The sequence below is a fragment of the Nesoenas mayeri genome (assembly GCF_963082525.1).
Source record: "Nesoenas mayeri genome assembly, chromosome: 20".
Lineage (NCBI taxonomy): Eukaryota > Metazoa > Chordata > Aves > Columbiformes > Columbidae > Nesoenas > Nesoenas mayeri.
Window position 1 is genome coordinate 4,041,188 of NC_137569.1, and position 140,303 is coordinate 4,181,490.

A 140,303-nucleotide genomic window follows, 5' to 3' on the forward strand; every position below is an offset into this window, starting at 1 on the left:
AGAAGATTGCTCATTTAATTACAAGCCTTTTCTTTGTGGTGCCTCCTTTGAGACTGGGTCCAGAGTTGTTCACATGATGGTGGCTTGATAATGTTAAGTGAAAAGCCTCTCTGATGGCATGGCTATGGCTGAATCTTGCTGCGGGTTTGAGGAGATCTATATTAACTAAGTTTCTGTTGTATAGATAAGAAGCTGCCGGTTGCACTTCACTAGGAGAGGTGAAAAAGCTTCAAGTTCTTTGTCTCATGTAGTTTCTCACAAAATAGCTTCTGCATTCCTACTCTTGCACAAGGCCTCTCTGCCCCTGCTAATAAGGATCTTTTTTTAAAACAGAACAATACTGACTTTGAAAATTAAGAGCTTCATGAAATGACAGTAGTTTCACATCCATCTCTTGGTTCTGCCTTCCCATGAGGAATTCGGGATCCCTCACTGCTGGGGGTTGTTGTGCAGAGGATTCCTGTGAAAGGGAAAAGTGTGCAGAACACTGAAAATAATGAAGTTGCCCATCCAAAAAGCAACACCCAGCCAGGATTTAGAAAATGGAGAAGGGAAGAGTTCTGTAGTGTCTGAAGTGTGTGTGTCACAGCTATGAGCAAAACGTTGACTTGTGAGATGAAAACTGGAATCTTTGTCCTGTCCAAATTGTCAGTGCTCTCTCAATAGCGACGGCTGTGACCTCTCAGCTTCTGATAAAAACACTTCCCAGGCATTGTCTATACAGTCGGGTATGTTGGCATAGAGTCATATGTAGCAACCACTTATCAAATTGGAATCTCTTTTAAGGTTTGAAAGATATATTTTTAGGGTGTAGCCTGTGTGAAATGTTCCATGGTGAATAGAAATGTAGTGAATGTGAGATGCATGACTTGTGCTAATAATCATATCTCTTACAGTAAAAGAACTTGCTGTGATGTTCCTGATGTTAAATACAGGCAGACAGCTCCAGTCCGTCTACGTAAGAATGCAGATTGAATCTTGTTTATCATTACATCAGTCTGCAAAAAGGAGATTTGTAGGAGCAGAATTGTTTGCGTGACATAGAGTGACTCCCATTGTATAGAACAGAATAGCACTCAAAAATGTCTCTCCTCTCCCTTGCCCTTTTGATGACAGATAGTTGGCAGCGGATCAAAGCACAAACAGGATTAATGTTTTGCATATTCTGTCCTACATCGCCTGAAAGGAGCAGAGATGGAATTTTTCATCTTTCACTTTAAACGGCATTTAATATCGTGGCCTAGTTTAGAGCTATGCGACTCATTCCTTCCATTTCCCCCGAGGCCTCTGTTTCTGGTCAAGGAAAGCAGGGCAGGACTCCCTCTGGAGCTCATCAGTGCTGCTCGGCTTCCTCGGCCTCGCGGGCTGCTGGGGAGGCTGCTCTGAGCACCAGCAACCTGCAATCGCTGCTGTCTCTCACGCTTATCGCTGTGGTTGTAGCACGGGGAACCCATGGCAAGATTCAGGGTTCTTGCCACCTCCAGTGCTAAGGGTCACTGTCACGGGTCATGTCTCCAAATGGCTGGTTTCAGTGTCCAAGGATGCTGTTCAAGCGTGTTTCTTCTCCAAGTGTGAACTGCCTTCTCAAAGATGTCCTCAGGAAGGGATGTTTCCAGATGTTGATCCACTTTTTGGCTGATGAATAGTTGCACGGGCAGCAGTGCCTCCTCCTCTTTGGAAATGAGCTGAAAATGGCCGGAAAACGTGAAGGTGCTTGTTTTAGTTGTTGTGTCAATATTGGAGTCATTTTCTTCACCGCAGCTTGCACTTGACCATGCATTGGACACTTCTTCTCTGTCCTGCCCTCCCCTCTAGTGGGGTGACTTGTCATTGCAGCTTAGTTTTGGCTGATGGTTACTAAGGTTTTTGTGATGTTTCACAACTGCAGAATTACATGGTGACCAGAACGAAGTGCAGAGGACCGTAGGACAGGTACGGTAGACACTGGATGGTGACACAGATTTATGGAAGAGGCGAAATAGTAGTGGTGGGATATGCGAAATATGGAATATCTTTCATACTGAATGCCTTCTGTCCGTGAGAAGGTGTGGATGCATTTGCAAAGGAAATAGTTGATGGGGTGAAGATGATTCAGGTATCTAAATCAGATCACTTTGTAAATACCAGGACAAAATATGAGACACAGGGAACCTATAGGCTGCAGGCCGGTCAGAGTTGCTGGTGAGAGGAGGAGGAGGCTACTGAAGGTGAGAGGAGGTTGGTTTTGTTCCAGGTACTGGCGATGGATCTCTTGCTCAAATTGCACTTGTTTACAGTTCTGTAATACATGTGTTTCTCACACGAATCTGCTACATTTATGCCTAATATTAAAGAGATCCTGTAAGAGCTTCAGCAGAGACAGGTGGTAAGGGGCTGGGCCCTGTCTGGCCCCTCCACACTGAGCTCTTGAGGGCTGAATTGTGAGTGGAGCTGAGATAATAATGATCTGTGTATTTCAGGATCTTCCCCTGTCATTTGTGGAACTTCTGGCTATGGCGTACCAGGCTTGCCGCTTGCTGTGACAAGGATTTTTTTGGCATGTGAAAATGACCATTCATTATAATACTAAAAATGTTTGCGTAGCTCAGGTTTCTGAACAGCGCAATAGAGATTTCAAGTGCTCTTTCAGTTGTTTTAGCTTACTGTGGGTTTGAGGAATTTGTTCTCTAGCCAAATACATGCTTTTGAGCTGTTTTGACTTACTCAAAAACCCCACCATGTCTTTAGCTACCCTGCATGTAATGAAACCTCTTCCTCTTCCCTCTGGGCTCTTCCTCTTGCTCCAAGTCAACTTTTTGTGTCAACCCGCAAGGAACTCACCAGAGCTTATGCTTGGGGCAGGATCTAAGAAGTTCCAGCTATAACAAACATGCCCATAGCGGTTAATGGTGTTTTCAGAAGGACTTGAGATAAATAATTTGTTCAACAGAATCCAACTGCACACCTGATGCTGGATTCCAGTTTCTTGTTTTGCTGATCTCGTCTAGGACATTTAGCACAGCAGGTCCTTAAGGTGATGCAGCATCCCAAATGAAAGGTGTTGTGGTTCTAGTGTCTTTCTTAGGCTCAAGTTTGTCGTCCCCATCTAACACCAACACCCGAATGCTGTGAGGCTGCTGCACTGGATCCTGCACCCCGAAGCAGTGGGATGGGTTTGGGGATTGGGCAAAGCCAAGTGATGGGAACTGTGGTGCTGGTGTCTTTCTCGGTTTAATCAGGCTGATGATAGTTCACTGAGTTGACCTTTCAAAGATCTGAGTCCTCATCCTGCAGGTCTTGCATAGAAGAGAAAGGAACAGAGTATCCAGCAGGAGTCTCTGCATTTAACTCTGTATTAAAAAGGGAACCAAACATGAGCTTTGCATGCAAGAAGCACAAAGAATGTAGTTCAAAAGATTCTCAGGGAAAAAATCATCTGTTTATATGGTTATCTTAGAGAAACTTAACTTTTCCATTCCTCTCCTTTTCTGAGCTTGACGCTTTAATGTGTCTGTAGGTTTTGTATGTGTGTCTATTCCAGAATGTCTCCGTCTCCCATTGCTTCCCTTGCTCTCCTGCCCGTATCCAGCCAGTGCCTGGCGGTGCATATGTAAATGTACTCTGAAGTGGAGTTAATTGCTGAGATCTCTCTGTTGAGGTTATTGCTTTGGGCCTTAGTAGGAAAGCCTAGGAAAATTCCACAGCATATTAGAAATTGTGTGTATTAGTTTTGCATCCAAAGCATCATAATGTGTCAAATTTCCACTTTCTAGTCTACCTGCGCTCACCCAGTCCTATTTGGCAGGGTTATTACTTGCTGGTTTTGTGGATTCTTACACTTGATTGCTGACACTGGACTATGAATTAATATGATCTATATAAAGGTAATAAAAAACCCAGAGTTTTTTTGCCCAGAAGTAAAATATGTGTTTGGCTCTTGTCCTGCCTTGTTTGGCAGGGTCATGGGAAGTCCATGCAGAAGCACGTTAAATCCTGCAGTGGCAAAAATTCTTGTAATGTGGAGTATTTAAAGAGGTTTGGAGAGAACATGAAGTGACAGCTGAGCAGAAAGTGAGTTCCTGCGCAGTGACAGCCACGTGCAGCAGGGAGAGCCTGAGCTGCTTCTGCCTTCTGCAACCAAACCACTGAAGCGCGACTCTTTGGATTCTGCATATATTAAAGAATATTAACTTTTTTCTCCTTTCCTATGTATGCAGGAGGCAGACAGTGGGGAAGAAGAATGCCGGTCCCAGCCCAGAAGGTAAGATTGTCACTTGAGGCTCGTAGGAGTCCTCGAGGATGCCTTTCTGTGGGAAATGCTCCACAGGGGGGTTTGTTGTTGTTCTGGCATGTTCGGTGAACATGCAGCATTTTCTGCCTCTTGTTAACGTTGAAGAACTGTCTTATGTGTACCTTAATCAAAAATATATTTCACTGTGACCTAAATGATGTTCCCAGTAAAAGGGTTGCTGCAGCAGGAAACAGGAAAAGTCAGATTACACACTAAATATATATATATATATATGTATGTATGTATGAGCTCTTTGGCTGTTAAAATTCTTCTCTTAACGTTCTTTGTGTCACTAGGTAACAACAGAAGCCGTAAGTTCTAGTATTTAAACAAAATTTGGGCTTTGGGGCCAACTTGGATGAATCTGCAAAAGCAAAAGCTGTCCTGCTTGCACATTCCCATTATTTCAGTGTAGTCTTGTGATTGTGTGGCCCAGGAAGGTGACTGGTCTGTTTCCTTGAGTCTTCTACCCTTAAATGATGATTGAAGAATGGCTATTTCTTCATTTTACAGTTTTCATGACTGAGAGGAAAGCTGGAAAGCACAATTCCCAAAGGCTCAAGCTGAACTCAGCTAAACTCGGATTTTTAATTTCACTCTTAGCCTTCCAGCAGTCACAAGATCAACTCATGACTTGATCTCAATATACATAATGTATTGGAGGGGATGGGAGGTATTTAATTGTTGTGGACACTTAGCAACAATTTTAGGTTAGGTTTGAGATGAACATTTTTTAAAATATATTTGAAATAAACTTCTTGGGGTAGGAAATGTCAAGCTGCTGTTGATGTGATCTGAACTCCGTGCCTCCTGTTGCTGGGGTCAGAAAGCGAACTGAAACCAAGATCCTTTTTAGGGAAGACAAGGGGGTGGGCGTTAAATGTATTTGATTGCAGCAGGATAAAAATAATACAGTTAAAGTGGTAAGTGGACAACCTGGAGTCCTGCTGTGGAGGAGCAGCAGTTGTCTGTAAACAACTTTTGAGTCTATCTATCTATCTATTGAGTCCCCAGTTTTCAGCTGGGGATACATAGCAAGTAGTAGCTATAGGGAACATAGGAAGTAGTAGCCAATAAAAATCCAGACAGCAAAAAGACAACGGACTGGGATTAGCTTTAAAAGCAAGGTACGATATCAGCTGCGATGTCACCACCATAGCGCTCTGCAGCGGCCTGACATTCCGAGCTGCCTGCCCGGACAAGGCCGCGCCGGGGAAGTTCTCCTGAGGCACAATTCGGGTGACCTGGCTGGAGCTACAGTCAGTTTTTGGGGTGGGATTTTTGCTATTTGTAAAATTCTTCTGACAAGAAGTCCTTGCTCCTCCTGCACTTATGTGTAATTTGCTCAGACACTGCCTCAGGGTAGTATGGTCGGCATCAAGCGTGCCCAAACTCATCCCCTTAACTGGACATTAAATGCAGGAGTACTGCTGTGGCTAAAGCACGTTTGGGTTAATGAAATAACTTTTCAGTATTTATTAAATAGGGTGTTAGTGCATAGAGATGTTAATGCTTGCAAGAGAATTAGTTTAAGACATAAGCACGTAGACATATTTGGTGTCAAAAGATTTTTGCAGCAGTCAGTCTGGAAGGTAATTTTGTACAGTCTCCATGTCCATCCGCGAGTCCCCGTTCCCTGGGCAGTCAAGGGATTGCTGTCTCAAATGAGACAAATGTTCCACTTAGATCCAGCTCAACAGCATTGCCAGTCCTGTGCCTAGTGATTTCTAGATAACTTCTTGTGTTAAGTTGCTGCTGTTTATCTTTTTGCACTGATGAGAGAGGGGTTACATATTGAGGTGAAGGGGAACGTGCAGAAAACACTGTCAGTGTGACAGCGGGAGTGACTATGGGCTTGTTGAGTGGAGGTTTTGAAGAGCAACCAGTCTAAACGTCTTCCAGAGAGATGGAGAAATGAGCCTCAAACAATGGCTTAAACTTGTAGGTAGGTACATCAAGACCATTGTACCTAAAACAAATCATCTGTCTGGGTGTCAACCTATTCGTGCACAGAGGACTGTGATCGCCTGGACTCAAGTCTCACAGACATGGGAGAAGTATGTGAAGATGCTGTTTAAACTTAAACCTGCTTTACAGAGCAAACGACACGACAGGTCTGCACTCGCCACAATGCCGCTTCTGCCAGCGCCATCACGGAATGAGGAGTTTTCTGCTTTGTGAATGAGCAGAATCCACTTAAAGCTTTTCTACAAAAGATGGAAAGAACTATTAGATGCACAAAGTGTTCGTGTGCTCTGCAGTTATCCTTGGAAGGTGCTTCAAATGGTATTTTCTTGCGAACTCTTTTGTACTGATGCAAAGAGGAATGCTTTGCTTTCCCACTTGAGGAAAATACTTGGGTAGCATGAACATGGACCTAATTTTTATAAAGGCTTCCATCCGTTACTAAAAACCACGGCAAATTAATACTGCAAATACTTAAAGCTGAGCAAATAGGTGAGAAACAGCTTGGCTTCTGGAATTCCTTTTCCTCACGCCCAAGCTCTGGGGGAGCCCCGGGGGGTCTCTGTGCCTGCCGTACCTGTGGCCATTTTTGCAGTTTACTTGTGAGGTCCCCAAACTCCTGATGTGGGTCCAGGTTCTTGCTCTGGAGTCCCTGATCCAGCCGGTCCCTGTCGCCTGTATAACTCTTGGCTAATGGGGCTGAGACAGAATACTGCATAAGCAGATGTCCTGAACAATCTATTTATTACATTTATTACCTTCATAGCTACCTCCTAGACGTTTTTATTAGGCTGTCTGGAGGCTGCACAGCTAGCTGGCCTGACATCTCTCCTGCTGTCCCCAGACGTGCTGCTACCACGCTGAATATACTCTTAATGAAGCATCTGTGTGAACAATCTTTTCACATCATCCCAGTGTTGTTAAAACTCACCTAAAATGCATGTGCATCGAGTTTCGAGTTGCATTTACACCAACTGATGTATTGCCATTCAGGTTTTGTGCGCTCTCCACCAGGGTTGCAAGGATTCAGCATCTTTGTTGTGCTGACAAACGACGTCTCCAGGGCCCAGGGCAGCAGTGGTGCTACAGTCTGCGTTGGATTTGCTGTCAGAATCAGCTTTTTGGGTTTATGATTTAAATTGTCCCTCTATTTCCACACTAGCTGTGAATTTACCACTTCTTGGGCCTTGAACCAGCTCTGGTTGCTGAAATGCAGCATTTGAGGCTGCACGTAGAACTGAGTAAACTGTATTGCCTAGCAGAGGAATTCTTTGTAGTTTTATGGCCTGGTGCTCGGTCAGACTAAAGTCCGTTTGCTCAGGTAAAGCTGAGGAGCCAGTCCTTCAAGTGCCGTAGAAAGTGATTAGGTCCTGCTTGAAACCTGTAGTTACCTGAACATATTCTTTTATATTGTCCTCCCATCTTCAGGTGTGGGCAGGAGAGTGGTAAAAAAAAAGGAACAAAACAAAGCCCAACTCACAACACCTTTTGCAGCTGAAGTACATTTACCTTCTGCTTTGGTTTTTTTTAGTCAAAATAGTTCCTTCCAGGAATAAACTGGGAAGGAAAGCAAATCAGATTATTACCATGATAACAGCTGGATGTGCCAGGATGCCTCAAGGTTTCAAGCTGTGAGTAAACACCTTTGTTTTAGGAGAGGAAGACCACAGTCCAGTGCAGGAGCTCAGGGTTTATAACTGTATAAAAGTTCTTTTCAGATAGGAGGTGGAATTGGTGCATGTGTTTCCTTGTATAGGGCAACAGCTCAATAAATCATAAGCCAACTTGTTTGATTTTTAAATGGAGATCCATTGTAGGCTTTGCACTCCCTGAGGATAACAGCAGACGCATGGGAGTGATTCTGTGATATGGATTTGACCACACTTCAGAAAGCTCATTTACGGTCTGCATTGAGATGTGTGAGAACCTTCAGCATCCTGTGTCGTCGTGACTTTTGGAGATGTGTATCAGTGCCATTTGGTGCTCCTGAGGTTGCTCACACTTTGGTTATCCTTGAGCATATTTTATGCTACAGGAGGGACTTCCAAAAACCATGTGCCGTGAGTTCTAGTGATTAAACCTTCCTTCGCTTGCTGCTGCAGCTGTCAAACATTTATTTTGTTGGTACTTGAACAGTAGCTGGATCTTCTAATGGGTGTGCGAGGCAGTTTGTTAACTCCAGGTCTTGAGTAAGAGGGGACTGTGTGTGTATAGCGTACAGGAAAGCTGGTGTTTATCCATGCCGGAGATTACTAAGCTCTTGTAGTATGAACCTTATCTTTAGAATGTGTTTCCTGAATCCATCTTTCTGCCTTTCCTTTCAGTGACAGCTTAGTCTCTCTGCGGCATTTAGTGCAGCTGCTTGTGGAGTATGTTATAGGGAGATAAAGGACTGTTCTGTTCATCTGCCAGCTCTGCTGACCACCAGGAAAAGTTCTGTGGGCCACACAAAAGTGGGTCCGTGGTCTTCATTTCTGAACACCAGGTGTTTTATCACCAAAGTGTGAGCAAAGGCGTAGCACTCGTAGTAGAATCTGGGTTTGTTAGATTAGGAACAGATATCCGCAGGGCTGGTTCGCTGCGAGGTCTGTGTCTGTCGTTACAACATGCTCAGTCCAGTGCGATTACATACCTGTGGATCACAATAATGTGAAGATGACTTCAGATGCGATCATCAGGCTGAAGGATTAAACAGACTTAAAATCATTGCATTAACAAATTACCAAGTAAACATATGATGCTATAGCAGGGAGCTCGCTAAAATAGGGATGCTTAGAAACAGTTTTTTTATTTGTCATTCTAAGTGTGTGAACAGAGGAGAATGAGGAACGAGGCAAAGACAAACTGGGAAATAAAAGGAATGAAGGTGGGTCAGATCCTTCAGCTCTAGAAAGGTTCTGCTCGGCGCTGAGCAAGCCCAGAAGAGCTGCCCCATGAACTCGTGCTCTGTCTTCAGCGGTGAGTGAAGATTCCAAGATTCCATACGTGCTTGTGTCTCCTGCTGAGCATGAACCAGGTGCTCTGAGCTGGAGGAATCTCAGGAAAGATTCCTGTTGTAAATAGAAAGGGAAACTCCAAAATAGCTGTTCTGGTCCCTCTCCTGGTAGGGCACCTTGGCAAGGCTTCAAAGCTAAACGTGAATCCTCAGTGTTTTCAGTTCTGGGTGGATTTCAGGCGCTTAAATGTATTTTGAGCATCTGGACCAGGGTTGCTGGAGGACTTGTTGCCATTCAGCTCTTTGGTATCTTTGGATCAACAACGTTCCTTTATAAAATGAGGGGTGTGGGGTTGACAGTTCAGAGGATTTAGATACTTCAGAGGTCACTGAAATAACACATTAGCTATTTAGTGATCTCACACTTGTCATTCAGGCATGTTTCTTCCTTGCTGGACTTGGAGCAGCCTTGTAGCAGTTTGCAAGGGTCTGGATTCACTTTTTAGTAGTGATGTGAATGTTTGCATCCTGAGCAGTTCACTCTCCAAATAGGATACGTTGCAGTTCTTGCATCCAAAGAACTGGTTTCTCCAAAGCTCCTCTTGAATTGCCCCAATACAAGTGGAAGGCAGAAAGCAGGAGGTGGCTGTGCGAGAAGATGGTGCAGCAAAAGTTGCTCAGGTCCCTTCAATGTTATTTGCTTCTGCGCTTGTACAACGAGTGTAATTGAGCATTGACCTCTTTGTGTCAGACCCTCTAAGATTTGATGATAAGTAAACTATACAATGATTGGGTGTGGGGTTTGTGAGGGAAGGGTTTAATGAAGTGATAATATTGCAAAATAGGTGTTGAATTCTCAGCTAAGAAGCCTAATCATTGATCATGATGGGCAACTGACCAAACGGGCTCTAAAAGAGGGGTTTTGTTCTTTCTGTGATGCTTATCACTCTACCCCTGTGCCCGTCTGATTTCTTTGCTCAAGAGCTGGAAACAGAAATACTCTTTGACAGCTTAAATAACCAAATTTAGAATGCGGCTTCCTGTTCTGACTGGTTCTTCAGGATTCAAGTGTCGTTTTGCGTGCTCTCCCTGTTCCTGCCTCCCCCCGCCTTTTCTTTTTTTTTTCTTTTTAACTAGATATGGGTTCCTTTATAATTACTTTGTTAAGTTTCCCTTACTGTGTGTAACACAGCTGTAAGTGCTGCCGTGGTGGGTGGTATGCCTCTTCCTCACTGCGAAAGCTTTGTTTCTTTGCTATATCTCATTCTGCCCTGCGTGCGTTGGCTTGTTTCTGATCGCTGCTACTGAAATGCCTTCGTGTTTTCCTGATAAATTAGGCTACATAATGCGGTAGGCTTTGTCTCCCATGGTAAAAATGGCCAGAAGACTCGACAGATCATCTTCTCCCTCCAAAGGGGGAGGCGGCGGTAAGAGATGAGCACAGGAGATTCTGCTCTCTCAACAGACCCGTGTCTACCTATGTACAGGTTTGCTGTACTAATTTGAGGCTCTCCTTAGATAAGTCATCTGTTTGGACTCTTAATCCACTTGGATTCATCTCTAGACTCTACTCATTGCTCAGTCACACGTCCTCCCTGCAAAAGGCTGAATTAACTGACCTCCCACCGAAAAAACAGAGGCATCGGACCCTTTGACCCTCAAACAGCTGGAGTGTGGCACCATATTCTTCATTGCTCCCTCTTAGGACCCTTTTGCCCCATCAAACCTGATACCGAGACACTTGTCTTTGCGGCGAAAGATTAAGTTTAGCTCGGGTGAGAAAAACAAAGCGCTCGGCCCCACCTCTGCACACGGAAATGAACCGGCTACCCCTGCTCTCGGCGGCGGTGCCTGTGCAAGGCTGCAGCGCTCGGCTGCGGCAGCGACGTGTTGTTTTCAAAATTGAGTAACTTTTCATAAACGACACCGGAAACAGCTGCCCAGCAGTAAAGAACAAACTTTCCATGTGCGCGGTGAAGGTGGCTGAGCAGGCGCAGCGCTCTGTGCAGAGAGGATGTGATGGGGAGGGGGTGGTTTGTTTGCCTAACGCAGCAACTTCACTGGTTTTTGTTATAATAATCCCCTGAAAACGTGGGGCTGTGTTCTGCATTGCCTTATGTATTACACTGATGCTAACAGATTTAGGCCAAAATTCCTGCACCTTACAGCATCCCACTGTTCCCTTTACCTCGAACATTATGGGAGTACTTCCCACAGGTTTACCCGTTTTACAGCGTGTGTCTTGCCTGATGTATGTAACTGTAGTTTATTAGTTTTTGCAGTGCTCAGAGGTTAAGTCCTGTTGCCCAACAAGGGTCGCGTTGTACCAAGCGCACACACAGTGGGTTTTGCCGCCGGCCCTGCTAATCCTGTGAGCTCCTGGGGAGCACAGAATGCCGCCCCAAACTCGGCCAGGCACTTTTCCCTGCAGAAAAGTGTCATTTCATGCACTGGGCTGGGAAGCGCTTGAGACCCCCGCCAGACTTATTTACATCTTGTCGCACAGTGATTAATGGCTGTGCTCACATGCTCGCTTGCAGCAGGGTAGTGATGTAGACTGTCACCTGTCAGCACTGCGATCTCGTGCACTTCAAATTCCCTGGGTGTCAGTCCACACCGCGCACCTGCTTCCAGCAAGGAGCAGTTCCTTGGCTGTTTTGCAACCTGCTGCCTTCAACTCCAGCTCGTTGTCCGTCCCCTCAAAGCCCCTTTGCTCTGCTTGCTCCTTGCTCCTGCATGCCAAGGGATCTAGTTATTAATACTTCTCGCTCGTGTCTAAATGTAGAATGAAACTTGGACAAAGAAATATGTTTGTTCCTTAAGTCTGGTTTTAAAAGCAGAATATGAAAACAGCACGTGCTGTACCAATGGACAGTGGGAACTGAAATGTGAATCTCACTGTTGCCTGAGGCTGGCCTTTCGATCCTGGTGGCAACAAAAACACTCAAACACCTTTTATTAGTGCAGATTTCAACATATGAACTTACTCGAGCATTTCTTACTCCTGTTTTTTAAAGGTTCAAAAATAGAAAAGCTGGGACATTCTTATCAGCATTGGGTCTCCCAGCATATGGAGATGCAGTGCATCATTATATTAATCTGGGACTGATTAATTTACAAATCTATTATCCATTAAGTCTCTGCATTCAGAGTGTTGTTTGTAGTTAATCACTGCAGTTGTTTTTTAGCCATTTTGAAGGACTTGCCTTTGTAATGTTAGTTGCATGTAAGAAATCTGATATCTGTCCAGACAGTATCTAAGTGCATTTATTCTTCTACAGTGCTTGAGTAAAGCCCTTAAGTTATTAATTAGAATAGAAGTTCTGGGTTTGTTTTTCAGTCTATGAATGTGTGGCATGTGTTACTACTGAATATGAGGTTCTTGCCAGTCTCCTGACCTCTGGAAGGATTGAGTTACCCTCCATTTCTCTAATGTCCTGATTTTTCCATTGCTTCTTGCAACTGACTTCATTTCTGCCTAACAAAATGATTTTTCTTGGCACTGCAGCAAGCTGGCACTGCGTTTTCTTTACAGCTATGAGGAACCATTACCAGAGATGTGCTCTTGGCTATGTGAGATGACATTGCTTAAATTAATGCAACCAAACCACATTCTAGCAAACGTGCACAATCACCAATTCTGCTGCTCCGGCCTTTCCTCTGTGAATCCCTGAAGTGGGGTTGGCTGAGATATTTCAGACGAGTGTCCATCTTGCTCTTATGAAGTCTCAGACCTGAAGCAGTTGCCATCACACTGTTTTTTCAACCCCTCTCTGCTTCTCTGAAAGTTTTAGCTCATAGTTGGAAGGAAACCCTAGATGAAGCTTGCTTTTGGCTGCCTGATCATAGGGGCAGTTCTGCAGTGACACCCCAGCAATTTTGCTCTTGAGTAGGTGTGATTAATTAAGAACACGTGTTAAAACTTACATTGTCCACGACCACCTCACTTGTGCCTTGGTACGGGGTCTGAGCGTGTGCCATCCGCACCAGACAACTTAAGAATCATGTATTACTTGTGTCCCTCTGTGCTGGGATGTCCCGCATTCCTATGGGAAACAGAAAACCGAGCCAGCTTCCAAGGTTTCTTGGTTGTTTTCCCACACTCATAGTTAAACAGCAAGGGCTGGAAAATGCAGATCTGGAACAGACAGTTGGTGCAAGACTGGATGGGGCACCTTGCCCCCCAACTCTCCCCACTGGAAAACTGGATTAACTTTCCCTTGTGCTGTAACATCTGAATTCCCAGCAACTAGAGAACAAGATTTTTGTTCTAAAGAACTTCCTTTCTTCCTTTTCTCCTGAGGGGTGATGGAGCTAAAGATTAAATAGCAGTGAAAGGCAGCTGCTTCTCTTCTCCTTTGGCAGAAAACAAGTCGTCAAGTCTCTGCATATGAAACGTATTGCCAAGAACTATTTCCCCTGTCTTCTGCAGGAGAGAAATTAAGGTCGTTTCCTCAGCACCCGAGTTGTCGCTGCCTGCCTTTCGCAAAGAAAATCTTTTGATCTGCTGCTTCAAACCTAGTGTCAAAACTTGCAGCCTTTCCCTGCTTTTCTGCCCTAGATTTCTTTTTTTGGGGGGGGGAGGAGGAAAGATAATTTTTAAAAGCCTCGCTCGGCAGTGTCCCCTCTCCCCTCTCTCCCGGGGGAACCAGCGGTCAAACCCGGCCCCGGAGCGCCCCTGTCCCCGTTCCGTGTCCCCGTTCCGTGTCCCCAGTCCCTGCCCCGCCGCCACGTGCGGGCTGGGGCGGGGCGGACCCTCCCGGTCCCTCCCGCTGCCGGGGCCGCTCCTGCGCACTGGGCGGGGGCGGCGGGAGAGCGGCGGCCCGGGGGGCAGAACGGTGCAGCTCCCGATGCCGCGGGGCAGGGCGGCCGCCTCGGCGGGGAGCCGCGATGATCCCCTACTTCTCCGACAACGCCGTGATCTCCCAGGGCGCCATCGCCCAGCTGTGAGTACCGGGTGAGACCGGCACCGACCGGCAAAGCCTCCCCTCCGCCTGCACGCCGGGTCCCGCTCCGCCTGCCCTGCCTGCTGCCGGGTCCCCAGTGTGCCGGGCGGCTGCCCCGGTTGCGCTTTCTCCGCTCTCGGTAGTTGGCTCCGCCGCAGGTTTCCTTCGGGCAAACTTTCCTCCGGCCGCGGAGCCGGCACCGGCACTGCGGGGCTGCCCCGTTCTCCGTTACCGCTGATTCGCCGCTTTGGTTTGGTTTTGTTTTCCTACAAAAACTGTGGGTCCCAGCCAAGCGTTTTGAGCAGTGTTGTAGAGGAGCTGCCCAGGGGAAACTCGGGGCTGCGGGTCCTCTCGGCTGAGCTGCCGGTTCTCGGGTCCCGGTGCGGATCGGGTCCCGACTGTCCCTCGCTCCCCTGGCCGCCCCTACAGCCGGTGGCAGTGGGGTGCAGGCTTCCAGGGACTACGTACCTTGGCCCTCTTGTAGGCTTAAAGTACAGATTAGCCCCTTTAGTTGATCTCTTGTTTTGGCTTATCACAAGGTGGCAGATAGGGGCTGTGGATTTGGGGTTGGGTTTTGGGTCGGTTTTTTTTCAGGTCGGTGCCATAGGAGCGGAGACTGAGACTTTACACTCAGCACCTGCAGGTCATGAGGGAGAGACATGAGCTGATTGCCAGTTTTTAGGTACTGTTAGTCTTGGGCAGCTATAAAGTGCAGACTGTCTGTGTGCCCCTTACTAAACCGCTTGAAAAATCAGTCTCTCCAGCTGCACACCCTCCTTTGAAATGCAGATGCCAATAATAATTTAATTTGTAGACCATTAACAGTGCCTGCCTGAGTTGTGGGGTTTGGCTGCAAGGATTAAGGAGGGAACTGGCTGCTATGGGCTGGGAGATAAGGCTTTTGGAGAGATAGTCGCTGTGGTCTAATCATGTTTGATATTTCTTTAAAGAAGCCAACGGCTGTTTTATCTCTTGGAAACATCATGAAAGGCTTAAAGATAGTCGGATAAAATGCTGGGTCCCACCTGAACCGTGTTCTTGTTGCAAGAAGCTCCTGCTAGAAATGGAGCTGCTTTGCACTTATGAGGTCTTTAGTAGATATCCCTGCTTACGCTTGATATGGAAATAAGTCCTGGGACTCTGTGGCCTCTTTTTTGAGCATAAGCAATCACTGCTGTAGTTGGTAATCAGTTTAGTTAAGTCTCTCTGAGCCTTTCATACTCTACCCAAAATGCTTGTAATTAGTTATTTTTGTTTTCCGCTGGCAGTGTTGCCTGTAAACATTACGGTTTTCCCGGTGTTTGCTGATAACGTGTGTTTAACAGTGATACACTTGAACTGTTCTGGAAGTGAGGATGCAAACTAGATACGCCCTGGGCTTTGGGAAGTAGCACTAATTCTGGAATTGTGGGGTAAAAACCCAACCTAGTATAGGCCGAAACGCTTCCTTACAACTTAAGATGAATTACGAAGGCATCTTACGTAGTTAGGTAACAATTTAAGTCATTTTAAGATGTTTATTTAATGCACTGCTCAAACACTTAACCCACAATTTGATAGGGTATGGAAAGGGATCAAAAGAAAGGGGAAACACCGCTTGTCTCTGCGGTCTGGTATCCACTAATAGTTTAAATTGCCACCGGGTTGGAAGAACCACCCTTTCCTTTTCTGGAGGGAGAGATAACTGAGTTATCAGAAGAGCTTAGGCCGTCCTTTGCCTCCTGGAAGGGAAGATTAATAAGCATGACAGAGTTTTTGGCCCACGCATAAATATTTGCAAAATACTTGAGCGCTGGGTTAATATTTTGATAGAGTTCTCAATCAGGACAGTGGTGTGGCTTTCAGGCTGGTATAATAAATATTTTTAAATTTATAATCCTAATCACAAGTTCACAAATGCTGATTAATAATAGGTGTCCTAAAATCCAGCTTTTGTTGTTTTACTGTGCTGAAAATGTGTTCTCTGTGGAATGAGAAGGGCAGTAGTGACCCAAATGTTATCAGGAACTTCTGTTTCAGTGTATTTTTTAGGAGATGTATTTGACTAATCAGCTCTGGTTTTCAGAGATCAGCAGAAATTACTCTTGTGTTGACACTTTTTAGTCAGTAGTGTAGTCAGCTGCTCCGGGTCTAATTTATTTCAGGTTCACAAGGATTTCAATAATATCCGAGAGGCTTGTTTTTAGCAAAATGCTCAGAATTTGTAGTTGTAACTCATTCCAGAAAGTCTTGCTACTCTCATTGAACCTAGTGGGGATTCTGCTGATTGACTAGTTTATTTGTGTGCAGGATTCAAAATTTACTGTGGTCTACTAAAACTCTAAGGCAGTTGATGGGGAAAAAATAGAACAAGGCAAAACTTCACACAGTTTGCTTGTACCAAAGGATTTTTAACAGCAGAAACCCGGAGGAACGGCCACAGATCAGCTCTTCCTGCCTGTGGCCGCTTCCTCTGCCGTTGGCCAAGTTTTGGGTATCTCATTCATTGTTGTGTCCCAGGAGTGTTTTTTCCGTGTCCCTGTGATAGCGCCTGATTCCTCTGTCGCTCGCTTTTCCTCTTTATCTCGGTGGCAAAGCAGGGCTGTCCAGCAATCAGGGCGCTCGCTCGGGTTTGGGAAGACTCAGCCACATCCTTCCTCTGCGGCCCGGCCGGTGTTCAGCAACGAGCGGGGGCTGAAGATGCACATGGATGTTTGGCCTTTCTTTTGCACCTGAGGATGAGCCACCCAGCTTTGCTGCCTGCACCCCCCTTGCCATTTTTATGCGATTTCTGTGTGTTTAAATACTTGTTGTCTTTCTGCAAAGCAGCAGCGAGAGCTCTCCCTCAGCTCCCATTGAGCACACGTTAAAACACTCCAGTACTGGTTACTCCTTCCAGTACTGTTTACTCCTTCATCCTCCAACGTTTTAAGAGCCAGATGGATCTACAAACATGAATATGCTTTCTACTTTCCATGGTTCTCTTACTTTATATTACTCTGTTTTCTTTTATAAGATGTTAACTGGTAGTTTTCATAAGTATTTTAAAGTTTGGGGAAAAAATAGAAGGAGCTAGAATAGAGTTTCTTCACAGTGTTTTGGGTGTATCTTGGAGCTCTTAATAAAAATAAACCCTACAAGTTAAACAAGATTATTTTCAGCTAAAGGTTAAAGGTAGCCACAAAACATTCTCGCAGACTTGGCTTATCAGCCTGTTGCTCTCTCACATAATCAGTTTTTGTGTAAGTGACAAACCTTTTTCTGCATAGTGTGAAGAAACAACACTTCACAACGTCAGAGGAAGTTGTGCAGGTAATTACAAACTGCGCTGAATTACACCACCAGGTGACTCGGGCTCATTGTGTTGCCTCCTGTTTGTGCCCGGCCTCCCCACCCCTTTCATTTACCTTTGTCATGCAGCTCTGGCCTTCGAGTGAGGGTATTTCATGACTATCTAATTTTAAATTATGCCAAGTCAGGAACTTAGGTGTGTGGCTGCTCTTACCATTGTTTGAAGAGCTGCTTATTTATTTATCTATCGTATGTGAAACCTTACAACCTTTTTATCTGCTTGCAGTCTTATTGCTGTCGAAAACCTTGACCGTTCAGCAATTAGACCGTAATCCTCTGAGCAGCGTGTTATTGGAAATCTTTAATTGCCTTTGTACTATTGTAAGCGCTTGTACCTTTGTGAGCATTTTACCATTGTGCTGAGAGTCGATGCTATTTAAGAGCTGAGGAGGAGATGCTTGGAAACAGCTGCTCACAAGCCTGGCAGATAGCAGAGTGATTCCCTTACCACTGTCAGCTGTGGCTGGAGTTGCCTGAGGGTCCCTCTGGTTGAAGGCGCTTGAAATATGGAAAGAAGTTGGTGATCTCGTCAGCTCTTGTAGGGGCTGGTGGGATCAATGGGGACGCCGGCAGCGCTGTGTTCCCGTTGGTATGTTGAATGCTGGGTTTGCGTGGCCACAGGACACAGCGCTGTGCTCCCCGGGGAGCGGGGGGCAGGAGAACCTGGTGACTCAGCCACGTTGGGGGGGATTTCTCATCTTTTTATTTCTTTGCCGATTGCGATAACACAAATGCAATGAGTAAAAGGCCTCTTACAACTTGCTGATTATCAAAAACCACGCATATAAGTTTTGGTGATTGGGTAAAAGTAGTGTGCTGTGTGCTCCAAAGTTGATCATTAACTAAGCCAGGGCTGTATTGTTCATTACTACTTTTCCTGTTTGGCTTTTCCTTTGATTCCCCTGGAAGCTCTGAGTATTTGTCTCACCGATCCTTCCTGGTAGGGGGTTGGAACAGCGACAGAGATGGTTATCGGATGTAAAATCAAAACCTGAGCGGCAAACTAGCGTTCAAGGACAAGCCCCCCACGCACATACCCTGTTTTTCAAGCAATATGTTTTAGTTAGGAAGCCCACGCTGCTGGGCTGCCAAGTCCATGTTTTAAAAGGTTGTGAATGGTACAGTTGCCTCTGAGATTCTGTGTTTTCTTGAAACTTCTGCAGATGTTCCAGTCTCTGGAAATACTTGGGATTTTTCTACACATTGCAAAGCAGAAGGACCCGAGCAAGATTATCAGCAGAAAGGACCTTTTGGGGCCAGTGAATAGACCAGCTGGGATTTTCTTTTGCACGACTGTACTTCCTTGTACCTTTATCACAGAGCCCCTGGCTAAAATATTACTTCATTGGTTTTTAAACAACTTCAGGCTAACTTTCTCGAAATGTTGCTTCTAACCAGTGTTTATGGGGTCAGAGAAAGTTTAAAATGTTGCATCCCATTCTGCAATAGGCCCTGAAGAGTTGCCGTCTCCTCTGCATCGCTCTGACAAACAGCATTTAAATTATCAGCCCATATGAGCCTAAAACTAGTTCAGCAAATATTTTTTCTCCAGTGTAATGGGCGTAATGTGTGCAGAGCGAATCTGCAACTTGAGTTTCCAGCTGCAGTGTTTTTTAGCAGCTGGCTGAGGACACACACACGTGGGGTAAAATTCCCTCCTGCCATTAATTCTGATTCCTTGTGCTTTTGCTGAAATAGTCTGAGGATCCATCCCCTTTGCTCTGCATGTGTTCAGCAGCATGGGACGTAACTGGAGACTGGCAAGAGTTGTTCTGCAACTGCCTCTTGCTGTGTTGTGTGGGATTAACCCAGTATTTAGTGACAGAGAAGCCTTCTAGTTCAAGGACATCGGCCCACAGATGAGCGAGGTTGGGGAGGAGAAAAACCTGGGGAGATTAATGGTAAAAGGAAGCATTTGTGAAGGCTGCGAGTGATACGGGAATCCAGCCTGTGAGCTCTCTATAGGGTCGGCGCTTCTTGACAGCTTTTCAAATGTGGGTGTTTCTAGGTATATTAAGGCCACAGGCTCTTGTTCAGTGCATTTTCCTGTTGATCCAGTACTTATCTGGCCCTCATCAAAATTGTGTTCAGCCCTTTGGGGTCTCTGGGTTTATTTGTAATAAGCCATTTAAGAAGCATGCTTTCTCTCAAAACACCTTTGTTACAAGTAGGCTAAATCCACCAATTGCTGAACCATAAATTCAGTCCTTTTCTTTTAAACAAATGATCTTTGTCACCTAGTAGTGAAGTCCCTGGTTTGTTCACACACTTCTCACAAGTGGCTTAATGAGGTCCCTGCTGTCCCAGCGACCTGGGGTCGCCACAGTTCTGGGCTTGGTTCACACTCGCTTAAATTTCCAGCGTTTCACCAGGAAAGTGCAGATGGGTTACACCTGAATTTTCTGATAAGGCTCTTGTTGGAGGCCCAGAGATGAATCAGAGTGAGCCCGTCCCTTTGAAGTGCCCAGGGTGGGTTGGGACCCCTGCAGAGCGCTCTTGAGCTGAGCTTAGACTTAATTATCCATACACCAGCCTTACCGTGCATGACGAACTGTGCTGTATTTCCTCCCTCCCTGTGCTTGTTTCCCAGTGTAAAGAGAACAAATTGCTGATCTGCGCCTCTTGTCCTGCAGCCTCAGTTCTTGCGGTGTCCCAAGGGGACGTTTTGAGGGGTTGTCACCTGGTCTCAGCTCAGCCACCTCTTCCTCACCTGCAGCTCCGTGCTGCTTTAAAATGAACCCAGAACTTTTGTTCTTTCTTTTTTTAAGGCTCATTATGTAGCGGTGTGTGAGGAGTTTGTCACTGGCTTTTATATTGTTGTTGTCGTTGGGGTTGTTTGGGTTTGTTTTTTCTTTATTTGCTTTGTAAAAGAGATGGAGAAATCAAAAAACAACTGCAAAGTGGAACAGCTGCATTCCTCTGTGTTGCAAAGACTGAAAGGTAGTTAGTCTAAATAAAAACAAATCATTTGTCAGCACCATTTCTAGCCCTCCTCTTGGTTTGCCAGGAGGAGAAAGCTGTAAGGACATGAAGGGTGGAGGATTCATGTCCCTGGTTGACGAGCGGGGCCGAGCAGCACGGGATGGGTGCTCTGTGGGACGTAGGGAGATGGGGCAGGACATCACTGAGTTTCCCAGCACAGAGCAAAACCTCGATGCCTTTGTAATGTTCCTGACTTTTTTGTCCTTAGCTCCTTCAAGTACATAATGAAATGTTTTATGAGAGGCTCTCTAGCTTGAAATTAAGCAAATATCTGTTCTAGAGCCTTTTAAAAAGCCGTTTAAGAGTCTTTTCCCTAAAGTACACCCTGTTCTTGTTAGAGACTTTGCTGGGTCTGTGATATTCAGCAGTGTTTAGTATTCCGCTGGTCTTTCTGCTTTAATGTGTGGTTTTTAAAGGGGTTTGCATGCTTTTAGGAAACACGAAGACCTGAGTTAACCGCTGGAAATTGGCTGCCGAACTGCCTAAAGTGCGAATTCTGATGAAATTTAGCACCTGACTTTTGCAGGATTAAACACATCTGGAATCTCTACTCTTCAGAGTTCAGGCTCTTGTAAATTAAAACTTTATTTAATGCGTTTCCACATTGAGTCTTAGCCAGCAAAACTTTGCAGGGTTTTTATATTGAGTTATAAACTCCTTAAATGCATTTTGAAGTTAAGCACCAAGGTCTTCAGCTGAAAGTCACATTAAGGTGCTGAAAGAGTAAGTTAATTTGCAGCTGCCCTGAGGGGTCACAAGGGCAAACCTGCGGGGTGATGCTTCAAGACGATGCAGGTTGCTGTGTCACCTTTTATTTGCTTGTTTTGTGAGCAGATATAGTGAAGTGTGGATGGTTCAAGTGGTGCTGCTTCCCTGCTTTTATTTAAAGTTTGCGGAGATCTGTATAAAAACATTGCGATGCTCGGGAGCAGTTTGAAGAAGTTCACTTGTCTGCTACGTAGAAACCCCCCGATTCCTTTTGCCCCTTGGGCTGCCCTTCGTTTCAGCCTTTGTGTAAGTGGGGAGATGCTGTGGTGGTGTTAGACGTCCACAGTGTGTCAGCTTCTGTTTAAAGTGGTGTATGGTGAGTGATTAATGGAAATTATTTCAGGCATAAAGGGCTCCTGGTAAGCTGATCCCTATGCAGAGAGCCAAAAGAAAAAGCAGAGTCACAAGGGACGTTGTCTCCAGGAAGAACTCGGCATCTGCGGGGGGAAGAGTTGGGTTGGAAGGCGATGCTGAGTCTGCGTTTTGAAATGCATCATAATTACATCTCACGGGCTGATTTGGAGAGCTTTTCCTGATGGCTCCAGCGACTGATTGTCACGTACACCAGGGGAATGCTGACGTCCTTCTCTCGGCTGTGTGCTCTGAGCATCAGGGGACAAGGCAGCGAGTCCCCATCTGCTGGGGAGCAGAACGTCTCTAAAGGCTGAGTTACCCCATTCCCTGCCGTGTTGGGTCAGTTAACTCAAAGTGATGCTGTATTTCTTCCTTGGTTTGCAGCTTTAAATTGAACCTGAAGTTTGTGTTAACTTTGCGTATGCTAAGGACTGTCCTTCTAAGTGTTGAAGACACAGGAATCCATTAAACTATTCCAACTATGAAATGTTTCTGATCCTTTGGCTTTGTTTTCTCGCTACTAGCTGATTAAAATTTCAAGTCACTATTCACAGCCACTCTATAGTTTGCACTCCCTCAATTGTGGCTTTGCTCCATAAAATACACTGGTGTATTTGCAGTGGTGAGCAGATCAATCGCCTGGTTATGGGCCGTATCAGCACAACAGGTAAAGCTCCCCGTGACTTCCAGTTTCAAATCAAAACCTATTGAAAGAAATCTGGCACGTGGCTGTTCTCTCTGAAACAGTTCACAAACCATCTCGCGTTGCTGGTTACCGCTGACTGTCGGTTTTGCTAATCTAAAGGGACAGTCAGTCCTGAACCGATGTTACTGTTCCTGCTGGAAACTCATTTAGGGATCAGAGAGCCCCGTGCATGGGGAGGCTGCAGTAGGAATGAGATCAAATTGAAAGTGCTGAGTGCTGCAGAACTTAAAATACTGAACAAATAACTTCCTTCTAATTTTTTTCTTTTTTTTACAAGTTAAATCCAACAGCCTCTTGATGATTTTTTTTTTTTTTAATGCTTTTGGTAAACAAGCATCTGCTTCTTTTTAGCACAGAGGAAAAGGCTTATTATTCAGCATTGATTTCTTTGTGCGCAGACAGAGTGGTCCTTGTTTTGGTGCTCTATTTACAGGGGTCCATTAATATATTTACCGAGGGCAGGCAAGAAGGCTGCGAGCAGAGCCAGGCTGCTTCCCCAGCACAATTCCCCATCCCATGCCCCGCCGCGGGTGTCGGGATGGTTACAGAGCCGAGTCCTGGCACGGGGCCGCTTCCCCAGGCAGCCCAACCGCTGCGCCTGTGCCGGGGGGGCTGCGCTGGGCGCGCAGGGTGCCCCAGTTTGATCGGATGCCAGCGCCCTCGCCAGCTCCTGGTCAGACGGTCCCGTCCCGGGGATTGGGCCAGCGCTGGCGGCGCTTCAGGCAAACCAGTGGGCTCCTTCCATCTCCAAAGTGCTGGGCATATTTTGGCTAAATATAGATGCCCCTGGACTTGGCTGGTGTGCCGGGCGGACAGCGTGTTGACCTCAGCGTGTCTCCTGTGACTTGTGTTACGGGCGTATTTAAAGCACAGGGTTCCTTCTTGCGGTGCTGCCAGTCAGGCCAAACATGGTCAGGTCTGTAATGGTGATGAACTGGGCACGTGCGGGGAGATAGGAGTGAAAATTAGTCATAAAACATCCCGTCTTAAACATTGGTGGGGAGAGACCTTTCAGGCTTGTTAACCAGCTGCTTGAGGATGTGTCAGCTACTGTTTGAGGTTTAAAAAGAAATGCACTTTCAAACTTGGGTGGCAAATGAGTTTTCTGTGGGATTTAAAGATGATCAACATGGACTTTGTTAATTCAGACAGGAAAAAAAGATAAGCACGTGTCAATCAGAGGGGTGCTCTTTCTGACAATAACTAACCAAAAAGCTGTTTGGTTTTTGTTTTTTGGGTTTTGTTTGTTTTCCTCATCCTTGATGCGATAGATTCTCCTTATGAAGTTTTCGGATGGTGATTAAAGTGTTTTTAGGAATGTATTTCTGAGGGCAATTTATTCATAGTGCAGCAGCTGGCTGGTGTTGGACAGACTGAGCTGGTAGGACGGCACATGGTGGTAAAGCACTGCAGAGCACTCCCGTGGGTGTAAGTGTCCTGCTCCGTGAACCCGATGGTATGCATTAATGTCCATGGATATTTAAACAGTATATAGTGCAAGAAGAATGTCATGTAGGGCTTTAATCTGGGAATGTCTTGACTCGGAGACCTAGAAGCCTTTGGGGACTATCATGTAAAACAAATTCCTTTCATGGTCTCGCTTCCGGTCTGGGTCTCTTGCTTAAAAAAGTGCATAGAATCAGATTTCTTCTGTAAACACCAAGTGCCCGGATTTCTTAATAAGCATACTAATTGTGTTAGCCGCCCCCTTTCTAGTACATGAACCACCGTGCTCGGACTGTAGAAGTTATTTTGTGCATATCATCGGTCTTGAATTCCAGAGCACGTCAGAGATTTGCTTGCACAACTTGTTTTGCTGTTGCTTTTTGGCATATTTTTCTTTGTCTCCGGGTGGATTCTCTGAAGCCGGCTTGCAGGCTGACTGCACCTTGCTGTGATGCCTTTGGTGTTGTACAGCAAGGTACAGTCAGTAAAGCTTTTTGCTCTATGTGCTCTGTGGGAAATGAGTATGTTTCAGTGTGTGACACCTTCTACCTATCCTTGCATAACTGTTGGTCATTGCCGTGGTGAATCATACAGTCTGCGCCCAAGTTCCTATTCCTTGAAATAATTACCTGCCGATCCGTGCTGCAGCGGGACGTCCCAGCCCAGGTTGCGTTTCAGTGGCGGTTTCAGCATCACGAGCCAGTGCGTCTCGCCTATGAACTGCTCAGGTTTGGCACGAGGCCGTTCGCTCGCAGCTCCGGGGCTGCCGAGCGCTGGCAAGAAGCGCTGGAGCCGGGCTGGGCAGCGCGGGGGCTCGGGGAGGGCTCTGTGTGTCGCTGGAGGAGCTCGCGGTCAGCAGCACCCCGGGGAGACGCGACCTGGAGCTGCTGGGAAGGCAGCGCCGAGCTCCTGCCTGCAGCCTGCCCGCATTGCCTTCACTTACGGGTTTGTATGTTGTTGGGCTGGTTCATTTGTAGGCCAGGAGTGCATGAGAGGAATGGGAAGCCCACGCACACTTTGGCTTTTATCAGAAATGATAAAATGTCTTTTGGAGTCCAGCTTAAAATGCAGCCTGCTTTCCGGTGCCTGTAGCGAATAAATCCCAGCCCTGCCTGCGAGGGAATACGGTTAATGGGAGTCCAAAGGTCGGCTCCTGCAGAGCCGGGCCAGGGGCACCGGGCGCCACAGGAATGGTTGTGGTTGTCTCTGGCATGGGGCAGAACCATTGTGGCTGCAAACAGTAGCTGTCCCTGCTCCCCTTGCTGGCAGAGGGGCATCTCTGGCAGGGACGAGTTTCCCAGCCCAGAGCAGGCGTCTTCTGTGCCACCTCCAAAGGATGCCACTGCTCTCACCAGCGTACACAGGCTACCCAAGCTGCTTTGACTCTGAAGTTCACAAAAAGGTTTTTGGAGCTCAAGTCAAGCGATCATGGTGCCAGAGGAGCACTGGTGGCATGTGTACATTTTGTTTTTTCCAGTAGCGGGCTTCACTCGCAGACCGTTAACTCAGTAGGGTGTTGAGTGGGTGTCAACACTCCTTATGGCCTTGTTGGATGACCCGAGGCTGGTTAGATCCCATCTCTGAAACTGCTTCTGTGTGGTGGTTTTGTGCGTATGAAGTGGTTGCTCTTGCAGACACAACCATGCTCTTCAGTGCTCCCTTTTGCAAATAATACAATATAAACTGCTTCCTCACTTGGAGAAGATAAAGGGATTGCCTTGGAGTTGCAGTGCCTTTAGAGTTCAGATTCACACCCATCATCCTCACCTTCTAGCCAACTAAGTTGTTGTCCTAGTCCAGCTTCTGCAGATGTCATATCAGAGACCAAAGCCAGGGACGAGAAGACTTGGCTACGGTGGGAAGGGATCATAGATAAGTCAGTATGAACAAGTTACCGCTGGCATTGCAAATCATTCTGTGCTTGCGCCTGTGTCGCTGCAGCTGAGCGGTGTCCCCAGGGAGCCCCACGTCGGGGCAGAGGAAGTGCCTGGAGACAGTTCCTTTTTCTTAATAATACAAAAAAAAGGGCAGAAATGCAGATGTTGCTAAAAAAGCAGTTTGCGTCAAACATCTGCGATGGCCTGGGTTCCCACGCTTGCTTTGTTTTTCTCCTCGTACCGTTTCTTAAGTTGCAAAAGCGCTGAGTGGCGAGAGATGGCCTTTGCCGGAGAACCGCTTCCCCTTTCCCTCCCTGCCCTCGCTGTTGTCACCTCTGTTGACATTGTTACAGAGCCCTTTTCGGTAAGTCGTGGCCCTTGTTTTGCTCCGCACTGGGTTTGTTGCTATTTCGGATATCGGAGATGCCTGGACTTGTCTGTGTGTGCTGCCAGCTGACCCTGTTAATGCAAATGTCAGTGTAGAGCAGTCCTGAGGTGTCCTTGCCTTTTTCGTTTCCCTGTTGTTGTGGTGGGTTTTTCATTTTCTGGGGTTTTTTATTATTATTTTTATTAGCGATTGGCACCGCTTTGCTTTACACAAGCCTGGGTTCTAGCCTCTGTGTGAAGAGAATCAGATGCCTTCGTCACTTGCCCAGCAGCAAAGGCTTCAAACTGAAAGCCAGACATTGCTCTCCTCTACATACTTTGTTAATGCTCTTGGCAGTTATTAAACCAGGTGCTTTAAAAAGTAAGCAAGGGAAATAGAGATGTTGTTTATTGAAAAACAAATGACAACAAAGCTGAGAGAGTTAGGCTCTTCGCTAGGGAGGGATGCTGGAGGTGTTTGATGCTCTCATCTGCTGGTTCGGTGGAGAAATGCCCTTGGCTGCCAAGCTGCACTTATTTCCCACACCGTCGCACCCATGGCTGGGGAAGTGATGCTTCATGAACCAGGACTCTTGTGGCCGGGTAAAGTCCAGGAGGGGCTGATAGTAAGAGCCAGTTGAGGAGCCCGTACGCTGGGTTGGCCTGTGCGGGAAGGGAAACGGTTTGGGAAGGGAAGCAGGAAGGGGGAGGGAAATGCCTTGAGGTGCTCAGAAAGCAGCAGGCTGCTCGGCCTGCCGTCCTGTCACCGTTTCCACAGCAGGCACAGCGAGCTGCCGCTGGAGTCGCTGCTCTGGCAGGGCGAGTGCTGGCGTGCTGCGCGAGCTTTGCTCCGTGTCCCCGGCTGCCCTCGCTCCGCGGCCTCGGGAGCGAGCGGAGTGTTGACGCCGGCCGTGCGGCTCCTGCAGGCGTCTCAAGTCTGGTCTTTTTCTTGGTTTAGTGTTTTGCAGCTTATCAACTAAAGGAGGATGATAGACCTGAGCTGGAGTGGATGAGAATCGCAGTGCACAGATGTGCGCTCCCTCCCAAAGGAGCAGAGTGAAGCTTCACTGGCAGTTATTATTACAGCTGTTTGGACATTCCTATAAACTTTTTGCTTCTCCTCGCAAGATTTTCTTTACTGCTTGAATCTTGGAGCAAGGGCTTGGTTGCGTGTTTGTGCATTATGGTATTTTTTTGCCAGGATGCTGTGCTGGATGCTGATGTGTATGTGGTGATGGGAGTTCATGGCAGGTGATGCTGAGAGTGCCAATAACGTGCTGTGCCTTTGTGTATGCACTGAGTGTCCCCAAAGCTGTAACTGGCCAAAGGACGAGGCTCTTGTCACCACCCATCTACTCTTTTCCCACCCGTCCCTATGGCCATCCCTACCTGAGGTGCTGCCTGCTTGACCTCCCCACTCTACAAGAATTATTTGCTTTGCCACATTCTTCAGCTGCTCCAACCCTTCCCATGGACAATTACATTCTCTTTCCCTAGTCTTACCAAGTCAAACTTGTTCATGGTTAGTGGCCCAAAACAAGGCTCTTGGTGGCCTTAGGAGAGGAGGTGGAAGGACGTACCTGGTGGGAATGGCTTTAGTTTTGCCCGTGTTTCCTTTCCAGGCAGGTGGCCGAAAGCCGAGCGTTGATGATAAGAGAAAGTGATGGGAGTGAGAAAACGTTTAACCTCCCAGCTCTCCAGTTCCGTGCTGCTTTATCCACTAAAATAGTTGCTAATTCAGCCTTCTGGGGAAAGCTCAGGCGCAGGCTAAAGGGTTGCTAATAGCAGTTGTTGGCTTTGCTGATAAAATTAACTATGTGCAAACTGGCTGTGACTACTTAGTTTCTTCTCCTGTGCAGCTTGAAATTAATTTGCCTCTGTAGTGACATTGTAAAGGCTGGAGAAAGCAAGAATGTCTTTGCGCTCTTTTTAAAGTCAATGGCTTTGGGATAACTTGGTGTTTCAGGCTTTAAGAAACTGTATCTTGGGGCTTTCACGGGATCTGTTTGTCACCAAAAGCTAGAAAGGCTCGGTCAAATTTTTTTATATGAGAAGGGTCTGAGGAAACATCTGCGCTCAGTGTGCCCAATGGATTTAATATTTTGTGTTTTGTTTTAAACTTCAGCATAGGTGAATATCTCTGATCCATTTTAATTTGTGATGAGTGATTTTTTTTTTTTTTTCTTTTTTAAAATTCTGGGGGTTTTTTTGAAGCATCCAGTGCAGATTTGACTTCTGGTTTAATTTTATAAAGTAGTCCCGGGAGAAACTTGGTGAGTGAGGAGGAGTGCTGGGGTTATGACAGGCGGTACAGTCTGAACATTGGGATGCGCTACAACCTCAAAAAAGGTCTTTCCAAGTGTGCGCATCTGCCCTGCTGGAGCTCAGCAAATTGGATTTTCATATCCCCACCATAGTGGAGAGGTGCCCAGAAATGTGCTTGAGGTTAGGGGGAAATCCAGCTTTAACACAAGCTCTTCTAATCCTTGTAGCAATAAAAACATAGTGGACAAAACCAATTGCTAAAGCAGTCGAACTCAAATCGTGAAACTAGAAGGTGACAGGTTTGTGTCATGTGCTGTCTGCTGGTTCTGGGTCACATTTGATCTCCCTGCGATGCTGTTTTCAGTTGTGCTGAGGCTCACAAGTGCCTTTGAGGAGCCACCAGAAGGTCCCCAGGGCTGGTGGCAGCTGATAGCAGAGCAGAAGCAGCCGTGAAGGTGGCGAGTTGGCGTGTTCCAGCCTTTACTTGCATTTGGGACATGGAATTTCTTCAAATACATGGCGGGAGTTTTTACTCTATTATTATTATTTCCTGGTCCTTGTCTCTTAAAGGAAGGGAATAAATAATTAGTTTTGGTATTTGTTTAAGCAGAGAAAGGAACTAAGAAGTTCTAGTCCCTTGTTGAGTTGCAGAGAGCAAGCCAACGTCTCTCAAGGCACAGAGCTGCCGGGGTACGTGATGCCAGGGACTCTCCATCCTGTCTTACCATATTCATCAACCATCCTGTTGACCGTGGAATTGTTTCTGGCTTTTTTTGAACCTTGTATGACGGTCTTATCAATTCTGAGGAAAGCAGGAACCCCTTAGTCATGCAACAGGATGGCTTAATTGCAAAATCTGTAGCATGTCTCCTCTTTTCCATGAGCCACAGCCATTAGAAAACTGCTGGAAGACACATTTAGAATATCAGCTGTTCCACAGATCTTGTGAACTCTTTATTGCCCTTTTCCACGAACTTCTCTCCTCATGTGCCTTCAGAAAGGGCAAAATCAAGGCAGGAAGTGATATTTGAATTCATCAGCATTACAGTTTTGCATTTAATTTATAAGTCTTTGAGAGTTAATTATCACACAACTCATAGATAGTAGTTTCATGATGTCTTAATCTGTTATGTACACCTCTGAAGGGAGACATTTGTTTCTGCAGGGCATCAGCTGCGTCTGAACCACAAAGCACAGGGTTAACAGAATCCGCAATTATAGAGATGCGTGGGCTCGCTGTATTAATCACCATTTAGAAATGTGGATCTCTCATCTTGACTTTCAAATGAAAATATAGCCATAGGTTAATCCCATCTGCCTGCTCAGGTTCCACCTCTGCAGGCGAAACGGCACCAGGCATATGTTCTTGTGTTCAGTGTTTATGTGTTTATGTTGTTCTCAGTTATGTTTGCAGTATTTATATGAGGTGGGGAGTTCTTTACCAACAAAATAATTCAGTGTAAATCACTTTCCTTGCAGAAGAACAGAGCGTGTATTCAACGCCTTGAACCTCTCTTGTTCCCATGTGTTTCTCCTTTTAAAGGCAATATAGATTTACCCTCACTTGCTGTTTGTCTCTCCCCTTGCAGCATCAGTGAGAGCTTTCTGACTGTGAAGGGTGCCGCGCTCTTTCTGCCGCGAGGAAATGGCTCGTCCACCCCCAGGATCAGTCACCGGCGCAACAAACACGCAGGTAACGTGTCACTGAGCCAGGTCTGTTCCCCAGGACACCTTCTGGAGTTGGTTCTCACCAGACGACACACGTTTCTGTTTACACCAGCTGTGTATTAAAGCCAGACCTGCCAGTCTCAAGGCTGCGATATTTAATGCTGATAGAAAAAAAGGTTTCCGTACTCTTTTGTTTATACTGTAAAATCAAACAGTTGAGTGGCAGTGAGGCAGCAATCATGACATCACAGGGAGTGGAGAACAACTGCCCCCCAAATATCATCCTGTAATTTGTGTGTGAGAGCAGGGCTGGGGGATTGCCATCCAAACCAAAACGGGTTATGATACAGGATGAGTAATTGTGCTTCCTGATCAGAAAGTAACTGGTTGTTATAGAAGAGAGGGAGGAGACACCTCTACGTGGCAGTGGAGAAACCTCTGAGCAAAGTTGGTGTGACTTTTCAGACATGCGAGCAGAGTGAATAAGACGGAGTCAGTCATAATCCCGCCCTCTTTATCTGCTGAAGGTTTGATTTGTGTTTTTGCTTGGACTCTTTGTTTGAAAAGTCAGTCTGAATAATGAAACTCAAACATTTCAGAGTAGGTTGCTTTTCATTGTGTTTATGGTACTTATTAACTGATGGCGTTTTTCAGGGATCAGATAGTGCAGGGTTTTCTGTTCCATTAAACCATCAGCAGGAGAAAACCAACATTGAGACCTTCAGACTTTTGTGGATGGGACAGAGACAGAAACAGAGAGGCTGGAATCAACTCTTTGCCAAAAAGTGACCAGCAAAAAGGTGATTTGGTTTGGTTCCAGGTGTAGATTTCTTTGATACCATCAGGCTGTCATTCAGCTCTACACCTGGCAGAGTTACATACCTGGTGACTGGTCCACCTCAAAATCTGTTTACAAACATCTTTACGGAAAGAATTTAAGTCAAAAGGTGGTTCATTACATCCACACAGACATAGTACAAGCAGTGCCCAAATTGCTTTGAGTGAGATGCATGAATTACCAGTTGGTGTCTTGGCTGTACCTTGCAGAGCAGACACGCTGGATGCGTTTCCCTGTGAACCTGTGCAAGGCAGCACAAACAGCTTTCAAGTCTCTTGTTGCCTGATCGACTTGTGTGGGGGCTGGAGACCTTGGTGGAAAACAGTTGCTCATCTAATCAACCCAGAACTTTTAGGAGCCAGGTTGCCAAGAAAGCAAATCCGATGTGTTGTAATTGCTTACAGCAAGATGTTTTGTACTGAAGAGCCTGAGTTGCCTAAGGGATGGGATTTTTGTTCTTAGAAGATTCTTTTTATTCCTGTCGCTTCAACTTACGGGGTGAGATTTAATGAGGCATCAGTGCTTGTCCTTTCCTCAGTTTCCCTGCTTGTCAAGTGATGTGAATACATATATTTTTTTATGGTGCTTGGAGATTTCACTGAAAAGAGACATTTGTATGAGTGTGCACCATCTCTCTTCTCTGTGGGCTCTTCTAATATACAATATATACCAGCAGACCAAGACACCGAGGGATCAATGTGTCACCTTCCTGAGCAGAACATCTGTGCCACCAAGATTAAACCAGTGGTATAGAGAGTGTGGCTCTGAGAGGTCAACCGGCCTTCGACAGCGAGCGGTGGCAAAGAAAACTGTCTCCTTTCCTGGACTCCGATAATCCGTGCTCAACTTCCATTCCCGTGTGTGTTGTGACTTATCTCTGGCACACTCAATTAGAAGAGGAGTGGAGAGCGGACATAACTTTCCAGTATGAAATTGCTGCCTATGGATGCAATAGTGTTTCAAGTGGCTACAAGAGCATTTCCTAGGAAGGCTGACTACCCTTCCCAACCTCCCTCCGTAATTCATCGGAGGTGCTAGAATCCAGCATAAAGAGTAAATGCGTAGCAGGAAATAATTAATGCTCACACCCATTTCTTTAATCATATCATCTTCAGCAATGTAAATCACTCGTTGGCAGATGGACTAGATATGGTACCAGCTGTCCATGCTCCTCTGGGTGGTCCTGTGCCCCAGGCCACCTGGCAAATGGGCTGGTTCTCAGGCTGGTGGCCTTGCTGTTGTGCTCCAACAACGCTGGAGGCCAGAAAAGGATGCAACTTCCCCGGGGCTTTTGGCATCTCTGGGATACTGTAAATCACTTTTGAGATCCCACCCTAGCTGATGCTTTGCACCTCGCCTGCCAGCTCAGAAGGAAACAAAAGCATCTGCTTGTTGCTGGACAATGTGATAGGAAGCAGCAATCGTGCCGTGAATGCCAGCAAAGCCGACAGCTCTTCACAGGACAGGATGTGATATCTTTGTGCTGATTCTGGCACGTTAAAACCTTTCCTTTGCTTTTTCTTAATCCAGGAAGCTTACAAAATGCCTTGTGTGTTTGGGGCTGAAAATGTCGATTAAAGCTGGCCAAGGAAGCCATACGTTGCTTTCCAACTCTGGAGCAACCAAGGCTGGCAGGGCAGGTGGGGAATGGGGAGAAGGGCAATAAACTTTCTGTGGATGGGAGATGGTGGAGCTCCTTGACTGACCCTTGCAGAAAGGGTCGCCGTAGAAACTTCCTCTCTTGGTTTTAAGTATTGAGATAATGCGGTAGTCCTGGTGGTGTTTTCTTTTTCAAACTCTGGAAACTTTGTCTGTTAAACTGGCTCCTGATGTTAAGTTACTGGCAGCAATAGGTAGGAACTGTTACACCTTGGTTAGGGAGAAACTGAGGTGAAGCATCTTTCATTTCAAGCTACCTAGGACATGTGAACAGGACCTCTTAAAAAGCCCACAGGATTTAGCGGGAGAGAGCGTGGCAAGACAGGAACAGGTGAGCACACGGAGCAAAGAGCAGCTGACTAAGAGATGGGGGTTTGTTATCTCTGAGTGGGTGGAAGTGACAACACTCGTGGTGACATGTCAGGTTTCCTGGTGGACGTTTGCTCTGGCTGGACAGCCAGGAACTTGCATGTGATTGAAAGCTATTTTTGTACATTCACCTTTCCCTCCTTCCCGCAGGGGATCTCCAGCAGCACCTGCAGGCCATGTTCATACTGCTCCGCCCAGAAGACAACATCAGACTGGTAGGTTGGCTTTTTGCTTATCTGCTGTTAACGAATATAAAGGTTAAGTTCCACTTGACAGATACACCTGTGTAATTCATGAAGGCAGTGGTGCGTGTGTGTTTGAGTGGTTTCATCAGCAGGTTTGGGGTTTCTTTGCAACCACAAAGGCAGGTAAGCATCTAATTATGAAAGGCCTGCTTATTTGGTTCTTTAGTGAGACAAATTGCATGGCTACAAGACTGCCTTTGTCTGAACCAAGCACTGAGTACTTATGCTCTCAAGAAGTACTCTAACAATTGCCAGAGAAGCTGGGTACATCAGCTGGTGTCCTGTTTAAATCAATTATCTCTGGCCAGTGTGAACACCTGCCCTTCCACCTTAGTTCAGTTGTGTTCCTCACTCTGCTCTCCAAACTCGCTGCATCCCAAAAGGCCGTGGCTTATCAGGAAGGAGCAGGCAGGATCCCCATGTGGATATGCACCTATAGTGAACCTTATCTTCCTGCTTTTCTGGATTGTTACCTTCTATAATGATGTAAAGAAAATTAGGTATTAGGTTCATAGCATTGGTGTGCTGTCCTAAAGACCTCCAGCAGCTGAAGAAGAGCAGTGAGGAATTTTGTTTAGGACATGTGGAAGTGCTCTACAAGGTCAGGCACGACTGCAGTGTATCTGTATCTCTCATCACTCAATAGGCTGAAGTTTCTTTCCTGTGTTGTCTTGGTGCATCTTAGCAACGTATGCCCAAAGCAGGATTGCCAGCGTCACAAATGTCTTCTGGCACCTCTGGTTTGCTGAGTCCTCCTGAGCTGTGCTGAAGCTGCAGTGATCTTATGAGTATAGCTAGGAAACAGCCAAGGTTACTATGGAATGCTGTAACTTTAAAAATGAATGCAGAAAATAGTTTGCCATAAACAATCTTTGTAAGCAAACTAAAAGACCTACTCCTGAGCTTTGTCAGGTGCACCTTGCTATCCCTAAAATTTCAGTGAAAGTGATGGGAATGGGGGTTCTTGGTGCTTTTCAGAATCTGAGCCAGGGTTAGAACATTGGAAGCTATTGAACAAGTCATTGTTCAGCAATATCAGTGGCTACATTGTGTGATTTGGGACAAATTAGCCTTAACAGCTGAATAAGGACTTTGTGGGCTGAGACATAAACCCTTTTGTTCAGAGCAGTGTTTGGAATGCTGAAATCTTGCATGAGGTTAAGTTCGATAGTCTACTTGAATTTAATTGATTCTTGACGAACGAAGAGTGTGCAGAGCTGCAATAGACTCACTTATAAAATAATAGATAAAAATGAGATTTGAAATATAAACAGTGCTGAGAGAAATGCATTCTCTTCTTGTGTTGGCTGCTGTCATTCGGGGGGCAGACTTCACAGCTCAGAGGGCAGCAGAGGAATCTAATCCTCAGTAAACCTAAGCTTAAAATTTGGAACAACTCTTGTTTCTGTTGGAGCTATTGGCAGATTTTTTTTTAGCCTTACATGAGAGCAATGGTACCAGTATAAGCTCAGCGGAGTCTCTTAAGTGGTCCTTGGAAAATCCCACCATAGTGACTAGAAGCAACGTGACCTTTGGCCACTGCTTGTCTAGCCCTGTTCTAAAGGGTCTTGTGCTAAGACCACATCTCCCATTACTACTGGCCAAATTGATTTAGTGAAGTAAATTAAATTGTGTTAATCCTCTTGTTGCTGGACTGTCCTCAAGAGAAGCAGAACAGAGCTCATGTGTGGATGCCCAAGACACAGGGCAGCTGTTGTTCACCTGCACGTCTTTGTTTCTGTTTGAGGTTTGGTTCCTACTGTAGATAATGCCATTAACCACCAAGACCTTGGTGACTGCTTGCTCTTCTAGGTTGAAGAGCACCCTTTCTGTTCTGCTACCAGTGGTTAGTTGTAGAAACAACTGTCTTTGGCTCTTTCCACCTTGAAGCCCTGACCACTTTGATCCTCCGTGTTTCCAAAGGAATCCCAGTGACTCAAGGAGCAAGAACGAAAACAAGGCTGGTTTTAGCATGACTTATCCTAAAGAGATGGGGTGGGGCACAGTCTCTTGCTGTACAGAGCACATCTGTCTGCTGGCGTCAGCATCTGGGTAGTTTCTGTTCGTCTTCAGTCCCATTGGACAAGTCTAGAAGTCAGCACCATCTCCTGCCTGCACTTGCTGTTCCACCCCCGTCACTAGAGCTGCTGCTCCCTGCAACGCCACTGGGAAGCTTTCCCTGCCGCTCTCAGCATCGTCCCCTGCGGTAGAGCCCTCCAGTGAAACGGCGAGCTCTGTTCCCACTGCCGTGTGCTGTTTTAACCTTTGTGGTGGACTCTGCCACATCTTGTGGTCTAGAATTACTGGCTAATTGAGAAGTGAGGTGTGAGGAGGTCAGAGGAGCCTTCCTCTGAGCTAGAAGGTGCCATTCTGGCCTCAAGACCAAGTTAGAAAGAACTAAAAGAGCGTGTTGGGAAAAGCAGACTATTGAGAGATCCCACACAATAGTTATTTTGTGAGCTTTTTTTTTTTAAGGGTAAAATGACTGGTAAGCTGTTCTGAGCCATGACCTCCTGTGGGCCACCAAGAAGTGTCTACTCAAGCAGTGGGTCAGGAGGGCTGCTGGTGTTTGAGGAGTTTGGGGTTCAGTTTGCAAAGGATGTCAAACTCTGCTTCGACCTTCAACCGTTGGGTCATGGGGAATTGAGCAACTGGGTCCTGTTGCCACAGGCAGGTGACGGCTCCTTCTTGCCCATGTTTGCTTTCTGTAGGCTCTGCTCAAAGTCTAAGAAGCAGTTTAACACTAAGGTAAACACTGAAACCAGACAGTGTCTTGGGGTTGGATTAGGCTATCCAAAGTTAGGATTTAGTATACATAATTAAGACACTTCCTTTCTAGGGATGTCCTAGTTTCTCTAGTTGGAATCCTGTGACTGAAATAACTGCAAATGGCTTGGAATGGAGTCCAAAAAGTGTTGCAGGACTGCCTGCTGTAGATGTTCATAGGCAAAACCTGCTGGGCTCCTTCCCTGGGCTCCTCACTGACCACCAGCCTGGCTGTACCAAGTCTTGCTGGAGTCACTTCAGTTCTCGCTTCCTCGTGGCTTCTGGAGGAGCATCAGGCTTCAGTGTAGCCCTTCAGAACCTTCAGTGTTGGTGTGATGCCCACAACTTAGTTGCACAGCCGCTTTCTGAATGCTGTCAGTATTGGATTTTTGGGGGAGTTTGGGGTGAAATTCAGGAATCCTGCTAGATCTCTCTTTTGGCCCTGGGGTGCACGTTTGTGGTAGGAGCAGTGAAGCCTGACAACTTGTTACCTCTTCTGAGCAATCCAAATCCAGCCATGGGTACACCTTAGGAGCAGAGAAATCCTGCCAGCTGTAAGGCAGTCGGGCTGCTTCTGTACTGGGGAGCTGCTAGAAAAATGCAAAGGACCAGCAGGGAACCACGTGTAAGTTAGATCCTGGTTCTCCAGCTGTCTGTCTGGGAAGTTGGTGGGAAGTCTCGTTGGAGCTGTTGCAGCACACAGTAGCTTAAAGGAAAGCTCCAGCTCTTTGGACAAAGCCCTCCGAGAGGTGAAGAGCACTTTCAATGCCAGCTGAGGAGTACGGACCATCCATACTAGTGCGAACTGCATCACTGCTTCTGCGCCTGGCACTCAGCATGAAAAGGCGGCTTGTCAAACAAATTGTGTGTGTTTTGCTGACTGCACTGCTCACCTCTCCCTTTCCTTTCCTCAGGCTGTAAGACTGGAAAGTACGTACCAGAACCGCACGAGATACATGGTGGTGGTGTCCACCAACGGCAGACAAGACACTGAAGAGAGCATTGTCCTAGGAATGGATTTCTCTTCCAATGACAGGTACTCACAGCGTCCAGGTGGGGGAAGTGCTTGTGTTCACCCACATGTCAAGTGTAGAAACCACTGTCTGGTGTCCGTGCTTTCTGGGGACAGACTGCTTCAGATTTTCCTTCCCAACACCTTTCCTGAGATCCACAGTACCCTTTTTATTTCTCGAAAGGAGGTGGCAAATGGGAAAGCAACTGCACAGCTCAGTGTTTTCTCCATTCCTCTGAGTCTCAGGCTGCTGTAAGTGCCCTCAGGTGTGTCTAAATGGTGAAGTCCCTAAGCCCTGCATCTGCACACCAGAAACAAGGACAACTGGCATGCAACGAGAGAAAAAGCTGCAATTAGAGAAGCTGCACATCGGGGTTCAGCAGAGCAGCTAATAAGAAATTGACTGTCAGGAAGCCCCTTGCCCAGGTCATGGCACAAAGGGCCTGACCAGAATGTCAGGGTTGCTGATGGCAGATCTTGCACAACATGTGTGCTCCCCAGACATCAGCATGTCAGCAGGGTTTAGTGCTTTTGCTTCATTAATTGAAGTTGCTGCTGACCTGTCCAAACAGCTGCAGAATGTGGCTGGGAAGCAGCTTTTGCTGCTGGAGTGACTATAAGCCAGGAGGCAGCACCCCAGCAGCTTCACGGGCAAAAGCTTTGGGTTTAAAAAGGGGCACTGGGCACTTTGGAGAGGGCAGGGGGCACATGGCTCTTTTAAAGGGTCGTAAATCAGGTTTGGACTATGCAGGGAAAGAAACATCTGGATATTTGCACCATTTTAGAAGGTTTCATACACATACTCTGTTCTAGCACAACTGCTACAGGAATGAGTTACTTTCAAGTAGTTATCAGCGTCACTAGAAAATCTTTTTGAGCTGTTAAGCTGCTAAGAAATGGCCTTCCACACAGCCTGCCGATCACAACAGCCACCATGCCTCATTTCAAGTGGCTTGATTTGGGTGCTTAGCTCAAGTGACGCCTGCCAAAAAGGGGGACCAGCTTGATGCTGCCCCTGGCTCCTGCTCCCTGGCACATGTGCCCAGCTGTAGCTCAGAGATGCTCTTGCAGTAGGGTAAGAATAACTTGTCCTTGCACAGGTTGGTGTGAGTTTGGAGGTTGCTGTTGGCTGTGATATACCAGCACAGCCACCTTTGATAACTGAGAGCTCGCTGGTATTCAGCCTCTAATAACATAGCGGGGTCATTTTAGCTTTCTGCTAGAGTTACTGAGATTCTGGATGGTCAGTCTGATACACCCTCCCCTAGCCCACTTGGTATTTATAACTCAATGTAGACTTGTTGCTATGGTCTCTGATAAGCGCTTGCTGAACAGTATCACTAAAAATACCCTGGCCACCTTGGGAAGCCTTTTAGAAACACATCTTTCCATGAGCTCATCTCATGTTGTCAACAGAAATAGCTGCGTGCTGCGATGTCTCCCTGCGCTGAGCACCAGTCGCTGTGAGGCGCGTGCGTTTACGGGGCTTCATGTCTGTTGACCCTCTGAAGCCTCGAGTCTCGCCCTCTTCCCCCACTTCTCATGAGCTGCAGAGACTGGGGCTGTTGAGTCTTGTGGAAATTTGAGAGAATTAGTGCAAAGCATTAGAAGAAGCAGCGGTTAAATTCAGTTCTTTTTCAAGTTGATTATTTGAATATGGTTTATTTGACAACTTTAAGACATTCCGCTTTTTCATTTGACAACCTGGCACAGGTTTTCTTGGGGTTCCCCTGCCGCTGCCTGTTTTCTTTCGCTTGATTTCTGCTTTTAACTTGGCTTTTTGCTCAGCCTCACAGAAAGCAGGTGACCGTGAGGGCAAAGAGGTGGGAGCAGCTGAGAGAGGAGCGGGGTTGCCAGGAGGTGTCTGTTTGAGCTCCTGTCCTGCTCACCCTCGGGGTGTGGGAGGTTGAAGAAGGGGCAGGAGTCACCAGCGGGTGACAGGCTGTGACTGCGAACCTGCCGTGCTGCCGGTCGCCCTGCTGTGACACCGTGCCCATCCCAGGTCCCAGCAGCTGTGGCTGAGGGACAAACAAGAAAACAAAGCTGTGGATTGCAAAATCAGAGCTGGAACCAAACCACTTGAGCCTGAGAGGGACTAATCTGTAGGGAAAGCCTTGAGCTGACTGGAGACTGAGCCCCCTCTGACGTTCCGCACACAGCTTGCTGCTCCTGAGTCCTGTTTGCTCTTCTCCTGGGCATGTGTTGACCCTTTAAGCTTGCTTGAAAGAATGTTCCTGTACCCTGTGGGTGATGATCCTTGCCAGACACCTGTAGAACAACACCGGCACTCTTTGTCCCTGAAGCAACAGTGGGATTTTTCTGTTTGTTTGTTTGTTTGTTTCTAATGGGAACAAAATAACTCAACCATTGCTGTGAAACTAGGAGGATAACATGGTGGTGTGGTAGATGGGCTGACCTTCTCTTTCTTACTACAGTAGCACTTGCACAATGGGCTTGGTGCTGCCGCTGTGGAGCGACACCTTGATCCACCTGGACGGGGATGGGTGAGTGTCTGTTCTGTGTCCTGAGTCAATGTGTGAGATTACAGCACGGTGTATGGAGAAGGATCAAGCAATTGGGTCCAGCAGACCTCCTGCTGTTGACCTGTATCGGGTTAGGAGGCTCAAAGGCCCTAAATCACAGTGATTGTAGCAGCAAAGACCAATAATTGACTTATCTGTGAATAAACACGCACCGAGACAGTGGCTTGTCTGTGTGTTTAAGCTGGCGTAAAGGAGCTTTTGCTGGTGAGTGGGTGTGTAGTGAAAGCTCCTTAAAGGGATCCTATTATGCGTTCCTCCATCATGCTTGCAGCAGGCAGTGTTCAACAGAACATAAAATAAGAATGGTGTTTCTCTGCCAAATAGACACCTGACTTGCAGCCTCCAGTTGGGGCCAGTTACAAGGGCTGTCCAGCGCAGTGCGTGGAATGACTTTTCTTTCCTTGGTAGCTGCCCCAGGATCACTTTAGCTGGACGCTGTTGCTCCAAGCTGTGGCACTGAATTTGTGTTGCCAAGGTAAACAGCACAGCCCAGCACCATCCCACCGCCTTAGTTTCGTTCCCAAACAGCAGCTGCTTAAAGAAGTTATCTTAGAGCTTTTAGTGTGCTATTTTGATTCGTTTGCTAGCTGAACTCAGTGTGTGCATAGGGCTAGTCCTCTGCTGTTCTAACATGCTACAAACTATCAGTTATTAACTGAAAAGTGGCTTTTGGGACACATTTTTACTGTGCCTCTTTTCCTCTCTCCAGAGGGTTCAGCGTATCGACAGATAACAGGGTTCATATATTCAAGCCAGTGTCTGTACAGGCAATGTGGTGAGTACTTACTATAATCTGTCCCAGTGATCCTTTTTCCAAGGTGTTTTGGCTGCTTGAGCTTTTAAAAAGCCAGGTGTTGCTTTGTATTATTGGTATCTTGAGACCCACTCAAGTAGCCAGAAGTCTCCTTCAGAGACAGGGAAGGAAGTTTGATACCAAAGGAAGAAAACCCCATGCAAGTGCTAGTATACAACAGTGAGTTTATAATTCTGCTGCAGCTGCACCTTGGGCTCAGCCTGGGGCAGGAAGGAATTTTCCTTGCAAGGAGCTGCTGAATCCCTGCGAAGCAGAATTGCCTTGAGCATGTGTTTGAAATGTTTCTTTTTATTTGTCGTAAATAAGGAAATACCCACTGTGCATATTTTAGGAGTCTCTGTCTCCAGTGAGGCATGTTCATTGTGATAGCGAGAAGGAAAGAGAAGCTGCCTGCATTTTTCATTCCTTTTAGGGTGGTTCGTGTAAGAATGTAGTGGCCATCAAAGTATTTCTGGCACAAGCTGCTTTGCATTGCAGAAATACATCCCCTGTCAGGGTGTCATGCTACTGTGTCACACCAGTGATTTTGACCTGGATCCTTCTGATCCCAGTCAAAGATTTGAAACAAGCTAAAAATAGGAGAGGGGGATTTGTTTCCCAGCAGCAGCTGAAGAAACTTCTGACATCACTGGTGCAGTGAGGGAGGGAGAACACCTGAACAGCTCAGTAAAGTCAAGTCCTCAGCTCTCGATTGTGCAGCTCTCTGTGTCTCACTCCTGGGTGTTTGCCCCTGCAGTAGGAGCTGTCAGAGCACCCTGCCCTGAACAAGAGCTCCCTGCATCTTAGTGATGGCTTAGGCAGCTGTAGCAGTTCTTAGAGCCAGAGACACAGGTGTCCTCTGAATGTGGGCACCTTTGCTGCTATCCAGGCTTGTCTTGGCATGCTCAAGATGCAGAGGCTCTTGCAGCATGTGGTTACCCACCCCCTTGGGGACAGCCTCCTGCTTGGGGCTGTCACATATAGCACTGAGTTTGTACCAACTGATGGGACGTGAGCAGCATCCTGGATTCGGCTGCTGCTTTGTGCTCAATACCAGCCTGAGGAAGAAATTATAATCCTGCAAGTGTTTTTCCCTTTCTAGGTCGGCTCTGCAGAGTTTACATAAAGCTTGCGAGGTAGCGCGGAGCAACAATTACTACCCAGGGAGCCTCTTCCTCACGTGGGTCAGTTACTATGAGAGCCATATCAACTCCGACCAGTCGTCGGTCAACGAGTGGAATGCCATGCAAGATGTCCAGTCCCACCGGCCCGACTCGCCCGCGCTGTTCACAGATGTGTAAGTTGGTCTGGCTCCGCTGAGCCAAAGCGCTTGGCTTCAAGCACTGCAGTCTCCAAAAAAAGGAAAGATACCACAAGAAATTACTCTTAATTAGGTATTAATGAGGAGAAGTTTCCTGTTCCGGGTAATAAACGGACCCCTGGTTAGGTAAACACCAGCTTTGGAAGTTTAGCCCTCCTGGGGCTCCCTTGCATCTCCTCCTGCCTCTGTTTTCAGTCTGGTTGCTTATCTTGGCCTTTAGGCTCACAGATCTTTGATCTTTCAAGGTAAATCCGATGTTACTAGTGAGAGATGTGGTGTATCTTAGTACCTAAGCCTTCCTCTTTGCTGGTTTTGTCCTCTGGTTTCCAGACCTCGTGTCTCCTGGAAGGAGCAGGTTTCTCTGGACTTTGCTCTTAACGCTGACATGTGTCTGAGCACATGTTTAGAGTAAAATGGTCCTTTTTCTTCCTTTCTCAGTTAATTTTGCTGTAAAGTGTTTATGTATGGACTTCTGAGACCATGAGCTCACCAGCATCTTTGTGGGCATCCAGCTGGTACACACAAAAATGGGGACAAAGAGTTTTCTGTTCATTCTGAGGAGCTCTGCGAGTGTAGAACAGGACAGTTGAGAGGTCCCATGCTGTCTCCAGCCAATTTCTTAGATGTGTGGTGCTGTGTGGTCCAAAGCAGTGGCTGAGGTAGATGGGGAGACAGTTTGGAAATGCGAAATAAAGGCTGTATCAACATTCAATATTTACAACCCCAGTAATTAGTATATGTTGATGGTACTGATACTGTATAACCTCAAAGTGATCTGTGTCCAAATGCGATGCCGAGTGTGAGGGTTTAGTTGCCTGATGTGCAGAAGAAGAAATGACTTCACTAACAGTATAACAGTGCTGTTGGTTGATTTATGCTCTCAGATATTTCCTGTTGTTGGAGTTCAGTGAGTGAATAATAATGCTAAGCAGTTGTTCAGCTGTGAAGATGTCTTCACACTTGATTGTTTTTTAATGTACAAGGAGGGTGGCTGAAAAGTTTTGGCAGGCTGTCAGGTTAATATTCTCTTGTAGCTTTTCATATATAAATTTTATCTAACCCACCCTTTCCCCGGTGGCAGCAATGGAATGATTTCCTGGGGCACCTAGACAGCATTCTCTTAATTGAGTCCTGAAATAATGAGTGAGGTTAAAAGGACCAGGAACTTTTATGATTTTTGTGAACCACCCGTTGGACACTGGTAAAGCAGAGACGGGTCTGTCCAGTTGCCGTCCTGACAGCCTTCCAGAGACACAGAAAGGTGGTGGGAGATGTCACTGCTTCTAAAGCTGCTGGGTGAGCCAGCTCTGTGCTGCTGCGCTGCTGCAACTTCCCCTGGTGTTAGTCGGGCTATTTTTGCAGCTGGTGATAAGGCCCCTGGCAGCAGAGGCTGGAGGAATGCGCACAGGCTTAGCTGCCCTCTTCTCTCCATGTAAGGAGCTGTGGAGCTGTTACCTTCCCAAGAAAGGTAGGGGGAGGCTTAGATATTGCTCCAGAGAGTATAATGCAGCTTTCCCAATTTAAATTTTACCAAATACCAGAGGTTCTCTGGATGACTACACTGGATTAGGAGCATTCAGTTGGTGTCTTTCATGTACAACTGGGAATCTAAACTGGGCTTTACAGTCACCTGAGTTCTCTCCAGCTGAGGATGAGTCTGGGGGAAGTACTCTGAGTATCTGAGACTCTGCAGAGTATCCAGTCTGTAGAATACCTGTGTAAAAAGCGCCATGAGTCCAGCTTGTTTTCCCTCCTGGTGACTCTCTTGCTTTCTTCCGATAGCCCAACTGAGCGGGAACGCACAGAACGGCTAATTAAGACCAAGTTAAGGGAGATCATGATGCAGAAAGACTTGGAGAATATCACGTCCAAAGAGGTGAGTGGTGAGGAAGCAGCAGTGGAAGTGCTGTTGCGCAAACTAGAGAGCTCTGTGCTTGACGCTGTGAAGAAAGGCCAGAACAAAACCTTCATGTGTGTTCTTCCTCCCCACCCAGATTCGCACGGAGCTGGAGATGCAGATGGTGTGTAACCTGCGGGAGTTCAAAGAGTTCATTGACAATGAAATGATAGTGATCCTTGGGCAGATGGACAGCCCCACGCAGATATTTGATCATGTCTTTTTGGTAAGTCTAACAGTGAATTCAAGAGTAAACACACCTCAACTTTCCTCTGTGTTAAAAGGAGCTCTGAAGGAGACAGTGGCCGATCCTGGGGTCGTGCACTCTTGAGCAAGACCCAGGACACTAGTGCTGTTGAACAGGAGCAGCCTGGCTTCTTGGCTTCACTAAACTTTGCCAGAAGGGAGACAATCTTAATTCTGACTACTTTTCAGGGCTGTTCCCATTGATGTAAGACCAGGTTTGTAGCTTTAACTGTCCAGTGTACCCGCACAGCAAGTTCTTGGAGTATCTGTGTGTTTGGGAAGGGCATGACTACAGCTGAGGATGGGAGCTGCTGGCAGAGATGTGTAAGATTCAGGTGGAATGACGCTCGTGTAACATGGAAAGCTCTTGAGTTCACATGATCCAGAAGGAACAGAGGAGCTTAACAAAGAATCCTGGAGATAAGTCACTTAAGGAAACATAAACATTTTGCCTTTTCATGGTTTGCTTGCTTACTTGCCTTTTGTTGCTGCTGGGGCCTGTCTAATGACTGCACCTCTTCCTGGTGAGTCAGCGCTCTGTTGCTTTTCCCAGCCCCGAAGCCACGGACACAGGTTTGGTTGGGCTGTCTGGCCTGTGAGCTTGGCTCAACTTGAAACAAAGCCACTGCTCTTGGCCCAGCTGGTCTTTCCAAATGGAGAGAGCCTCTCCCAGTCTCCTAAGCTTAGTGCCATGGCTCAGAAGGGATGATGGATGTTAATCCAAGTGCTCCCAAGAAATTGTGGTGGGGTAGAGCCAGGAAACTTAAAGTACTTACGATGTAATGGATTATTTTTTTTTGCAGACTGTGTGCTCTCCAGAAAGGGAGACCTGTTACAGGCTGCAGGGCTTGGACTCTTGGCTCTGAGTGTGTTTAATGGGAACGAGACCTTTAAAATGAGGCTTGCAGGCAGCAGCGAGGAGAAGGGCTGTGGCTAATGTGTGCAAAGCAGCAATCTGCGGTGAGGAGCAGTGCTGCTGGCGCTGGGCAGCAGCTCGTTTCAGGAGCGTGTGTGCTGCAAGGCAGAGTCGTACAGCGAGGTCTCTGGGAGGCATGAACTGTTTCCTTCCAGGTGGAGGCAAGAGCCCTGTGGGATCCCGCTTCGGGAATGCTGAAATAAATAAGCAGGAAATAAGAGACCTGATGATGTTGGTGGTTGTGGATCAAAGGACAGGAGAAAAGGCTTTCACTGCTCTGGCATTGTTCTCCGTACCTGTGGAAGCTGGTGGTTCCCAGGCCTGAATGAAATTATTCTTCCTTGGCCAGAAGGAGGCAACGTGAAGCTAAGTCTGGTGGGGTAGGGTAAATACAGCAGGGTTAAATGCGTGTGTCCCTCTGTTCACACAGGCTTGGAAGAGGAGAAGAGATGATGGGGAGAAGAGGTGTAATCCAAGTGAGCTTATAGTGTTGCTGCCTTTGATGTGCGAGATGGGTGTTTCACGTATAAAGAGCACCTGGATGGTTTTACACGCAGGCAGTCTCCCTTCTGTGGGGTAGAGCTGGCAGCAGCCTCCAGGGAGAGGGTGGGTGTGCTCATCTCTGCCGAGGTTCGTTTGTCAGCAGTTTGCAGGAAGTGCCAGCATATGGTGCTGGGCTCCTGCCTGCAGAGCTGCCTGTTGCTTCAGGACAGATTCGGTTAATGGAGCAAGATAAGGTTGTAAACATCAACCCTGTTACCACTCTTCTGTGTTCACCTTTGCTCAAAAGCCCCCTTGCTCTCCAGCACTTGTCTGACCAGCTTCCTTCCCCCGTTTGCTGCTGACAGTCCCTGCTCCACCAGCCGGCTGGCGGTGCCTTCCTTCTGCCTCATGTGTCCCTTTGCGTATTTTCCCTGCAGGGCTCGGAATGGAACGCCTCCAATTTGGAAGACTTGCAGAACAGAGGGTAAGTAGCTTCAGGTCATCAGCTTAAAAGCAAGAGCCTGGCCTTCACGCTTGTCTGTGCAATAAACTCTATTCCCTACCTGCTGTGTAACCTGAGTCTTACTAAAGGGTTTGCAGATCTGAACAAGCTCTTGCTTCCTCCAAACTCTGCGTCCCAAAAACAAGCACCTTTAAAGTAAAAGCATCTTGTTCCCTGACCTTGACTGACAATCTCCTTGGCGAACAAAGGCAGGCAGTACTCTCATAGCTGTAAGTAGCAAAAAGCTGCAGTTACTGCACTGGGCGCTGCGTAGTTGGCTCTGTGCCCTCTGCTCCAGCCCGTTGTTCTGGGCTGAGGTCTCAGGGTTACAGAGGCACTTTGGAGTCTGGACCTCCAGACTGCAGCAGGAAGGAAAATATGTAAAAGGGCTTTTGTTTCTTTGAGCGGAGCCCAGGAGGAAGGAAAGTCGTGTAGCTCTGGGGCTCAGCACTGATGGTTCCTCTGTCTCCTGCCCCTTTCTACCTCTCCAGCTTAAGCTGAGTGTCCTTTCTCTAGGCCAGGTGGATCTAAGCACCAAGATTTTGCAATTAAATCATTATTTGTGCCAAGCCAGTGGAAAAAACTAATCACTCTGCTGAACTGAATTGATCGCATTGGTAGCTTTGACTCTTCTCATTCAGCTCAGGATCTGCTGCAGTTTCCTTGGGTCAGATGGGTACTGAGTGCCAGTGATTTTGTACCTGCTGGGGAGAGGGGATGTCACTCCCTTGCAGTCTTCTTGTTCTGTCTGATATCCCAGCATGAGCCCAGTTCAAAAGCACCTTACAAGTAACCCTGAGGACTCAAAATACTAGATATAATGTACCTAAATACCATATGCTTTCTCTAGCGGTTTTCAGAAAAATGAGGGATAAGAAATAAATCCTTCCCGGTGGCTCATTGTCTGTTACATCTCTCTGCAGTTATTTATGCATTTGTTTAACTCTGGTGTTGCTTGTGAGCTTATGTCTTCAATCCTCCTTTGTTGATGGTGCAGCAGGAGAGATTCACAAAGAGGCTTTGAGAAATTGTCGAAACATGAACAGTCTTTGCAGGAGATTCTGTGACACAAGTGTTGCACTTAGAATAGAGAGACATGAGCAAGCAGAATAACCTGACATACTATTGAGGAGGTTTCTCTCCGGTGTGGATGGAAGCACTTTTGTCAGAGACTGGGCTCTAAATTGCTCAGCAAAACCTTTTGTCTGTGTAGCTGCTGCTTCCTTGCACCAAGTTCTGATTCCCAAGGAGGTGTGTTCAAGACTGCAACTTCAAATGCTTCGAGTTTTGCCACCCGCAAAGCCAAGGCAAGGCTGTTGTGTAGCAGCTGTGATCTCTCTCTGAACTTGCTGTGTCCTGCTCACTCTGCATTTTTATCTGCTGTCTGTTTCCATGCAGGGTGCGGTATATTTTAAATGTGACTCGAGAAATAGATAACTTCTTCCCTGGGCTCTTCGAATACCATAATATTCGGGTATATGATGAAGAAGCAACTGATCTTCTGGCTTACTGGAATGACACCTACAAATTCATCTCAAAGGCAAAGTAAGTCTTTTCAGAACAAACATGCTAAGCATTTTATATTTTACTACTGATTTTCTTCACTGCTATTCTTCCTTGCCCACCTGGGATCAAAGCATTTCCATTGTGTAGCTTATGTCAAAGTGTTGGAGTTGCCTTCCACGAGTTTCCATTCTTGCGGGTGCTTGTGCGAGGGCTGCTGAGGGGTTTCTGCCCAGCCGCAGTCCGGGCAAGTGGAGGAGATGATTTCTGTGCTGGAGAGAGAACAGTTTGCCTGGTGGTTAGGAAATCCAATGGATCTGCAGAGATACCGGTGGGAGGAAAGAGCAGTAACAAATCAAGTAGAGTTTAATAAAAGTAAGAAGGAAAACTTTATAAACTGAACATAAGCATAAGTTGTTCCATACGTTATAAGGTTGTATGATGAAGCCCACAGTCTGAAGATGATTTATTGTAGCGTAATGCTCCAGAGCAAACTCTTCCCTTTAACAGGAGGAAACGTCTGTGCAGGTCTCTGAGCTGTCACAGTGAGTAATCCGATAGGGGATGCTGAAAGTAGGGCCTTTTCACTGCAGAGAACTGCATCCCAGTTACATGAGCTGTCTCCAGTTAATTCAGCAGCCTTCTTCAGGGAAAGCTGCTCAGAAAGCAGATTGGCATATGTTGCCTTTAAAGTATTATTTCCATTATAGAATCTGTCATCTCTTTACCAGTGCTTGCAGTTTCTCACAGCATTGTTTGAATATTGGCTCTTTTGAACAAGTTATTAGAGACTTATTTAAGGTGGTTTCTTTAAAAGACATCATTCTATTCCCATAAATATTGGTTTTGAAGTGTTGTCGTTCTCAGAAGTACTATTCTGCCCAGAATATTTGCCATTGGGGTTTAAACGATTGGGCCTAATGAGGTGAGATGCAAGTTAATCATCTCCCAAATTCAGGCAATTACAGTACCCCCTTCTTTGTCCTGTCTGCTTATTGTGTTTGGGTTTTTTAAGTCGCCAAAAGCATTGCAATGTTTTGACTAATTAGATTTGCAAAGGAAGTCTTGGAGCAGTCTAAATGCTGCTGTTACAGCCCATTGCACCCCAGGCAGTGCAGAGGTCCCCGTTTCGGATGCAGGTTCAGGCTCAGCCCGCTGCCGCCAGCCGAGGTCTGAGCCTGCCGAGGCACGTGTCAGCGGGTGCTCTGTGGCCTCCCGGTCTGTCCCGGGGAATTCCACGTGGCTGGCAATCCAGAGCACCTTTCCTAAAGGAGAATATTCAAGGTGCCAAACTAAGGATCTCTCAGCCCGCTCCGTGCCAGTGCTGCCCAGCACACGGAGCTCACAGAGAAGGGTCATCGCTTTCCTCCTCATATTTCACAGCAGACAAGTACTTCTTAACTCCTTGGAGCAGAGAGCTGGCTGCCCTTTCAGGCTCTGCACCGGCCTCACCAAGCCCAGTGGCTGCTCGTTGCACTCAAAGGCACCGGTTGCTTTGCCTTCAATAAGAAAAATGGATTAAAGCGGAAGGATCTTCCATCTAATTGCAGCAGGTCATCTTTCCACTCCCCTGCATTTGGACAGGTGCTCAGGTGAAGACTTAAAAGCAGAGAAGGGGATTGAGTTTTCCACCTACAGACAGTCCTAAAAGACGGCGGTATCAATAAAAACCTGCCAGGTTGGTCCCTGGGGCTTTTGGCTGGATTTGCACCTACCAGTGCCCCCCTACGTGGGGTTTCACATGGCATACTAGAGCAGTTTTGGTCTTATTCAACCAATTGTCAAGCCAAATAATATACCATCAGAATTTTGCAGTAGCAGAGCATCTGTGCCAGGGGTTGCCCCGAACTGCTCAGGACCTTCCAGGGATGTGTTTCTAAACTGGAACGCCACGTTTGTGTGATAGATGCTGTTTTTATTTGGAACACGACTTGATACAAGGGGTCCATTTGGGCTGAGTTCAGGGATGCTGTATTAGTGTTTAGCAGTCTTAACATCAGCAAACAACCAATGTTTGTCCAGTTTGTCATAAAAACTTCAGAAGAGCTGTTGTAACGAAATCTATTAAGAAAATTAAGATATTGTTCTTCACTTTCCTTGCGTGTCTTGCTCCAATTTGCAAAGTGGATTATCAGCTCGCATCCCAGAGACTTCAAAATGTGTTTGATAATGCTCTAGTAGAGAATTTTGCTATTTTCTCAAGCTTCTCAGAGGCTGTGTTTTCTGTGTAATGACCCTCTTTGTTTTTCTCCTGCTCCAGGAAGAACGGTTCCAAGTGCCTGGTGCACTGCAAGATGGGGGTGAGCCGCTCGGCGTCCACGGTGATCGCCTACGCCATGAAGGAGTACGGCTGGAACCTGGACAGGGCGTACGACTACGTGAAGGAGCGGCGCACCGTCACCAAGCCCAACCCCAGCTTCATGCGGCAGCTGGAGGAATACCAAGGGATCCTGCTGGCCAGGTGGGCAGAATCACCCGGATTACCCGTGTTAAGGCATAACGAATGATTGACTCCATTATTTTAATTAGAACTTCTGTTACCATGTTGAGTAAGCTCGTGGTTGTCTTGTGAGAAGATAGCGCTCTGTTTTCCTGGGTTATCTCAGCTGAACCTGGGAAAATAAGTGTAATAAAGAGCTTTTAGGAGGCTATTTGGCATCTAGGATGGCTGGTTTTTAGAGAGTAGCATCCTGTGAACTGCCATCCAAATGCCGTATTCAGAGCTGTGCAGACTCCAGCAGGGATAACTGATGTCCCTGTAGCTTGAAACATCACTTGGCAGGGAACTCGCTTTGTGTCAGCCTTGCAGGTCCCTGTTGAACATGCCCCTCCTCAGCAGCTGGTCTGGTTTTATTTAGATCCCATCGGTAAGTGTTGGTGTTATAGGAGGGGACGGGATGTTCTGTGCATTGCAACAGCGGTTTTAATTCCTGTGTGCAGTCCTGAGGCTGGTTTGGAGCTGGGCCTGGGTCTGGGCAAGTGTGTTGTAATCCCCAGGCTATCACCCAATTAGTGAGAAGACGTAAATATTGCATGTTTCTGAGAAATCCACTTGTAAGCTGTGTGAAGCAATATCTCCACGTGATCGGCTGGAAGGAGGTAGTGATACTCTGTGTTTCGCCAGATTACGGTATTTTGTTTAGGATCGTGGTGTGCTTTGCCAGGGAGCTGATCTGAAGCAAGCAGAACTACCCCAGCTGAGCCTCCTGCTGCAGGAGGTGGCTCTTAGTGCGTTTTGACCAAATTAATTATCTCATAGCTTCTTGGTTCTGTTGAAAGGTGTGTGCTGTTTCTTTACAGCACCTCAGGTACTCATGCCCTCTTTAGGGCACACTTCTCACCTTTGTCTTCTGCTTGGTTTTGTCCCTTTGAGGCTGTCCTATCGACTTGTGAAGACATCCCTTCCCTTTTTCTGTGCTAAGGACTTATTGTTCCTCCTTTGCTCTCCACCTGCACCCAGCACTCTCGCTGTCTCTGCTGCTGGGCCAGGTCTGGATTCCCTCTTTTTACACCAAACCCCTGGTGTAAACTCCTCCTGTCGCTGAAATGTGCTGCTTATTTCCCTCTCTGTACAGATGAGCATCCTGAGGTCTCCTCTCAGCTTATTCCCTGATCAGGTGAACCCACAGGATCCTTGTCCTCCACCTGTCCCCATCTCTGCCTTCCCCCCCTCTGCTCCCCAAACACTAACTGCCATAATGACTCTTTCACTCTGAAAAAGCGGCCAAGTCATATCAAGTCTCAGGATAGATCACAGTGGAATAGATACTTTAAGAAAATTGTGCTCTTCTGGACTGAAACCCTTTGAGACAGACCCCACACCTGTCTTTGATGCCTTGTGTGGCACCAAACATGCTGCTGGCACCAATTAATAAAGGTCAGTGCTTAACTCTGAGCTAGAGGTGACCTGAGCAGTGTGCTGTGCTACAGGTGGGAGATTAAATCTCACTGGGGTAAACTGGATGGAAGAAAAGCTTTTCAGATGGAAAAGCACATCAGGGTGCTGTGTGACAGTTTGGTGAACACCTGTGAGCAGCCCTGGGCTGGTGGCAGCTGGTGTGTCACATCCTCAAGCCCTCAGCCCTACAGCTGGTGTAGGTAATCTGCCAGTCTGGTAGTTGGTGGCACACCTGCAAAGCCCCCCCCTTACAAACATTTGGTTAAGGAGTCAAGTCTTTCTTGCTGTTGTCATTTATATGGTGTGTTGTTCCCCTCCTACTCAAGCACCCCACTGCTGCTGACCTACTCTGCAAGTCCCCATGGAATGGCATGAACGAGATTACTTGCGAGGTTTTAAAAAATGCAAGAGCAGTGCATTACGGCTCTGTGTGTAGGACTGAAAAGCCTGCAGTAAATGGAGCTTCACTGAAGCAAGGAATGGCCTCTCTGCTGCAGAAATGGTCCCGCTTTATGCGGTTCCTTTCTCAGCTCCAAATTACGTTTTCTCCTCTTTCTTCTCTGTGTTATTTAGCTTTGCCCTCTGGCTGCCTTTTTTATGGCTGTGGTATTCCAGGACAGGTTAAAAAGAAAAACACCAAAACAACAACAGATTGATGTTCATGTGACAGCTCCGATTTCAGAGGGAAGGTATGTGAGGGCAGCCATGTGCTCACGCTATCTAGTTACGGTTTTGTGTTGGGATTATAGCAACTGGGATATGTTTTCCACCTGCAAAATGAAAACCCCCCTGCCTGCTTTTAGTCAAAACAAGTGTGTTTTGCTCTTTGGGACTGTCATGCTTCTTTGGTTTATTTAAACTGTCCCCTCCCTATGATGATAGACACAGAAAAAAAGAAGCCGAGCCAGCCCTGTTTGTTTTATTAGTTATGGATATGTTACAGAAGAACAGTGTTTGGGATCCCCCGTGCAACTTGTGAATCAAGAGCAATAGTTGGGCTGCCCGGGAGGGGACATGAGCTCCTGCTTTTAGCACTTGCGGGTTGTAAGGCTGGAGAAGTGTGAGGTTACGAGTAAATACAATCCACCTCTCCCAGCGGTTGTTGCCATCTGTTTCGATTCTCTGGTCAGGGCTGTGCTGGGCAGGTTTGCGTTGTTCGTGCACAAGGGTGATTATGACTTGCAGAATCAGATGCACCGCTGAGCGCTGGATTTGAGCACTGAGCACCGGAAAACAAAACCAACTTCTCCCCAGGCCACGTGAGCAGAGATGTGGGAAATCATTGGTGTCTCGTACAGAGCATCAGCGACAACCTGCCTCCCAGCCAGCCCTGCTTCTGCTGCCCCTGTCACACTGCGCTCCCAAACCCATTAGAGACCCCCAGAGCAATACTGTTTGCCCTGCTCTCCTCTGAAAGGACCAGCTTCCACCCTGTGTCCTACACGAAGGCTGTACCTGATTACGGGGTTAGAAAGCAAAATCTGTGAGGGATTATTTTCCTTAGCTGTTGGGCACCCAAAATTAAACAGGTATATTGTAATTAGTTCAATAGCGTCTGTTAATTAACTTACTGCAGCCAACAGACATGTCTGGGAGCGCCTACTCACGCTGACAGGGGACTGGAGAGGTTTTGCAAGGTCTCCTGCAGATCCAAGGACCTTTCTGTGGTATCTGCTCTCCTCCTAGGGGCAAACGGTGGAAGCACAGCCCGGTGACCGTGGTCACTCGGCAGAGCCCTCGCAGCCGCTGCTGCTGGTGGGTTTCAGTGGGACAACTCGCCTCCTTTGCGGTCCGTAAGCCCAGGACCATGGGCTGGGTTTTTTTGGCAGGTGGAGATAAGGAAGGTGGCAGTTGCTTGGCCTCGTGACTGCTCAGACCTTCCTCAAGGGGCTTTCCAAAAGCTGGAGAACTCTTGAGTTTCCTTCCTGTGAAAGGTGGTGTTTTGTTGGCTATTTGAGGATCTCTTTGTGTTTTACACACCCCCACGTCCACCCACCCCACTCCCTTGGTTACCAGAGCCCAGTTATTGATCACGGGAGCTATTCAAAGAAGGAGCCACAAGGGAAATGGGATTTAATTCAGTGTCCATCATCCACTTATGTCCAGGACTAGGGACCCGGACTCTTCTGGCCGTTGCTCACCTGATAGCAAATGGAAGTGCTGGCTGGGAAAGGAACAAACTCTGCAGTCAGTCAAACATTGTGTTTATTGAGTACACCGATAAAATCCTGCTGGGGGATACATGTGTGTGTGGAGCAGAACAGCGTGGTGGGATTTGGCTACTGGAAAGTGGCTTGTTATTGGATCAGCTTCTCCAGCAGCAGGTTTGGCCCTGAACTGTTCAGGTGAATCTGTGGTGGTTCAATGACTGTTTTTTGGCACAGTCTTTCATCCTTTTACACCAAGGTGGGTCTGGCCCTGGTGTGTGAAAACACTACTGAATGTTTTCATTTCTTTTTTTCCTGCAGCAAACAGCGACATAATAAACTGTGGCGCTCGCACTCGGACAGTGACCTCTCGGACCACCATGAGCCCATCTGCAAGTCTGGGCTGGAGCTGAACAAGAAGGAGATCACCACCTCGGCCGACCAGATCTCGGAGGCCAAGACCAACGACAACCAGCAGCCCATGTCTCCGATCTACTCGGCTGAGCTGGGCAGGGAGCAGCAGCTCCCCGAGGATGCAAACATGACTGAGGAGATGTGTGTGAAGGAGAGAAGAATCCACTTAGAGTTTACGTGTCGAGACCTCCATGCTGAGCAGATGGAAGACAAGCTGAACCTGAACAACATCAACGGCTGTAGAGCAGGCTGTTGCGTAGACTCTGTCTCCCCTGATAACTGCCATGCCTCCGAGGCCTTAATGCAACTCCAGCACCCCTTGGAAATAACAGAGTTTCCTGATTTGACAGTGGACGATCTAGAAAAAGATGCCCTTAAGCCTGATATGAACGTGCACTTGGTTCCCATGGAAGAATTCACTTCGTGCTTAAAGGACTTTCCCCAGTCCCCAAACCAAAATTCGCCAAGTCTCCAACAGAATCCCCAGCCCGAAGTGTCAGACCTCAGTACAGACAGGATTGATTTCTTCAGTGCTTTGGAGAAATTCGTGGAGCTTTCCCAGGAGAGCCGGTCGCGCACCTGCTCCCATTCCAGGACAGAGGAACAAGGCGGTGGCAGGAACGGGGTCTCCAGGGTGCCGGTGCTGGAAGTGCCCCCCGCTGCGGACGGGGGTACAGATGCTCGAAGGAACAGCTCTGGAAACTGTCCTCAGACATCGGATGACTCTTCCACAGATGAAGAACAACAAAAGGTTAAAAGAGTTGCCTTTTTGGTTCTTTTTAAGGAACTGCTGCTCAGACGAGGTAGCTGTCTGGGGAGGGCTTGCTGGATGCTTCCCCTTTGCTTTTAGATACTTGCCCCCTTGTGTGCTTTCTCTGTAAACGTCTGTGGATTGGCCATGGTGGGGCATTGGTTGAGTCAACCTTGACCTGACCTGCTGTGCTGTTCTCGTGAGAAACTTATTTTTGAGCTGTGCATCAGCAGAGCAGGTTGGTGGCACTTGACCCACTAACACAGCTGAACAGCCGGGGCCAGCCCAGCATCCCGAACCTGCGCCAATAGTTATCTGAGCACATAATTCCACCAAAGAATGGGGCAAAACGGCACCTTTCCCTGCCTGGGAAGCACCCATAGTGATAGTGAATCAAGGCAGATGTAGAACTTCCACTGACGGGGGAAGAGAAGGAGCCTCTCCAGTTCTGGGCTGATGGGATTTGGCATGTCAGGGCTCACTTCTCTCCTGGGTAGAGAGAGATTCCTGACAAAATTTAGTAACCTCTGAGCAGAGGTACCTTTCTTTATAATTGCTTTGTACCCTGCAGGGCTCTTGCAGGGATTGATGTTGTCTGAGGACACGGTTTTCTGGGAGCCTCTCTTATTTAAATTCCACGCTGCATTGCTTGAATCTTTTCCATCTCCACGTGAGGCAGTAAGGCTCTTCCAAATATAATAGGGCACCGCTCTCTCCAGTGATTTTGCAGGAAGAGTCTGTGTGGATGGAGGAGCATCTCTGGCCATTTTCCTCCGGGAAACTAGAGCATTTCAGCGCTTGGTCATTCTTTATGCTGTACTTCTGTTCACTGCCCTACGTGAGCAGAATCTTCTTTTCCAAACTGCACTTTCAGCAGCGTTAGGATTTTTGTTGTTGTTGTTAACTGGATTTTTCTTTATTTAAAAAAAAGGCTAAATTTCCTTTAGAATTAATGGCAATTAAATAAAAGTTCTTAAATCTCAGTCTAGGTGAAAATCTGGCCTGAAATATGTGAAGTGCAGTCCCAGAGACAATATTGCTTCTACATTAGTGATCGAGGTACTTGCAGTCTGTCATCACATATGGGCACGTGTGCTTTTTGTTCCTCTGGGGACATGCACCCCATTTCCTTTAAGCCGCTGCCATTTGCTCTGTATCAGCGCAGCTGGTCCACTTTGTAATTCTCCTGTTTCTGTGTTGCAGGAGGTCCCTGAGCTGCCTGCCCCAGGCCATCTCACGAGATCCCACTCGGAAAATGCCATTTCTGTGAAGGAAATCATCACGGAGATTGAGTCAATCAACCAGGGAGCAGGTCCTGCCCAGCAGAAAGAGAGTTCAGCCAACCTCATCCAGACACCAAAGAGGAACACGGTGCACGACCTGCCCGTGGAGGCGATTTGGGCGTCAGAAAGGGTGGAACAGAGTGAAGGAGCCTGTGCTGGACACCAGGAAAAGGAGAAAGACCCTCTGCAAGCTGAACAAGAAGCTGCCCCCTCGCTGCAGCCATCTTCTGGTAAATCCAACCCGGAGGAAAGCAGCCCCGGGGGGGAGCAGCAAGAGCCTCGTGGCTCCGTCAACCCCGAGCCCAAGTGGTGCCCCGGCTCCGTCCGACGAGCCACCCTGGAGTTCGAGGAGCGCTTGAGGCAGGAGCAAGAGCACCAGCACACGTCCCCAGCCTGCGTCTTACCCACCCGCAAGAACTCCAGGAATGACCCTACCGCTGCCGAGCTCCTGCCGCGGGGGAAGAGCGAGGAACCGTCCCTGGAGCCAGCTCTGGACGGGGACAAGACGCAGGACCTGGGCGCTGAGGGGGTGCTGCCCGTGCCCCTCGTGTCCCCCGCGCAGGAGTCCCTGCCCGCGGAGCCTGGCACGAGGCAGGAGGGAACGGCACGGGAGCGCAGGACAGTGGTCTCGTTTGATGGGACGGAGGAGCCATCGCTGCCCTCCCACCTCCCAAAGAGAATTGAAATCATTGAATACACTCCCACGGTCAAGTCCACAGACACAAGCTGTGAGCAGGGCGGGCTGGCCACGGCCATCCCGTCTTTAGATGAAAACTTGAACCCTTCGTTGTGCTTGGAGAAGGCACTGAGATGTCCCAGAGCTCTGACACTGGTAAATCCCTCGCTGCCGGAGCACACGGTACACAAACAGGCCACCGGTGAGGAAGGTGGTGGGTTATCTGTTCACCCCAGTGCTGCTTCCCCCTCCGTGCAGGTGAGCTCCACGCCTTTGGCCAGCGTACATTGCTCTTCTTACCCCTGTGTGATTCACCTGGAAGGTGTCACTGAGCAGAGCACGGGCACAGACGATGAGCCAGTCACACTGGGTGGCATTGAGGGAGACGCGACTCTCCCGTTCAGGGACAGCCCCAAGCCTCTCTGCAGGGGAGGTGCCGGCACCTCAAGGCAGCTGAGCGGCGAGGAGTTCACCAGCCAACGTGCTGAAGACATGGACCTTCTGGACATCTCTTTCCTGTGCTACGGCCTCCCCCACAGCTCCAGCAGCCACAGCGTGGGCGAGCGCAGCAACAGCCCCGGGCTGGTCAAACAGCGAGCAAAGGAAATAGAGGCTCGGATCCGGCACGCCGGGCTCACCACCCCCTCCCACATGAAACGCTCAGCATCCTTGGCCAAACTGGACTGCCTGGACCTCTCCAAGGACGACTTATCCGAGAGGGAGTCGACCTCTTCCGACACCAGCCCAGTGCTTTTTACCTGCGTTGCCCTCGGTCGAGGTTTTCGCGGGGGAGAGTTGGAGAGGGGCTCGGAGAGCGCATGCGGAAAGCATCGCCTCTCCTCCCCAGAGCCCGCTAAGCATTTTGTGGAACAGCTCAGAACAGCCGAGTGCATTGCCCAGAGCAAGCCGGTGGAGCGGCCGCTAGCTCAGTACGCCAAAGAGTGCAGCTCCAGCCAGCAAAGTTTGTTCTCCAGCGCGGATCCCACGTGGACTAGCTCCGAGGAGGGTCCTCCGCTGCTCCAGGTGCAGGTCCTGGACTCCTTGTCTCCGGCTCGAGGTCTGGCTGTCGGCCCCCGGCAGCAGCACGGCAGAACTCACCCTCTGAGGAGGCTCAAAAAGACCAGTGATAAAAAGCGGACAACCAATCCCCTCTACAATACCATGTGATGCTTGGCCCTCGGCTGTGATTTCTTACCGAGAAGCCGTGGTGTTGCGTTCACGCGAGGGGCAGGTGTAATATGAGGAACATGCACTTTATTGGTTAATTTTATATATATTGTCATTTTACTGTTCCTGGCGCATGTAGGTGTGGGTTGGTTCTTCTGTGTGTGACTCTGACTGCAGGACTGTTTGGGTTTTTTTTAAGTTTTATAACTCGGATAACCTCAAATGTTTTTTGTTGTTAGTTTGTTTTAAAAGAACACCTTTACGATGCGAATATTGACGTTGGCTTGCTTCGGCAAGGTGGAGTTTTGCTTAGAACCAGATCCTAGCTCCTAACTTGAATTTTCCCCATGCCTCAAAATGGTGCTGGGTGGTTGTTGGGGTGAGAGCCCCTGTAAATGTGAAGGCTGTGCCAAGGTCCCTTTATTTGGCCTTTCTTTTATTTCTGCAAACTGGAACTCCACAATCACAAAGCTGCTTCAGGACAAACCCCCTGTGCTCGGTGCATCCCCAAGAGGAGCACGCGGGGTGAATCCCAGGGTGAATCCTCCCCATGGACGGGCTCTGAAAACCCGTTTTGTGGTGAGGTGGAGCCTCACCTGCCCTAGACCCGCAGGTGAGAGGAGGAGAACCCCCAAAGCCAGAGTGTTCTTTTAAAACAAATGCCTCATTACTTGAATACTGCTGTGGGCCTTCCAAGTTCATGGCCATATCATCTGTCCTCTGCCCTCCTGCTGCCTCCCCTCTGCCCAAAAGTCGTTCCCATCTCGTGCTCTGGACTTTCCTCTCCCCTCGGCCGCGCTTCTGGTCGCTCCCAAACCCAGAGGCTGTTTTGTTACACGACATGTTGCCCCTACTGAATGCAAAGCTGTGTCCTCTCTGCTGTCACTCCCAACACTTGACCTGGAGGGAAGATCTTTTCTGGAAGTTCTTTTTTTTTTTTTCCTAAATTGTCTATATGGTATTTATAGAGAGGTTTTTTGTTGTTGTTTCTATGTTGGTTTTTCCTTTTTTCATATTTTTTTTTAAGGGCAAGACTGCATTCTGTAAACTGGAAAACAAACCCACCTGACTCAAACTCAGTGCTGTTCATTGTAACCTGCACAGAAATGGGAGTGGATTTGACATTGTAAGCTGTCTTCCCTTTCCCAAAGTGAGCCTCGGTGCCAGCCTTTGCCAAATGTGTCCTGCGGGAAACCCCTTTGCAGGAGGGGACTGCAGACCTGCCCATCTCCCTCGCTCTTGAAGCTGCGTTTCAGAATCAAAAGCCATGAGCTGCTCGGAGCCATTCTGCAGGTTCTTGCTTCCCCGGAGAACCCGTGTTTGAGGGGTCTGCTCCAAATTCCACCAAATTATTTTATGGTTCCTGAGCAGTTTGGCTAAATCAAAGCTCCTCATTTCCAGACGTGCATATCAGCGAATGGTGCGGGTGCAGTTGGAGAAGGACACTTGGCGGTGGCAGGAGAGCTCTGGGTCCTGTCTGCGGCCCCATGGCAGCTCTGGAGCACCAGAGCATGTTGAGCGGGTGCTTGGCTCTGGCCCAGACCTGCCCTTCAGGGAGGAGCAAAGATGCAGAATGGCTCCAGCTGCTGAAAGCCCAGCATGGAGAGGACATGGTGTGGGAGGAGCAGCACAGGCCGTGCCTGGAAAGCAGCGCTGGTGCTGCAGAGCCTCGCAGGCTTTGATCGGATGAGCTCGTTTTGAGCCAGAGAGGAGCACACGGCGTCAGGGCATTGCAGAGTATTGGGAAGCAGCGTGTCTGCCCTGAGGACGGGGTGTCCGTAGCCCCCCCAGCTTGCCTGCAGCAGTTTGTAAGGTAATCCCGCCTCACTGCCCTCCTGTAGCTCCCAGGGTTCCTCCTACCCTCATGGCCTCATGGAGCCCAGTGTCCCCAGCCTGGGCACGGGGCCGCGGGCCTGTGCTTCTCCAGCAGCAACATGGCACGTCGTCCCTTGGGGGCAGGTTGTCATCCCGCTAGCTGCAGGCTGGAGCCCAGCCCGGAGTAGCCCAGCAGCCCCCATCCTGGGTCAAATAGCATGTCACTACAAGTCACCCAAGTCCTTGGCCCAGGAGGCTGGATACTTCTTTGGGACGCTGAAAAACATTTGGCTTCTCCTAGCCAGCTCCAGCTGGCTTTGGAGCTGGGCAGGCAGTCTGGAAAGGCCAAGTGGCTCATGTCATCTTGTGAAGGACAATTTCGGTCCTTGCCTCCCCCCCAAACCTCACCAGACCCTGCTGCCCGCCACTCCTGACCCCACAGATGTGTCTGCCTCTCTGTGGGCAGAAAGGACGAGGTGCCACCAAGCCTGTCCTGCGTTGGAGGGAGAGTGCTTGGCTGGCAGCTTGTCCTGGTGACAAGGATCTGCTTGGGAGGGGAAAACCCTGTGTATCATTTGTTCTTGAGAAGAGAGGAGGAGGAGGAAGGAGATCAGGTTTCTTTGCCCTGCTTGATCGCAGGGGAATTGTCCTATAGGAACGCTCTTCTGTGCAGACCAGAAATGCTGCTGCTTTCCAATGCTCTGCTGCTGTCGTGTGCCTCAGCTGGGGAGCGAAGGCCCCTGCGGGGAGGCGCTTTGCTGTCCCCTTGTCCTCGGCTCTGGGCCAGCACAACTGTGGTTTTTCTCTGGGAAGCCTGTGGACAGGTGGAGGGACTTGGGGAAGGTGGTTGGTTCTCTTGCAGAGTTATGAAGGCCTTGGGGGTCTGGAGGCTCTGACCTGGTGGCAGGAAGGGGAGCGGGCTAGAGGGGCAGCGAAGCCACCAAGTCCCTGGCATCAGAGCGCTCTACCTGGGGACGGTTGTCCCTTCTCCATGCTGGTGGCTCATGGGTGGGTGGTGGCTCGCTCCTGGTCCCTGTGGCCACCCCCCCGAGAGGTGCTTGTGGCCCACAGAGCACCGGGGAGCAGCACCTTTCCCGATGGGTGGGAGCAGAACCTCGAGGGCGCTGGGCCTCGCTGATAGAGGGTTTTAGGAGAAACGTGTTGTTCTAAGGGCATTTTTGTACAAAGCAACTGTTCCTTTGGTCTCTTGCAAAGCCCTCTCGGAGGATGCTTTATTGTTTACATTGACTCCTGTACAATATCTCAGCCATCGCCTCCCCCCTTGCCCGCCCCATCTCCAGCTGTACTGTAACGTGTGAGCCTTGCACAAACGGATAGCGTGTGCGTGAAACTGGTTTTTACACTGCGTTCTGTTGCACTCGATGGTGTGTGTGTGCGTGTGTGTGTGCCCGGTCTGCTTGAGAAGTTGTGACATTTACAAATCTTTCCCCTTTCGGCCCTTTCCTGGGGGCACGGTCCCAGCGGGTCAGCAGGTGGTGCTGCTTCTGGCTCACTTGGATGTTAAACGGGACAGGGATTAGCTCCGTGTCCCTCTCGCCAGCAAAGGCCTGGTGGAAGGTGTCCCACCCCAGCTCCGGCTGCTCCGGGGACCTCTTGGGAGGAGCGAGCCGCTGGGGATCGGCACAGGCTCCGAGACCCCCGCAGCTCTCCTGGCCCGGTGGCAGGTCCCCTGCTCCCATCCTGCCTTAATCTGGTCCCAGCTCCATGCAAACCCCCACGGTTCTCCCTAAGGGAGGGACCCCCAAGCCCTTGCTGGTGCGGGCAGAGGTGGGGCTGGCCTGGCACTGGTCCGGGCTGGGCAGGGGCTCTCGGTCGCCCTCCGGCAGCGCTGCCAGAGGTGCTAACAGCCTGCCTGTGCTGCAGACCCCTCTGTTGGCACAAAAGCAGGTGCCAGTGCCTTTTCCTGTATAGAGATGGGATATTTGTGTGCCGTAGGGATCGCCCCAGGGCCGGACAGTCCGGCCGCACTGTGTGCTGGATCGTGACCCCTTGGGGACGGCTGGCGGTGCAGTTGCAAACAGGGAGGGGAGTGGTTCTGTCTGCCCCTCCTGCATCTTCCTCGGTGGCTGGGATCGTCTCCTTTCCCCCTAAAGACTTTATGACTGATGTGCTCAGCTGTTTTTAAATGTGAACTTGTGCACTGATGTGCAGATTCAATGTTCTTGTTACCGAATGAATAAAGTTTTATTTTGAAGATGACACGGGCATGCTGCCTCCTGTTTGGGGTCGGGGCTGGGGGCGGTGAGTGATCCGGAGCTGTCGGAGCGCGGGGCAGCAGCAGGATTGGAGCAGCTGGAGCGGGGCTGTTCACTCAGGTCTCCTGCCAAAAGTGAAGATGGATCCATCCTGTCCCAAGCGATCTGTGCAGGGGCGGAGGAGCCATGCTCCCCAGCAAGATGCTCTTCCAGATCCTGCCGCAGTCGCAGGGGAGATGCTGGGGTGTGTATGTGACACTGTTGGCACGCTGCGGGTGCCCTCCCTGCGCTGCTGCAGGTGGAGGAGCTGCGAGGAGGGTCCTGGCGTTTGAGCTCCAAGGGGGTGTGAGGTTTCAGCCAGACCCTGGACCAGACCCACCATGGCCAGCCCAGGAGCTGAGCTGAACCGAAGCACTGAATAATCGTGGCCCAAGTGGATCTCTGTGTTGGGGAACAGCCCATCTCAGGTGAGTTGGCTTTGCTCCTTTGTGTCCCCTGTCATGTCAAGCAAGCATGGCACAAAGGTCTCTGCGGGTTCCTTCTGGCCTTGCTGTGAGCATGGGGGTATGGAGAGAGCCACATTCCCTGGAGCTCAGCCTCACCGTCCCTGCACGGAGCTCCCTGATGGGCCAGGGCTGAGCGGGCACCAGGGCTGCAGGGCCATCACTGAGGGACATGGTGGGGCTGGCAGTGTCCCTGGAGTGCCCCGTCCCTTCCTCTGCCCCCCAGCACAGGCTGAAGAAATGTCTCCCAGGGCTTCTCCACTTGCTAGGGATGTGGATTGGAGCTGGGACTCACTCCATCCCCAAGGTCTAAGGGCATAGTGAGCCTGAGCCATGGTGGGACAGGGCAGGCAGGGGGTGCCTCTGCAGCCCCCTCCCTCCCACCTTTTGGCTGGGTGAGCAAGGATGTCACCTCTCCCCTGACTTTTTGCCAGTGGCCCCCTCCTGCCCGGCTCAGCCAATGCTCGTGCAGCTCTGCGCGGTGCCCTTGTAGGGTCCAGGGCTCTGCTGCCTTTCCAGGAACCATGGCTCCCCTCCCACGGGTCCCTGAGCCCTACAATCCCTTAATCCCCTTGGGCCAGGGCATCCCTGTGGGGCTGGGCTCTGCTAAATTCCAAATCTGGCTTCTGAATGTGCCTGTAACCATCCCACTACACAGGGCTGAGGCTGATGTGGGCTCACCCCAATGGGGTTGCACCCCCCCTTGCTCCCCGGGCAGGAGGCAGCAAGGCCACAGGGTGCTGTGGGTGCTGCCCCAGGGCCTGCTCATGCCCATGACCTCCGTGGGGCTGGCCTGGCTGCAGGGCACGGGGGGGCCCATCCAAGGGTTGCAGCCCTGTGAGATGCCCAGCAGCCCCGTGTCTCACTGAAGTCCTGGGCAGAGGTGACCCCCGGGGTGATGGTGGCCCGGGGGTGCTGAGGGCTGGCCCTCCCTTTGGTTTCCCCCAGTGCTTTAGGAAGGTGCTGCCTGGCAGGAGGGGACAGAGGGGCTTCTCCTGCCCCCACGAGGGGCTCCCGTGCGCTGCGAGCACCCTCAGCCCCCCCAGTTCCAGGAAGGGACTGAGGGCTGGCTGCGCCCCAGCCGCCCCCATCCCTGCGGGCAGACCCGGGCGGGGGGGCAGCTCGGGGGCCGGGCAGGGTGCGGGGGCAGGCGGGGCCGGGCCGGGCCCCCCCGCTCCCTCTCGGTGCCTGCGCGGGGGGGCTGTGCCGGCCCCGGCGCCCGGCTCGGCTCAGCTGTTCTCTGCGGCAGCGGCACTGCGCGGTGCCGAGCCCAGCGGCGCCGGGCGGAGCGGAGCGGAGCGGGGCCGGGCCGGGCCGGGCCGAGGGGAGCGCAGCGGGGCCGGGCCGAGCCGGGCGGAGCCGAGCGGGGCGCAGCGCCGGGCGCGCCCGCAGCGCGCAGGAGCCGCGGAGCGCAGGTGGGAGCCGGGGCACGGGGGGAGCCGGGACCGGCGGCGGGTACCGGGAGGGAGGGAGGGGATGGCGGGGCGCTGGGCTGCGGCTCCCCGGGCCCCCCGGGCCCTCGGCCGCCCGCCGCCCGGCAGGAGATGGCTATATTTGGAAAGTGACCTCTGGTCGTTCCCGAGCAGCCGCTGCGGATTCAATTGTGGCAACGTAATGGCACGGCCGGGAGCGCGGAGCGGGGAGCGGGGCTGTTCTGCCTAGATCCCGGGCTTTGCACCTTGCCTGCACCCTGCCTGGATCCCGCCCGTACCCCGCCTGACCCCGCCTGCACGCTGCTCGCACCCCACCTGCACCCCGCCCGCTCCATTAGCGCCCCATCCGACCCCACCTGCGCCTGCCCGTATCGTGCTTGCACCCCGCTAACACCCCGTTTGCACCCCATCAGCTGTCATGCCTGCAGCTCGCTAGCACCCCGTCTCTAGACCGTTAGCACTCTGCTTTGCACTCTGCCTGAAGACCGTTAGCACCCTGTTTGCGCCCTGCCTGCACCTGATTCACCCCTGCCTGCACCCGATTCACCCTTGCCTGCACCCTGCCTGCACCCCATTCCACTCTGCCTGTACTCTGCCCAACTCCACTTGCACCCCACCTGCACCCTGCCCAACCCAGCCTGCACCCTACACATTGCTTGCACCCCTCTCAACTCTGCCTACACCGCATCTGGACCTCACCTGCACCTTTCCTGAACCCCACATCTTGCCTGCACCCTGCCTGCGCCCTGCCTGTACCCTGCCTGCACTATGGCCAGCCGGCCAGGCCATCACCCCCTCCCTGTCCCAGCCTGCACCCCAAGTTCTGCTCACACTAGCGATGGATGAGGTGCTGCAAAATACGTGGAGGGTGTTCCTGAGGAGCCCCCTCACTCCTCCCCAGGGCTGGGGACTGTGCCTGGGGCCATGTGGGTGGCACCAGTGGTGCCAGTGTGCAACCCCTCTCAATAGCAGGGCTCTGGGCTCCCTCAGCTCCTGGCTCTGACCCACACCAGCTCTGCCAGACCAGGGCTGATGCTGAAGGGCCATGGGGACTCCTGGCAGCGTCCAGGGACCGGGCAGATGTGGCTTGGCTTGGCACTGCACGTGCCCTGGCCAAAAGCCACCGGCTGGGACATGGAGCAGATGTGCTCCTACCTCTGCCTGCAGCGACCCCACAGGGCAGCGGCGCCCGGCCCTCCAGGCTGTGGTTTGGTGACTGGATATGGCCACTGGCAGTGGCTGAAGCTCCAAAACAGTGCAGGGGAGTCCCCAGGAGGGTCAGTAGCTCGTGAGTGCTGCAGAGTCCCAGCTCCAGAGGTTTTGGGGTCCCGAGGGGCTCAGTGTCCCCCAGGCAGGTCCCAGGAGCAGCACAGGCTCTGGATGGAGATGGGTGATTGCAGGCAGTGTGTCTGACTGTGGTCACGGGCTGGAGACCCCGCTGGGGCTGTGCTGGGCACAGAGGGGTTTCTCTGCACTCCGGCGTGTCCATGGGGCTGTGTGGCTGTGCCCATGGGGCTGTGTGGCTGTGCCGGGTCCAGGCCTCACCCAGGGTCAGTGCCAGGCGGGTGGTTTGGGGGGCAGAGTGGGTGGCAAACAGGGAGCCCCGGGGCAGGGGCCTGTGGGGAGGCATGGGGTGAGCAACGCTGGAGGCACCACCTCCCTCCTGGGTGCTGCGTTGAGCCAGGCAACCTCAGGCCAGCGATGCAGGATGGGACAGAAGGGGACAAGCTGTGACCTGGTGCATGCACCTCTGTGTCCACCCCAAACTCCCCTCAGCCTCACTTTTCCATTGCAGCTGCTTGTGTGCCAACCCCAGTGCCAGCCATGGGGCAAGACACAGCCGTGGGGCAAGGCACAGCTGCACATCATGGCACGGCCGTGTCCCCATGTCCCTGCCCAGCTGTGCAGCGTCTCCAGCTGTGGGATGCCCATCCCCAGCACGCACACCCCCCTGCACCAGGGCTGCCCCCAGTCCCTGCTGTGGGGTCAGGGCCACATGGGGCACCATCCTGCACCCTCACCCCCCAACATTTCCACGTCCCCAGGCTTCCCCCTGTGCACAGGGTAGGGGGTTCTCTCAGAACGTGAGGCCCAAGGGGGCAAAACCCCCTCCATGCTGTGCAAGTGTGGGGGGATGTGGCCTGACCCTGCACCCCCCCAGCCATGAGCCGCCGCGTGGTGCGACAGAGCAAATTCCGGCACGTCTTTGGGCAGCCGGTGAAGGCTGACCAGATGTACGAGGACATCCGTGTCTCCAAGGTGACGTGGGACAGCTCCTTCTGTGCCGTCAACCCCAAGTTTGTGGCCATCATCGTGGAGTCTGGCGGCGGGGGGGCATTCATCGTCCTGCCCCTTGCCAAGGTGAGTGGAGAGGCTGCTGGGGTCTGGCCCCCCTGGGATGTATTGGAGGGGACATGGTGATGGGCTCTGCTTTTGGGGGGGTGCTGTGGTCCAGCTTACAGGGGGCATTGCTTTGCCTCAATATTCCCATCCTCATGTGGGGGCTCAGGCAGGGACAACCTGGGGTGCTCATCAACACCTGTGCAAGGTGATGTCTCGAGGCAACTGAGGTAACGTGGGAACCCCCAGCTGCTTCTTCCCCAGCCCAAATTCCCCAGGAACACAGGATGCCCAGGGACAGTCCCAGTGGGGTGGGGGTCTGCCCTGCCCACCCCAGCAGAGTGGCTGAGGACACCCTCCCTGCCCCTCCTTGTCACCAGAGGGGACACAGAACAGCTTCTCCCAGGACACACTCCCCTCCGTGTCCTTACAGGGCCTCGTGCTAAATGAGCCCTATTCCCACTGCATGCCTCAGTTTCCCTCTTCGAGGGGGGTGCAAAGCCCTGGCCACCACTAGGGCCCTCTGTGTGTCCCTGCTTATGTCATCTGGTGGCCAGGCTGGGGCTTGGGGGGCACCTGGCAGGGCCCCCACCCCAGCTGCTGGGGACTCATCTCAGCACCTCGACATTGCAGACAGGGCGGGTGGACAAGAACTACCCGCTGGTGACAGGGCACACGGCGCCCGTGCTGGACATCGACTGGTGTCCCCACAACGACAACGTCATCGCCAGCGCCTCCGAGGACACCACAGTTATGGTGAGGGGACGGACCCCGGGCGGGAGGGGGCGGCGGGAGCTGGGGGGGGCGGCACAGAGCATCCCCCCCCTTCACCGCCTGCAAAGTGTCACTGGGCTATTTTTAGCCGCGGTGCCATGCGTTCGCGCTGGCGGCGGCTGCTCTCTCCATGATGCAGCAGTTTGTGCTAAATATACCCGTCCCGGCGACTCAGCACCCAGGAATAGTTGGGTGGGTGGCTGGGGGCTGCACCCTGGCTGTGACCCCCTCCTTGTGCCCACAGCACCCCGAGCACTGGGGATGCACCCCAGGATGGAGGCGCGGCTGCTGTCTCCTCACCACCCCCCCCACAGGCTGAGCTGGGATTAACGATGAGTTTAATTGGCTCCAGAGCCCTCAGCCGCTTAGCACTCACCCGCGGGGTGATCCCCACCGCCCCACACCCCGGTCTCCATCCCCCACCAGGTGTGGCAGGTCCCCGACTACGTCCCCGTGCGCAACATCACAGACCCGGTTGTGACACTGGAGGGACATTCCAAGCGGGTGGGCATCATCTCGTGGCACCCCACTGCCCGCAACGTCCTGCTCAGCGCAGGTAAGGGGGGCCTGGGTTGGTGGGGTTGGGTGGGATCTGTGGGGGTGACAATGTCCAACCCATGGGTCTCCTGCAGGCTGCGACAACCTGGTGATCCTCTGGAACGTGGGCACCGGGGAGATGCTGCTGGCGCTGGAGGACATGCACACTGACCTCATCTACAACGTGGGCTGGAACCGCAATGGCAGCCTCCTCGTCACCACCTGCAAGGACAAAAAGGTCCGCGTCATCGACCCCCGCAAGCAGCAGATTGTGGCGGTGAGTGTCCCCGCTGTGTCCCCCTCATCGTCCCACCGCGGGGTCCCCCCCTGTGCCTGCCTGACCCTACTAACCACCCGCACCCACGCGTCTCTGTCTTTGGTTTTAACCCGCTAACGGCCGGCGCAGGAGAAAGACAAACCTCACGACGGCGCCCGCCCCATCCGCGCCATCTTCATGGCCGATGGCAAGATCTTCACCACCGGCTTCAGCAAGATGAGTGAGCGGCAGCTGGGCCTCTGGGACCTGGTACGAGACGGCGGCTCCCGCCCGGCCAGCGCCGCCCCGGGGACCCCGCAGAGCCGGGGCCGTGCCGGGCGATGGGGATGCTCTCCAGCAGCACGTGCACCCTGGGAGACTCGTACACTGCCCAGCAGCAGGACTCAGCGGCTCTTTTGGGGGACAGTTCCGGACCCCCTCGTTTCCCCCCGCTCCCATACTCCATGCTGACTCTCTCCCCCTCCCCCCAGGAGAGGTTTGCCCCCCACGAAGGGCTGAGGCCCGTGCGGGCCGTCTTCACGCGGGAAGGACACATCTTTACCACGGGCTTTACCAGAATGAGCCAGCGGGAGCTGGGCTTGTGGGACCCGGTAACGAGGCCGCATGGAGTGCTGCCCCGGGAACTTGGCCCCCCAAAAACCCTCTGCCCCCCTCGACCCTGGGATGGGGTGCCTGCTGCATCTACCTTCCCAAAAATGCCAAGTTCCCAAGTGTGCCGTGCTGTGCCGGGCATGGGGAGGGGGCTGGGAGTGCTGGGGGGCAGGCTGGGTGCGCTCAGCCGTGCAGGTAAGCAGGAGCGGGCAGGGGGGTGTGCCAGGCTGCCTGCCCGGGGGCTGTGTACCCCAGGGGGGCACGAGCCCCGTCCCCGCAGTGTGCTGTGGCTAACGTGTGTGACTAACATGGTGGGGGTTTTGGGGCCACTGCTCACCCCCACCCCCTGCTCCGGCCCCGCAGAAGAACTTCGAGGAGCCCATCGCCCTGCAGGAAATGGACACGAGCAATGGGGTCCTGCTGCCCTTCTACGACTCCGACTCCAGCATCGTCTACCTCTGCGGGAAGGTAACGCCCCTGGGGTGCATCCCCCCATGCCACCCCATCCCTGGGGGTGCCGGGGCCAGCTGACACGCGTCCCCATGCCTACAGGGTGACAGCAGCATCCGGTACTTTGAGATCACAGACGAGGCGCCCTACGTGCACTACCTGAACACCTACAGCAGCAAGGAGCCGCAGCGGGGCATGGGCTTCATGCCAAAGCGCGGGCTGGATGTCAGCAAGTGCGAGATCGCCAGGTGAGAGCCCGGGGGACTCTGGGGGAAGGTGGAGGGGTTGGGGGGGCAGCTGGACCCTGACCACCCCTGTCCCGCACAGGTTCTTCAAGCTGCACGAGCGCAAGTGCGAGCCCATTGTCATGACGGTGCCGCGCAAGGTGAGCCCGTGGGGGTCCCAAGGGAGATGGGAGGTCTGGGGTTTGGGGGGGACACCCTGTCTCACCGTGATCTCCCCTCCTTGCAGTCAGACCTCTTCCAGGATGACCTGTACCCCGACACGCCGGGACCCGAGCCAGCCCTGGAAGCAGACGAGTGGCTGTCGGGGAAGGATGCGGAGCCCATCCTCATCTCGCTGCGGGACGGCTACGTCCCCGTCAAGAACCGGGAGCTGAAGGTGGTCAAGAAGAACATCTTGGACAACAAGCCCCCCCCAGGCCCCCGCCGCAGCCAGTCCACCTGCGACTCTGACTTCTCCGTGAGTGCCCTTGGGGATGGGGATGTGGTGGTGGGGCTGTCCCCCGAGCTGGGGTGGGGTGAGGGGGGGCCAGAGGGGACTCCCTAGTGACCCCACCTGTGTCCCCCCCAGCAGTCAGCCTTAGAGGAGGTGCTGGAGCAGATCCGTGTCCTGAAGGAGACAGTCCAAGCGCAGGAGAAGCGCATCTCCGACCTGGAGAACAAACTCTGCCAGTTCACCAATGGCACGGACTAGCGTGGTGGCCACGGGCAGGGCGAGGACTGTCCTGGCCCCCCCAGGGATTAAAGCCAAGTCCCCGCAGAGGGCAGGAGCCCAGAGCCATGTTCTTTCCCCAGGAGCCAAGGCTGCAGGGAGGGGGTTGGATTCTGACCCCACCGGTATCATTCGCACCCTGCTTATAGGGTGGCCCAGCACATCAGCACCACGCTGCAGCACCGGGGGGGTCCTGCTTTGGTACCCACGGGCTGGGGCTGCTGAGCATCCCTCCTCGGGGACCTGCCAGCTGGGTGCCAGCATCCTCCCAAGACAAGGGGGCTGCCGGGCCCCCCCGGCCAGGATGTGCTTGGGTATGGTGCTACATCCCCCACTTAGCCCTCGCCTCTCTCCGCCCCATCGCCCACTCCACTGGGTGTTTCCAACCAGCTCTTTGCTCCTGGGTCCCCTTTTAATAAAGGGCTTGGCCACCTGTGGCCACGTGGCATGTACCGGGGCTGTGGGACCACCACATCAGGGGGGCCCCTGCCTGCACCCCGCTGCCCGCACCCCGCTGCCCGCATGGCCCCGGTGCAGGCAGAGAGAGGCCGAGAGAGACAAACATTAAAGAGCATTTATTGGTGTTGGCAGCGGACGGAGCTGCTCGGGCTCCCTCAGCCTTGGCCCAGACGTTGCTTGTGGGGTGCGTGGGGGGGTCCACCAGCTGTGAAAAGTCCCAGGGGAGCGAGCCTGGCCCCCCCCCCGCAACCCCCGGCCCCCCATGTGCAAAGGAGGAGCAGCCCGGGGCGGGGGGCGCAGGGGTTAGCACCATTTGACGTAAGGTTTCTTTCGGGGTCAGTGCCCAGGACAAGGGGTGCAGCACTGCCAAGGGGGGGCAGCCAAGCGGGGCAGGGGGGTGCGAGCAGGGGCTAAGGGAGAGTGGCACTGGGTGACTTTTCACAGACACCCCCTCAGCTGCCCCCCAAGCTGGGGTGGGGGGCAGCCATGCAGCCCCATGCTGGCTGTGGGGTGCAATGGGGCTGAGCCACCCCCACATTGGCAGGCAGAGCAGCTCCCAGGGTAAGTGCACTTGGTAGCGCCTGGGCAGGGGGCTGAGGGGGCTGGCTGGAGACCCCCAGCTCTGGGGGCACCCCGGGACCCCACACAGCTGGCAGCCCCCCATCTGGGGCAGGATGTGCCCCCCACTGCCTTCCCAGTGCAAGGGGGGCTAGGGCTATTCCAGTGGGGCAGTACAGTCTGTGGGGTTGCCCCTCCTGGTCCCTGCAGGGCTGTCACCCCCACCCAACCCTGTCCTGCTGCTGGGTGTGTGTCCCCCTGCACTCCAGTTCCACCCCAGCTATGGGGGTGATCTCCCCCATGCCAGGGCCAAATCCTGCACCACCCCCCTCCCCATTTCCCCTCCACAGTGCTTGGGCTGGCTCCCCCCACCTCACTCCGTGCCCCCATACACAGCACTGGCCACATCCCCATCCCCACTGGGGTCGGGGGGGGCTCAGTGGGGATGCGAGGTCACTTCTCCGTCAGCGAGAGCTGCAGGATCCGCTGCAGCTCCTCTTCTTCCTGGCGTGTCCGGCGCTCGGCCTCCTCCTGCTCCCGCGCCGACAGCGCCATGGCCAAGCGCAGCTGCTCCGCGTAGCTGGGGAACAGGGTGCTGGGCCCCCCGCCACCGCCCCCCGGGGCCGGGCTGACAGGGGGCTGGGGGGCCGCCGTGTGCTGGGGAGTCCTGGGGGGTGGCAGGGTCTCAGCGGGGGTCCCTGTGGGACCAGCACCCACTCCCGCTTCCCCCGGGGGGGCTGGCCGGACCTTACCAACCTGTCTCCTCGGCGGCTCTCGTGCGACATGGGGTGGGTGCCCGGTTTGCTGTTGGTCAGCGCTTCCCAAATGGTGACCTGTGACCGGTGGCAGAGGGGTGCTTGGAGAGTGGCATCACCCCCCAGCAACCCAAAACCTACACCCCTGCCATGAGCTCTGCCCCTGTGCCACAGGATGCAGCGATGGGGCAAGGTGGGGTGAGCATCCTGGGGCAGCACCGGGACAGGATGGGCAGCGAGTCCCCTAGCAGGGAGGGGGACAGGAGGAGGCGGGGGGGTGGCAGTGCCCACCTGGTCATACTCGCTGCCTGCTTCCAGCAGGCTCTGCTGGATGGCAAACTGCAGCAGGTCGTCCTCGTCCTCCCGCAGGGTGTCCTGGTGGGTGCCCACCACGCTGTACCCTCGCGGCACCTCAAATAGCGCCGGGTCCATCTCGCACGCCCGGCACGAGGCTGCGGGGAGATGACGGGCATCATCATGGCCGGTGTCCCCCCCACCCCGCCAGCTGTGTCCCCGCCACGGCACATACTCAGGGAGCTGGAGCTGCTGACGCTGGAGGAGTCGCTGCTGGGCGAGGGCGCCTCGCTGCTGGGGCTGTGCCGCAGGGAGCTGACGGGCTCGTCGCACCCGTTGAGGTTTCCGAAGGTGATGCGGGCATTGAGGATGTGGAAGATGGGTATTTCTGTACGAAACGGGAAAAAAAGAAAAGCAGGGAGGGAAGCTGGCTGCGCTACCCACCCCGGTGGCAAAGACACCCCTTCCTGTACCAATCTTGACGGGGAAGCCGGGCGGGAGGCGCAGGGTGATGAAGTCCCGCAGTTTGGCGAAGAGCGCGTTGCTTATTGCCATGAGGTCGATGATGGGGGCAACCTGCTCGCAGAGGGACAGCGGGTGGTCCTCGCACAGCCACAGCTTCGCCTTGAACCTGCCGGGGACAGGCACCGGGCTGGGGACCCCTGCCTGCACCCCCGGGGGGGGACAACAAGGGGAGGGTCCCCAATCTGCTCCTTCCCCCCTCACTTCTGTGTCTTGGTGGTGAGCTCCATGGGTCGCCCCATGTCCCTGTTGCCCAGCTCAAAGTTGGGGTTGAAGTACTCCTCGGGGGTGATGGCGGTTGGGTTGGCGTGGCTCAGAGTCTGTGTGATCAGCGTCTGCGGGACACCTCGGTGGGGTAACAGTGGGGTCTGGCCATGGGGCCCCCCACCCACCGTGACCCCTAGAACACTCACCCCATTGTTGGGCCCCACGTGCTGCTCGGCGATGCCCAGGAAGGACTGCAGGGGGGTCTTGCTGCCTGTGGGAGAGGGGGGTGAGGACCAGAGCCGGGGCAGCCCCCTGTCTAGCCCCCGCTGACTCCACCTTTGCTCTTGCCCTTGTGCTGGTCCGAGAGGTGCTCAGTCCGAGTCCGCGTTATCAGCTCCACGTTGGACGCACCATAGACCTGGCCGAAGAGGGGAAACACCAGGGATGGATGCCACCAGACATGGATATCCCCCCCAAACAAGCCGTAACTCCCCCAGGAGGCTCACATCCCCCTGCCCCTCACCTTGGCCTCGTACCCATTCACCATTTCAGTCTTTTCACTTCTCCAGCCCAGGATCCCAGACTTGTTCCTGGGGTGACACAAAGCACCGTGATGGTCTCATTTGAACAGCCCAGGGTCTCAGGACCCTGGGAGGCTGCACATCACTGCAGGTGGGGAAGGTGGTCTTGGTGCTGCCCCCAGCCCACCTCTCGAAGGCAATGTTCTTGGTGTCGAGCTGGGTGGTGACGACGGGGGCCGTCAGCCGCCCCATCACCTGCTCCTCAGTGGGCTGCACAGCAGCCAGCAGCACCTCCTGGTCGTGGCCAGCCAGGGCCAGGGTCTCCGAGTAGACCACCCTCCGGTCGTGGTCAATCTCCATCACCACCGCGCTGGTGTCTGGGGGAAGGGGGAGGTCAGAGTACACAGGGACAACCACATAGGATCATTTTGGTTGGAAGAGACCCTCAAGATCGAGGCCAACCATAACCTAACTCTGGCACTAACCCATGTCCCTAAGAACCTCATCTCTGCATCTTTCAAAGACCTCCAGGGATGGTGACTCCACCACAGGGCAGCCTGTTCCAGTGCTTGACAACCTTTTCCATGAGAAATTTTTCCTGGTATCCAATCTACCACGGTCCCCACCACATCACCCAGCCCTGCTGCAGTGCCAAGGGGCTCTCCTGCTGCTCCCCGACAAGGGGGGACACCTGGGTGCCAGCTCACCTTGTCCCCGAAATACAAAGCTGCGGTTGCCCCGCTGCCACGTCATATGGTCAAAGCCCAGCAGCGTGGTGTCCACCCGCAGGTTCTGGCCACTCTTCCACACCTTGTAGGTGTCGCTGGGGCAGATCTTGGACACCAGTGGCACTGGGGAGAGACACCGATAGCCCAGCCAGGGATGGGGCCACCCTGCAACCCCAGGGGGGCTGCCAGCACTGAGCTGGGTGGGACATGTGCCCAAGAACCCAGCAGCTTGGCAAGAGGGGGGTCTGCAAGCTTGGGGTGTAGGGAAACAAGAGGACAGGTGCCCCCCACCCTGGGGATGGGGATGGATGCTGGGGCTGGGGGCAGTGCCAGAGATTTGGGAGGCTCTGGCAGGAAACTCCTGCTCCCCCTGCCACACTCTGCCCCGAGCTTACCCCAGCTGGTGAACTCCCACTTCATCTCCACATAGAAGTCCTGGGCCTGCGGAGAGCGTGGCAGGGTCACGAGGAGCCCCTGGCCGGGGTCCCCCGTCCCGTCCTGATGGCCCCTCCAGAGGGACGTACCTTGCGCAGCTTCTCTAGCAGGATGGGGATCCCAGCCAGGCGTTTGATGGCTCTCTGGTAGTCCCGGTAGCGCAGGACCAGCTGCACCAGCTCCAGGTCACGGGTGCTCACAGCCTCCTGCAGGACTGCAGGGCAGAGAGGAGCAGTGACCGGGGTGGCACGGCACAGCCTGCCACTGCACAGGAGACACAGGCATGCACCACTGTGAGAGCTGTCTCTTGGGAGCTGCAGCACCAGGTTGAGCATGCCCATGCCCGTGCCCATGCCAGGGCAGCCTGACGGCCGACCAAAGCAGTGAGTCCCCCTCCTCACCTGTCCAGCCGCTGCGGTTCTCCTTGCCCACGTCGGCGCCATGCTTCAGCAGCACCCTGGCGCACTCGAGGTGGCCCAGCGTGGTGGCCAGGTGCAGTGGGGTGCGTCCTCGGGGGTCCAGCTGCTCAATGTCGGCCTGCCAGGAGGTTGTGAGGCTCAGGGGACACGGGGGTGGCCGGACCTTGCCCCCCGCACCGTCCTGCAGACACAAGGCTGCCAGACAGAGCAGCCAGGGAAAGCAGCAAACATTTGCTGGGATCTCAGAGAGCATCCCCATCCCTGTGCTCCCCTATGAGATGCACATGCACCGCACCCCAAAAAGCTCCCCCTGCTCCCCACAGCCACCGCCAGCTCCATGGGGACAGCAGGGAGAGTGCGGTGGTGCTACCAGTGCCTGGCACAGCTCGGCAAGGTCAGGATGGGCTGCACCCACCACACAAGCACGGAGCAGGGGCAGTGGGGGCCATGGATGCCCCTGGTGCAGTGCATGGAGTTCTGCACGGCTCAACGCAGCTGCAAGCTCGGGGAAAACCCCCCACCTCTGGGATTTGAAGTGGGGGGAGCTGCTGCCCAGTTGCCAGGCAGCAGCTGCCGGCAGCCCCCCCTGCGCCGGGGCCGGGAGCGCGGCGGGCGACGACGTGGGCTGCGGCGGGCGCACGTGTTCCCCTGCCTGAGCCGGGGGTGGGCGGCTGCGTGAGCGGAGCGGCTGCTGGAGGATCCCGGGGCCCCGGGGAGCCGCACGCTGGGGCTGCCGTTGTTTGTGCCAAGCCCGGAGCCTGGCGCCCAGCCAGCCCCAAGGAATCCCTCGCCTGCCAGCAGCCGCGGTGGGTGCCACGAGCACCCATGGGCTCTGCTCCCCGCACAAGGTGCAGTATCGCACCCAGGGATGGGGGTACAGCTTGGGGCTTGATGGAGTGGCAGGGGAGGCTCAGCCTCTGACCCCCAGCACCCAGCCAGAGCAGAATTCTTGTGCCTGGAGAGGAACAGTTGGATGCTGCCGGGGTAGGAGGCAGTGGGGACAAACCCCAAATCAGGTCATGAGTTTGGGTGTGCTCCTGGGAGCACAAATGTGGGGTGCAGCACCCGAAGGTGCCAGCTGGGACTGGGCATCCTGGAGGTGTTTGGGGCTGGGCAGGCAGCTCTCTGATGCCCACAGCAAGTCCTCATCTTTCTCTTGGGCATGTCCTGCTGTCCCTCTGCCCCAGGGATGTCCCCATCCCTGCCCAGGCTGTGGACATCCCCACGTTCCTCCTCCCTGGGGGCTCCCCAGGCATCGGGACCCCCAGGTTGCCCACACTGCCAGAGCAAAACAACCCCCAAGTTCCCCAGGAGCCAGCATGCTGCTCTAACACTCTCCAGGCGACTGCTGCTTTTTAATTGCGCTAATGAAATGACTCTAATTAAAGCAATCACCCCCCAGCCAGAGGACGGGTGCTGCAGGCTCAGCTGGGCTCCCCAGCCGCAGCCCTGCCCCAGCACCAGGCGAGATGAGGGTCCTGGCTCCGGGCACACGGAGCCACCCCCAGGGGACATGGCATGACCCAGTTTTTGCCAGCAAGAGCTCGATCCCGGGCCCTGGTGCTGGGATGGCTCCAGCTCGGGGGCTGTGGCACAGAGCTCTAAGTGCTGCCCGTCCTGGGGCTGTGACACCCACCGGGGATGGGGACAGGGATGGGGATGGTTTTGGGGTGACAGCGGTTCATCACAGCACCACAGCTCAGTCGCTCCTCCTCCTGCGCCAGGCAGGCGCATGGCACAGCACGGCCCCTCTGCCAGGGTTGTCACCGGGGTGGGGGACCTTAGCAGGGGCACAGACTCAGCACCTGCTTCCAAGTGGCAGCAGGGGACACGAGACAGTGCACAGAGGTGGCCCCAGGTCCCTGCCATGCACGATGGGGCAGGCTGCAGTGTGGGGTGTCCTGACACGACAAGCTCTGTGTCACTGCTTGCCATGTCCTCATGCTGTCCCTGCCACAGGCATCCACCAGCCCTCGCTCCCCAGGTGGAGACAAGTGTGGACAAGGACCTCATGCTGACACTTCAGGGTTGACCCACACAGGGCCCTTATGGGGACAAAGAGAGGAGCAATACTGCCAGCTGCCTCAGCGTTCCCCAACCCCAAACAGCTGCACATGGAGCGGGGGGGAACTCTGGGGGTGCCACTGTCCCTGTGCAGGTCCCTGGGGTGGCTGGAGAGCAGAGCGCCCGGGTAGGGGGACATCCAGCCCCCAGCAGCACACAGCACCAGCTCCAACCCGGTTACCCGCGGGATGCTCTGGCCAGGAGAAAGGCTGAGCCTTGTCCACAGATGCCCGGGACAAAGGTGGCAGGTTCAGCCTGGGCTGGCCCCCACCTGCTTCCAAACCCACACCTACCCTGGGGTCTGACCCATGGGCTACCCCGTGAATCCCTGGCGTGAAAACAGGGCTGGCTTTGGTCTCACTCTGTAAAGGGCCGTGGGGGTGGTGGGGGGCCATGGCAGAGCCCCTCCACTGGCCAGGCATGGGGGGTGGGTTAGAAACCCCCTCTGCAGACGAGCAGGGCCAGAGCCACCCTCACAGCCCCTGCATCTCTCCGTGCCCGCCGAGCCGCCGCCGCTGCTGCCTGCACCCAGCTTTGATCTGTGCCGCGCCGGGCTCCTGGGAAAAATGACCCCAAATTACCACGGAAACAAAACCACTGGCAATGGGGTGGGGGGCCAGGGCGATGCTGGCGCAGCCCCCCCGAGCTGGCCCCCACAATAGAGGCGGGTGTGGCGGGAGCCATCGCCTGCATCCCAGCAGGAGCATCGCGGCACAGCGGCCCCCTCCCCTTTCATGCATCACTGGGGTCCATCCAGCATGGCCCTCAGCACCCCAGGGTGCCGGGAGCTGGGCTGGGGGAGAAGGGATGCTTGGCACAGCCTCATGGTCGGCCTCCCTCCAGTGCCTGCGGTTTCCAGTGTCTTCGGGGTTGGGTTTTAATTACCTGAAATGCAATGCCACTGGGGAGAGGGAGGCTGGGAACCTGCCTGGGGACATGCCCACGGCCCCACTCTGTCACTAGCAGGCTGGGAGAGTTCCCAGGCTGAAGGGCACAGTGGGTCTCCTCACCCTGTGAAGAACCTGCTTGGCATCCAGGGGCTGGGGTTCTGCACCCCGGCAGCATCAGGGCCCTGTGTCTCCCCTGACAGGGGTGCAGCCTGAGGGTGGGGAGCTGGGGGCTGCATCCCAGCAGGGCTGACAAGCACCCCAAGAAGTGGCACAGGGTTTGGGGTGATATGGACCCACAGAGGCCTAGCAGGGAGCCGGGCACACGTGGGGAGGGATGCTTGGGGCTGCGTGTGCCAGTGGATGCAGGGGACCCGCGGGTGGCACCCACCGCTCTGTGCCAGCCCCGGGGGCAGCTGGCACAGTCCTGGCGTGCAGGGGGACACACGACACCCCTAGAGCCATGTCAGACCCGAAAGGCAGCTCATCCCTATCATCGTCTTCATCTCCATCCTCATTCCAGCCCCGAGCAGAAGCCCGGCTGCATCCCGGCAGCATTGCATCAGCCCCGAGCCGAACCGGGCCGTACCGGCGGTGCCCCCCCCGTCGCCGCCCCACCTGCTTGGCGCTGAGCTCCCGGTCCAGGTCGCGGGCGCGGTTGTGCCAGACGAGGTAGTGCAGCGGGTACCTGCCCTCCGGCCCCTTCCTGCCTGAGCAAGACGCGAGCATCCTCCGTGCATGCTGGAGCGGCGCGGCGGGCGCGGCGCGGGGCGGGGCGGAGGGGGCAGGGGGGGCGCGGGGCGGGGCGGGCACGGCACCTCCCGCCCGGTGCTTCCCCCGCGCCCCCCCGCCCCGCCCGGCCTCATGGGACTTGTAGTCGCCCTGTCCGGCATCGCCCCCTTCATCCTCCTCCTCCTCGCCGCCCCCCGCCTCTCCGCACCGCTCGTTCTGTCACCGCGGCCCCCGACTCAGCGGGGGTGGCTGCGAAGGGTCACCCCGCTGGCACTCAGACCCCCTCCAAGTCACCCCCCAGGCTGATTTCCCCCCTCCCGGCTGACCCTCGCTCCCCGCATGGGTCAGCAGGTCCGGGCACAAGACGGAGCAGGGGTGAAGGGGGCCTGGCGGGGTCCGGGCAGGGCTCAGGCAGGGGACCCCAAGCCCCCCCCCCCGGCAGCAGCAGGCGCGGGCCCCCAGCCCCGTTTCCTTTTCCGCCTGCGTTTCTCCGGGGCGGGCGTCGCATTTTCCGGCTGCCGCCCGAGAACAATGCGAGGCTGGGCCTCCGCCGGCCGTCTCTGCCTCCTGCCGGCGCCACGCTCCTGGCCCCCCACCCTGCTGCCCCCCACCCTGCCATGGGGCCACTGCCGAGCGGTGCATCCCCCTTGTTATTATTCTCCACTCGGCCATGACAAAGGTGGTGGTGGTCGCATCCCCCAGCCCTGGTCCCCACACAGCATCCCCCATCTCCCCGCCAGCCCTGCTGCCCCATGACGTCATGAGCCGTCTCCCAGGCAACCAGCGGTGAGGTCACCCGCGGCGCAGGCCGTACAGCCTGGTCCATGGTGCTGGGGTGTGGGATATGACCCCGAGCTGGTGGCTCCTGCCTGGGGTGGCTATGCCACCAGGGTCTGACTGCCACAGTTGCCTGCAGGGTCCCTATGGTGACACTGGGGTGTCCCCAGCTGCTGCAAGTGCTTGTGGGATCCCAGAGAGGGAAACAGACCCCAAATGGGTCCCAGTCCCTCCACGCATCCCAAAATCCCTTGCTGAACACCCCAAGGAGGCTTTAACCCGCCCCACTAATCCCCAGTGCGTTGTCCTGGACTGGGGCTGCGATCAGGACCAGGGGGTGCCCAGGAACAGGCACATGCCCCAAACCAGGACTAGGGGACATTCAGGAGCAGGACCAGGAGCAGGATCAAGGGGATGCTCGGGAGCTGGACCAGGGAGATGCCCAGGAGCAGGCTGGGTTGTGCAGCACCAGGCAGGGCGTGCTGAGCGTCGGAACCAGAACCGGGGGCGGATACCCAGAACCGGGACTGGGACCGGGAGCAGGGTCTGTCCATGGCTGGGCGCGGGAGCAGGACCGGGCGCAGGAGCAGGCTGTGCTGGGGGCGGGTGCTGCCGTGGGTGCGGATGCAGGTGTCGGTGCGGGAGCGGCGCGGTGCGGGTGCGGTGCGGGTGCGGTGCCGGCGCGGAGCGGGGCGGTGCCGGTGCCGGTGCGGGGCGGTCGCGGCGGTGCTGCCGGTGGCGGGGCGGGGGCGGTGCGGCCCCTCCTCCGCCGGGGCCGGGCCTGCGCCGCTTCCTGCGGAGCCGCCGGGCGCTGGGAGCAGCCGGCAGCCCCCGGCGCGCCGCGGCCCCGGGCCCCCGCCGCCCCCGCCCCGCCCCGCCGCCCGGCCCCCCGCTCCCCCCGGCGGGTCCGGGGGCGCCGCCGCCCCACGCTGGCGCAGAGGCCCGGGCCCGGGCCCGCCTCGCCGCTGAGGATGTCCCGGAAGGCGCCGCGGGCGGAGGTGTGCGCCGACTGCAGCGCCCCAGGTAAGGGCCGCCCCCCCCGGCACCGGCCCCGGACCCCCCGGTACGTCCCCGCCTCGCCCCATCCCCCCGCCAGGCTCCTGCGCCCCCCCGAAGGGGCCCATCACACCTCGTGCTGCCCCCGGAGCCTGCCCGGCAGCCTTGCCTTGTGCCCCCCGGTACGGCCGCGGCACCCTCCGCTGCACCCCGTGGTGCACCCCATTATATCCCCGTGAACCCCCTCTGCACCCCGGGGTGCAGCCCCCGCAGTGTGCTCCCAGGAACCCCTTTTGCATCTCCTGCACCGGTCTCTTTGCACCCCCTGGTGCACCACAGGATCCCCGCGCTGAGTCCACTCTGCGGTGCACACCCCAGGGATCCCCACTGAGTTCCCTGCTCTGCCCCCAGGAACCCCCTGATGTGCCCCCACTGCACACCCCCCGGGGCCTCCTTGGTGCACCCCCTTTTCCCCACCAGGATCCTCCCAGTACACCCCAAATGTGACCCTGGTAAGCGTCGGTGCCCACCTCAGTGCCGCCCTGGTGCACCCAGTGTGCCCCCAACGCCCCCCGTGCACCACCCACAGCCCTCGCACCCTTCAGCGTGGGGGCTGCTGGTGCAGACTGGGGATGTGCCGGTCGGTGGCAGCAGCACCGAGGACCCTGCAAATGGCAGGATGGAGGGGGGACACCCTCCTGCGACCCCAGCACCCCGCTGCCAGCACCCATGCTGGCGCGATGTGGGCTCGGCGGTGCAGGCAGCGTGCTGCAAGCCAGAGCCTGAGCCTGGGCAAGATGATTCCCGTCCCTGGCAGTGCCAGTGCCTGCAGGCCCCACGCCAGACATGAGCCTGTGGGCGTCACGGTGGAGCTGGACCCCCAAACTTTGTCCACAGCAGGGCAGGACCCCTAAACCAGCCTGAGCAACCCCATGGCGATGAATGAACGGGGCCCAGCATCAAGGCTTGCTCCAAGCCGGCCCCAAAAAGCTGCCCGTGGGCCAAGGCTGTGCCGAAATTATTCCGGCCACGTGCCAAGGGCCGGATCCTGCCAGGAAAGACAGCGGCACGCGTGGGCGCGAGGCTGCCCTGCCTCCGGGTGCGTCCCCCGTGCTGGTGGGTGCAGGGTGCCCGGGGCGGTGCTGAGGCTCCCGGCCAGGGCGGGGAAAATGGAAACCAGTTTCTTCCAATCTCTTATCACCCGGCAGCCATGTGAGGAAATGAGTTATAAAGTCCAGAGGCCGTTTCCTACCATGCCGGCAGCACTCTTTGCCGTCACCAGGGATGCACTGGCTGGCTTGGTGTGGTGGGGTGCCTGTGGGGTGCCCTGGCCCCTCTGCCCGGGCACCCTTGGCTTGATCCCGCTCCACTGGCCTTGTGCGGGGTCACCAGCCAGCTCCAGCCCTCCCGTCACCAGTACGGGGACGAGTGCAGGGGGTCCTTGCATCACCCTGCATCCCAGCAAAAGGACGGAGGTGGCGAGAGCTCCCTTGGGCTCCAGGATCCTCCCAGGGTTTGAGGTGTCCCCATCCCAGAGCCACCACCTTGTCCACCTGCATCCCCCTGCATCCCAGCTGCCCCTGCAGCAGGACGGGGTGCTGCCCGGGGGGTACCCCAGATCCCCCTGGTTGCGGGGCCACAGGCAGCCTTGCCGACCCGCTCCCCCTGCGCAGAGCGTCCTGTTCCCGGCAGCCTCCGTGGGCAGCGGACGCGAAGGCACAGATGCCGCCGCGCCGGCTGCCAAGGCTCTGCCATCTGTGTGTGCTGGGCTGCCAGGCTGAGGGGGCCACCACTCTCCCCAGCCACCCCACCTCAGCCCTGGGGCCCTGCAGCACTGGAGGGCTGAGTGACACCCAAAACAGGGTCCCCAGGGCTCTGTTGGGGGCTTGGGGATGGGGGTGGGCTGGGAGCCCGTGGGGAGGAAGGAAGCAGGGGGAGGCCTGGCCGCCCACACACCTTCCTCTGCGGGGTCGTGGGGCCACCGTCGCTCCCTCGGAGCCATCACGGCCGGCCAGTGCTGCCACCACCTTGGGCTCTGCCCCTCCAGGCTCGGGGCTCCCCACATCTGTGGGGCAGCGTGGTGTTTGTGTAGGACCTACAGAAACAAGGGGTGATGGGGCTGGGCAGAGGCTGGCAGGGCTCCCCTGCAGTGCCTGGGGAGGGTTTGGCATCATCACCCTGTGCCTGGCTGCGTGTCATGGGAAGGGGCTGTGACCCAGTGGGGGACCCCCACATCCTGCCCTCAGTGCAGCTGGGGACAACTGCAGCCCCACAGCCACCCTGCAAGGCTGGACCCACACTGGACCAGCCCCAGGACCCATTTTGGGGTGCGGGTTTTGGGGGCTACCTCCCAGCTGGGAGCGGGGCCCCTGTGGGTGACGGGGCCAGTGCCAGCACGGGGCCGGCGTGGCCGCTCAAACGGCCCTTTGTTCCCGGCAGGGACACAAAGGGCTCCAGTCGGTCGGGCTGGGGCCGGCAGCGGGGCTGGGGGGGTATGGCAGCGTGGCGGGGCTGTGACACCTGCCCTGAGAGCCGGAGTGCCCTGTGGGGCCGGCCTGGGGTGGGTGCCGAGACTGCAGAGCTGGTGACCAGCAGACATGGGAAGCCACGGGCTGGGGGTGCCCACCCACTGGGGTCACGCTGACCCCATCCGGGAGCCCCCCGAATGCCCAGCCGGGGGCTCAGGGGGTGCGCGGCCTCGACGAGTGCTGCAGCAGGTCATGGTGCCCTGCTCAGAATGTGCTGCCACAGGGCTGGCATCATCCCTGCCACTGGCCGCCCTCCTGATGGGGGAGGCCAAATCCTGCCCCCAGCTTTTGGCTGGTGCCTGGTTGCTATGGGAAACCTGTGGGTTTCCCCTGGCGATGGGCTGAGCCCCTCGCCATCGCCAGGGAAATGGTTGCTATGGCAACACATCCCCCCACCCCCTGACAGCAGCAGAGTGGATGGCGAGGGGACTGTGTGGGGAGGGGGCCGCAGCAGCGGGGACAGCCGGTGACACCCCCATGCCACCCTATAGACCCCGGCTGGGCCTCCATCAACCGCGGGGTGCTCATCTGTGACGAGTGCTGCAGCGTCCATCGCAGCCTGGGCCGCCACATCTCCATCGTCAAGCACCTTCGCCACAGCCCCTGGCCCGCCACCCTGCTCCAGGTGGGTGCTGACCCCATGGGGACGCAGGAGAGGGGACACACAGGGACCCTCAACACCCACCAGACCCCGCCTGCCCCCCACAGATGGTGCACACCTTGGCAAGCAATGGGGCAAACTCCATCTGGGAGCACTCACTGCTGGATCCAGCCCAGGTGCAGAGTGGGCGCCGAAAGGCAAACCCCCAGGACAAAGTGCAGTAAGTGCCCCCATGGCGCGGGGAGGGGGCTCTGTGCCGGTCGGGCGCCCCCTCCTCACCCCCTGCCATCCCCACCAGCCCCACCAAGTCAGAGTTCATCCGCGCCAAGTACCAGATGCTGGCCTTTGTCCACAAGCTGCCCTGCCGGGATGACGATGGTGTCACTGCCAAGGACCTCAGCAAGGTGGGGTGTGGGATAGGGGTGCATGGAACCCCCACTGGTGGTGGTGACAGACCCCCCCGTTACCCACCTCTCCCTTCCTCAGCAATTGCACTCGAGTGTGCGGACGGGCAACCTGGAGACCTGCCTGCGTCTGCTCTCGCTGGGCGCCCAGGCCAACTTCTTCCACCCGGTGAGCGCCGGTGGGGATCATGGGGGTCCCTGGGACAGAGCTGGGCTTGGGGGGGTCCCAGAGCCCCGTCCCGTGGGCAGGCTGTGGGGCTGAGCCCGCCCGTGCCCGCAGGAGAAGGGCACCACACCACTGCACGTGGCTGCCAAGGCGGGCCAGATCCTGCAGGCAGAGCTGCTGGTGGTCTACGGCGCCGACCCTGGGGCACCCGATGTGAACGGCCGGACCCCCATCGACTATGCCAGGTGAGGGTGGGAAAGGGGGGGTCACCCCTGCCTGCACCCTCCACCAGGATGGGCATCACCCCTGCCTGTCCTCTCACAGGCAGGCAGCCCAGCACGAGCTGGCGGAGCGCCTGGTGGAGTGCCAGTACGAGCTGACCGACCGACTGGCCTTTTACCTCTGCGGCAGGAAGCCGGGTGAGTGGGGGGGTCCCCAGGGTGTGGTCTCAGCCCCGGGGGGGCGCAGGGCCCTGCTCACCACCCCTCTCTTTGCGCAGACCACAAGAATGGGCACTACATCATCCCGCAGATGGCCGACAGGTGAATGCCCGGCACCCGCGGCCCCGCTGCCCTGTCCCGTGTTCCCCCAAGTGTCACCGCTGGGCCGAGGGGGGGACCCTGGTCACCTCCCTGTGACCGACGCTGGAGAATCCCCAGGGGGTGGGGTGGGGGGTTTCCACGTGCCCAGGTGTTTAACATCCACCTTTGTCCTGTTCTTCCCTCCGCTGCCTTCTCCGGAGCGCAGGGTGCGCCCAAAGTGCATGGCACAGAGGTATTGTCCGCTCGGCTCTCGGCTCCGGGGGCGCCCCCGTGCCGCCGGCGCGGGCCCCCCCTGCAGCCCTGGCCGCTCAGCCCAGCCTGGCGCCCGGGGGCACCCGGGGAGGGGGGTCCTGCTCTCCCCCTGCCACCTTGTCCCCCTGTGCCTGCCTGCCAGCCCTATTTGGTGAAGCCCCCCATGCCCGGGGAGGGGTCCCTGTCATGGTGGGGTGCAGCTGGGGACCGATTCAGTGGAGATGGGCTGGGATTAACCCCCACTTTGTGTCTCCTGCCTCCCTGTGCCCCCCCAGCCTGGACCTCTCGGAGTTGGCCAAGGCAGCCAAGAAGAAGCTGCAGGCGGTGAGTGGGGGCCGGGCAGGGCTGAGGGGGTCCCATCCGCTCCCCCCATCCTGCCTGACGCCGTCTCCCATGCCGCTGCAGCTCAGCAACCGTCTGTTCGAGGAGCTGGCCATGGATGTCTACGATGAGGTGGACCGCAGGGAGAACGACGCAGGTGAGCGGGGGGCGCGGGGTGCAGCCCCCCAGGGCTGGGGCTGGGTTGGGCGTCCCGGCGCGGGGAGGAGCAGCCAGCAGGGCCGTGGCTGAGCCCGGAGCTCCCCCCCAATCTGGATCCGTGTCCGCTGGGACCGCAGGCCCCTCCTTCCTCATTCCTCTGGCCGAGGAGCTTTTCTCGGCGTGAGGGACCACCGCTGGGCACCGGGGCTGGGGTGCTGCTGGAGGTGCGTGCTGGGACCCCCCAGGGACAGGGGCTTAGCCCAGGGGGTGCCCTTGGGCTAGGGGGTGGCGGGGTGGGGGACACCTCATTTCCATGGCTGGGTTGGCACTGATAGGCACGCCAAACCCTCTGTGCACTGGCTGGGGGGGCACAGGGCTGGTGCCCCAAAGGGCGAGGAGTGAGGGGTCCCGGTTGGGGGGCGCAGGGGGGATCGCAGCCCCGCGGGGCGGCCGGGGGAGGCGATTCCCGTCAGCCGGGTTGGGCTCCGCTCCCAGCCCCGGCAGGTTGGCCCCGCGCCCGCGCCTGCGTCCTGCCGGCTCCGCTGCCGGCCCCAGGCCCTGCAACCCCTTCCCTCCCGGGGGGTCCGGCCCCTGCAGCCCCCCGGGCTCTGACAGCTGTGCCTGCCCGCAGTCTGGCTGACGACGCAGAACCACAGCACGCTGGTGACAGAGCGCAGCGCTGTCCCCTTCCTCCCGGTCAACCCCGAGTACTCGGCCACGCGCAACCAGGTGAACCTCCACCCGGGATGGGATCCCCCGCCTTGCACCCAGACCCCTGCTCACCCCCTTTCCCCTCCGCCTTCCCAGGGCCGGCAGAAGCTGGCCAGGTTCAACGCCAGGGAGTTTGCCACCTTGCTCATCGACATCCTCGGGGAAGCCAAGCGCCGGCAGCAAGGGAAGAGTCTGCTGAGCCCCACAGGTGAGAGATGGGGGGCAGTGAGGGGGGGCCAAGCATCCCCCCTGCCCTGTGCTCAGCACCCCTCTGCCCTCCCCCAGACGCCCTCGACTACTCACTGCGGAGCCAGAGTGACCTGGACGACCAGCACGACTACGACAGCGTCGCCTCCGACGAGGACACGGACCAGGAGCTGCTGCGCAACGCTTCCCGCAACAACCGTGCCAGGGTGAGCCCCGGACCCCCACCCTGCGCCCCTCCCAGCTCTGGGATCCTGGTGCTGAGTCTCTCTCCCCACAGAGCATGGATTCCTCAGACCTGTCGGATGGCCCCATCACGCTGCAGGAGTACCTGGAGGTGAAGAAAGCTCTGGCCGCCTCCGAGGCCAAGGTGCAGCAGCTGATGAAGGTGAACAACAGCCTGAGCGATGAGCTGCGCCGGCTGCAGCGCGAGGTGGGTGCGGGGCCGGCGGGACCCCCTTGGCGTGTCCCCCCTTCCCGCTGATGCCTCCTCACCCCTCCACCACTGCAGATCCACAAGCTGCAGGCAGAGAACACGCAGATCCGGCAGCAGACGGGCCCCGCGCACCCAACCCCGGCGCCCAGCGAGCGGCCGGAGCATGGACACCCCCCGGGCACGGCCCCCCCGCACCGCCGGGACCGCCAGGCCTTCTCCATGTATGAGCCGGGCTCGGCGCTGAAGCCCTTTGGGCAGCCGGTGGAGGAGCTGGTGACGCGGCTGCAGCCCTTCGGCACCGGCGTGAGTGTGCTGGGGTGGGCAGGTGGGCGTTTTTTGGGGTGCAGCAGCCCCCCAGGCCCCACAGGGTGCTGGGGTCCATCCCCATGGGGCCGTAACCTTTCGTGTGTCACCAGGAGGTGGAGGACGAGGCTCTGTACTCCATGCACATCCCGGCCAGCGTGTACCGGGTAAGGAGGCCGCAGTGGGGGCGGCTCCTGCATGGGACATGGTGGCCGCCACCCTCCCGGGACGTGGCCTCCACACTTTCCTGGGCTGTCCCATCCCCCAGTTGCCCTGCACCCCCCGGGTCAGGCTGGGGACCTCCCCGTGGGACGGTGGCCACAGGATGTTCCTGCATGCAGGGCGGGGGTGTCCCCTGTGCTCATCCTCCCCTGCACGTCATCAGAGTTGGCTCCGGACCCTTCCACACCCTGCTGAGCACCCGCTTCCCCTCTCTTCCCCCTCCAGATCCGGAAAGGTCCGTCTGCCTCCTCGGTGCCCTTTCCCCCATCCTCCCCGCTGCTCTCCTGCCCGCCTGATGGTGCCCGGCACATGGTGACGTACCGGGGCTGGGGGAAGATTCTGGGGTGGGGGGACCCCAGCCCTGCATGGGGACACGGCTCTGCAGGGCCTGACGCTGCTCCTTTTCCCTCCAGAGCAAGCTGGACCGGCACGGCAGCGGCACCGACAGCGACTACGACAACACACAGGCGGGTGAGGCCCTGATCAGGTGAGTGCCGGGGCTGAGGACTGCGCTGGGGACATGGGGACACGGGGCTGGCGCTGAGCCCAAGGGCCTGGTGGGTCCCCGCAGCATGGAGGGGAAGCGGTTTGTGGAGCTGAGCAAGGACGAGGACTTCCCGCACGAGCTGGACCCGCTGGACGGGGAGCTGGACGCTGGGCTGCCCAGCACCGAGGACGTCATCCTCAAAACGGAGCAGGTCACCAAGAACATCCAGGAGCTGCTGCGGGCAGCGCAGGAGTCCAAGCACGACAGGTGGGGCTGGGGCACAGCCACGGGGTCCCTCTGGACCCCCCTGCTCCCAGGGGCTGCGTTCACATGCCACCCCATGGTTGGGAGCCATCACCTCCCCCCACACTCACCCCCTCTACTTGTCCCCAGCTTTGTGCCCTGCTCAGAGAAGATCCACTCAGCTGTGACGGAGATGGCATCGCTCTTCCCCAAGGTAGGAGGGGTGCGGGGTCCCTACCAGGCACCGTCAATGTCCCCTTGACACACATCCTGATGCTGCTTCTCTGCCCCGCTGCAGAAACCGGCGCTGGAGACGGTGCGGAGCTCCCTGCGGCTGCTCAACGCCAGCGCCTACCGGCTGCAGAGCGAGTGCCGCAAGACCGTGCCCCCCGAGCCGGGTGCCGCCGTGGACTACCAGCTCCTGACCCAGCAGGTCATCCAGTGTGCCTACGACATCGCCAAGGCCGCCAAGCAGCTGGTCACCATCACCACCCGTGAGAAGAAGCAGTGAGCACTGACCCGCGTCCCCCCGCCCCTCCCCGGCCCCGCGCCCTGCGTTTCTCCCTCCCCTCTGGCACCCGGAGCGTGGCTGCAAGTGGCCTTTAGCCCGTGGGGAGCTGGGGTGTGGGGCGAGCCCCCTTGTGCCTCCCCGTGTTGCCGAGGAGCTGGTGCTCAGCCTGCGGGGTGGGTGCCCACGTCCCCCTGTACAGACCCCTGCCCGCCCTGTGGCACGCGCCTAACTTATCCTGTACATAGCCTGTGTAGCTGTCCGTGGCGGCGGTGGCCATGTACTCTCCGCCTCCCCACAACGCCCCTCGCTGGGCGGCCGGTACCCCTGGGGTCCCCTGCAGCATTACACTGGACTGGGGCGCCCATGGGACCCCTCCCTGGGCGTCCTGCCCCCCAACCCCGGGGCTGCGCTCCCTACTGTAAGATGTGTCCTTGTACATTTGTATCAATAAAGGTGTGAGCATTGCACGGGCCCCGGCTCCTGCGGCAATGGGGGGGTCCTGGCCCACGCTTGGGGCGTGGCTGGAGGGGGTTCCCCCCCCCGGCGCCAGGCAGGACTTGGCCACATGTTCCTCCCGTTTCACCCAGTCCCCTTGGCCCCAGCGCTGGTCACGCTGTCCCCGTCACAGCCCCGCCGCTCGCCCAGCCCCGGGGCCGGGCTTCCCCAGCACAGCCCCGCCATCGCTCTGGGAACGGCCGAGCACCGGGAGCCGCTGCCCCCATGGTGTCCCTCGAGGGTTTGGTGGCTGTGGCTGTGGTGCTCGCTGGCCTGGGCTTCCTGGCCTGGTGCCTTTGGGCAGGAAGGCTGGAGGTGCCTGGAGCCTGGGGTGAGGAGGAAGAGGAGGGGATCCCCCTCATCGCCAAGGATGGCTTGTGGCGCTGCCGACTGCTGTGCAAGCCCTCGGCGCTGGCCCAGCACCTGGTGCGGAGCTTGGGGCGGTCGGCGGTGCTGCGGGGAGGCCGCTGGTCGTGGCCGCGCTGGCCACGGCTCCAGATGCTGCGGCAGCTCCTGCAGCCACCTGAGCCGGAGCCGGCGCTGGCCCGGGAGCTCCTGCAGCTGCCCGACACCGGGCTGGTGGCCCTGGACTGGCTGGTGGGGCCGTGGGGAACCGCGGGTGCTGGCGCGGGGGACTCCAGCCCTGTGCTGCTGCTCATCCCCAACGCCGCTGGGAAGGTGACCGGGGCACTGCTGCAGCTGGGGCTGCGGGCGCTGGAGCGGGGCTTCGTCCCCGTCATCTTCAACCGCCGGGGGCACAACGGCTGCCCCCTCACCACCCCCCGGTTCCAGCCCTTCGGGGACCCCAGGGACCTGCGGGAGGCGGTGACATACCTGCGCTGCCGCCACCCCACGGCCCCGCTGCTGGCCGTCAGCGAGGGCTCGGGCTCGGGGCTGCTGCTCGCCTACCTGGGGGAGAGCGGCTCCTCCAGCCGCCTGGCCGCCGCCGCTTGCCTCTCCCCCGTCTTCAGCGGCCGGGACTGGTTCGAGGCTGGGATGCCCTGGCTCTACGAGTGGCCGCTGCTTCTGCACCTCAAGCAGGGTCTCAGCAGGTTAGTGGGGACCCTTGGGCATGGGGGGGGCTGGGGAGGGGTGCCCCGGGAGTCCCTCGGCCATCCCCAGGGGTGGGTGTATGCAGGGGGTGCCGCTGGCAGCACCGGGAGCGCAGCACGGGGGCAGAGGTGCTGAGAGCAGCAAAACGCGCTGGTTAATGAACACCAGCAACGAGGCAGCTGCTGCAGGGCCGGCTCGGCCACCGCCGGGGCTGGGGCAGCATCTCGGGGTCCCTGGCTGGGAGACAGGTGGGTTGGCAAAGCCCCGGTGCTGCTCTGGAGCCCGGCAAAGGGAACGGAGCAGGGTTGGCCACCCCCTTTGCCCCCCTGCTTGGCGCCAGCACCCCACCCCAGGTGTCTGCCCTGTGGGGGCCGAGAGGCGTCCCTGCCCAGCCCACAGCCTGGCAGGGGGCTGTGGCAGCTGCCCCCCCGCCTTCCCCTCCATGCGCTGTGTCCCCATTGCCCAAAACAGCTGCACTGGAGTGGGCCAAGCGCCAGCGTGGGCTGGGACGGGACACAAACCGCCCTGCGCCAAGACCTTGAGCAAGCGGCACCTCCCCGGCAGCGCTGATCTGGGGGCCCCACTTGTGGACAAATGAGGTCCAGAAAAACAGCAGATAATCCCCCAAAACTTCGGTGCAAACAGGCACCAGGTCAAGCCTCAGCAGCGCCCGGGGCGTGCAGCCTGGCGCAGTGTTTACTGCAGGGACAGAGTGTTGTGGGGGGGGTAAATTCTGCTGGCCAGGTGGCAGTGGGGAGGGTGGGCAGCAGGGTGTGTCCCCCCCCATTTCCCGATACCCATTGCAAATGCCGCTGTCACGGCAACAGAGCCGAGCGCTGGCTGCCTCCCGTTGCCATGGCGCCTGGGCTGGCACAGGTTGCGCTGCAGGGACCCCCCAGCATCCCCAGCAAGGCGCTGGGACCCCCAACCCAGCTGCAGGGGGCTCGAGGCCCCCCCCATGGCGGTCACTTAGGGTGTCAGCGTCCCCACGGCAGCCGCCCCGTCCCCGCAGGTACGCGGGGTCCCTGTCCGAGGCGGTGGACGTGGACAGGCTGCTGGGCAGCCGCTCGCTGCGGGAGCTGGAGGAAACGCTCTTCTGCCGGACCAGGAGCCGCCCCACCAGCTGGGACACCTACTGGGAGTGCAACGAGCCCCTGCGTGACGCCGACGAGGCGGCCGTGCCGGTGCTGTGCCTCTGCAGCGCCGACGACCCCGTGCGCGGCCCCCCGGCCCGCAGCCTCCCCACCGAGCTCTTCCGCAGCAGCCCCTACTTCTTCCTGCTGCTCACCCCCCGGGGGGGACACTGCGGCTTCCCCCGGCAGGGACAGGGACGCTGCTGGGGACACGAGGTCGTGCTGGAGTATTTCAAGGCCATGGCCGAGTTCCTGCGGGCCGAGGAGAGGAGGAAGGGGCCGCCGCGGCCCCGCGGGTCAGGGGGTTCCACCGTCGAGCCCCCCGTCTTCACCTGGCAGAGGTCGTACACCCGGTAGCCCGGTGCCGGGGGCTCAGAGGGGCAGGCAGACACTCCGTGTACTAAAATTACTTTATTACAGTTGATTTTTTTTTAACATTTCCTTTGCTATGATACAAAGGATACTTACAAACAAAATATTACATATGACCTTATTTTTTTTTGTTTTCTCTTCTCTTATTTTCTGACAACTTGGTAACAGCTTTAAATGCACAATCTATACAATTAATACAGGTTATATATGAGCTATAATGTATGTTGAACCAGAAGAATACCAGAATACTGACAATATACTGTACATTAATCCTTACCAGTTAGTGCTCGTGGCATTTTCTACAAGAAGGAAAACGCACACCTGTAGATTCACTCATACTAGCTGGTGCTACCAGACACAGAAGCAGGAAGGAGTTTAATTCCCCTGGTTAAATCCTTCACGGCCCATCACCGTGGTGCTGGGCCTGGAAACCTCAGACCAGTGTTCATAGTAAAACAGCAGATATGTGTGGGTTTTTTGTGGTTTTGTTTGTTTCTCTACCTAACGCTCTGTGGCACAGAACGGCCCAGCCGGCGCCTCCCCCAGCACCGCGGCCGCCGGGCTTTGCTTTGTCTGGATGATGCCCCAGAGCTGACGGCGCTGGGTGAGCTCTTGTTGGGGAGCTGGACCTCTGCAGGGAGAGGAGGAGGAAGAGGAGGAGGAGGAGGAGGAGAGGAAAAGCAGCAGCAGCTTTCCAGCCATCAGCAGGCAGCTCTCGGGTGCGCGGACCCCAGCGACGGGCACCCACCCCAATGACGGGCAACTGGACCCCAACGATGGGCACCCAGAACCCAGCAATGGGCACCCAGACCCCCAACGATGGGCACCTGGACCCTAGCGATGGGCACCCGGAACCCAACGATAGGCACGCAGAACACAACGACGGGCACCCGGACCCCAACAATGGGCACCTGGATCCCAGTGATGGGCACCCAGAACCCAACGATGGGCAGCCGGAACCCAACGACGGGCACCCGGAACCCAGCAATGGGCACCTGGACCCCAGTGATGGGCACCCAGAACCCAATGACGGGTACCCGGACCCCAGCAATGGGCACCCAGACCCCAATGACGGGCACCCGGGGGCCCGAGTGAGCCCGAGCGCAGGGCCGGTGTCCGGCCCAATCCTCCGACCCGCTCGCCAGAAAAGCTTCGCTTTTGTTTCGCAGCCAAAGCTTGAGTTGTGTGGCTACAGGTGTGCACTTCCCCTCCTCCGGCCATGGGCTACGTCCGACTGATAAGGTTACATTTTTTTATTTTTATATTGTTTTTTTACCTTTTTTTCTTTTTTTTTCTTTTCTTTTGTTTTTTTTTTTTAAGCAACCAGCAAGTGAAGCGTTTCTTTAGTTGACTGGCAAAAGAGCTGGCGTTTGCACAGAAGCTGCAAATGGAAAATAGGCATCCCCTCCACCCACCCACTGCATCCCAGCCCAGAAAACCCCAAACTGTTGGCGGATTAGAAACAAACCCAAACCACGGGGGCGGAGGAGAGGAAGGGAGGGGAGAACAGGTTGGAAAACCCCAGGTTTGAGTTCCCAGTTCCTTGACTTCACACAATGCTTGTGCAAAAAGAAACAAAACAAAACCCCCAAACAAACAAAAACCAAACCCAGAAACATGCTGGAAATAATGAAAACAAATGGAAAGTAATATATATAAAATTAAAAATATAAATAGGATGTCTGGCTGACTGGTAGAAGAATAGGTCATTTAGGTTACAAAAAGGAATATACATTCAAGAGGCTCTGAACCCAGTGGGGTAACTGATGTTAAAACTTGTGTTAATAGTTAGGCTAGAATTCTCAAGTTTGTCTTTAAAATCTTCACAATACAAGCAAGCTATTTGTAAAAAATGTACACTATACACACCTCACACAGCTCTCCTATCCGTATCACACATGTTACGCTACCTTCCCATCCACTAAACCAAGGGGGTTCCCGCGGCGAAGGTACCGAGGGGCACACGGGGGTACACAGGGGTCCCCCCTTCCCGACCCGTCCGTGGGGCAGGTGGCTCAGAGCCCCGGGCAGGTCCCCTGTCCCTCCCCTCTCACCACAACCACCTCCTCAAGCATTTACAAGTCACCAAAGGGCTGTAGCCTTTTATGTTATACACACTTCACTTTGTAACGTTAATTATTTACATCAGGGCTGCTCCCCCCGCCCCGTATCTTTCAGCTGTCTCTAGGCAGGTAAAAAAATGTTCCTGTTCCAAGCAAGCAGGGGGAAGAGCCGCGGGGGGCGAGGAGGGAAGAAAAGCTGAAGAAAGGAAGGGGGTGGTTTGCTTGCCAGAAGCCAAACCCGTACGCACACAAACGCTTCACCTTCTCTGATCCTGGAACCCTCACAAGCTCCCGTCCCCTACGAGCCCCGGGATACGCAGCCCCAGAGAGCGCGGCGCCCACGCTCCGCTCGCGCCTTCCCGGGACGCTCAGCAGAGACATTCAGGACTCGCCTCTGCCACAAGACACGGAGCACAGGTCCGTCCTTCAACCCTGGGAGCGCAGGTCAGGCCGGGGGCAGCGACACCCCGACCCTCGCACCCAAAATGTCACCCTCGGCATCCGCAGTCGGGCTTTGCCGGAGCCGCGCGGCAGCGGCAGCGCCGTGCTGCAGGTTGTTAACAACCCCGCGCTGACCGCTGAGCTCTGCTGAGCTCAGAGTTGCCATAGAAATGCGCGATCCTGGCACTAAAAGCAGGCAACTATCTCAAATGAAAGTCATATTTCTTTTTTTTTTTCCTCTAGTAGGCTTAGATGAACTCGGGTTTAAGACAAAAGCAGCCGGAAGGGGAAAAGAGATCATTTCAAGAGAGGTTGAAAAACGTAGTCGTAAGCCGGTATTAAACCGCAGCGAGGAACCTGGACTCGGTTCCCGTTGAGTTCGGCTCCAGGGGAGCTGAGCGCCGCTCCGTCCCTCGCGCTGCCCACGACGCCGACGGGAAGGAGGCGACACGCGGCGGAAAACGCGGCCGGGGGCTGGGAGCCGAAATCCGGTGCCCCCAGCCTCCCTGCGGCACCTCCCCAGCTCACGGTACCGAAGCACAATTCCTCACAGCATCACTTAGACAAGTCTCGGGGATTAGACGCATGCGGAACTACGACTGGCAATTACAGTAGCTTTTTGCTAGCTGGCACATACTGTATCTAGAAATTTTAGTACAAAAACTTAAAAAATACAGAAACTAGGTCAATTTGTTAACTACATATTTACAGGTAATTACAATGCTTTTCACTCACAATAATTAAACTAATTGTCAGTGAAAATTCAAACTGTGCATGTTCTGAGGTACCCGTACTCAGGGGTGGGGAGCGGGGCAGGGGACCGGAGGGGTAAGGTGGGGGGGACGATCCCCCCCACGTTTGTTCACATCATGGGGGCAACGCTCGCTCCTCCTGGTTCCTGGACTCAGTGTGTGCACTCAGAGAAAGCAAGGAGAGAGGGAACCGATGCTGAGGCTGTCATTAGTTTTCCTACGACATGGCTTTAGGATGTTCTGAGGACGCCAGACGGGTGCAAAGCCAACAGTCACGTACCAAACCGCCTTCTCCCCCCACAAAAAGAGCCTTCAGGTGAAGTGCAAGTATCGGGACCCATAGCTTGGTGGTTAAGGTGCTTGTTTGCCAGCAAATCCGATTTCCTAAGTCCCTCTCTAGCTGACAATGGCCTTTCCTCCCCCAGCAAAGCGTGGGTAGGGCAGGGACGCAGCTGCCTGAACCTCATTGCGCAAGAGGGACCAGGGTTATCTGCTGCCATCGCTCCCTGGTGGGGTGATGTTTGCTATGACCACTACATCTATCAGCTGCTTTTTTTTTGGCTGTAAACAGCTACCCACAACCCCCCAAAGCGCCTCACATGTGTTTCTCAACAGACTCCGGCTCAACCGACTCGTAAAAGTGCAAACTGAAGCAAACACAGCAGAGGGACGCTGACCATTGTCCCTGCCTGAGCATCCACTGCTCCTCCATCTCTGGCACGGGCTCCGGGCTCTCTGCCCCACGGCTCAAGACGACACTAGTCACTGTGAAAGGGTAAGGACGTCCCAACCAAACCCCAGCCTCACCTACAAAGCTCACAAGAAACCTTCCAAAAGGGACAGGGGAAAATTGCCTCCAAATTTGTCTGGTAGCACAAAGAAGCAAGCCCATGGTTCGTGTACTGCTGAGCTGGCTGGGCTTCCCCGGGGGGTAAATGTCACAGCTGGGTGACTTGACACATGCAAGAACCATTTACCGCCCAAACTGGCAGATGTCTCACTAAGATGGGGTCTGCAGAGGGCAAAGGAGAAGGTTTAGAAGGGTCTTCACAGCTCCAGAAGTGTGTGGTGTCCAGCACAGCGCTGGTTCCTCTGCTATGAGGAAGCACCAGGACAAGATCCACTAGAAATGCAGAGCAAGCACCCAGGAGAACAAGGCTGTCCTCTGCATAGCAGACTTGAATAGCAAAACACACTTGCCTGAGCAGAATAAAGAATGGACCAAAAACGTCCCTCTGTGTGCATATACGTACATATATGTTGTACACACACACATTTATTTTAAATCCTCCAATTTAGCTTCTCTTCTGACCCTCCACACACCCTGCCCTAGTTCTCAGACGCGCACAAGGGTAGACAGCGTTCAGAGTCAGCAGCGGCTTGAACTCAGGAATGCCAGAATTAGTGCCGGTGCAGAGTGCCAAGACGGTGCCGGGCTTGTGATCTTTCACAGCCAGACGCAGCCAGGGACCCAGCGCTCAGCGCCCTCCCCGGCATCCCTCAACTCCTTTCCTATCCCTATACCACTTTGCTTTCTTCTCCGCTGTCTTCTGACTTTCTGGTACCCTCTGGGAGCTCTCTGGTGTCCTCCACAGCACACCCGGAGCAGCTGGCATGCCCTCCCGTGCCCCACAACGAGCAAGCTACAATTAGCGGGGCAGGATTTAAAGAGAGGGCTTTAGACTGAGCTCAGCCTCGCGCAGACGTACGTGCCCTGCTGCAGAGGTTGCTTTTGCTGACGAACAGGAGCGCTAAAGAACAGCAGAACTGAAGTGCCCTGACAGAAATGCACAGCGTGGTGTGTGTGTGTGCGCGTATACCCACACACACATACCAAGTATATAAATATATACAAATGAGATACCATATATATATATCCAGAGAGATGTGCGTATTCAACGGAGTAATGGTAGACAGTGGTACAATACAATTTATTGCCTCTCAAGAAATGGCACGTAAGCAGGGTCACGGGGACAGGGCAGCCTCGAGTGCCTTTTCCCTGGGGGTGGAGGGTTAATTTACAGCATCGCCCCCGTATCCCCAGGCTGCACCCCCAGGTGTGCAACCCGCGCTCTTCTGGGCCGGGATACGGAGCGATGCCAGCCCGGCCGCAGGGGATTTTCTGTGGGAAGCTCGGTATCGTACCACATTCAATCCTTCAACCACTTGGGAGCTCAGGGCGAGCGCAGGTGAAACGGAGCCGGGGTCTCCATTTCAGCGCCACGTCCAAGGGAGAGAGCACGAAACGCTCGACAGGGGCGGGAGAGGTGGCGCTGCCTCCCCGGGACTACGGAGAACAAGGAGAATGCGGCCCCTTCCACTGGGTTTGGTTAAATAAAATCAAAAAGAAATTCAAATCAGAAAAAGGTGAAAATGCTGGCCCCTCTTATTTTCATCTGTGGGCTAAACTACATCAGAACTTTACGTCTTTGCAAAGGGGAAAGAAAAACAACCACAGAGTAACAGATTTCAGGGGCTTAAGCTGATGAAAATACCGCAATAAAGTTGGCAAAGCAGTCCGTACAGACGAGCTTCCCCAGTGTGAAATACGAACATAAGAGATGTAACATCTTTGCTGAGGTACTGGAGTAGTTTCCACGATTTACAGTATTTTTAAAATGAGGGTTAGCACATGACTGCTATAGACAATATGGCGTAATTGGTCTTACTTTTAAAAACAGAGTTTGCAAACTGATTCAGAGAGTGTTTGCGTCTCTCCGGCCTATAGTTGTTAATGTATCTCAGAAATACACCCGAGATACATTAAAATTCTCAACACCAAGGGCCTCCTCACACACCTCCAAGGCACAGCCTGACCCTGAGTCCCTCTGGCTATGTAACGGGGTGTTTTCTCTGGAAATCAGGCTTGTTCGGGACAGCTTTCCTTCCCCCACATACACACAGGGACACACACATTTAGACCAGTTGATCTGAATCAGTTTTTGCAAACTATTTTAATTAAAATATTAACTTGTTGGAATAGTCCAGGTCTGCACATGATATACATGTAAAAATGGTTACTACACAATTCTTTTTGAATACAAAAAAGCCAATATGGGATAGCCATCATTTGGATTCAGCATTCAGTCATGCTCGACATTACACAAAGAGATGGGTTGAGAGAATTCTGTTGAAGTAGCTCAATTTAAGCCAGAGACTTTGACCAAATTCAAACCGTAACAGAAGCAAAAGAATGAACCCACGGAACTTGCAGGTATAGCCTGTCCCCAATGCTGCTGTTTGTGATAGAGGAGCTGAACTTCAAAACGCCGTGTCAGCACCGAGCTCTGGGCGCACCCTCCACGCTCACGGTAAATCCCAATACGAACACAATTTTGGCCTTTCCTTTCGTTTTTATCTTTCTAACCCCAAGGAAAATACAGGTACCTTTCCTAAATCAGTTTCGCTGCATTCCAACAACACCGCAATGCAAAAGAATGACCCTAAAACATCCAATTCCACATGAAAACATAGCAGAAGAAAGGACAGGATAATTCGCGGTCACCACTTGCCCCAGGGGGGGACAACCAGAGTCACCTCCATGGGGCCACCACCTCACCCCAGGCTTCCGTCAACTGTTAGTACTACAAAGCTCCTTCCTAAGGGGCTACTTGAATGTATTTTGGTAGTTTCCATCTTTGATTAGAGTGATATGCTACATCAAGACGCTAGAAATCCCAGTTGGATTCACTGGACACTGGCAGAGAGTTAAGGACTGGGAGTGGATGTTAATTGAGCTAACGAAAGAACGTCGCCCCGTTGAGAGTACTGAACAGCAGCGAGACACTATTTACTATATAAATATGTCACATGGACAAACACATTCGGAAAACCTTGCTTTTGAGCCCTATAAACATATTAAAGGCAAATCCTAGAGTTAGCAGCTAGTGTTTTCTTCAAGATGATTAGTGTGCAAGGAAAAACATTTACAAAGAACCCTGGCTGGTCAGTCCCCAAGATGGAAATCTTTGCCTCAAGCCAAACTTCATCTACCTGCTCCTTCACCAGCCCCAGCCCGACCCGGCACGTGGGGACATCTCCGGTTCCCAGCACTAAGGGATGACACGATGCCACAAAGTCATTCGGTTAACCAAACTCCCTGACCCCTTTATCGCCGTCTGGATTTCACAACCTCCTTTGCTTCCTTTCAGTAGTACAGCAGCTCCAAGGAGCCTCTGGAAGTAGTGCCTTCTCGCACGGTTCAGCGTGATATGCTGCCAAAATACCACAGCATCTCGAGGGACTGTAAAAGCTGTGAAGTATTGCAGCAACGAAAGTAATAAAAAAAGGAGCCTCACATGCAGCCAGATCTACAGTGGTGATGTGGGTTAGTCATCAGCTGGGAAAGTCATTGGCTCAGCTCCTCCTGGTACACTGTGGCAACTAAACATTTAAACAGTTGGCTACACTCTACATGTAAACAGGAAATTGCAACAAGCCAAAAAGGTAATAAATTGGTGGATGTAGTGTGATAATGAAAAACCCGATCAATGGCATTTTGTGACTATGGCATCCTTCAAAATACCTCTGGCATTTGAGATTGATTGGCTGAGAGTCTAAACATTTCTGAATGGAGCAAAAAGGACTACGCTGGGCTCCAAGAATTATCCTGATGCTTAGCTAAGATGAGATGTCACAGTATTAGCTGTACAAGTGCATTATTTACGCTCCTCTGCCCAACCTCGTCTGAGCTACCAGCAGCACAGTCAGGGAGTGCCAAAGCAGGAATCATAATTTTGAACATTTCTAGCCTGTTCCCTCCAGACACGTTCACACACACGCTTCTCGGGAAGCTGACCAGTGCCTTCTGAGAGAACGTCACTTCTGACACCACACGGAGCGGGCACTTGGGTAGAAGGGCCCTGCTGAGCCCTGGGGTCTCTTGGCCTCTCTTCTCACCCTTCTTCCTCACCTACGAGTCTTTGAAAACGCCTCCTGGCAGAGGCAATACCCTAGAAATGTATCCAATTTCATGACAAAATAAAAACGGAACAGAAGATCCAGCTGTTCCTCCCCTGGATGTTGGTTTAAAGGCAGCTCGCCTGGTTTTTGCAGGGTGGCAGTTCGAAATTTATGGACATGGGAGGAGGTCTCCGTTCTCCCTCAGACTTCCTACGGATCGCGTGACGAGGGCAGTCTGAGCCCCTTTTGTCCTGTCAGTGTGACGACCACCAGCCAACTCTTCTAATTGCATATATTTCTCAGACGCCCTCCCAAGACCCCTCCAAAAAGTAAAAATGAAAAACAAAAACAAAAAACAAAAACAAAAAACAAAAACAAACACAACAAAAAACCACCCCCCCCAAACCCTGCAGCCAAATACTATGACATCCCAGTTAGTAAACACAAAACGTAATGCTTTACAAAATGAATACAATATTCCATGTGCACCCAGCTTCCACACGTCAGCACCGCACTGAGGAGGCTGCTGGGCTGGTGTCTGTAGGCAGTTTCTGTAGGCAGACAGCTCCAGTGGAATTGCCACCCTCAGTTATTGTTTAAGTTATGTATAAGACATGTGTGAACCATTGGATATTTGTGAAGTAACACTTGTGCTCCTGCTCATGCCCTGTTCCGTCCGTCCCCCAGAAGCTGTCCGCCTCAGAGCCTGGGGGCTGTTGCGGACCCCTATAGCACTACTTCGAGGCACCCCCTGCATGGGCCCCGAGGGGTGACCCCATGGCTGGGGTCCACCTTGCATTGGATGGCCCCAAGCTTGTGGTGGGCCACCCATGGGATGACCCCAGTGAGGTCCTGCACCCCCAGTAGGATTGTGGGACCAGCCAGAAGCTCCCGGGTAGCTGTGGCTGAACGCCTCGGGGGAGAGATTAGAAAGAACCATATTACTAAAACCTAGCCTCATGCTCTCTGAGTCAAAGGCTTCGATCTCGCGAGCTTGACGCTCCAGCAGGCTTCGTATCCGTTCGGTACGCTCGTTCTGCAACGCCAGCATCTCCTCCTCAATCTGGGAAGGAAAAAAAGAAGAGACAGTGTGTAGCAGCAGGACTCCTTCACAGGCACAGCCTCCAGTCTTCGAAGGACCTGTAACAGCAAGCGCACACGGAACCTCCTCCCCACGTTTCTATATCTATATCAGATGCCCACTGACACACAATCTGTTCTCAACACAAAAGGGTAAGTCCCACAGACCTGCACATGCCAAAGCATGGTGAACACCGGTTGGAGGGGCTTGGTCCCTGTTCCCTGGTGAACACAGAAGTTTTAGGGACACAAATCCAAAGTTTGCAGTGATAGTAACAGCTTGACATGGGTTAATTGATGTAGCAAAGTCTACAGCTTCCATAGAAGCCTGCTGGGAAAGCACCTTCAGACACAGCCAAGCACAGTGTCCATCAAGTCAAATACCTGCCAGCACAGTTTAATGGGACCTGCACTGTTTATAGCTGAACCTGATGATGACAACTGCTGTTTTTCTCCAGTATGAGCTTGCATTCAGTTTCCTCTCCAACGTTCACTGGTCAGATTTTCTTAGCTCACGCTTATCACCTCTTATCTACCCCTTTCCTAAATTGGTTTTTCATGTTTCGTTACCCTGAAATTTTCTCCAGTGGGTGTGTCTGACAGAAGCAGGCAGTGATGTTTGAACTGTGGGGCAGACCATTAGCTAGATGATACGCAAGCTGGCAACTCCAATTTCCTGCCCATAACACTGTTTCAAATCGGTTTCCAATGGTACTGTGGTAGGGGCACTGGGATCAGCTCTCTAAGAACAGAAACATGGGGCTACGGCCTCCTGACACCTCTCAGACAGGGCTGAAAGCCTTTTCTATTGAAATCAGTCAGGTGGAGAACCAAAGAATCACTCCATTATCTTCTTGCCAGCACTGAAAAATCTACTTTTGGCCTTGGTGAAAAAGACCAAATGGGTAAAAAGCAGCAGCCAAGACTTCTATCATAGCTCAGTGGCATCTCCCCTGCTGCCAGCAGCACTGCGGCCAAGAGGTGTTATCTTGGTCTGTGCTGAAGGTACTGGGCAGAGTGCTGTACTTGTAAACGCTCTTGTCTTAGTCAGGGAATAAGCACCATGATTTCATCTGGAATTTAGGAAACAATCTGCTCCAGCGTGAGTCATCTCCTGAGCCATTTGGGGCTTTCAGAAACAGCCTTACCCACTTGCCTGTTTCTCAGCACTGAGTGACACCGACTCTCTCTGCAGAGCAGCCCTGCTCCCTCCTGAAAGCCACGCAGCGGTCAGCTGCCTTGGAAAAGGCAGAACAGGAGGAAGGTGCCATCTCTAACATTATCTCTTTAAAATGCTCCACTTGCTTTTTCCAGCCCTGCTATCTAAGCAGAATCCTCCCCTTCCTTCTCCAGAACTACAGTGTCTTCAGCACGTCCCGCTGCTGAGTTTTCAGGCTTCACGACAGCGTAACATACGGGACTTAGTGTCGATGAACTTCACAGCAAGGCACATCCAACACACCGTGGTGAAGTGACATCACTTAGAAACGACCTCGGGATGCAGGACGGGGTGTCTGAGGCGTGTGGAAGGAGATGTGTGAATCTCAAGTCTTTTAAAGATGCTCTTGGGACACAGTCATTACTGGTGCAACACAAACAGCATCAGGCAACTGCTTGTACAGCGGTTCAGTCACTGGCATGTTGATGGGCCTGGCTACTCCCAGCTCAGCCTAAGTCAGATCTGTGCTCTGGTGAGTTACTATGGTGATGGGCACCAGCAAAAACACAGAGCACTGCACTGAGAAGGAAGCAGAGTCCTATGCACGCCTCAACTTCTGGAATCTGGCTTATTATTGAACTTCAAGGACTGACTTTGCCACAGGCTATGTATATTTTTGTGAATATAAATTCAGACATTCATCTTGCGCACACACACCTGCCCTTTCTCTGGCTGCCAGCTCCTGTTTAGCACAGGCACATAAATATCAGGCGACATCGCTGAGTGACCCACACCAGAGTACTCACAACTCTTAATTCTTACAAAACCAGAACAACGCTCCTTCCCACACAGAACACCCTTGCAAAACGAGGATGCATCTACCTTTGCACCCACATCTTTTCCCTTGGGTTGCCGCTAAGTGACTGTAACCCCAGCAAGAAACAGCCTCATCGTGGGTCCACGACTTTGAGAGTCGCAACGTGACAGCACTGCATGTACTGCTGAAGAAAGGCTCCCACCTGGGGAAGCTGAAAAATCATCCAATCTTGTTATTCTAATGCAGTAGTCACATAGGGACACACAGGGCACGAGAACACATGCAGAAAAATTATGCTAGCTCTTAATTTTATCATTTTTTCTATGATGTAGCATTGCTAAGTTTTCTACCACCAGTACTGTTGCCAAATGCTTTGCAAAGGCTTTCTGTGCACAGAGACTTCAATTCTGGCCCACACTGAAAGATTTATACAACATTACTACCAGTTGATGTGTGTTTTTCTTAAGTCACTGGCCTTGCTTCAACTTCTAACATAACACTGCATGCGATGCAACACACGCTGCTCCCACAGAGCAGAAGCAATGACCAGCAGCTGGCTCTCGCAGATGATGCCACCAGAGGGCAATGCACGTCCAGCACAATACACCCTCCAGCGCAGGGCTGTGATGGAGCCGTCCTCTTCTGGATGGGAGCAAAATAACTCACGATAGGGTCTAAAGACAGCTATTGCACAAGTGAGCTCCACATGAGAGCTGTGTTTTCACAAATTCAGTTACTTTCAGAGATTCAAGTCTATTTGCGGGAGGCCAAAGCTCACTAGGACTGCACTGGCTTCTTGGAGATGCTTCCCTGGCTGACCGTGAGGTGGAGCAGTTTTATTCTCGTGAGGTCCCTCTGTCAGCCCAGCATCCATCTGTTCGCCTCTGGGAGAACTGGAGTGTGAAGAACCTTGAGGCCACAGAGTAATTGCCCTAATTTAATAACCGCCGATCAGCAAAGTTGGAAACTGTCGCGTGAATGGCGATGGCTGACACCCACAGGGCAAATCAAAGGAGAAAACATTTGCAGGATGAAGGCAGATTGTGTATTTCCTTTCCCTGACTGGTGCATTACCCTTCCCCTGGTTTGCATAGGCCACTCACATTTCTATACACACCACATGCCTGGCACTGCATAGAAAAGCAAACTTCAACAACGAGCACCTTGTACAAGCCAAGTACAAGCTGAAAGCTGGGGAGCAGCAGGTCACCCATGCCCCTGGGTCTGGCTGCTTCAGTTTGCTCAGGGAAATGCTGCAGACAGCAGCATTTCCATAACAAGGATGAATTTACAGGGAAGCTGCAGCCTGGTCTCCACAGAGTGACAAATGGAACAGATCTGCAGTAAAATAGTATTACCATAAAACACAGAGTCTCAAATACATTTTACGCCCCGCCTCCCTCTCCAAAGATACCTACTGCTGATATCATGGAAAACTTCAAAAATTCCTCTCGCTTTAGGTTGTTATTGTCTGTCCTCTAATGAGCTGGGGAAGCTCATCTGCAGCTCAGAGACAGAAAGAACAGTTCCCTTTCCCTTCTGCCCAGAGCGGCACGGCTCCCTCTGGCACGCTTCACACAGCTCTATCCCAGCCAGAAGCTGCTCACGCAGGACGGCTGAGCTGGCAGAAAGTTTGGCCTTTGTGTCACCGAGCTATCATCCCAGAGAGGCACATACCCAAGTGAGCTGTGCTGCTATACACAGCAAGGTAAAAGCAATTTCTCTCCCTATTGTTAAGCACAGTGCAACTTAAGATCTGAAATACGGAGCACGCTCACGATGCTCGTCTGCCCATTTACCTTCTGCTCAAGGAGGGCCCGACGGAGGGATACCCTCTGTTCAAGATCACGCAGCTCCCGATCATGCTGGGCTTCTGCCTGCATCTTGATTTTACTCTGATATGCATTCAGCAGCTCCAATTCTTGCTGCAGCTGCATCTTCAAAACCTGGCACTCTGCTTCCTGTGCTTCATCCAAACGCAGCTGGGAAAGACAGACAATAGAGACGTTTCACTATGGGGTAACCACTCATGACACTCAGGGGGAGGACTGTGAGGAGGGGGAGAGAATGGGATGGGACTTTGTTTTCTTAGCAATACAACTGGTCTCTATTGTACTTCGTTTCACTGAACAGAGGACCTATAGTGACAAAGAGCGGTGACAGTGAGCCCACAGTGCTGATGCAAGTGATGCTGATGAGCAGTGGCGCCTCAGGAACCACGATCCATCCTGCAGAGACCAGACTGCTGGAGGTGCCAACATCCACAGCTCTCCTTTCGCTAGAGGCAAAGAGAAAATCTCTTGCTCTGTTCAAATGGATTAACCAATTACCTGTACACAGGAGATTCAAGTCCATATCCCTGCCAATGCAGGACTTTGGGCAAAAAAATATAATTACATATGATACTGAACTTTTAACCTTTCCATATATAAATTAAGACAGCTACCCTGCCTCACAGCATCAAATTTGTGCAGAGTGATGTGAGCAGGATGCAATATGCAGGAAGTGCAAAGAAAACTGCACATTCAGTTGCAGCAAGGACTCAAAGCATTGCTCATGTGGTCATTCCTTAAAGAAGGAATCTCTTAAAGGAGTCACAGAACTTTCACAACACTTTAAGCATTATTTCATATTTACAGTCAAAAGTCTGGACTCCTCCATGACTCAATGAGCATCTTCCACCAGTGGGACACCCTTCGGTTGGTATCATTGACAAACCAAAACCTAAATGACTTAAGACAGCAAGCTGCACGTTATTTAATGATGCTCTGACAGGGACATCTATGTTCTCAGACTTCATGCCAAAGCAGTCCTGTGGCCACACAGATGCATCACTTTGCATCTCTGCAACAGCAGCTTCAATTCAACCTCCGTGAAGGGGGTAATACCTCTTTCCTCCGCCTTTGAATGCTGCTTTTTGAGTAGAGGAAAGACTGTGCTGGGTATGGTGCAGGTGGCAAGGAAGCAGCTAGCCTGCTGTCAGGATACAGATTTTAACCAATGCAAACATCCCTATTTGGCTGAGGAACCCTGGGTCCCTCGGAGGCGACTCACAGCTTGTGTGGAGAGCATTTCATTAATGCTGTGATCATACTGCTCAGCCAGGATAGCCAGCTTCCGCGTCTGCTCCTCCTTGAGCCGTTTGAGGACAGCTTTATGTTCACTCTTTGGCGTGGTCTCCAGCAGATGGTTTCTCAGTGCTTTGTACTGTCTGGTTTGGATCTTGCATGTATCCTGAAACTGCTTCTTTATCTGTAGTTCTTTTGACTGGAAAGATGGAGGGGACACAAAGAAAAAAACAGCGTGTTTCAAATGGGAGAAATATCCATTCAAATGGATATTTAGGATTACATTAAGGATATGAGTTCAAGAATTCACAAATGTATATTAACATCTACAGTGCAAGGAGGGAAGCAAAACAGACAAGAGGCAATGACTATTGCTGCAGCTGCTTTGACACTGCTACTGTGCGAAACAATTACAATACAGACACTTTCATAACAAAGCTGCAGCCTAAATACAGCTGTCTCTGCACAAAGAGCCTCACATTTGTCACTGGACTGGATCCAGCCCTGGGTGTTGCTTTTCAAGAAAAGTTCTTGAGGGACAGGACTAATATTTATTAGCACCGAAAGCCATACTTACACGTGACTATGGCACATATATATGAACAGTACTTAATGTCATGGAAAGAAGCAGATCTGGTGCATGGGAAGGGACAGGGAAAAAGAGCAACACTTTTTCCATTGAGGGTTTGATGAAGATGTATGCTAACCCTTGATATTACGACCCTGGTTTTCATAAAGATACTCAAAAAATGGCTGGGAAAGATTAGATGCTTGAAGATGTTCGCCACAAGCAACATCAGCATTGTGCTAGTCTAGCAAACAAAACAATTCCCCAGCCCCAGTGCAGGGTTCCTGGGGATTGAGTTTTTCCTTTGCACTTTGCTAGCATCTCTGTATTGTTTAGAGACATAACTTGGTGACTGCACACAGGGCTGGAGACATTAATCCTGAAAAGGTACCTGGATCCGATTTTGTTGTATGACCTCGAGGAAAATTAATTATTACTTTTTTTCCTTTCACCTGCCTTACCTGCCTCCAGAGCAGCTTGTAAGTGTTTTAAGACCCTGAAAAGGAACGTGTTGTGGAGTTCCCTCTGTGTTTCTACAGGAGGGCTGGCAGGGATGCTTCTAACTAGCAAAACCCAGAAGTGATGAGTGATGGTGGTTAACTGACAGATAGTCAAGTTCACCATGGTAAGAAAAACCAAACAAACCCCTAAATCAGGGCAGTCAGCATCACTATGGGCCATTCCCACTGTCAGTCATCACGGTCAAGTCCTAAAGCACTGGGGGCAGAAATAGATTTGTGTCTCTTGAGTAAGGCGGAAGAGCTCCGGGGTGTGAGGCAGCAAGGCAGATACGTCCATGTCCACGTCCCCTGTCAGCTCCTGGCACCAGCTCCAGGCTCAGCAGCGCAGGTGACAAGCGCAGCACTTGGAGCCACCCAGAAAGATGCTGTGGGATCAGACGATACATCCAGCCCTATTTAGACATCATCAGCTTTGCTGCATAAACCAACAATTCCACTTTGCTAAGCTGATGCTGAAAGCAGGATAAAAGTGGGTTTCATTCAAACCAAAACACATACCACGGGGAGCAATACATCACTTTCACTCTTTCTAAAGTCATCAGAAGCTACTTCCCTCCAGGAAACCTTTAAGGTTGTTTCTCCCTGCCCCTAAGGAAAGCATCAGCAGGTTACACATTCCCATCAGGGACCTGGTCACAGCAAAACACCAACGATCTATTCTATCCTCACTGTCTGTGAAGTCTCACTTGGACACCAGACTCTGTTTACAGGCTTCCAACCCAAAGGCTTCAACAACAGGAAACAGAAGGGAGGGGTAAGATTTCCAGTCAGACTTCTGACAAGAGCGTTTTGACCCCTAGTATTGTGAAATACCAGCAAGAAGGTATTTGCATCACAATTAACACTCTCGAAATAATAACAGAGCAGTTTTCACTGAAGGGTGAATTCTAGTTATGAGTCCTTCTGGTGCTGTAATAGCGGCAACAGACACTGACCGTTAAAAGTCTGTTTTCAGGACAAAGGACCTCACTAAATAACAAAGGGAAAGCCTGAAACATGTGCCCTCGAGGGAAAACGTTGCTGAGGAGAGAAACTGAATAAATAGTCAAATTATCTAGTCAAATAAGAATACTTGCCTGCATTGGCCAGGAGCAAGAGAAGAATTAATGCAAGGCAACAGCCTCAATAAAGAGGGGATTGTGCTACAAACCGAACGGTTGTCCAGCAGGCTGCATTATTAGCACTGAGTGTACGCAAAGGTGCTGGATTGACAGCTCAAGCCTGAAATCCTTTGCTAATCACAGAACAGCCACACAAATCAAGTACACGCTTCCCATGCCCCGCGCAGACGGTCCAGCCCTGTCCTCACTGCGCAGGGACTGCAGGGGCTGTGGAGGGGACGGGGCAGCTGAGGTGAGGATCCTGCTGTCCCGCCTGCTGCAAGGGGCGGAGGACGGATGTGCTGCCCACCGTGTTCGCAGCGCGTCACCTTGGGGAGGCAGAACTCATTCATGCTAATCTCAGAAGGATCAGCCTAATACAGCTGCTTCAGTTTTATTCAGCGCAGAGTGCAGCGCAGCTTCCCCGTGAAGTCATCAGCTATTTATACCCTATATCCTTGGAGACTCTCAACAGCAATCTGATGGTCCCTTGTTCTCACGAGCTGGGTTTTCACTGTTTAGTATTATTCTAATATTGACAAATCAGGTATTTATTTCTATTTTCAAGTTGGTTATTTTCTCTGTAAGAAGATAACTTGCAGGTGGTGAAAACTAAGTCAGGTGGGAAATACCATGAAGAAGAAAGACCTAGAACAACAAAGAAAGCCCATGCTCAGTATGCCATACACTCGTTTTGTTAGTGGCGCAGCTGAACACTGGGTGGAGAGAAGAAATCTGCCTCCTCAAAGTAAACGTTCCAGGAAGCTTTGTGAAAGGCCTGATACTCCCTTCTCAGACACTTCAGAATAAACCACTGGGCTTCTTTGGATGAAGCGAAGGCTTACAATGAAAACACTAAAAGCCTCAATTAGAGGGGCCCTACAGTTCTGGTCAGCGACCGCAGTTCCAAGGGCAGCGCGAGAAACCCATGAGAGCACAAGACAGCAAAGGTCAGTGCCAGGAGCTCCCCGGGGACGCTGGCGTCTCGCTCTCTTCCTCTCACACTTTCTAGCACAGCAGCCTTAATACAAAAACAATAATCAGGTGTGCTGGCCAAGACCGATAGCACAGTTCAGTTTTGATGTGCACAGGAATACAAAGCTTTTTTTTTTATGACATTGCTTCATTAGAGAAAAATACATTTTCTTCTTATATATGGGGGGAGAGAAGGATCAGAAAATGGTGTAGGAGGAAGAAGAGGGGAAAACAAGGGCACTGCAAAGATTAAATGCATTTTAAACTAACACAAAAAGGAAGGCGTGTTGCTGAGAACAATAGTTTTTCAAACAAAATGAGGGAATAGTGCTGCTACGGCCTGCCTACAACGCACTGCAACCCTGACCGCCACACTGCTGTGGTTCATACATACGATGCTTGCAGGGCTGCAGTTGCACAACTTGACGAATATTTGTTACAAAGTGAGACACCTCTGCAAATTCACGAGCTCCAAAAGACCTTGGACCCCCAAATGAGAACTGAGCTGCCACGTAGCGCTGTTCCATCACCCCCAGCAGCTCGCGCCCCAACCCCCGTTGGTACCTTGAGGCTCTTGGGCTGCTGCCGGACCTCCATGACGTGCTTGCGCCTCAGCTCCCGCTCCCGGCGCTTGTTGTATTCCAGCTGGTTGGTGAGCTCGGTCTGGTGCTGGAGTCGGATCAGCTCGCAGCGCATCTTCTGGATGGTGCTGAGATGGCGGAACTCCAGCTCCTGCATGGACTCGTGCTGGCGCAGCAGCATGGCGTGCTCCAGGTCCTTCTGCGTCTGCCTTTTGTTCAGCTCCTAACGGGAGGACAGAGGGAGTTATTAGATTCTTTGTACTAAGTTGGATTTCCGTCCACAACGTGACATTTTGCTTTGTTCACAAGGGCATTTCTCTCTTTCCAAGGCATCTGAGGACGGAGCACAGAGTTTCTACATCTTATCAGGAGCAGACAGCACTGCCACCGGTAATTTTTCCTTCCTCATTTCACTTTTCTTCTTCCTGTTCTAGATGCTCAACAGGATTCAGAGTAAACACTTTCTGGAAAGGACTGCAACTGTGTTGTGTCTGCTGACTTTATTGCTCCAACAATTCTCCCACAATAGGGCACTAATGTGAACATTTGATTCCGCACGACGCCCTAAAAGCCATAGGGATTACCAGACGGCATTGCAAAACACCTCAAACCATTATTTTACCAAAAAAGTCTTCAGATGTGGTAATTAACACTTCAGTGAGACTGGAGCTGGATGGAAGGTGCTCCTGTGAGGTACGTTTCACACAGGTGGTTCCAGATCTCATCTCTGCTTGGTCTCTTACCTCTCGAACCAGATCCTGCTCCAGATTGTGGCGGCCAAGGAGCATCCGTCTCTTAAAGCGGCGACACTCCAGCTCCAAGTACTGCCTCTGACGCCTCAGCAAATTGGCTTCTTCCTCCGCCTGGAAATGCTGGATGTTCTCCTTCTGCTTGGAGAGCCACTCCTGCTTCTCCTTCTTCGGAGTGCTCTGGTTTTCATTCAGCTCCTGGTAAGAGCAAGGTCATTAATTGGGGAATAGCCACATTGAGCTCCTTGGCCCTGAACAATTGGACAGACCTGTCCAATCTACCTTGTCTTCTCATGGCCGGCACCATCCCAGCCTCTGCAAAAACGCATCCTATTGCATATCTAAGGGAACACCAGGAGACCATTCACAGTGGAGCAAATTTAGCTACAACTTTGCATTGGCCATTTTAACCTGTCAAAACGCTGGTTCATGCCCACAGTTTCCATACATCCATATTAGCTTAAAACATAAAAATGATGGTTTGCCACTGGACGCAAAGCCACTTGGAGATCTCTCTTACTCCCTGAAAAGCGTTTTTACAGGCTCCCAAAGGAGTGAGAGAAGGAAAACATCGCCACCCTCATTTACAAACATTGTTCATATGAAACTCCAGCTGCATGAAGCACATTAGAATATAGAAATAATATTAAGAAGTTCACATGTCAGGCCACAGTTTCCACATTTGTATTAAATTAAATATACGGCCTGAAGCATGTTTTGCAAAAGACCTGCTTGAACTGCATACTAGAGATGTCCATACAGTAACTAGACTTGTCACGATATGTTTCAGCTTAAGTATGAGACAGAACTGCTCTATATTTCCTTGGTGTTTCTTGGTGCCCTGTGATCTAGTGCCCACTCAGAAAAAGATTCTATGTTATTATAAAGAGCCCACGCTCCTATAGTTTTTGTGAGATCTTTCTTGGCTCTGCTGCTCTTTAGCCTTTCTTTCTCCTGGGAAATGTCTATGTTTGCGAATGTTCCCCTTTGGAGTAACTTCCAAATTTGCGTCACACAAGTTGATGGTTGAACACTAAACGGTTCTTTCAAAAAAATTATTTATAGTGTTTATGGTTTCAGTCACTCTGCAAAAAGAATCAGCAAGTTTGATTCTACAGTTTCTCTGCCTTTCACAAAGGTCATGATTTTCACTACAATACAGTGATTACTGAACTATTGCACAGCTTTCTCCATGGATAGTGTTGTACAGATACTTTCCTTAAAAAAAACCTGCATATTATCTCTGCTGTTCTGTTTTATTGCTGCTACAGAAATATCACGTAAGTGGTAAGAAACTTCACTAACTGCTGCAGTGCATGGTCAATATCTGCAGCAATAAGGTATGAGAAAAATACAACCTTTCTTCAACTACCTTTTATCATTCTTTAGGACTGCCAAATTTGCATGGTTTTGGCTAAAAAGTAGTATTAAACAATGGAGAAATTTGTATGTTTACAAGATGAACATTTAGGTACCAATAAACCTTCTAAAGTCAAAGGTACGAAGCAAACACAGGAGACTGCTCATGAAATGCAGGACTTGCTGCAACCCAAAGATCCCTTGTGCACAGCGCACGCTGATTTCTGAACGTTCACGCCCTCACGCTGTATCGTACGCTCCACTATTGGTTCACATTTCTCATTACAGACGAGTTACCTCTTTCAGCTGCTCTTTACGGAGTTTATATTCTCTCTTCTGGGACTCCAGGAAACTGTTCAACTCTTTTTTCTGTTGGGCCTGAATATGCTGTTGAAACTTCTTTTCTTCATTGGCCATCACTTTAGCCTACAGCAAATCCAGCAGCAAATCAGTTCGAGCTCCAACGGATTATGGCTCACGCTCCGTTTCAGCCCCAAGACCCAGAACTCGGGGTACAGTCACCACGATACTCACCACAATGAATAAACACAAGCCTCAGGAACTTGCCCTCACTCTCTTATCTTTCCACCCCCCGTCAAGGTGCCCAGCAGGAGCCCTTTTTCAGTCCCTCGTTTCCTCAGCCCTATTGCTCTGCTAGTCTTGCCTAACCAAGTCAATACCTTCTGATAAACTGTACCTTAGCCCTCCACCGAGAGATTCAAGATGAACTAAGAACCAATAATGATCACCGTAGGTGGCACCACTTCATTATCAATTATTTAAAACCATAAAACCCCCATATCCATAAGGAACTAGACGGTGAACGTTTAAGCGTAGCTGGCAAATTTCTCTGCCTCTGTAAAACTCAATCGCCGTCAGTTATTGACGGAATATACATGGCAAAAGAAAAGAAAAACCTTACAGTATTTTCTCTGGGGTCAGTGCACTAACATTTAGGATAACACACTGTGATGAAGGACATACCTTTCCTCTAGTTACATAAACCCCTTAGTGTAAGGAGGTGATGTATTAGCCTTTTTCTAATTAGCAATTTGCTTGGTTCCTGAAAACAGACATGTAAGAGACTACAATGTCATCTCTTCATCAGTGAGGGGAAGTGGACAATTCAATGTAATGAACAAATATAGACTGGTCTGCTAAACCGTAATCTCCTACCTCTTTTTCCATGGCTGCTTGGTGCTTTTTAATCAGCTTTTCCATTTCTGCAGCAAAATTGTTACGCTGTGTTTCAAGATCTTTGTCCAACCTGAGGCGATGCTCGTCCATCTCTGCCTTCAGTTTATTCTCTAACGCCATCAGTTGCTTCTGGTGTTGCCGTCTCATACGTTTGTAGCCAGACATCTGCTCTCGCAGTTCAGAGTCTTGCTCATGTTCCTGCATTTGCCTTGTCACCTAGGAAGACAATCACATCGGGCCAAAGTAAGTTAATGATTCTTAATCATTAACCAACACCAAAAAACACCTCAGTAAAGAAATATCATTTTGTTGTAAAGAAAAGCACATGTCCTAACAGCAGCAGAGCAGATTAGAAACTGAATTCTGCTGTGGTAGACACGGTCACACGAGCTCCCGCAGAAAAAACTCTGCAACTGCTTTAAAACTGTTACTAACTGTCTTTTTAGCCCACTGTAATATGAGTGTGTGTATATACATACATACACAAATATACGTAATATGCATATGAAAAACCCCAGCTTACTATGATAAACACTTTCCTGCATTGTACTAGGCACATTGGTTTTGAAAATATCTAATACACACAAATTACATTTGCATAGGTGTTGCATTTAAGCTTTTATTAAATTAACTATTTCAGTGATAATATCTTGGTCAACGAGGACAGCTTGTATCCTGATGCAATCCTAATAGCTCTAAGTAGTTTCATAGTACTATATATGTTCAAAGGCATTCCTTCCTATACAACTTCATCAAAATCAAACCTGAACGTACCAGCGATGCTGTGCGTATAGTAGCAAAGTGCTCTCGGTTGCGATAATGAGACTTGTGGCGAGATACTTGGGGAGGAGACTGGGGTTCTGATGCCCTTGTTCGAGGATCTGACTCCTCTCTGTAGTTTTCTTCCTCCTTATCAGCAAATATTAATGTGAGAGAATAAAGAGAATCTGTGTTACTCGAGATTTTTATTTTGGTCTGGTTCAAAAGACATTTAAAAGGAAACAAAACAAAAGCATTTTACATTCAGTAGTCCTGAAAGACCCTCCTGCCAATAAGTTGGATGAAGGAGTGTACTCTGATCTAGGATCCTTGCTTTTGAAAATTTCACTGCACATTTTTATCACTAGGAGGAAAATTACTAATTAAAGCTGAAAATGAGAAAAATAAATGGAAAACTGAAGACTGAGAATGTTTACTTCACCAAAACATAAAAGCTAGAAAGTAGATTATATCAGGTCTGAAAGACAAAAACATCTTTGTAACCCTGAAAGACAGAGGAAGATTTTCATTACGCCCACAACAGAAACACCTCAAAGCAAATCTTTAAATTTGTCACAGTGTATTCTACATTCTTATTTTGAGTTTGTCATTCATCACAGAGCGATTAGTAGTTAGATATGATATCCTAATTAACTCCCTGAGGAAATACCTGCATCTGTTGCATATCTGGGCAAAGAACAAAACATTCTAACCACACCTCTCATTAGCCAGGGGAACGCTCCTGCTTTGAGAGAGGGTGCGATAACCCCTCGCAGCGAGAGCAGCACGGTTCAGCGGGACACTCCCCGCTTCATCCTTCATCGTGCGGGGATAACACGGGAAGAGCTTCACGCCTTGCCACGGCCATAGTGCCGCATTGCTTTTTCTATGCATCTTTGTTCACGAACCAAATACTCAAGCGTTGGGATGCTTTGTGCTTCAGGAACAGATTTCAACCACTGCTGTGGGTCTTGTCTCTGAGAATTCACTAACTAGGAGGTAAAAGGAGGGAATGCTCGCATCCTTTTGTTCCATGAAGCAGTGTTCTGCAAATTAAGGGCATCCGCTAACTATTAACAAACCTATTCACAACCTGCCATTCTGACTCCTCACAGTAATGCAAACTGCTTTTGAAACAATTCAACTAGTAATTTTTACTGAAATCGTCAGGAATAAACAGTTTTTACAGCGACCTTCCTAAGTTTCCCATGCACATTAATATATTTGGGGCACAATATTAGAACCTCAAAATAATGTCTTAGGATAGGAAGCACTTGATTTTTTTGTCATTCTGTCAACCAAATACCCTCCCATTTTACACCTTCAAAGTTATCCAGTAAAAATTCAATGCTTACCGGCTTTAAATGAATGACAGAGCTATTTGACATCACGGTGTGGTCCCCCTCCATCATATCCAGCTCGCTCTTATCATCCGAGGCATCTGGAAGACTGTTAACACTACTGCTTTGGCTACTGGCACTGATAGACATACTAGGAATGGACTGATTACTCCCGACACTATTGACCGTTCCTGTCCTGCCGACACCGTGATCTTGTTCCTAGGAGAAAGGGATTATTAAGAAAATCCACATCCATCGCAGTTGTATCTGTGGACATTACCAAATGAAATGTTCACTCGTTTCCTTTCTAAAGGCATCTACCCGCCGTGTCATGGCAGCTCCCACCCTCCAGGCATTGCCACAATACATTTCTCTTGTGGGATGCTGGGGAGAAAAGGAATCAACCTTGTCAAGATTAACTGGCTGATGTCAGATTCTTTTCACCAGCGAGCCTGTTAACAAGCTGAACTCCATCGCGTATCAGCAGCAGTGCGTCACCAGAAACCATTCTGACACCAGCATCATCCCAGTGCTCAGCTGGGACCCTGCACCTCGCATGGTGCCTTTCTGTCTATGACAGAACTGCAATTCAGTCTCAATTTCTGCATGGTGATTGCAGCACGTGACCCAAAAAAAGAACAATTCATTTCCTTGATGACTTTTTTAAAAAAATAAATCAAGTACAAATTTCTATGTCTTAGACTCAGAACAACATTCTCCAGACAAAACCAGAAGACTGTCAAGGGCCTTGTATATACGCTCGAAATAGAGGTTAACTGCAGTTGCTGAAACAGCCCTCACATAGCCTTATAAACAGGCAAGGCAAGCCGGGATTTACAGAACGGGAAGCTGACAGCCCAAGCGTGAACCTACGGCACAGCTTCTTGCCAGCACGAGGCATCTACCCTGTTTGTCCTTGTCCATGCCTTGAGGTAGCGTTATTCCGAGCGCAGGGAGGAAGGCAGAGCTTACAGCCGGGCGTGCGAACAGCCTTCCTTCGTCTTACCAATATCTGAGCTGGGGTTATTTAAACGACAGCATCGTTCTCTGTTTCAGTGATGGAATCCAAAGTTTCTCTCACCTCCTCCTCCTCCTGGGTTTCGACTGCAGGGCCATTGTGCGCCTCCTGGAAGAGGAGCTTCTTCATCTTACGGTACTGCAGGTTGTCCAGTTCTCTCACCGCATCCTTTGTTCTCTGAATCAAGTCTATTAACACTGTTTCGGGCCGCTCCCGAAGAACAAACATGTGCTGTAGAACACACAAACAGGCGAGTGACCTCTTGTGCACATGCTTTGAGGACACATTATGAGCTCTAGTTGGGTTTGTTAGCCCTGTTCCCGGCACAGGAGGACAACACCTTCACAGCTTACATTGGTGTTGCTTTTAGACTTCACGATCTAGATAGATGTCAGAACAACTGCCTTCTGACGGGAAACATCCATCAAAAAATATAGTAGTAAAAAAACCCACAAAACCCAAAACAATCCAGAAATGGTATTTCACGTACCATGAAAACAGGCTTGGTTTAAACCTAGACTTCTTTGGGTGTTGGGATATTTGGAGACGTTATCTACTTGTGGTTTAGAGGGGGAAGGGCAACAAATAACATATAAATGCTAAAGGTGTTAGACTGGTTAAGTATCTCTAACCAAATGTTAATTAACTCATGAGATACTCTTGCTATAAAAGCCATTCGCTTGTTTAGAAAAGCTTCAGAGTCAAACATTCGACATACAGCTCTAAGTCATAAAACAGATAGTGAACCTTCAAGCCTGGTCCTAACACCGTTAGCCACGTTACGCGCCTTTTTGGGGGATATTCACTGCATTTCACTGCAAAGGTGGTTACGTTTTGCCAATAGGTAAAACAAGTCTTGTCTGTATATGTCAGAAGCAGCTTTTGCAGCCCTCAGATGAAATGTGCTGTGCAAGCATGAGTCATTATTAACACCACCGCTAGTTTCATTTTGTTCCTTTGGAGAACTGTGTTGCCATTTCCAACATGCCACATTCCCTACCTGTCCCTGCAAAGTGGCGTGCAGCTGCTTCAGACTATAGACATGGAAGGAATACATTCACAAACGTTTAATTTCCATCAATGTTCTCTTTAATTGCAGTACAATGCTCAAAATAAAACCAATCTGCAGAGTTCTGAAGTGGCAGGACTACACACCCACACCAAAACCTTTACTGGATAATTGCGTTCGCTTTCTGAATACACAGTTTTTAAAGAGGCAAAAGTCCTCAGAACCTTTTAAGCAAAAACATGCAAAAAGTTGACGATAAAACCTTCATAATAGCATCTATTTCCGAGTAATGCCCAATTTTGGAAAACCGCAGTTTAACACAAAATATGGCTGGGATAAAAATCCCCAAAAATAATGTCACGAGCACTGTGAAGAGAATGAATGACAAGTTAGCAAAATCCTGAATGCCACCTGATGCCACAAAGGAAATCCATCAAAGTCACACAATAAAGCAGCTCTACCACCGAACTTCTGCGCGAGTTGTGTTCACTTAGGAACACGTCAGCTTTTTGCAACAATCTACCACATCGGCTTTGTTTCCAGACGAGAGCAAGGAAAATCAAGTCTCTGCACCATACAGGAGCACAAACGAAGAAAATAAAGGGTAAGAAATAAAGCAGGAGAAAACTGCAGACGGCTTATTCATGTCAAGGAAAAATATGGGGGAAAAACCTGCTCTCCTCTGCTCCCGTTTCCCCAGGGATACTATTAGAACAGCGGATTTCAGTTCTACACGTAAAGCACATGGAGATGGGAGAGGATAAAAAGCCTTTAGGGGTGTATATATAGCATAGAATAAAGTGGGAAGTAACGCAAGGTATTTGTTAACTAAGGCATGGCAGCTCTGTCAGGATTAATTATAATCACTAGAAGGATAGACTGAGCTTAAGAAACTGAAACTCCTGACAAGTTGGTGGTCATTCAGTGTCACTCGCTGGGGTTCTTTGATGATGAGAACAAGCCTGGCTTGGAGAGTCACCTGGGGACCACCTGAGCCCCTGCAAAGGGGCAGTAAAGCGGGACCACCTGCTCAGCATCCTCATCAGCTCAAAGGTGTTGGGGCAACAGGCAAAGAGCATCGTTAACCGTAACCCAGTATGGTAGCTGAGATAGAAGAGTGTCACAGGGCACGGACCCTTTTAAATAGCATGTGGAAAACAAAAGGGACAAGCAAGCCCACCTTCAGAAGCTCCTCTGATGTAGGCCTGTCTTGAGGAATTTTCTGGAGGCAAGAATCTACGAAGTTTCGAAAATAATCAGACCTGTGGCAAGAGGAAAAAAAAACCAAAACAACAAACCAAACAAACATCTGAGTTAACAACACAGTTTATTTTTCAAAGCTCATTAAGGAATCGAGACATGGACATTTGGGCAGTGCTGGTAGAAAGAGTGGGGAGAAACCACACGGATCCAGCACTTCACACCATAGCCTCTGACATCCCGAGTCAAGCCAAAGCCCACTGCTACTAGTAGGTAAATCCCTTTAATTTCAGCTTCCACACAAAATGTTTCAACTTAAGAATGCAAAAATTGGGGCAATTCAATAGGAAGGGAAGTTCTGCATAAAGACAGACACCCATATATCTCTGTGAGAGCATCAATCCCGTTCAACTCTATACGGCACAAACTCCACAAGGGCAGAGCCCCTGCCCCATCCCACCTCTGTGCCCAGGTGTTTCACCCACAAACCATCAACGCACAACTCCTGAAATGCCTTTGACCCCTCAGACACAACCTCTACCCTATTGTGCAATCTGTCACAAGCAAGGCCATCATTTGTTTAGTAACTTCTCTCCTTCTGCAAGCTGAAATTCTGTATTTTGCCCTTTCCTTCTCTGAACACAAGTCTTCAGAAGGGCAGGACTGTACCCCGAAAGAGCAGAGCATCGGTTGTATGGGGTTTATTTCTTTCCTCCTCCACTGTTCCCCCCTGGCCCATCATGTAATGGGGGGTGCTGCTGCTCCAATTTTTCAGTAAATCAAATTATTGCATTTTTTTGTCAGAAAAACACATAAAATGAGTCGAATGTTTTGTCAAGCACCAGAGTGTGAAACAGGCTGACCAGAAAAATCTCAGCAGGAGAAAACATTTCTAAAAATAAGGTACAATGTATTACGCTAGAGGCCGAGGACTACGGCTCAGAAAAACACAGGCAGGAAGTTTTTAACTTTGGAAATTAATTTACTGTGTTTGGTGTTTCAAAAGCCAGTTGTTGAGGCTGGGAGGCACAACATTTGACTACTGTGCTTTATTCTTCTGAAGTTTATGCCACCGACACTTGCCACACACAAGCAGTGTCTTCAACTTGCAAAGCAGCACTTCAGCAAAACAGGATTTAGGAACTGACAGTGTGGTTTGTGATTAAAAAACACTAAACCCCACATTTTTGGCTAGCAAGGGAGCTTCAAAAGTTTACTGACCCATGAACTGAATTTTTTACAGGATCCGATGCTCTTCCAGCAGGATGTTCTGCTTCTACTACATTCTAGAGTCTAAAATGCATATTTAGTAATCGGTCACTTTTCTATATAAAATGTATAGTGAACTTAATAGGAACCTTCCAGCTCACATCCTCCCAACAGGAATCCAGCCATTTCAAGAACTCGGCATGACAAAGCACTCCATTTACAGCAATTCCCTGCAACATTCCTCCCTCAGTAATACTCACCATTCATTAGACTGGAGTGTAGGGGATTCATTCTGCGCTATGTGATATAAGGCACTCATTGCGTTCATATTAAACAAAGGAGGCTTCCTTTCCGCTACACACAAAAGAAAATAGTTTTTATATAGGGAGATAGTCTCATGTTTTCGCTCTTTTTTAGTTTACATCCCTTTAAAAAGAAAACCACATCAGCAGAATCACTATTGCCTGAACACGGAACCCCAAACCAACCCTACCCTGCAATCAGACAGATATGTTGGCATGTGTCCTATACCATTGCAGAAGATGAAAGCGCTTTGAAGATCAAATGCCTTGTCCTCTCAAGCTTTTAAATTACGTGGTTTATCATAGTTGAGTTCTCTGACTCATTGTAATGTACTAAAATAGGAGTAAGTTAACAGTAAGCTCTGTACTCGGTGTTTGGCCACTAAGCATTCTTGATTTCATATCCCCTCTTCCCCCTCTCCTTGTTTTTTTTCTAAACTACAATTGCTAAAAAGCTAACAAATATTTAATTCTAGCAGCACAGCAGTGATGAAAAAGCTGATTACAACAACCAGCAAATCGCACTTAACTGACTAAGCACATGGGCAGGAAGTCAGAACAGGCCAACTCTTTAGACTATTTTGAGAGTTGCATTCTCCTTGGCTCTTCTCTCTTTTCCAAGCTTGTGTTACTCTTATAGACTGACACAGCATGAAAGCTTAATGAGGAAGGATATGATCTCACTGTAACAACAAAATTGAAGCTTCATCAGAATGTTTATGGGGTGAACCTATGAAGCTCAGCCTTGCCATAAACACTCTGGAGAAGCTGGTCAGGCCACAAGGATGTTCCTACACAAGTGAAAATGCAACAGAAAACTTTCATCCTGAAAAGAATTCAAAACCAACAACAAAAAACCCCACACGAACAAAAACAAACCCACAAACAGCAAAACCCAAACAAACAAACAATATTGCTATTTTCTCATTCTGCTTTTCAATTTTGAGTCGAATAGAAGCAGTAAGCTACGCAGAGATCATGGGTCACACTCATGGCTATCACAGGATGGACTAAGCCCTACAAATTCCTCAGAACGGATAAATTGAGGAGTTAAGCCTTTCCTCAAATGTGGCACTTTACCTTCTCTAATCTGGCAGATAACTAGCTGCTGCTATCGAGGATCAGACTGATTATCCATTAAACTATTTTAACTGACCCCTTAAACTACTTCAACTGACTGTTCTCCGTAGCTTTTTTTTCCTCTTAACTCAACCTGAATAAAACAGAAACCTTGAGGAAACGGTGAAACTGAGCCCTCAATGAGGCCACTTCCAAGACTAAGTGATAATTTGGGAAGCCTAGCAGACACCTCATTTTTCCTGCTTTCTTCCCATGCTTATTCAAACCAACACAAATGAGATAACCGCACCGACCCAGCCTACAACGCTCTACCGCCCTGACCTAGTCTCACCTCCCACCGACGCTAGAAGCCGTAGATGAAGCCTAAACGCTTCATCTTGCAAAAAGGGAAGGCGCCCGGGGGTGTGGTGGCCATGAGCTCACCGCATTCCTGCAGCCGGCCAAGTCTCCTCACTGTGCTCGGAGCGGGGTTCTGTCATGACAGTCACACCCCTTCGACTTGGCTTTATATGGGTAACCCACCCCCCCAAAAGAAAATCTCTGCTCTGAAGAATCTATTTCACGTCCTGGAAGAAAATGAAGTTGACAGTTTGGAATGCCAGACGGTGTTTTTAGCTAAACTGTGCGGTTGGCATGGATTAGTGTGTTCCTGAGAGCTCGGGCTGCCCGGGGCGATGGGATGTGACAAGGAGGGCAGGATGGACCCGGGCGCAGCGAGACGGCCCGAGACAAACTTAGAGCGCTGTGCTTTCACAGAGCTGGGTCTGACTCACGCCTGAGCAGCGCTGTGCTTCACAAGGTGTATTTGTGTTCCAAGAAAACACTACACGTTCAATTTAAATAGAATGCCATACAAACGCAGCCCTTTAAAATTGATATCCTGCTTTAAGGAGTCCATTGTAATGGCAATGCTATTGTTTCTCTTGTGTTCGATTTACAGGTTACCGCTTCAAAACTGGATTATTCCCTACCTTTTTTTTTTTTAAAAAAAAGATATTTTCCAGCTAAATCTATTCACAAGAGACAACAAACACTGAATACAGCTTTGAAGCTGTCCGCTTATCCCAAACGTCACTGCTGCAGGAGTTGTTAATATACCTTAAGTTTTCATGCAAACAATCTAAACTTATAATACTAAATATATTTTTCACACTGGCACTTTTAATGGTTCATTTCTAAAGGGGTTCAGCAAATAGACTGTTTTTCAGTTCAAAAGTTAACTGCCTCTTCCATACGAACACCTTTAGTGAAGTAGCTGGGCTATTTCCTTTGTCTATATAACTCTTTTTCTTTGGGTAATGAAAACACCAGTTCAATAAACATCAAATTGGAGACTTGGCTTGAATTCTAGAGAGCACATTTAGCTCTTTCCTCTAAAATGCAAGTCCCAGAGAAACCCAGACAAGGAAGGAAGCATAGATCTTCTGCACTGTAATGCAGGTTAATAAGTTCTAGGGATTAAATAACTCCGTTTTATAAATTCTCAAAGAAAATAACTTACCTAACTCAATACAGGTAATTCCAAGAGACCAAACATCTACTTTGCCATCATACTGCCCTTCATCCATGGCTAAAATCACTTCTGGGGCCATCCTAGAAAAGGAAATCGGTGCTCATAAAATTCTGGGCCACGGAACACATTATCATCATCAGTATTTCAAGGAAACAGGCTGGTTTGCTGACTTCAGCTACCGTGAACGAATCATTCCCCATGGTATGAGGCATGAACACGGGACACGGGGAACAAAGCCCAGGCTCCCTCTCTAGTACGAGCGTACAGAGGCCACGCATTTCTCCTGCATCTTTAGGTTACAGCAGCATCACCTTCTCGCCCTCCCGCATTTCCAACCATTTAGCTGGTTGGCCACCTCTGGTGAAATAATTATAGCATGCAGTTGTGTAAACACCACAGATTAGGTGTAAGAGATCAAAAGCATACAAGGGATCTGCAAAGGGTTTTGTTCAATGAACCTGGCTTTTCCTATGAAAGAAAAAACACTTCAGTTATTTCAACAACCAGACGCGGTGAGAACATAAGAATTGTTAAAACCACTGGGAGGAGTGATTAAAATATATTACAGATGATTTAATCGACCAGTTAAAGTGAGGTAAATTAAAACGACAAAATATTTTTATTACTTTTTGCGAACAAGGGTTCATAGTTTCTTGAAGTCAGAGCCTAATTACTATTTAATCTTTTTTTGCAAAGTACATTTTATCGCTACCGCAACCGGAAGATTACAAAGCTAGCTCCAATAAAGCCCAAGCACCTTAAATACCCAATAAATGATCCTTTTACTTCACAAAGCCAGAAATGTGTGAAACGCTTGGCTTACCAATATGGCGTCCCCACAAATGAGTTGGCAGGAGATGCTATGGAAGCAGACCCGAAGTCAGCAAGTTTCACCTGTCCTGGCTCTGTCAGCAGGATGTTTCCTGCCTTGATATCTCTGGTTATAGAATACAAATGTCAGTATTATTCCTCTCTGAAAAAAGAAAACCTTCTATAGGACTGACTACAAAACACACCAGTTCACACATGTTCAAGCTGCAGAATACCCACATTTTCTCCAAATACAAAAGCTTTAACCTTTAGGTTAATAGCTTAACGTGGCTCTTGATCTTAGAATCTAGTTTGTCTTAAAAATCAGCTTAACATATCACACCTGGATAAGCTTCATATGCAGCGCAGTAAAACCTTCTAAACCAGCTATGTCCTTTATAAAACCTTCTTCAGAAAGTCCTAGTAACGTAACTATTCAAACCCTTCATCCTACTGAAACGCAGCAGGTACTTCAAACACAAAGATCACTTGCATCCCGTGCTTACCGTGTGTTTCTCAACACGTATGTTCATGTAAAACTCATTTTTCAAGCATTAGCGCTGCCCCCCTCCCCAGCAATCTCTGCCCTGCAGCTGCTACACTCTATTCAGTGAACTCAGCCTGCTTGGCTATTCCCTGCTCCACCGAACAACCAGTGTGGTGTCAATTACTGAAAAGCTGAGCAGATTCAAAGCAATTCTAGAGAAATTATGAACACCAGCTCTAAGAGATAGTGCACAAGGAGATACATAACTTGCTAGTATGTGACTGCTTTAAATCACTAGTTTGGGAGCATCCAGACACTGCGAAAAGAAAATCTCTGCTTGCAAATATCAACTTCGGGATGAAGGAGATACAATCAACAAGTAAATTACCTGTAAGCATGTGAGACAACAGAAGTATAACCACTTACCTATGGATCATATTGTGAGAATGCAAGTATGCTAATCCCTGGAGAGCACCATGGGTAATTGCTGCTATTTCCACTTCTTGCAATGGCTTTTTATGAACTTAAGGAAAGAATTTATTTGAAATTCAATATTAAACAAAACAAGGCAGTTTTCAGCATGCAAGTGCATAGTGTTAACAATGTAAACAGATAGAAAACACTAAAACTTCTTTTTTACTAGGTTTGGTATGAGAAGCCAACATAAGAATAGTTTCACAGCGTAGAGTACATTCTATAACGAGATGTAATCTTCTGACTGTAAAACGGCAGCTATTTACTATCCAAAAGAGACTACTTTCCAACCATAAACTGCATTCCTGCCAGTTCTGTGGCCATTCTCCCAAATACCTATTTGAGACTCAATATTCAATTTTTCTTTAATGAAGCTAAATTACAAACCCTAGAACTTCACGACAATTCACACATGAATAAATAAACTGCAGCAATACAGATGACTCTCTGGCCTTTTGTCCCGAAACGCTTCTGGCAAGGAAAGGAGATTAACAACTCGCTGCCCACACATACATCTTCAAAGAAAGTTCACTTCAAGAAGCCTGATAGAAAAATGACCATTTAACTGAAGACCTCATAAAGGAAAACTCTATTTTAGCCCACAGGTCTACAGTTGTTGGTAAGCATTAGGATCAACAGCCAGCGTTTTCAGAAATAAATCTTGAACTGTCATGACAGAAGAACCTAAAACTCAGAAGAAAATCAACAGCTGACTGACAACTTTAAAATAATAGGAACCAAGGAGAAAGTAGGCACCTGAGAAAGCCGATATTCTATAGAAAAACCGCTACAGACATGCAAGAGTTTGGAAAAACGCAACTGTTCGCACACACTCTGCGGCCAAATAAAACTATATACTCAGGGACAATCTGTGATGCCGTACCCTCCTACTTCAGTACTACACTTCTGACTTGCAATCAAATAAACGTGCGTGACATACCTTCTAGTAAGTCTGATGCTGATCCTAAACAATATTCCATAACGAGCTGTAGGGGAAGAAATCAAAATAGTTGTTAGAAGATCTCTAGAATGCACGTTTTCTAGATTGCTATCTAGAAATGACCATTGGTGCACACAATGCAGCCCCCTCCGATCCCTGTCACCCTGACCCGGCCCACAGGGACAGCTCAGCTCCCACTGGAATTAGCACAGCAACAAGCAACGAACTTGTAAGGCAGGCAAATGCACCTTCCTAACCAGTTATGTGTTGTATCACCTACCTAATTTTATATGCACGTACTTAACAGGAATGTTAAACTGCATTTAACAAGCTTATCAAAGGGCTATTTCAGGATTTACTTAAGATTTTGTCCCAGTGAGATTTCAAAAATAAAAAAGACACTAAAACTTTGTCCTACAGATTTACTGAAGCTAATACATGAACAGTAGTACTTACAAATTAAACTATTACTTCAACAATATGATTTCTTTTGTATATTGTGCTACATAAACTTTGCCAATGAGATGCGTACATCCCACTTTTTGTTTGATGAAATGCTTTCTCTTCATAGACAATCACGTCTATTCCTACACACATGTTTTTATGCACAAAAAGTCAAATAAACCCAATTTAGCTTGGGAGGTTTGGGGTTTATTTTGTTTAAATCAAATGTAATAAATTAATTAGGAGATGACAGCCAGAGATAAAACCAGCTAGTTGGTTTTGTTGCCTGAACACACACACACACAGACAGAAATAACAACAGTAGTAAACAATATACAACGGAAGAATTTAGGTAAATAATAGAAATAGTAATGACTCAAAACATACTTTAATTACATTTATCGGTAGGAATTCTAACCTATTGCATTAAAGTACAACTGAACACTTGCTTCTGGAACACATTCCGTTAACCTGTGAAGTACTGAATTGTTACTACTCAGTGACTACTCTACAGTTACTACTCAACAAACACGTTGTTAAATTCTCACCTTTCCTTACAGCGAGAAAAGCGACGGATAAATTTGCTGGATTCCGCCACTACTATTTATTTCAAACACTCAGTCCGTCAAGCTAAATACTCAAGAACAACAACCCAATCACTAAACCCAATTCCCTAAATCTTGTTTCCCAAACCTACACTCGGGTTGCCGAGCATCTGTAAGATCCTTGGCTTTGCTCATCTGAGTCTGTGTGAGTGTTCAGGTGCCTCTTGAAAACAGCTGGAGATATTTTGAAGTGTCCTTAACCACAGCAAGAGAACCGCAGAGCGCAGCAGATGCTTACCCATGCTGTATGCTCCCGCAAATAGCAGCCTTTGTATTCTATACTGTTAGGGTGTTTTATTCTTTGGAGGAACTTGACTTCCTTAATAATATCCTGCCATTTCTGTAGAAAATAAAAGGAATAGAAAGAAGTTATAGAACTGTTACCTTTTTTCGGTTGTTAATTTAGTATGTCATTTAATTATTTAACAGGCAAAATCATCTTAAGGTCCCAAATCAAAATAAATTTACATCAATACCATGATGTTCACTGCTTAACTCCTCAAAGGATCCACAATAGAAGAAGCTGATCAATTAAGCTGTATGGGAAGAGTCTAAGGATCTTTCATCAATGTAATACTTGATGTCTATGCATAGGATATACTGGTAAACACTTAATATCTGAGCAAATCCTGAAAAAAGTAGCAATCCTTTTTTAAGGGATACCATTTCTGTTGTCAAATCAAACATACATCCCAACCTGAAAGAGATGCGGAGGATAAGAGCCCTTCGGCTAGATCAGCTGTCTCCCACTTAACTCCTGTAGACATACAGACCTATCCCTACTAGTAACTATATTACACTGGATGACGCTCCGTTTATCAGCCGCCAAACATCTGACTACATTCTTCATAATGATTCCCCATTACTAGTTTAGTCTCTACAAGGACTGACTTAAAATGAGTCACCTATTAGATAAGGGCATGGTTCTGAAGGAGTAAAAGAATAAGAAGATAAAACCAACCTCAAGTTTATAATAAGGGGAGCTCTGTCACTGCAACTTTAAAGTACAGGAGAGGCCAAAATGTCATTTTCTAACGCATGCCTAGACACTGCCATTCCTCCCCTTGGACGAAAACACCAAATCCTCCCATTTGCTGGGTCAGTGTTGGGTCCAGCTCTGTTGAACATCTTTATTGATGGTTTAGATGAGGGGACTGAGACCATCATCAGCAAATTTGCTGATGACACCAGGTTGGGAGAGAGTGTTGACCTGCTGGAAGGCAGGAGGGCTCTGCAGAGGGATCTGGATAGACTGGAAAAATGGGCCCATTCCAATGGGATGAAGTTCAACAAGGCCAAGTGGTGGGTCCTGCACTTTGGCCACAACAACCCCCTGCAGCGCTCCAGGCTGGGCACAGAGTGGCTGGAGAGCAGTCAGGCAGAAAGGGACCTGGGGGGACTAATTGACAGGAAGCTCAACATGAGCCAACAGTGTGCCCAGGTGGCCAAGAAGGCCAATGGTATCCTGTCCCGTATCCAAAAGAACATGGTCAGCAGGACAAGGGCAGTGAGCTCATCACTCTCTAGAACTACCTGAAGGGCAGTTCTAGCCAGGTGGGCATTGGTCTCTTCTCCCAGGCATCAGCAATAGGACAAGGGGCCATGGGCTTCAACTCTGCCAGGGGAAATTTAGGCTGGAGATTAGAAAGCAATTCTGTGCAGAGAGAGTGGTCAGGCACTGGAATGGCTGCCCAGGGAGGTGCTGGACTCACCGGCCCTGGAGGTTTTTAAACTGAGATTGGACATGGCACTTAGTGCCATGATCTAGTGAATGGACTAGAGTTGGACCAAGGGTTGGACTGGATGATCTCCGAGGTCTTTTCCAACCCAGTTGATTCTGTGATTGTGACAGAGGTCCCACATATCCAAGTGCTTTGGAAAACATGTACAAAACCCAGATCCTCCACAATGAAAATGTTATGGTTAGAGGAGCAAATTAAAGCAGGGAACATGGCAGATGCAAGCGAGGCAGCTGCCTGAGCATTTCCCAACACCAGAGACTTTGTGAGAACGGCACAAATGCAGCTTCACCAACATAAACTCTCACACCGACACCTGCATCCCAGGACAAGAACGACTCGTTTGCCTGTTACCTTCAGCCTCAAAGGTGCTGAGGTACTAACCAATAAAAGCCAAACCAAGAAAGCACTGTGCTAAACTTCTATGTTGGGAAGAGAGAGGTGATATATTAGTCAGACATATTCATGATTTCCTGTGCAAAAAAAAAAGCCCCGAGATCCCATTAAGAGCACAGTACTACATATTTCAAAGGTTTTAAACTTATTTTTAGAATTAAAGATGTCCTTATTTTAGAGAATAATTGGTCCCACCAGTGGTAAAATCTTATTACGAAACCAAAGTAAATATAAACGATACCAGAATGCCCTTAATCAACTTTCTTTACATAGGCTAGAGCGCAACTCCAGCAAACTTCTGAACAAAACAAATAAATATAGAAGTAAAATAGAAAGTGTTTTAATCCTGGTCTTATTAGTTTCTTTAAAATAAAGAAACATACGCATTGAAGACAAACAAAAGCTATTTCTGAAGCATGCACAGTTTGTTTCATTCATGTGAATAGCGTATTTATAGCTCACAGTAATTAAAACAGTAGGACAAGTAGTAAGTACAAATTATTCTTTCTTCAGTACACAGTTAAACAAGTCACCGCAGTGACAAAATAGAAACACGCATCGCAAATTTAACTATGAAGCGGGAATTGAGGGCTGCTGGAGAGACACTGCCACCTCTACCTCCCACACAGACACAGAATGGAAGGAACGGTTCAGCTCCCGGCAGTGGCCGTGATCAATACACAACAGGCGCAGAAAGCAGCGAGCTGTTAGTCCAACTCATCGGAGCAGGACTGCTCCTGAGACTGGAATATAGAGAACGGAGGGAGGGACCCGTAAGTGCCTTGAACAACACGGTTACAATAAATACTTCTGTTGAAAAATCATGCCGCGATTTGACGGATGTCGTTTACCAGAAATAACACTGGCTCGGCTGTCCGTGTCACGGTGGGCTTCTCAAGAAGCTGTATTAGCACTTAAACATTTGAAGTATAAAATCAATTATCTCTGTTAAGCGTCCTAGGGAAAAACCACACATCTGGGGTGGCCATGAAAACACTTAACATTTAAATCTCAGCGGCCTACTTTTACAGACCTCTCTGCAAAGGCTGCCTTAATCCCCCGCTCCGGCAGCTCTGCCGTAATTATGCCGCTGTTCAGATTTTCACACTCATTCATTCGCTGCTGCTTTGCTTCTGTTTTAGCTCCTCATCAGCACAGTCGGTCCAAAGGAGGATTCATTCTGCCTTACGACTTTTATCAGCAAGATTCCCTCTCAGTCTTTCACTACCGCATCCACTGCTATTATTCCTTTGCCCACTAAGCAACATGGTTATTTTAAAAGGTATTTAGAATTGGAAGTTTAAGGGCAACAAGACATTCTAACATACAAACCTACCATTTTAAATTTTATTTTCTGCTCTCTACACATTTATGTGGTACCATAAAAGAGCCCTTTGTGCCCAGAAGCAATGAGTCCCACTCATCTTTTCCAGGAGCAGCTTAGGTAGAAATACACTGTGAACAATAAACCAATTTGTTTTGTTTACACAGTCCCCTCATTCACCTTTATAGTTAGAGGAAAATTTCTCCTGCTGTAACCCAGGTTAATTTAAATCATCCCATAGAGCAAGTATTTGCAATGGTCAAGATTTAATATGCAACACGTTCTACATACCTCATTGGACTGCTTCCCACTATATGACATTTTCTTGATGGCCACCACTTCATTGGTGCGCACATCACGTGCCTGGAACATGAAAACACGACGCATTAGTTTCTTCAGATCATGATTTCCCAGAAGATGTAAATCAAACATACAATGAAGCAATGAAAAAAATCTTTCTCCTGTAACTTTCACAGAGAGTTAATATCTTCCAAGGGGTCTGACTCCCACGTCTATTAGACATTTCTTCCTGAAGTTCAAGATCACCTCCTGTTTGCGAGACAAGGTACGACAACTTTTCACGCTCGGCGTTCAGTAAGGCTCTGCAGGAGCGGAATGCCGTCAGTTTTAAACTGAAAATCACAGCTTATAAAAGCAGCTCTGATTCAAGGGGAACAGACTTTTCCCTACATTGACTTCTCTCCATGCCCAGGTCCATTCCAACCAAACCCCTTTGTTCCATCCCAAACACAAAGCGAAGATGCCACAGGATGCACAGGAGATACAACTCCAGACATGGGCAGTTTACTCCACAGCGTTCCCACAAATCACCTGCTGTGTTTTCAAGGAAAGCAGATGATACAGAGATGGCAGCGACCTAAGGGACTCGTCTTCACATTCCCGTTCAGATTTTCACTTTCTCAGTCCAAATAATATGATTATTTACACTGCACAACAAGTGTAGGTAGTTTTTCACACTTCCTGGCTTCTGACAGCAACAGTTCAAGGTAAGACTAGACAAGAAGTTTTGTTTCATTCAGCATCGAACCGAGGGCTCATTGACCCCCCAGGAAAGATGCTCCATCAAGACCCAGCATCTCTCCTAAGGATTTCGGCAGCACAGGGGTGTGGTGGAGGAAAAGACCTCTGAGTCTCTCTGATAAGAATCACCAACTCGGATACAAAGTCAAAGGATATAAATCAAAATAACGTGCATCGCAGCATTCACTGATGACTGATGAAAACGCTGATTTTTAATATATTTGGATGATCAAGCACAGCCTATCAGAACATGGATTAATGAAGTACCGGGACTCTGCCTTTTGTAAAAAGGTTTTTCAGTTGTGTTTTAATTCTGTTGTTCATTAAAAAGAGATTCCCAGAATTCCCTGTCAGTCTTTATTTCAACCAGTTATGATAAGATTGAACCAATACTATTTTTAGTTTTCTTTCTGTTTGAGAGAATCCTTCCTACCGTCTCACTGATACCGCAGCACCACTGAGGTTGGGGACGATGACTATTTTTGGGGTTTTGAGACAAAAAAGGAAGAATAAAATTCTACCTTGTAAATCTTTACTAATTAGAGCCAATCTCCAAAACATTCAAAATCAGTGAAGAATTGCAATAAAACAGGCCAGCAAAAGACTAGAGTAGAGCAGAAGGAACGCAGCTCTAACAAAAGCGAGTGGGTTATTCCTCAGCTCCATCTGCAGCGTTCAGTGCAGCAGGTTTCCTGTGTCAAACCAAAGCTATTATTACACTGCAGAGCTGGGTAAGGATAATATCAAAGTGATTCAGAGGTGCCAGACTTGCAGTTTCTAAGAAACTAAAACCATGAGGTGAACCAGCAGAATTCATGTCAATTATGAAATGAAAAACAAAACAACCAAAAAAACTCACAAACAACAAAATACAAACTTTCTGCCACTGCAGGATCTAACAAAGAAAGAGGTAAGAGTGAACACTCTTATTGAATTTACATTACATGATAACTGGCTAAGTATATCACCCCTTCTTGGGATCATCACTAAAAAGTAAATATAACTAACAGCGAAAGACTAAACTGCATTTATAAAAAGGCAGGGGGAAATTTGAAGAATATATGGCTTTTTCTACTCGTTAATGACTCCCACATCTATTTATCATCAACATTTTTGGCCTAGGCTGTACACAATGAAAGCAGCCAGGTGGTGGGGGTGCCGTGTGTGAGAAAACCCCAGCGAGCACCCTCCGATGCCGTGGGGCTGCGAAAGAACCATCTCACCTGACACCCCATGAACGCAAAAAATCACAGCGTTTCATTTGCTTGTTTAGTTTCCTCGTGATCTTGAATAATTGAAAGAAGACGGTTCCCAGACAAAAGCCATGAGGATGTTACGAGGCCAGCTACCCTAAACCATCTAAATGAACGAGGCTCGTTTATGGCAAATATTTACACTGATATACCCAGCTTTCCTCTGCAAACTTCACACAAAGGGTCAGCATCTGGTGACCAGAGTAACTGCAGCAGCGCTATGAGCAAAGCAAAGGTGGGGTATGTCACCAGCTTTGGCAACGTGCTTTTAAGCAGTTATTAACTCCAATCCAATATTACATTGATTAGAGAAAGTTTAATTGTTTGCATGAGCAGAATCAAAATCTTGAGAAAGTGAAGATTTTCCCCTAGCTTTACAGAAGAATAAATGACACAAGACGTACACTCCTCTACCTCAGCGTTTTGCGCTTATTTAATTTACGTTAAATTTCTCTCTCCATGTTGCCTTTCTCATCTTTTGGGCTTGTTGGAGGTTTTGAGTACATTACATGAAACAGTTTTAGACTCAAGATCTTAGACCTGCTACTAGTAAAACCACACCATAATACAACACAAAACTTAGAGGTTAAAACTTCGTAACACAGAAATAGCAACAGGGTATCTTCTTTGTTGGAAACTCTCTGTTACTTGACAAAAATAAAGCCCCCAAATGGGCTGGAACAGTGCAATGTGCTGCTTACTCTTGTATTTTTGCAAGTGCCAAATTGGACGTACTTGCTGTCAAAACAGCACAATCCAAACACCATCAAATAATCACACTCTTTAGTGGATAAACATCAACGTATAATGAATCGGTAGTGGAAAATGGCATGGAAAAATAAAAAGAATGGCATGGAAAAATAAAAAGAATGGCCTAGAAATGAATGACCTCTTACTTTTGATCTGCTTGCAGAAGGAGCTGGTAACAGGCAATCTGCCCTCATGGCAACTACAAATTCAGGCAGTCTGCAAGTGCCACGGGGCAGCTTCTTGATGGCATCTGGGAAGATTTGTCAGTTCCCTCCTTTTATACCCAACTCTTTAACCAAAGTGAGTAAATGAGATGAAGTAAAGGCCGCAGGTGAGTAAATCGCGTTAGAAAACACGTCCTCCCCCAGATCTGTTCCCAGACAGTGGAGGCTCGTTGTTTTAAGCAGGGAACAAAATTAAGAAGCTTTTCCTAATTAGTTCATCTGTGCTGCATTAAATTTGTGCTGGAAGGTTCCCAACGTGGTCTGCTGCAATTATTAACAATGAATAGGCATCTCATAAAATACTGACACAAATGGTTTTCTGGAGAAAAATTGGCAGGTTTGGCCACACCTCCTATAATTATAAACGTGAAAAGGTTTTCTGATGAAAATGGTTTTTTAATGAAGGTCTCGCAGTTTGCACTTCGGTTACCAGAGACATCCCAGCGCTGGGATGGGAAAATCCTGCTGTCCAGATGTTCGTATCGGGTAAGTTTTATGCAGATGAATACTGGGGTTCTTGCCTGCAGTGGGGAAGGATGTGACAGGACAAATGACAACAAAAGCACCAACACTGAGGTGTCAAACACAAAGAATGGCTTTAAGGGAGCCTGGGGGTATGCAGGAAGGGAGAGAACTCAATTTCTCCCAAGGGACCAGAGATGATAAGGAGACCATCAGACCAAGAGAACTGCATTGCCAGTCAGAACTGATGGAGCAGAAACCCATGTTCTAATTTGCAGATAAATCCCTGCTTGCAGCATAATGATGCACCTAAAAGCAGTAGGCAAGGGCCACATTTCCAATCTTTCTTTTCAGTTTGCATGCAAACACCTTGCAGATAGTGCAACTCTGTGAATGGACAGAGACTGTACAGACACACAGAAAATGCTTCTGCCCCAAAAAGCATATTAAAAGATTCACAGCAGTTTCCATTCCTCAACATGCTCAAAAAAGCCTATGGCCACTGTTTAAAGGTGAAAAGAGACACAGCTAAAATTCAGAAGTCATGGAACTACTTACAAAATAAACTGCTCCGAAGCTTCCATGGCCAATCTCTCGGAGATCTGTGAAGAGCTTTTCTGGATCTTCTTTGAAGAAGAGCTCTGCGATTTCTGGGTCCTTCAGGCTGCCCGCTCGGCTGGTTGATGGCATCCTGCTGGGCAGAGAGCCGACCGACTATCTGGGTTTAAAGTGCTGCCTCAACCCTTGGTTCATCTGTATGAATGGAGCCTCTTCAGCATGGATTACTGCAAGAAAAAGATTGCAATCCTTCACTGATTATCCTCTTCTCAAAGAGCTAGAAACAAAGCTACAGCTTCCCCTTCCTCCAGAGCGAGGATCTCTGTTGTGTGAAGCGACACAACCTGTCTGCTGGGATAATGTCACAGTCCCGCTGTGACCGCAGCCAAGCATTGCTACAGAACACAAACCAAAACTGAGGCGCTGAATGAGCCCCATTCCGTGCGGAGCGGTCAGCAGAACCTCTCTGACCTGCAGTGATAACCCGTTTGGCACCAGTGAGCCCATTTGACCTTTATACCTTCCTCTGAAGAGTGTCGTTCGGACTTTGCAAAGCGGAACACACAATTGCATGTGTGTATATATATATATATATATATATATAAAATGATCTTTGCAAGAGAAGATACACGGTACACATGCGGTGTACAAACCCCCACTGCCATTTACCAATCTCTACACCTTTTAAATTCAGCTCAGTACCTTATTCTTCTGCAACTGTACAGAAGTTAAGAAGCAGCCAGCGATCAACTTATTTCAGCACGCACGCAGAAACCTTTCTAAAACTTCTCTGTCCACAAGTAAATAACTCATGGTCCTTTTTGTTTGCTTCTCTTATCTAAATTCACGATTTCTACCTTAAATTGCCTGCTCTTCAGAGTTTTATTTTGCAACCCCCTTCTTTAGAGGAACAGCATCCAGAACCCACTTCCACACAAGACGCAAGTCCTCCTATTCTGCTCAAGCAGAGGCGAACATACATTGTAATTGCAACAACACTTGATACACCTTCTACAGTAGCCCATTGGCAAACACTTTCTTCAGAGGAACCTGCAACTTCAGCCACAGGGAACATATAAAATCTTTTCTTTGTGCACTGTGCATTTTGCTTTCATTTACTCCAAGTGTGTCTTGGAATCTATCCAGAATAAAAGTATTCTGAGTTGTGCTAAAATCTTACTGAATCTTTACAACAGGTGAAGCCAAACCACTATTACAATTAAAACACACTTTTTTTTTGTCCTCATAAAGGAAGAGCCTGCGTATTGGGATTTCCTCTCAATCCCCTGCAAATTGTCACCAGTAAAAACAATTCTGTGTTGCTGGCAAACAGCTAATCACACAGCTCACTTCTTTCCGAAAATGCTTGTCTGGTCAAGACTAGTGCTTTTTTAATTCATACTTCTTATCCCAACTTTAAAATGATAGTTTTACATCTTCATAATCAAGAAAAAAAACACGATAAACCTGAGTTTAACCAACGTATCAGAAGGCCCTGTCCCTGTCCATGTCTCCTCCTTTTGTGGACACTATAAACTCCACCTTTCTCCAAGCCTCTAGGCCATCAATGGACCATTTGTTTTCCCCTCCCGGCGGAGCAATTCCTGCAAGAATGGAGAAGGATCCTCCCGCATGTTTCTGCTCAGTGGTGCCCTCTGCACAGCTCCCGACCGCCTGCTCCTCCTGACTCCAGACAACATCTCTGCGAGGAGAGCGCGATGGTGCGAGAGGCAGCCAGGACGTACCTGGCGGTGAAGCCTGCAAGAGCCTCCAGTTTCTCTGCTGGAGACACGTGTGGGAGAGAGAACACAGGGAAGCGAAATCCAGCATTTTCAAGAGCTTTCCTCTAAGCAGGTGGCATTCAGAAAGATTTATAATGCAACCTAAGATGTATTTCCATGATAGCCCGCTCTCAGAGGCTAAGGAGAAAATGACATTCAAATCTCAGTGGTGGACCCAATATAAAAACATATATATGTACCTAGAGAAAACACACAGCTACTCACAAGTGCTGTACTGCACTCGTGAGCACGTACACACACATTTTGTATCGATGCAGGATCATTGCAGGAGCCTCCAAAGCACAAGCGCACGACACACCAGCTACCAACGGAGCCGAGATGCACAGAACACGACTGCGATATCTCCACCTTCCGTTGCATAACGCAGTAACTAACACCGTGTGGGAAGGGAAATAATTAGCTCCAATTCAGCCTGTACCTGCAGCATGCTATGGTTATGAAGACTGGAAGAAAAGTTGGGGATTTTTGTTATTTTTCTTTCTTTTCTTTCAAATAAGCCAACAATATTCCACTTGATTCCAGCTCTAACAAGCACATAACACTGAAAAACAACTGTTTCACATTTACAGCCCCCAACGAAACAATAGACAAAAAGCATCAGTCAGAAAAGCGCGAGAAAGGAGCTGGGGGAAGGGAGCTGATAACCAGAGCACACTCAGTATTATTGAAGGAATGTTTCTTGGATCGACGGTAATGATGTCATGTTCCATCTTTTAAGAAGCATCAGATTCTTACAAAAAGGACATTGTTGTTCCAAAGCAACTGCTGCAATCCCAGAATGCCCTTTTCCCTACATCTGTTAGTCAGAGGGGCTCGGCTTGGATAAACCTGCTAATATGGCCCAGCGTCACGTGTGGCTGGAGCGAGCCTGCGTGCCAGAGCCGCGCCGAGGAGGAACCCGCGCACAGCTCACACGGATTGCGGCTTTTCCCCCTCCCCACCTACCCCCCGATGCCAAACCAGCCACCAGACGTGCTCCTGGCGTCATTTCGGAGCACGGCTCTGCAATGTCACCAACAAACAACGCTTTTTACCGCTGCTAAAAGTCTTACCAGGCTCATTGACAACACGGAGTGGAACGCGAGTGGGTGCTGCGAACAGCACATGGGAGCAGAGCTCATCTGCTGTGATACACCTGCAAACACAGCCTTTTCCCCTCCAATCCTGAGAGCATCGAGGCAAATCTAATTATCTGTACTCTTAGAATTAATTGCTGCTTTGAAATGTACAAGAGTAAAAACATTAAGTATTAAAACCTATTTAACAGAACAGTCACAAATATGTATGTGACACTATGCTTATCATTCGATCTGCTTAGATGGAACAATAAAAAGCATTAATGTAAATTCCATCCATAAGAAAGCTATACACAGTCTCGCTTTAAAAAGTGCTCCCATTTTTGATGGATGCTACAATATTCCATTCCTTCAGTTGTCGTTTCACCCAGACAACACGCATGGCCAAGATGTTCTGCCTCCTGCCTCACAATAACGACACCTCAACGCTTTGGGGAAATGGAAGTGAAGTCAGGAAAAGCGGCATTCAATGTCCTTATTGCATTATTTTAAATGTGTTAAAAATGCAGACGAGTTAAGATTATAAAAAAACCTCTGCAATTAAACTGCATGGAAAATTAAATCATATACCAGCAGGCAGCTGGTTTTCTAAATTAGGGTCAAGTTGCACTTGGTATCTTACATTCTTCCGCCAATAGAGTTGCTACAGGTGTTTTTGGCTCGGTGGGGCTATACTGTTAAACACCATCGCTCCCAGAGGATGGGACTGGTCACCTCACCTCAGCTCCATTGGGTGGCCGGATCCTGGTTGCGGCCAAGGGACAGACCCTGTGAAGGGGACACGTCACCCCCTGCTGTGCCCGTATCCGCTGGGTGAACACGTGGCCTACCTACAAACCACCCTGCGGGCTGCTAAAATTAGAGAAAATAAAAGCCACCGTTTTTCCTAGCTGTCACTCATACAGAACGAGAATATTGCATTGCATAAATAGAACTACCGGTAACTAGATCAATTGCATAAATACAACTACTGGTACTTAGACCTGCGAGGTGATGTAGGAATATGAAAAAGATTCAAAATACACCAGGGAATGACCAAAGCACAAGACTGCACCAACCATTTCCACGTAGTAGGCTAACTAACTACTTTTAGTTAGTGGCTACGATTTAATAGCGTAAATTACACCGATTCCAGGCCAAAACGTTCTATCAAATTACTTTCATCTGAACAACTACCAGTTAGTAGAAACCTCATCCACAAAAGTCTGTGAGTCAATCACTCAGTCCCTGTAATGACGGCTGTACTCAGTGAACACACCCCAAACCACTGACAGGAGGAAGCTGAGGATGAGGACGGGGCAGGACCTGATTCTCCGCAGTTTTGTGCCTCCCTGCCCTGTCACCTGCGGCTCCAGGAGGACCCAGCCCTGTGACTAACAACCCCGGGATCCTGCAGAGCACAACGAGCAAAGCTCCTAATGCTCAGCTGCCATATTTAAAGTGTATATTTAAGCCTTATCCTCCAGAGACCTCAGAGAAATTAAAATCTGTCCACAGTAAAATATCTGATGGCTGTCAGTGTCATCGACAACCGTTTTCATGTAGTAGTGTACTTAACCTTCCCTGCAAAGCTGAGATTTCCACCTATCCATTGCGTTATTTCTCAAGTTCACATCCAGAGCAACCCACTGACCGTGACGGTGACCAGAAGGTATTAGGTTACACTAAACAAAAGTGCATCAAAGCATCTGTAGTTCCTTAAGACGGTTCAAAAGTTTGTAGAAACCAAAATGTGACAATCACTGTATAGGTTTACTTGTAGATAACCAGCATTAAAAAGCAGAGCACTTCATCTGTACAAATGAAGTTTTGAGGAATCAACATATTCAACTTCAAAAAAATGCCCTGGTAACCCACCAAGTGTTGCGGACGTTTCTTAAAACCTCTCTTAACCCAGGCTCTGGCCCACCTAGTTGACTCTTTTTCCCTCTCCTGACAGTAGCCGAGCAAGTCTCGCATCGCACACGGGAACGCGAGTGACTCCGCTCGCAGCAGAAGGCGACGGTTTCCTCCGACAGCTAAAAATCCGCTTCCCGTCCGTGCTCAATTACACCGCGGCAGATGGTACCGAGACAGTTGTATTCTAGGTGACTATCACAATGGAAAGTCGACTGGCATCTCCAAGCCTCTCGGAATGAACGGCAATTTTAGTCACTCGATTCATACGAAAGCACATACCACAGACCACTCGCGTACTTGGGTAAGCTTCTCCCACCAAGCTAACAACACGTTACTCTTTCTCCTCCTACTTCTGCAGTTTGGAAATCTTCCTAGAGTGGTAATTAAGGGGGGAAAAAATATTCCAGGAATGAAATAAGAAAAACCTGGAGATTCAGCAAGTGGCATTTAGCTGCTTCTGTGCCCTGAAAAAGGGGCAAAAAGGCACTTGGGGACCATCTCCCGTGGGATCCTGCTAACTTCGTTTTACCACTTACTAGTGAGCTACAACTGCGATTAAAAAACGCTGACAAAGTATCAAGCTTGCCTTAATGATCTTAAAATGACTCTTTTTTGTACACTTGTTCTCCCCACTGGATCCACTAGGACAAACTGTCATGAAGGAAAAGGGAGGTGTGGATGAATTGCGTTCTACAAGACACTGTTAAAACACGCTTAATATTAAGAAAAAAAAACCCAAAGCGCTGTCACAAAAGTGATTAAAAAAAGGAAACCATCCTGAAACAATGCCAGCCACAAGAACAAAGACACCTGGAATGGGCTGAGAAAGTGGATTGTGGAAGGTAACTGCAGACCGTGGAAAGCCCCATGGAGGTGTTGCTCTTTTCTACGTTGCTTTTCAGCCTCGAGCTTCTGTCCGCGAGATGCTTCTCTGCTTTCTGCCATCCCCAGGGGAAGGGAAAACCAAGAGTGGCCGGTCCCTGAGGCAGGAGCCCCTTCTGCTGCCAAAGCCTGAAGCGGGGGAGATCTCAGAGACATGCTGGACCCTCCATACCTTGCGCTGTGCCAGCACAGAGCACTTTGTGTGGTCCCCAGTTCCGTGTAGAGCTGTGTGACAACAGAGATCCCCCTGCAGCAGTTCACAAGAGAATGGTCATCAAATGCTGTCCCCCTTTGTATCTTTCACATTCCCTCCTCTGTGTATTTCTAGAAGGAATAGACTAGAAGTATAAGATAAATCTGCACCTGCATATTGTGGTGAATTGTGGCAGAACCTCTGTTCAAACAGGCTTTTCTTCCCCAAGCTGGTAAATTCTTCTTCACCTGACAAAGCGCAACTCTACCACTCCAGTAAGATTCCTTTTTCAATGTCTTTTAAAACGGTCTTTGAGGAATGGTTCTACCCTGGAAAAAATCTCTTTGCAGATATTTTTTTCTTTCTTTCTCTGCTTCTCCACCTGTATTTTCTCTTGTATTCTACTTCTTCACAGAATAGCCTTAGGAAGACACTTTTATGTGAGAGTACTGCTTGCATTTCCTATACATGCACTTGCAGACTGCGTGGCTTACTTTGATTTCCTCTCAAGATTCTGACACTAAAATGTCCATCACCAACTCTCGGAATTACTCACCCCAGCGCACCTTCTGATGCCCCCGAGCCGCTCTGCCGGCTGTTTGCTTTCCAGGAACGCCACCAGCAAAAGGGTCGCAAAGCAATGTTTCCCAAACCCCCGTTGACAAGCCCAGGATCTGTGTTTCTGGGTTGGGCTGGGTGTAAATGTTTGTTAGGCTGATCCACATCAGCAGTAAAGCCAACAGTGCAATAATAATCCTGTGCTTGCCACTTAAAGGAAACAGTTTTCTGTATTTCTGATTATTTCTCCCATCTTCACCGTTTTCCAAGTAGTGGAAAAGATAAAGTCCGTGTAAAAGACAGATATTCTGAGCAAACTAAATATATTTTGACAAGTTACATATGCCGGTTATAAACAAACATTAATATACGCAATGCTAACAGTACTCCTGAAAATACTAGTTTTGTTAACCAGCAACTTTTGCAATATCACTTGAGAAACACCAAATTTACCACTCAGTCTACCACATCACACAAATAAAAGACATTACTGATGCACCTAAAAGAAATATTAATGCCAAGATGCATCCTGTATATTTTTCTCCTACTTTAAACAAAACATCCCATGGAATCAACAGTTAGACCTACAGAACAGCTGAAGAACAGCCCGCATTCACTTCTCAAAGACCAACATCATGAACATTCAAGAAGCGCGAACCGTTCCCTGCCATATTCAACGCTAACATCTCCTGAATGTCTTCGCTTGTGATAGTTCTGGTACATTTATTAAGAAGGTCAGCTCTAAATTTAGTAATTCCTTAGGCTAGCAAAGCTATGAGGAAGGCAACTGGAAAAAATGAAATCTTCTGTCCCCCTTCTTTTGCAATTAATTAAGTTCATAGTTGTTGCCAAGTCTTTTCCTTTACTATGTGAAGCACGGCATTAATGCACATTCTGTGACTAAATCACCTTCAACTTTGGGACTATAGA

At 50.9% G+C, this 140,303-nt stretch overlaps 6 protein-coding genes across 11 annotated transcripts in view; 4 read left to right on the plus strand and 2 right to left on the minus strand.

Moving 5' to 3' along the window:
- Positions 1-13,985: 13,985 nt before the first annotated feature.
- Positions 13,986-61,342, plus strand: SSH2 (slingshot protein phosphatase 2). 2 transcript variants are annotated; one of them, XM_080356960.1, is made up of 14 exons: positions 13,986-14,116; positions 29,800-29,903; positions 32,895-32,959; positions 36,670-36,791; positions 39,203-39,271; positions 40,020-40,085; positions 41,206-41,400; positions 43,207-43,300; positions 43,419-43,547; positions 45,404-45,450; positions 46,867-47,013; positions 49,232-49,432; positions 53,338-54,181; positions 55,385-61,342. In XM_080356960.1, exons 1-14 carry the CDS (start codon positions 14,061-14,063, stop codon positions 57,305-57,307), a joined length of 4,062 nt encoding a protein of 1,353 aa, XP_080213086.1. In that variant the 5' UTR covers positions 13,986-14,060; the 3' UTR covers positions 57,308-61,342. The 2 variants fall into 2 exon arrangements, with proteins under 2 accessions (XP_080213086.1, XP_080213087.1); XM_080356961.1 differs by having other exon boundaries at positions 39,206-39,271.
- Positions 61,343-65,437: 4,095 nt separating this feature from the next.
- Positions 65,438-69,179, plus strand: CORO6 (coronin 6; the record flags this gene model as incomplete). Of its 2 annotated transcripts, none has more annotated exons than XM_080356878.1 (10): positions 65,438-65,635; positions 66,248-66,370; positions 66,815-66,944; positions 67,021-67,202; positions 67,332-67,451; positions 68,157-68,261; positions 68,346-68,491; positions 68,571-68,628; positions 68,715-68,945; positions 69,057-69,179. In XM_080356878.1, the coding sequence occupies 10 exons, from the start codon at positions 65,438-65,440 to the stop codon at positions 69,177-69,179; spliced, it is 1,416 nt and encodes a 471-aa protein (XP_080213004.1). The 2 variants fall into 2 exon arrangements, with proteins under 2 accessions (XP_080213004.1, XP_080213005.1); XM_080356879.1 differs by lacking the exon at positions 67,332-67,451 and adding an exon at positions 67,673-67,792.
- A 1,488-nt stretch (positions 69,180-70,667) lies between these two features.
- On the minus strand, positions 70,668-77,775 carry ANKRD13B (ankyrin repeat domain 13B; the record flags this gene model as incomplete). Its single annotated transcript, XM_080356955.1, is given in 15 exon segments — positions 70,668-70,900; positions 70,903-71,047; positions 71,261-71,421; positions 71,499-71,651; positions 71,737-71,894; positions 71,990-72,120; positions 72,199-72,263; positions 72,329-72,410; positions 72,516-72,582; positions 72,701-72,890; positions 73,221-73,364; positions 73,637-73,682; positions 73,766-73,890; positions 74,078-74,213; positions 77,665-77,775. Coding segments are annotated over 15 exon segments (1,947 nt in total).
- A 1,751-nt stretch (positions 77,776-79,526) lies between these two features.
- GIT1 (GIT ArfGAP 1) lies at positions 79,527-87,641 on the plus strand (the record flags this gene model as incomplete). 4 transcript variants are annotated; one of them, XM_080356996.1, is made up of 22 exons in its annotated part: positions 79,527-79,578; positions 82,571-82,704; positions 82,788-82,900; positions 82,979-83,084; positions 83,167-83,253; positions 83,365-83,495; positions 83,575-83,669; positions 83,750-83,792; positions 83,998-84,024; positions 84,320-84,368; positions 84,450-84,522; positions 85,156-85,253; positions 85,332-85,443; positions 85,521-85,648; positions 85,720-85,872; positions 85,951-86,178; positions 86,292-86,345; positions 86,626-86,712; positions 86,814-86,887; positions 86,972-87,154; positions 87,281-87,344; positions 87,429-87,641. In XM_080356996.1, the coding sequence occupies 22 exons, from the start codon at positions 79,527-79,529 to the stop codon at positions 87,639-87,641; spliced, it is 2,304 nt and encodes a 767-aa protein (XP_080213122.1). The 4 variants fall into 4 exon arrangements, with proteins under 4 accessions (XP_080213122.1, XP_080213123.1, XP_080213124.1 ...); XM_080356997.1 differs by lacking the exon at positions 83,998-84,024 and having other exon boundaries at positions 86,626-86,717; positions 86,816-86,887; XM_080356998.1 differs by lacking the exon at positions 83,998-84,024.
- Positions 87,642-88,361: 720 nt separating this feature from the next.
- On the plus strand, positions 88,362-91,051 carry ABHD15 (abhydrolase domain containing 15; the record flags this gene model as incomplete). Its single annotated transcript, XM_080357045.1, has 2 exons — positions 88,362-89,188; positions 90,202-91,051. The coding sequence occupies 2 exons, from the start codon at positions 88,362-88,364 to the stop codon at positions 90,677-90,679; spliced, it is 1,305 nt and encodes a 434-aa protein (XP_080213171.1). The 3' UTR covers positions 90,680-91,051.
- A 5,820-nt stretch (positions 91,052-96,871) lies between these two features.
- TAOK1 (TAO kinase 1) overlaps positions 96,872-140,303 on the minus strand; it is a 62,894-nt gene continuing 19,462 nt past the window's right edge. The window contains exons 2-20 of the mRNA XM_080357031.1: positions 132,964-133,190; positions 128,967-129,038; positions 125,455-125,556; positions 124,168-124,213; positions 123,180-123,276; positions 122,280-122,393; positions 121,445-121,536; positions 118,822-118,915; positions 117,333-117,414; positions 115,207-115,374; positions 114,141-114,344; positions 112,801-112,935; positions 112,006-112,242; positions 111,127-111,255; positions 109,465-109,668; positions 108,705-108,944; positions 104,963-105,175; positions 103,708-103,890; positions 96,872-99,915 (exon numbers count right to left, since the gene is read on the minus strand). Of these exons, the coding sequence (XP_080213157.1) occupies positions 99,454-99,915; positions 103,708-103,890; positions 104,963-105,175; positions 108,705-108,944; positions 109,465-109,668; positions 111,127-111,255; positions 112,006-112,242; positions 112,801-112,935; positions 114,141-114,344; positions 115,207-115,374; positions 117,333-117,414; positions 118,822-118,915; positions 121,445-121,536; positions 122,280-122,393; positions 123,180-123,276; positions 124,168-124,213; positions 125,455-125,556; positions 128,967-129,038; positions 132,964-133,095 (3,006 nt within the window). The 5' untranslated portion in view covers positions 133,096-133,190 and the 3' untranslated portion in view covers positions 96,872-99,453. The remainder of the gene's footprint in view (positions 99,916-103,707; positions 103,891-104,962; positions 105,176-108,704; positions 108,945-109,464; positions 109,669-111,126; positions 111,256-112,005; positions 112,243-112,800; positions 112,936-114,140; positions 114,345-115,206; positions 115,375-117,332; positions 117,415-118,821; positions 118,916-121,444; positions 121,537-122,279; positions 122,394-123,179; positions 123,277-124,167; positions 124,214-125,454; positions 125,557-128,966; positions 129,039-132,963; positions 133,191-140,303) is intronic.

Excerpts from the sequence above, each read along its gene's own strand:
- SSH2 (XM_080356960.1), top strand. The coding sequence starts at position 14,061 with ATGATCCCCTACTTCTCCGACAACGCCGTGATCTCCCAGGGCGCCATC. Across the intron at positions 32,960-36,669 it reads CAGAAGACAACATCAGACTG|GCTGTAAGACTGGAAAGTAC; the intron begins GTAGGTTGGCTT and ends TCCTTTCCTCAG. Across the intron at positions 36,792-39,202 it reads GATTTCTCTTCCAATGACAG|TAGCACTTGCACAATGGGCT; the intron begins GTACTCACAGCG and ends TTCTTACTACAG.